The 122,831-nt window shown below is 41.0% G+C and overlaps 10 protein-coding genes across 16 annotated transcripts; 5 read left to right on the top strand and 5 right to left on the bottom strand.

The window, feature by feature from the left end:
* The first annotated feature begins 1,009 nt into the window (after nucleotides 1–1,009).
* nrl (neural retina leucine zipper) lies at nucleotides 1,010–7,530 on the top strand. Its single transcript, XM_085398646.1, has 5 exons — nucleotides 1,010–1,169; nucleotides 2,895–3,705; nucleotides 3,816–4,115; nucleotides 5,283–5,498; nucleotides 5,767–7,530. Exons 2-5 carry the CDS (start codon nucleotides 3,091–3,093, stop codon nucleotides 5,926–5,928), a joined length of 1,293 nt encoding a protein of 430 aa, XP_085254772.1. The 5' UTR covers nucleotides 1,010–1,169; nucleotides 2,895–3,090; the 3' UTR covers nucleotides 5,929–7,530.
* A 1,046-nt stretch (nucleotides 7,531–8,576) lies between these two features.
* LOC146641211 (GTP-binding protein REM 2-like) lies at nucleotides 8,577–16,732 on the top strand. The gene is made up of 6 exons (XM_085398871.1): nucleotides 8,577–8,689; nucleotides 8,835–8,886; nucleotides 12,062–12,371; nucleotides 12,490–12,563; nucleotides 14,361–14,538; nucleotides 16,116–16,732. The coding sequence occupies exons 2-6, from the start codon at nucleotides 8,842–8,844 to the stop codon at nucleotides 16,406–16,408; spliced, it is 900 nt and encodes a 299-aa protein (XP_085254997.1). The 5' UTR covers nucleotides 8,577–8,689; nucleotides 8,835–8,841; the 3' UTR covers nucleotides 16,409–16,732.
* A 2,376-nt stretch (nucleotides 16,733–19,108) lies between these two features.
* paics (phosphoribosylaminoimidazole carboxylase, phosphoribosylaminoimidazole succinocarboxamide synthetase) lies at nucleotides 19,109–30,520 on the bottom strand. The gene is made up of 15 exons (XM_085399002.1): nucleotides 29,740–30,520; nucleotides 29,008–29,505; nucleotides 28,869–28,928; nucleotides 28,164–28,775; nucleotides 27,428–27,505; nucleotides 27,021–27,178; nucleotides 22,313–22,352; nucleotides 22,037–22,234; nucleotides 20,903–21,081; nucleotides 20,637–20,816; nucleotides 20,412–20,525; nucleotides 20,242–20,325; nucleotides 19,865–20,045; nucleotides 19,620–19,778; nucleotides 19,109–19,397 (listed from the first exon to the last, which is right to left on the bottom strand). The coding sequence occupies exons 1-15, from the start codon at nucleotides 30,107–30,109 to the stop codon at nucleotides 19,231–19,233; spliced, it is 3,078 nt and encodes a 1,025-aa protein (XP_085255128.1). The 5' UTR covers nucleotides 30,110–30,520; the 3' UTR covers nucleotides 19,109–19,230.
* Nucleotides 22,550–37,093, top strand: ppat (phosphoribosyl pyrophosphate amidotransferase). Of its 2 annotated transcripts, none has more exons than XM_085399004.1 (11): nucleotides 22,550–23,134; nucleotides 30,601–30,667; nucleotides 30,985–31,191; nucleotides 33,287–33,399; nucleotides 33,503–33,648; nucleotides 33,892–33,967; nucleotides 34,636–34,787; nucleotides 34,871–34,998; nucleotides 35,095–35,316; nucleotides 36,239–36,359; nucleotides 36,442–37,093. In XM_085399004.1, the coding sequence occupies exons 1-11, from the start codon at nucleotides 23,007–23,009 to the stop codon at nucleotides 36,612–36,614; spliced, it is 1,533 nt and encodes a 510-aa protein (XP_085255130.1). In that variant the 5' UTR covers nucleotides 22,550–23,006; the 3' UTR covers nucleotides 36,615–37,093. The 2 variants fall into 2 exon arrangements, with proteins under 2 accessions (XP_085255130.1, XP_085255131.1); XM_085399005.1 differs by having other exon boundaries at nucleotides 33,895–33,967.
* hjurp (Holliday junction recognition protein) lies at nucleotides 37,072–42,443 on the bottom strand. The gene is made up of 9 exons (XM_085399003.1): nucleotides 42,274–42,443; nucleotides 42,109–42,172; nucleotides 40,598–40,653; nucleotides 40,468–40,501; nucleotides 40,344–40,369; nucleotides 40,219–40,267; nucleotides 38,126–39,643; nucleotides 37,438–37,480; nucleotides 37,072–37,355 (listed from the first exon to the last, which is right to left on the bottom strand). Exons 1-9 carry the CDS (start codon nucleotides 42,349–42,351, stop codon nucleotides 37,343–37,345), a joined length of 1,881 nt encoding a protein of 626 aa, XP_085255129.1. The 5' UTR covers nucleotides 42,352–42,443; the 3' UTR covers nucleotides 37,072–37,342.
* A 290-nt stretch (nucleotides 42,444–42,733) lies between these two features.
* On the top strand, nucleotides 42,734–51,700 carry aasdh (aminoadipate-semialdehyde dehydrogenase). 2 transcript variants are annotated; one of them, XR_014909674.1, is made up of 14 exons: nucleotides 42,734–43,122; nucleotides 43,998–44,118; nucleotides 44,892–45,175; nucleotides 45,258–45,450; nucleotides 45,527–45,768; nucleotides 45,860–45,966; nucleotides 46,052–46,224; nucleotides 48,611–48,947; nucleotides 49,044–49,156; nucleotides 49,250–49,949; nucleotides 50,041–50,204; nucleotides 50,325–50,450; nucleotides 50,865–50,991; nucleotides 51,238–51,378. XR_014909674.1 is itself a non-coding variant. In XM_085399001.1 (14 exons), exons 1-14 carry the CDS (start codon nucleotides 42,812–42,814, stop codon nucleotides 51,631–51,633), a joined length of 3,399 nt encoding a protein of 1,132 aa, XP_085255127.1. In that variant the 5' UTR covers nucleotides 42,734–42,811; the 3' UTR covers nucleotides 51,634–51,700. The 2 variants fall into 2 exon arrangements, 1 of the variants encoding a protein (XP_085255127.1); XM_085399001.1 differs by having other exon boundaries at nucleotides 50,860–50,991; nucleotides 51,238–51,700.
* A 130-nt stretch (nucleotides 51,701–51,830) lies between these two features.
* On the bottom strand, nucleotides 51,831–80,304 carry cracd (capping protein inhibiting regulator of actin dynamics). Of its 4 annotated transcripts, none has more exons than XM_085398999.1 (9): nucleotides 80,176–80,304; nucleotides 59,270–59,435; nucleotides 58,695–58,827; nucleotides 58,454–58,609; nucleotides 57,952–58,167; nucleotides 55,287–57,852; nucleotides 54,542–54,732; nucleotides 54,288–54,450; nucleotides 51,831–54,041 (listed from the first exon to the last, which is right to left on the bottom strand). In XM_085398999.1, exons 3-9 carry the CDS (start codon nucleotides 58,734–58,736, stop codon nucleotides 53,881–53,883), a joined length of 3,495 nt encoding a protein of 1,164 aa, XP_085255125.1. In that variant the 5' UTR covers nucleotides 58,737–58,827; nucleotides 59,270–59,435; nucleotides 80,176–80,304; the 3' UTR covers nucleotides 51,831–53,880. The 4 variants fall into 4 exon arrangements, with proteins under 4 accessions (XP_085255125.1, XP_085255126.1, XP_085255124.1 ...); XM_085399000.1 differs by lacking the exon at nucleotides 80,176–80,304 and adding an exon at nucleotides 62,883–62,923; XM_085398998.1 differs by lacking the exon at nucleotides 80,176–80,304 and adding an exon at nucleotides 61,519–61,689 and having other exon boundaries at nucleotides 57,952–58,164.
* Nucleotides 80,305–81,868: 1,564 nt separating this feature from the next.
* Nucleotides 81,869–85,669, top strand: chst14 (carbohydrate (N-acetylgalactosamine 4-0) sulfotransferase 14). Its single transcript, XM_085398200.1, has 2 exons — nucleotides 81,869–82,300; nucleotides 84,321–85,669. The coding sequence occupies exons 1-2, from the start codon at nucleotides 82,004–82,006 to the stop codon at nucleotides 85,146–85,148; spliced, it is 1,125 nt and encodes a 374-aa protein (XP_085254326.1). The 5' UTR covers nucleotides 81,869–82,003; the 3' UTR covers nucleotides 85,149–85,669.
* cep135 (centrosomal protein 135) lies at nucleotides 85,667–95,433 on the bottom strand. The gene is made up of 26 exons (XM_085398199.1): nucleotides 95,132–95,433; nucleotides 94,062–94,213; nucleotides 93,782–93,972; nucleotides 93,497–93,664; nucleotides 93,252–93,393; nucleotides 93,057–93,141; nucleotides 92,839–92,967; nucleotides 92,526–92,741; nucleotides 92,368–92,433; nucleotides 92,124–92,274; nucleotides 91,817–92,046; nucleotides 91,569–91,724; nucleotides 91,344–91,481; nucleotides 91,175–91,252; nucleotides 90,913–91,064; nucleotides 90,045–90,160; nucleotides 89,804–89,958; nucleotides 88,844–88,899; nucleotides 88,557–88,725; nucleotides 88,343–88,453; nucleotides 88,046–88,231; nucleotides 87,697–87,906; nucleotides 87,376–87,578; nucleotides 87,188–87,292; nucleotides 86,295–86,450; nucleotides 85,667–86,137 (listed from the first exon to the last, which is right to left on the bottom strand). The coding sequence occupies exons 2-26, from the start codon at nucleotides 94,172–94,174 to the stop codon at nucleotides 86,116–86,118; spliced, it is 3,504 nt and encodes a 1,167-aa protein (XP_085254325.1). The 5' UTR covers nucleotides 94,175–94,213; nucleotides 95,132–95,433; the 3' UTR covers nucleotides 85,667–86,115.
* A 732-nt stretch (nucleotides 95,434–96,165) lies between these two features.
* On the bottom strand, nucleotides 96,166–108,700 carry exoc1 (exocyst complex component 1). Of its 2 annotated transcripts, XM_085398718.1 has the most exons (19): nucleotides 108,593–108,700; nucleotides 106,717–106,848; nucleotides 106,493–106,623; nucleotides 106,238–106,397; nucleotides 103,973–104,160; nucleotides 103,621–103,848; nucleotides 103,070–103,202; nucleotides 102,849–102,958; nucleotides 101,574–101,723; nucleotides 101,164–101,272; nucleotides 100,307–100,351; nucleotides 99,817–99,980; nucleotides 99,600–99,713; nucleotides 99,261–99,340; nucleotides 98,943–99,171; nucleotides 97,960–98,143; nucleotides 97,275–97,474; nucleotides 96,969–97,163; nucleotides 96,166–96,882 (listed from the first exon to the last, which is right to left on the bottom strand). In XM_085398718.1, the coding sequence occupies exons 2-19, from the start codon at nucleotides 106,838–106,840 to the stop codon at nucleotides 96,730–96,732; spliced, it is 2,697 nt and encodes an 898-aa protein (XP_085254844.1). In that variant the 5' UTR covers nucleotides 106,841–106,848; nucleotides 108,593–108,700; the 3' UTR covers nucleotides 96,166–96,729. The 2 variants fall into 2 exon arrangements, with proteins under 2 accessions (XP_085254844.1, XP_085254845.1); XM_085398719.1 differs by lacking the exon at nucleotides 100,307–100,351.
* Nucleotides 108,701–122,831: the final 14,131 nt, after the last annotated feature.

Here is a 122,831-nt window from a genome sequence, read left to right on the forward strand (position 1 = left end):
CACCTCTGCTGACAAGTACGTTGGACACTGGTTTAAATTGACAGTGTCCAATTGCTGCAACACAATTTTTATCTAAATCCTGTAATTTAAAACAATTTTTTTCAATAAATTCCCCCATTTTTCTTTGTTCTTCTGTGGGTTGTTGTTGTTTTTGTGTTACCTGTATAATCTGTGAGTCTCGAGTAAACATCCAGTGACCTTAATAGTAATACTCTACAGCTTCTTCTTTTTAAAGCATCTTCCATTGCAGTGAAACATTTGAACAAAAAGGCACCAATCAGATGGAAAAACAACACAATAAGTGTATGGTTTTAGACTCATTTGACCTTATGTGGTTACAGTGACAGGGTCTGTGGGTTAGAGAGTTTTTAAAACTTTGTCTTTAACCTGGTTGACTGTAACAACTCACAGGTTCAATATTTAACAGCATTTTAGCGTTAAAGCAGAGCTGCTCTTGACTCATTTTCAGTTCAGGATATGTGACTATCCACTGTGAGGCAGCACAGAGCCTACAGTCCAACTTGCAGCAACACAATTGTTAAAGTTGTTATGTCCGAGAGATAAATATTCAGAGATAGTTGAGTAAACTTTCATGAAGTGTCAGCGATACTTGTTTTGCAGAACAACAGTTTTGAAATGTAGTTGATGAAGGAAGTGGTGCATGTATGAAGTGTTTTTGCTTCTTTTGCAAGAAATTTTATGTCGCATCAAAGGAGAGAGTTGGGAATTTGGAGGTATGTGTGTGGGGTGTATGCAAGGAAACAGAAACGTGTAAAACAAGAAGAGAAAAAGAAAAAGGAGTACAAAATATGGGATGGGGTGACAGAGTGAAGCGGGGGAAACACTGCCAGAGAGCGTGAACATGCCTGTGAACTATGAGAGAGGGATGTGGAGGGAAGAGACGGAGAGAGAGAGAGAGAGAGAGAGGAGGGGATTGCTGCAAACAGGGATTTGCAGCAGAGTGGACAGAAAGAAAGGGGGCAGTGGCACTCAGTAGCAGAGTGCTATACACACTCACATGCGCACGCACATGCACACACACGCTGTTTCCTCTGTGTCTCTTTCCAAACGTGTCAGTCAACCAGTCAGTCGATTATTTGTGTTTGTGTGTGTGTTCAGTGGGGACGTTGACAAGAGCTCGTAACCATCCTTCTTCTCTATGACCGACGGTAAGATCTTTTCAGTCACTTTGCCTGTTTGACCGTCTCTCACACCGGGCCTTTATCTCGGCCTGCTTTCACTCTACTTTTTTCTCTCATGTGTGTGTTTTTGCTGTAACTCTGGTCCGGAGCCAGACTGAGGCCTCCATGGAGCCCTGTCACTGTTTGCTTTCTTTTACAATCCATTTTGAGCCACAGGGGATGAAAGTAATGAGCAGTGAAGCAGAGGCACTAGTCAAAGGTGGACTTTTTTAATTAGGTGTTCATTTTATTAATAACAACTATTACATCTGAAGGAGTGTAATTAGTATTGGCGGAAACCACTTACAGCTTTCTTTGATGCACTTACCCCTGTAGCATAATGGAAGTGTTGAACTTTTCAGTTATATTGTGAGGACACTACTTTTAGCCTCTTCATTTGTTTTTGAATGTTTTGACTTATTATGTTAATATTTAACTCATTTATCGTCTCAGACTTTCTATAAGTTACTCTAAAATATTGTCATGTAACTCTTTTTTTGTGTAAAACGAGTTTTTGAACATGAATTTGACAGCAAATGCATAAAAAAGGTCACATTTTACTATCTTGATATGTTACTTTTAACTTGTTATCAATTTTTGCTAAAAGTAAATTTACAGCTGTATAGAATTTTAGAAAGTCGTGGCCTCTGGATTAAAGTCTGAAGTGCTCGATAATTGGATTTGCTCTCTGAGACCTGTGGATCTTTCTGTCAAAAATGATTAAGCCTGTGAATTCCTCTGCTTCAACTGCTTATGAGTTCAGCGAGCGGATGTTTCTAGATATATTGCATTTCCTGAGCAACCTGGAAAGTATTTCTACATGGAAGTATTCCAAATGCAAAACCTGACATGCAGAAGAAGATGTTGTCAAAAGGCATCTAGCAGCACATTTTATTCAGTTTCTTCATTTAGCAAGGAGATCTTAAAAAGAAGAAATGTGACGCTCAGTACTGATATAATTACAAGAGAGGAAATGCACTTTTTAAGTGCACGAAACTTTGTGTTTTTTATGTACACAGACTGCTTACATGTGTGGGATGCAAGAGGTGTGTGCTGCAGATTCGTGTGTTAATATACAAACACAGCCTACCTTGATGTTTACCCATTTCTAACTGATCCTTTTTTTTAAGGCATTTCATGATAGAATCAGTTTGACTGATATATATATATATATATATATATATATATATATATATATATATATATATATATATATATATATATATATATATATATATATATATATATTTCAGTCAAACTGAAATGGTTAAATTAAAGGGGGTCTTTAGATGTATTCATGAATGAGCTGACAGAGCTTGGGAGTAGTGCAATATCTAATTTAAATTCAAGGCTGGAAATTAAGTTCAAATGAAAATAATCTGGATGTAGATGTAGGAGGAGCTTACCACTCCTCTGCAGCCTAAGGCCTGCAACACAACACACCTCAAAGATCATTGTCAGCTTTTATTATGGGTAATGTAGGCTTCCAGTTTTAATAAGGAAAAAGAACGAGTGAAGTTAAATAAAAAACACATATTTCTGGTTCGATGCATCATTTCTTAGCTTTCTTTTAATTAATTATGAGTGCTAAATCTATGCTGCACAAAATTAGTAACATTAATTACAGCTTATCAGCTCTTTATAGACAACATCAACCACCCATTACTCTTATCCCTTCCATCCAAACCCTTTTTTCCCTTTTTGTTTCTTCAGGACAAAAGAAACAGAGACAAGGAAAAGGGGACATACAGTTTCTCACAAAAGAAACTCACCAACCAGTGGACTTTCTGACATCACCGCTGCCGCTGTCTATGAGCTGCACTGAGTCAGAGGACTGGACTTTTCAACAATCCTGACACACGTAAAAACCCTGTTGAAGCTCCCGCCAGCAGCAGCAGCGACAAACATCATGTCCTCTCCTTCCCTCCCCATGCCTTCTCTCCCCCCAAGCCCTTTGGCCATGGAATACCTAAACGACTTTGACCTTCTCAAGTTTGAGGTCAAATCTGACACTCCTCCGCTCCCTCCTCCATGTGCGTACCCTAAATCTGGTACCCATGACCCCTCCAGCTCTCCGTACACCAGCCACCCACCACAGGACTCCAGCTTGAGCTCCAGCCCTTACAACTCACTGCCACCTTCGCCCACATTCAGCGATGCCCACCCACCCCCTTCGGGCTCTTCTTCTCTCTCTTCATCGTCCTCCTCCATCTCCTTTCCCCTCTCCATACCCAACAGTCTCACTTCCAACATCAGCTCCGGCTCTCAGGGGAACGTGGAAGGCAGTCCAGCCCATGGCGGCCCTCAAGGTCCGACCCCAGCCTCTCTGGAGGACCTGATCTGGCTGGCCGCACTGCAGCAACAGTTTGGAGGTGAGGTGACGGGGCCCGCCACTTTGCTGGGAGCCTTGGGAGGGGTGCCAGAGAGAGGGGACCGAGAGAGAGGGCAGGTGAATGGCTTCCTGGGGTGTGAGGATGCTGTGGAGGCTCTACTGAACTCAGCTGCAGCAGCTGTTAGCTCACAGGTAAGAATTTCTTATGCTATGTCAGTGTTATTATTCATTATACATATACCCACTAAACAACTGACTTTATACTTCTCTCTCCCTTCATCATTTGCACCTCCTCTTTTCAGTTCCCAGGTCTTTCTCAGAGTTCAAGCAGCAACCTGGGAGACTCAAGCAGCGACAGCGGAGGTGACATCTCCTGCGCCAAAGCAGCAGACATCTGCCATCGCCCACTCGTCTTCCTCTCATCAGGCCCTCCCTCCCTCCCCAACACTAACCCTGCTTCTGCTCCATACCCCCAACCCCTCAGCCCCCAGGGCCGCCTTCATCACCACCAGCATCACCACCAGCATCACCATCATCAGCATCACCCGCACCACCCCATGCATGGCAACCATCACCATCATCACCACCCACAAACCAATCAGGTACAAATCTATCCAGAATTGAAGAGAGGGCCTAATTATGATTATAATATTCAGCAGGAAGCGTTAATCAGTAAACCATGAGAAATTCCTGGAGGGAAAAGACGTGAAGCGAGAAAACAGTCGCATTAAAAGGCTGGGCGGAAGGAGGGAGCGATGGTCCAGCAAAGGATTAGGATTAGGCCATTACAACATGGTTATTAATGTCTTTGTCTATCTGAAGTATCACTTTAAGGATTGTTTTCCACATGGCAACAATAAGGGAAGATAAATCTTTACCTAAGGGAAAATTTGGGAACATTTTTTCCCAAAACAGTTTAGCAGCTGCAGGTATTCTGTAATTTAATTTAGTTATAATCTGACATCTGTAAATCTCTAAATGTTAGTATTTTAAAAGGTATACTGTAAATTTGCATTATTACAATAAAGGATGCACCAAGATTTTGGCTCAATGTTGCAGATTGTTATGTGATGCCAGTTTGGTGGTGACTAAATCTTGAAAGACCTAAAAAAAAAAAAAAAAAAAGTTAAGCCACTTTTTCTAATTACTTTGTAATAATTTCTCAGTTTTCGTTACAAATAATGGGGAATAAATAGAAGCAAAGGCATAGAAGCTCATGGGTGGTGCATCCCTTCATTCATTAACTGTATATACAGCCGGCCTGTTATTGGTGTCCTCAGGAAGAAAAATGTTTGTCGATAAGTATTTCTGCTTAAAACTACATTAGTATCTTATTAATAACTCAGTTGTGAATATTCTGCTCTGCATGTAAAAGGTAAATAAACTTTGTAATCTGTGTTCTGGTTGATCAAGATGTCTGGGTGGATCTCTATATGGAACACAGTGTGAGCTTATGATAATATCTGCTATTATTGCTGTGGGTAATCCTGATAACTGTCTCCCACACTTAGTCAGATTACATGACAGATTATAGACATGTGGTGCCAGAATGTGCCCCCTGACAGCCAGGCACGCTCACACACCACACACACACACTCAGTTTGACACATCATGTGTACACCATTCATGCCATATATGAATCTAAAGCTTTGCCAGAACCAGCTTCACACCCTGCACACCCTCCCATAATTTCCTGCATGTGTCTTGTTGCCAATTAATGGTGAGAAACAGCATATTCTTTATGTGTGTCGTCTCCATCTGTTCCTCAGTGCGGGGCGAACGAGCGTTTCTCTGATGAGCAGCTGGTGAGCTTGTCAGTGCGCGAGTTGAACCGACACCTGCGTGGAGTGAGCAAGGACGAGGTGGTGCGCTTGAAGCAGAAACGCCGCACGCTAAAGAACCGAGGCTATGCCCAGTCCTGCCGCTACAAGCGTTTACAGCACAGGCACGCTCTGGAGTCTGAGAAACATTTGCTTACCCAGCAGGTACACAGTCTTCAATTTCTTTTCATAAGTGTCAAACCTGAGATTTTGCCTCTTTTTCTACACTGGCATTAATCATTAATATCAGCCAGCTTTTTAATGGGAAATTCTGGTTTTAAAGTAGGTGAGGACAGCAAAAACATGCAGCATCTGACATAACTGCTGACACACTCTGCAGATAGAATAAATAATGCACTCCAAGTGAGCATCTTTGCACTTTAGCTCAGCGAAGCGCAGATAAATTACAATCTTTCTACTCCTTTCTCATCAGTTGGAACAGCTACAGTGCGAGCTGACACGAGTGCTGAGGGAGAGAGACGCCTACAAGGCTCGCTATGAGAAGTTGCTCAGCACAAACCATGGTACCGGTGGTGACGCCCAGCCGACCCACACCAGCAACCCACCTTCCCCGCCCCCTGACTACTTCCTCTGAGTTTAATCCACAGGGGTGCACAAAGAAAATAGACAAGCCAGCGTGGAGCAATCAATAATGAGTAATCAGACTTGGAGCGAAGAAACAAGAACGCGTGTGTGTGTGTGTGTGTGTGTGTGTGTGTGTGTGTGTGTGTGTGTGTGTGTGTGTGTGTGTGTGTGTGTGTGTGTGTGTGTGTGTGTGTGTGTGCGTGTGTGTGTGTGTGAAAGAGAAAATGGAAGAGAGACTTTGGAAGGCTGTTTTGGGGATCATACAACTGTGAAAACCACCCTTGAATGACTAAAGGGGAACTGACTGTTAATTGATAGGGTTAGACTCAGCCCTGGGCTGCTTCACAGGCTCAGATTTACTTAAATGTGAATCATGGTTGCACAAAAAACTGACTGAGAGTTTCCTGAGAGCTTCTGCTGGTGATATCAGTGCAACAGGTGACAAACAGTACTCTGAAAATGGATTTTAAAAAACAGCTTTATCTTGCAATAAAACTATTATAGTGTCTGATATTGTTATCTATGCAATATTACATATTTGCAATGTACTTTGCAAGTGAGTGATTGAGGCTCAGTGTAGTTGTTTTTTCTTTTTTTCTTTTCTTTTTATATTAAGCTGCTAAAGCTGCAGAGGTCTGAGTAGTGCAGTGGTGTTGGATGTGGAGTGGTATGGGCTTGGATAAAGTATCCATGGCATGCAGTTAAGCTAATATTTCACAGTTGCCTACCAAAGTGTTTAAGCTCACCAAGACCTGGTATTCTTTGTAAGATTAATAATCATAGATTAAAGAATGTACAAGAATATCTTCCAGTGATTGTGTTAAATGAATAGCGGGGAAACTGACCTTTTGTTTTAGAAAAGAAATGTACTTTTGCCAGTTGGAATTGGCAAATTTCAGCCATTAACAGACTTGCTGTGTGCTCTCGAGAATGGGTTTTTACATACAGAGACACGGGGATGGTAGTGTGCTTAACTCAAGCAACTGCAAATGAAAAAAGAGGCAACCCATTTCAGCAAGCAAAAAGAAAAAAAAGTGTGGCATGATTTGTGTGGTTGTGTCCAGTTCTTCAGACTAGGAAGCTATTTTTGGGCAGAAGGAATACCTCTGTTAAAAAAAAAGAGAGAGAGAAAAAAGGAAAAAGCATTGCTCTGTGAAAACACAGATCATTTTCATATTACTACAACATGCAGCACCACAGAGCTGGTCACTGTGGACTCGGGTACTGTGGGCTACTGATGCAACAGAAAATTTATGGTGCAGGGATGAAAAAAATGCAAAAAAAAAGATTTAAAAGAAAATCTTCATGGAGACACATTCTTAATTGTCCCATGAATTTATTGCCAGGGTTAATGCATTAGAGTTATTTATTTTGTTTGGGTATAGGTTACATAAATTGTTGTTTTATTTATTCACTTATTTATTTGGTATTTATTGTTTATTTATGTACTGATTCTAATTATTTTTTTGGTTTTATTCCATTAGCGTGTATTTTTACTTTCCTACAGTTTATTCTTTTATTCATTTGTGATTAGAATTAACATTATTTTACAACAAAGGCCCTTATCATGGTTTCCTGCTCCTGTTGTAGTGTGGTTTCATATGCATATACAATAAACCAATTACTTTACCATCCCTGTGATGTGTCAGGGTTTTTTTTAACACCTTGCACACAGGTTTAAACCTCATCTCTCGATTCACCTATCCTAGCATCTGCCACTGTCAATCTCCTGGAAGCCTTTTCTCTGTAGCACCATGTCCGGCTCCATCTCTCTCTTTATCTCTGCCCCTCTATAGTGAGGCAGTGACCCTGGGTGTGTGCTGTTTGGGATGACCTCATCTTCAGCTCTACCTCCCTCTCTGTGTCTCTCGCTCTCTCTCTGGCCTGTATAATAGGAGCAGGATTAGGGCTATAATAGCGCCCTGGCTGCTCACTGCCGGAGTCTATTGTGGCTTTGTGTGGGAGGGACACACCACTGCTCATGGCCATGTTCGCACTCTGACAGAAAACATGTTCATATACACTCCTTCGATAACAGACTAGAAAATACTTTGGTGAACTGGAAATTAATCTGTCAAATAAAATATTGAGTGTCTTCAAAGAAAATAAAAAAATAGGGCTATTAAACTTTGTAAGCAAATGGGTAGGCAATCAAGTCTCTGTTTTACAGCAGGGATAACCTAATAACACATTTTAAACATTCTCACACACACACACACAAAAGTCAATTAGGAATGTGATTACTTATGTTATAATGCCCCCTAGCGGCCGCTTCCTGCATCGCCTCCATCTACCAGAGGTCAGTGAATGCTTCGTGACTCTGAGCATCTTCCTACAGCACTGCTCCCTACATGCACGCATGCATCACGCTTCACTGCTATCACCGGGCTGCATGCACCTGCAGTAAACATTTCCAGCACGTGGTAGTGGTGTCACCTCTCCTCTCTAGGCAGCAAATCAAGATCTGGAGAGCTTTTTAGGCGTCAAGTCAGTGAGTCACAGTAGTCAGTCTGTGGAGTGCTGATGATGAATGGCAGTACTGACTTACCGATCTGGACCTGGGCCCTAACCTGAGAACACAGAATGACAGCGAAGAGCGAAATGAAGAGAGAGAGAGAGAGTGAGAGAGAGATAGAGAGAGGGGGGGAGAGAGTGAGAGAGAGAGGGAGAGAGAGAGAGAGAGAGAGAGAGAGCGCTAGGGAGGGAAGATTGAGAAAGAGAGAAAGACGCGCTTAGTGCTTACTTTTTAGTAGCTGATAACCACCTGACAGGTGAGAGATCATACCGGGCTGTTTGATAAGGGGTTCATAAAGTGAGAGTGGTGGGTGGGGGTGGCATGGGTGAGGAGGAAGAATGGTGATGATGCTCTTCCCTGTATATCTTCTGGAGTCCTCATTTCCGATCGCTTGATTTCAGTTTGCAGATGCCGACAGATGTGCCCGAAGACAGCGAGGAGAATGCGGCCACGGTAAGGTGCAGGAAAAGAAAAAAAAAGAAGGGAACTGAGGTTATGTGCTGACGGTGTATGGTATTCTTGCTGAATCTCTGTGTGTGTGTGTGAGTGTTGTAGGTAGGTGGTGGTGGTGCAGGGAGGGGGTGTCCTGCATTACAAAATACAAGGAGTCAGTTTATAATGGAGTTACGGCTACAATGACTAATTTTAACCACAATGCAATAAACAACCGATTATAATGGTGCTCAATAATTAACTCACTCGGTGGCTTAGTGCAGCTCAAACTTTAAATGTCATTTCAGCCCTCCAAGAACTTTATGTCGCCTTTCGACTGATTTTGGTTTTCATTCAACCTTTAATCTCAGGTTAATTGTCACCACTTCTCAATTCTTAGTTACGTCTATTTGCAGGGAGGGCGGGATCTGCTATGTTATGGTTGTTGCTCAGTTCCAAGAACTGAAGGTTATCCTTTAAGCAACAGGTTTACCCCATTAATTAACATTAATCCTCAGAAATCCAACCAATAAATCGATTTATTAATTTCTGAAAATATATGCATTTTCAAAAATTACTTATTAAGTTGCCATTGTTGTCAAGGCAGCCACTAAAAATGAAAAAAAAAATTATACCACTCAGTAGATAAAATAATTTGGTGTGTTTTAAAACACCCTCTGGCTAAATAATCGACACAGTAGAATTTAGCAGCTAAAATGCCAAATTTTTCTCTTTAAGAATTTCAGAAACAGCTAAAACAAGAATAAATATTGTCAGATGGACATAAATCTACACTAAATATTAGAGGTGGGAGAACTGATCCGAATACCAATAGTTTATCGATATACATACGGTGCTATCGGTATCTGATCGATACTAGCGCAATAGAAAGGATACTTTATTTCTAACCACTAGGATTCAGTATGCAGCACACATTTACATTTCAGGTCTCCAAAAAAAGAAATCCAGTTTCAAAATACATGAAAAGCTGAAAGGCCTGTTTTGTTGTGTTAACTTATTATTATGGAAAATAAAAACCACAGGGATTTAGAGGTGATCTCATAAAACATGACATACTGATCTCACCTACATAAGCTGCCTTTATAGGTTAAAGTTATCAGTATCGCTATCGGTATCAGCAATACTGGCCCTCTATTTACTTGGCATTGGATCCATGCAATATCGCAAATATATCTAAAAGACTGAGGTAGGTTCTAAATGGACTGAGATTTAAGACAGTCACAGTGCCTTAGACCTGCATTATTTCCAAACACCAGCAGAGGCTGAGTCATCTGGTTGCCATTGAAAAGAAGTCTGTAGGAAATAGACCATAATGCTCTCTTGCTCTATGGTCCCATTTAAGATGTTTCTGGTGAGTCATGGTCCCAGTTGCTTGTCTCAAATCATGTTAAATACACCAGGGTCTTCATTTTTTTTTAAAAATAATGGCTCTAATTAGATACAGAGAGACAATTAAGCAGAGCTTTAGGGCCGGTCTACCTTATGACTGAGAGGTCATTTACAGTGTTTTTTGGTTTCTCCATTGAATCCCACCCTCACTCATCACATCTGGTTCAAAGTGCTAAATTGGGATGAATTCACAGGACTTCATAAACTAAAAGGCAATGGCAGGATAGCTTTTATAGACAATCTATAGCACAAACAGAATGCCAAATTTGATCCCAGCTGATTCAATGTGTAACAAGTTTATTGATGTCCGAATAACTTGGCATTGCATTTAAACCCATCCAACACTCATTTAATATCTTTAAGACTTACAGCCAAATCTGCCCTGTGGTGTCATGCCAGTGACAATGGTGGAAAAAATTGTAAGGCATAGTTGTAAACCTTTTGAAAAGGGTGTCTTATAACACAACTCTCAATTTTTGCTCAAAGGTAAATTAATAAATAGTAGCAGGAGAAGAAAAGCTAAGATTACAACACCTGCTACCTAACCCAGATACCCATGTGTTATCATCTGATGACTCAGCCTTTGGGACAACAAAGCCTATTTGGGCCAAGAATTCCTGTTCTGTGCACCTGTAATTGTTTGATAATGAAGATAAATAAGATAAATTTGTTTTTAAAAAACCTAATAAAGACATAACTCTTCATCACATGACAGCTGATGGTCTTGAAATTTAATCTAAGCAAATATAATCTCTCTTTTGCTCTTTGCAGGGTTTGTTTATTTCCATGCAACCCAAATCTACTCAAACATGATTGCTCAGCACTGCAAACAAAAACCAAAAAGCTTTCAGTACCAAAGCTCTTGCCCACAGAATCTGCATATTTATATCCAGAGTCTATTTATTGTGAGGCCACATTGCTTGCCTCCTTTCGCTGACCTTAGTCAGCTGTCAGGTTGACACTAAACGGTTTCTCTAGGTGTTAAAACGTGAACCCAAACTTCACAGTATGTGTGTGTTGCTAATGTGAGAAACATTTTCACAGAATATCATGAAGAATATGATGGACTGGATCAATTTGAAATAGTATCATCACATAGTTTGACTACTTTGGGGATTTTACTGCACAAATAGCAGACTATGTATTACAGTTAAGCAAACTTGTCTTTGTGTAGGCTATTTCACTACTTAATCAAATGCATTGCTAAAAAGTCTATAGACAATAGCCATGTCATAATTCATTATATATGTAATGTGTTCCGCTTGGGCTGCTTGCAAAGAGTAATATCAGGCCAGCGGTTAGTCAGGTTCTACTCCATCCTAGTATTGCTGTGTTGTCATTATGAGATTTATTGAAGCAAGGATTTCCAATGCTTCACTTGTGTTAGTGACTAATAAGTATATCTCCCTGTGCACTCTTTGAAATTTCAGGGTTTTAAAAAGAAGTTCTTTCTGTCTTTGAAGTCCATTTAAGGGGAACTGCTCATTTTTAAAACTACATTCTTTCCAGTTCAGAATAATCCTTATTTATTTTTATCCCAAACCTTAGGGCAAAGCCACAGCCAGTGCTGTGTGCCTGATGATCCTATCAGGGATATCTACAACCTAGAGCCCGAGCTTTATGATCACAAACATTTTTGCACATAGAATCCACAACAGTAAAGATATAGGGAAAAAATAAGGAGAGGTTCATGTAGATCAGGTTTTGGGATTTGCTCTGGTTGGCATGTGGGAATCACTATTTCACGAGTGTTACACTGTCTGTCTATGTTCTTCTTTCCCACCAGTGTGACAGTATGACTCTGCCCAGCACTCCAACCGTTCGCAGAGGAAGCACTCCTCTGCCAATTAAGCACCAGCTCAGGCGAGAAGAAGCCGTCCACGATGAATGCGACTGGGCGTCAGGTGCGGCCGGGCCTTCGGTGTCCCCAAACAGTTTCAGCCCTGCCTTGGATGATACTCCAACCGTGACTGTGGAGGGCAGACCTGACGGGCCACTAAGGATTGCTCTCCTGGGGCAGAATGGCGTCGGGAAGTCCTCTCTGGCCCTGGCCCTCGCGGGAGACATGGACAGGACTGCATCTGTGGATTCTGATGGTACAGTGCTGTTTGTATGCAGAGCAATGTATTGCAGTGGAGTAAGTGAGCAGCAAGTAAATAAATCACAGTGCCCATTTCCCTCCTGAGACCTAACTGCTGCTCCCTTTGTCCTTAGGGGAGGGTTATGTGCACACAGTTACCGTGGATGATGAGGAGAGCACCATCATTATCTATGACAACTGGAGACAGGTGAGCCAAACAACACTTCATAGCTCCCACTCTGCTTCCTGCTCCCTCATTAGGCCAGTGAGCCCTCTGTGCAGCTGTATACAGTGTGTTCAGCTGCTCCTCTGTGCTGAATACTTGGACTGCTTTAAGAAGAAGAAGCTTAAATTGCTCCTTTGCAGTTTAGATTTTTCAGCACTTGGTTTCATTTGCTTTTCAGTATTTGAAGAACTCTGTGTGCTGGGAGGAATAAAGCTTCGCTGTATTAAGAGATTAACTGGGGTAATAGAAAAAGAGTTTGAAAGAGCGTGTAGAGAAATTTGCAAGCAGAACTGACAGCATATTAATGCATGAACACGAGTATATCACAGCACTCGTGAGCACAATTTTATTGTTGGGGGCAGGGTAGACTGCCTCTGATAGATTACTAATACAGCTTACATTTGACATAAAAAATGGTTCAGTTACAATATATAAACAAATGCTTACTGCATATTTAGCATTTGATCTGCTCACAGTGTGCACAGTATTTGGAGCACCCTGTATTGTTTATTGCCATCACTGTAACAAAAACTGTCAAGCTCAGAGAACTGTTGGACAAAAAGGGGACAGTCAATCTGCAGCATCTGCATCTGGTCGACTGAAGGAAAGCTCATTATCAGGTTGTTTTCCACACTTTCTTATTTTCCCGTGAGTGCAGCTCTGAGGCATCAGCGTGAGGATGTGAATAGGAGAGAGAGAAACATACAGAAAGACAGAGAAGGAGTCGCCCACAGAGCTGGTGTGCCAAATGACTACATTAATGTTTCTGATTTACTGTAGGTGCATGTGCGAAAACGCTGAAGCTACACTCTTGTGGCACAATCTGTCTTTTCTGATGTGGGGGATTATAATGTGTTACTCCTTGTGCTACCAGATGTGAGAAATGCTAAAACACACTAAAACTGTGGCTTTATAAGGAATCTCCATCCGTCCATCCTTCTAACTACTTGTCCAATTTAGGGTTGTGGCAGGAGCTTACCCCAGCTGTTGTGGGGCAAGAGAGGTTGGGTACAGCTTGGACAGGTCACCAGTCTGTTGTAGATTTTACATAGCGAGACAAATTTACTATTTATGCTCGCATTAACACCTACAGCCAATTTAGAAACACCAATTATGGCTTTGAACCCTGGGAGGAAGTTGGAGTACCTTGTGAGAACCCACGCAGGCACGGGGACAACATGCAAATGCCACACAGAAAGGCCTCAGTTGGCACATGGATTCAAATCTGCCGTGAGGTTGCAGCGCTAACTACCACACCAAGGAATCTACTTATCTAATTTCCCAGTTACACCATTAGGGTTCATACGTTCCTTTTGGTCTGTGCTCAGTTGTAGACTTAATTAAAATTTAATGAAAACTCAGTGGACCATGGCAGCACTGACTAAAGACAAAGTGATGGTGAGTTCAGTTTGTGTGAAAAAATCACTCAGGAATTTGATATTTTTGGAGTCCCTTTGCTGCTGGAAGAGGAGTGTGCAGCTGTTGACTAACAAGGGTTTCAGGTAAAGTTAAAAAGACAGATCAGCCACCTGCTGGTTCTTCAAACACAATCTTTCTCTTTTCTGTATTTTTAGGGTTGGTGGAAATATTCATCAGAGCACTGGAAAGTAAAACATTATGAAGGAAAAAGATTTTGATTCATATGCAAAACACTACATCAGTTTGAATTAGAATCTTTGAGTTTGTTTTGGGTTTTTTAAATTTCATTTCTATTTTAGTGTCTTATATTTCACAAAGAACAAAAATGCATCATCCTCTGTCCCTGTGCTTGTCATTAAGGACCTGTCGGCTCTGCAGAGTGAGGTGTGCGTCTTGGTGTTTTCGGTGACTGACAGGCGTAGCTTCCACCGTACCGCGCAACTTCGGCTTCTCCTGAGAGAGACTCAGCCCCAGACTCCAATAATCCTCGTTGGTAATAAGAGTGACCTCGTTCGCACGCGTGAGGTCACCTCTCAAGGTGAGACGATTATCTTTTCCAAGTCACCTAAAAAAAAATATTTTTTTTGATACATTACACTTTACATTACTCTTTCATATGTATAAGCATTTCCTTTGGGAGCAGATTCTTTTCACAGTTTAGTTCTGTTTTGGCTTTCTTCATTACACTTGACATTGACATTTTACGCTCTTTCTTTCTCTCCATAAACAACGTAAATGTGAATGTCATGCTTTATTGCAGTGTGGGAGTTTAATTACAGTTAAAGCAAAAGCCTGTTCACCGTGACTACGCTGCTTGTCCACACGCCACAGTTTTATATCACACAGGCTATGAAACTACATACTTTTCAACCCAGTGTATGCCATTCTTCCTTATTTAAATGACCCTGCAGACCAATACTGCAGAGGGAGATCATGGTCTGCATTGAAGATGAAACTAAAGACAAATGTGCTACAGAACTATATAAAGAAACTAAAGCAAAAAATTCCAGCTTGATTTAGCTTACTTTATACAAGCTCTGTCCTGTTTACTTAATCAGTAAATATTAACTATCACTATCACAGGCGATCCAGTCGTTGTATAAACCTCTTGATGACATACTTCGTATTGCGTGTTTTGCACAGTTGGAAAACTATGAAAGATATCTCACTTAGCATGCAGACATCTTCCCTCCAGCACAGTTTTCATTACCAAGAGATAAAAGCTTGCTCTTGCTGTTTTAGTTATCTTTTTGAGACTTTAACCCTGAAATTTTCACTTTTAAAGGGTAATTGCTCCTTTGAGTAGAAGATCCTTCCATAACCCCAGCTACAAGCCTTAGATGATACACAACATATCATGGTTGCTAATGACTTACGGTGTAATCACAATATTTACAGCTACCTGTCCTTATTGATTCAGCTGTGTACACACAAATCTATTTCATTTATTCAGCCATACTTTACAGTGTGTTTTACGATGTGCTGACTGGAAACAGCGGTGGGCCTGGGATAAATGGGCACCCTTTTGTTGCTTAAGGCCAGGTTCGTGTGATGGTTTATGTTGTTATAATGGCCTTTTTCTGTATTCTGAACACAGATTAAGGCACGGATCATAAACCTGCAACGTAGTGCTCAACATTTCAAGAAGGTTTTGTGACCATAATATTTGTGACAGTATACATATTTTTTAAACTGAACATTTTCTTAATGCTTGCCTGACTCAGTACATGGAGTGCATGTACTGAGTGTTGTTAGTAAATCTCAGTGGAGTCACTCATTTGTTTTTGTGTTGGACATCTGGTTGTATTCCCTGGTGTGTTTTTGCCTCAAGTGGTGAAACATGTTTGTTGTTTCCACCTTAAGCGGGAACATTTTTATCACATATTTCCCAAGTATTGTGCTTTGTAAGAGTAGCCTTCTTAGTCGTCACTGAAGGCTGACATGCAGCTCTTCCTCTTAGACGTGCCCTGGCTTGGAACCTCTACTACCAACAATCTATTACAGGTGAAGGAGTATCAAAAGGTTTATATGGATGAAAAGACATGTGGCTCTGAATATAAGCTGTGACAGCTGCCTTTTTTCTGATCTCCTCCGTCTCCTGTTTTCCTCTCACAGAGGCCATGTCTAGCGCTGCCCTTTTCAACTGTCTGTATCTGGAGATCTCCGCCTCTCTGGATCACCGTACCGTGGAACTCCTGGAGTGTGCGGTGCGACTAGCCAGGGGCCAGTCTCCCTGGCCTCCGGGGACAAGCGCCGAGGACATGAGCGGAGGAGGGCAACGTGAAAGCATCACATCTCGTGCCAAACGTTTCCTGTCCAGTCTGGTGCCTCGGTACCCTCGAGAGCGAGAGGTGGGGAAGTTCCTGAGGCAGAAGTCCCGCTCCTGCCACGATCTGGGAGCGCTGTGATGGTGCCCCACGGGGAGCAAGTGGTTAGATTGTTAACAGGGATAGCTGGAAGGGATGTATTATACCAACAAAGAGAAAAAGATGTAGTGATGCAAATGAGTAGACAAGACAGGAGGAGTGACTAAGAAAATGTGAAGGAAACAGTGATAACAGGACAATGTTGTGAGGCTCACTCATCAGAGGATAATTGTTGATAGGATGATATAGAAACTCTGTAGACAGAAAAGGAGATGATAAAATACCGTTGTAGAAACATGTAAATAAACTGTAGTAGTGACATTTAACTGCAACCTTCACAGCTTTGAGAACTAAATAAATTGCTTTTTTGAGTCTTGAGAAAGTGAGTGCACAGTGGCCTTGAGGTCTGTTATTTTACTATCTGCCACGCGTTTTATACACTGAATAGGAAATCACATTAAAAACAGTCCAAGCCCCAGATAAAGTCATGACCACACATTTTCATAACTCATTTACAGGTTATGCTTTTCTGATGATTCATTCACTGTTCGTGAGCTATTATAGTGCGCAGTAAAACAGTGAAAGGCCAGTGATGACAGGCAGGAATTAAAGAGCTTTCTTTTTTTAAAAAATGGACTCAAAGAGCCCAGCATGAGAATAAGAAAAGGAGCAGAAAAAAGAAAGGGAGATTATTGTATATGGAGTGATTGTTGCCATGTTACTGTTGTCAAGGAAACCTGGAATCGTTGAGACTTACACATTATGTCCATTTCAGCTCTGTGACTGCACCTCTACCCTTTCTGGTGCATGTCGACTGCGAGAGAAGAAGGATGATTCGTGCAGCAAATCATATTTTTAAGTATGGAATTCGATCCAAATTAAAATGCAAAGACTTTTTATTATTATTATTATTATTATTATTATTATTATCAGATATCAGCCTCCATGCACTCATGTGAACCACGCTCGGAACCCTCAGCACTTCCATCCTCCCACTGACACCCACACGTGAACAAAGATTTAGCACATCACAGGTCATTATACCCATCATTTGTTATCAAAGGGAGAACTGGGCTATAATACAAGTAAAAAATAAAATGGTGGCATGATATTCTGACTCATTCCCTTGGCTGCAAACTACTGGAACGAAATGAAAGGTTACGATTTTGGATCGTGAACATGGGGTGCAAGCTCCCTCGTGTGGCTGATTTCAGGTCCTGCAGCATGTAGAACATGAAGTTAGGCATAAGAATGAGACGCAAACATAAGGTGAAGGTTTAGTAATAGAAAAGAAGTCTGCATCCCAGTTCATGACTTGCTTGCAAGCTACTTAGCTTAGGTGAAAAGCAGCTATCTTGCATGCCTCCATGCAACAAATCGCCATATTTACTACATGCAGATTCACACGGGAACCCTTTTGATTTTTAAAAATAAATACAAGTACAGATGCTTTAAGTGCTTAGACTGATATTGTAGGTATAAAAAGGATGCAGCGACTCTGTAAGGAGCAGATGAAGATGTTGCACCTGTGCCAACATTAGTCTTTTATACCATGCCCAACATTTTGCTTATTTTTAACTTGTCCTCTGTTGAAAATATCCATATTTAGCAAAGCTACTCCACAGTATCTCTTAAGATGAAATCCTGCTCATGGTGATAAAACCATTGGGAAAGTATCTGCAGAAAAACTGTCTTTCTTCTGGTTTTAAACTGAGGTAAAAATTGCTCCTCCTCATCTCCCTACATTAATGATTTAAATAGCCCTAAAGTTATCTGACTGTTCCCAAATGTATACCATGACATTAAATGTCTTGGTAATTTATTCATTTTACAAGGTTGAATGATTGTACAGCATAGATCTAAAACAAGAACTAGGTACACAATTTTCAATTTATGTAGATTTTCATGGCTACTACTGTTTGATTTAATGTCCCTTAGCAAGGTGCACTTTCACCAGGCTTTTGGTAGCCATCAACAAGCTTCTTACATAGTTCTGGTTGGGATATATGACCACTCTTACTGGCTGGATTGGTAGAGTTTATTTCCTGGCACTAACCCAGCCTTTAAGCGTAGTCCGCACATTTTTAGTAGAGGAGAGGTCAGGGATTTGGGAAGGCCATTACGCCAGTTTAATATTGGCTTGCTTCATGTATTATTTGAACAGCTTTAATGTGTATTTGTGGTCATTGCCCTGTCGGAACATCCAATTGGGTCCAAGTTTTAACCATAGATGTTAAATATAGCTAATGTTGAATTTTGAGGTAGTCCATTATACCATCGCTTTTGTGCAATGTGCCAGTATTGCTGGCAACAAAACAGCCCGAGAGCATGACAGTACCACCCCGACACACAACAGTTGGTACAGTGTTACGCTTGAAAGCCAAACAGTGACAATAATGTGAAGTGGTCTAATAAGGAGTTAACAGGCCTTGGCATTTTCAGCTTAAGACATCGTAGAACCTTCAACTCCATTTTTTTTTTTTTTAAATACATGCATACACTCACTCATATCTGTATGCATGTATGTAGGTGAGCCAGTATGTATAATTTAGAACCTGGGTAATTCTCTCAAAGCTCTGCACCTTTTTTAAATCATTAAGGACATATGAAGTGCACTCATTACAACCTTGGAAAAACAAAAGTTCAAAGAAATCATGAAATCCTCCAAACTATCATGGGATTCATGAATATGAGTATATAAACCCATAAAAATTAGTCTTAAAGAAAGAAAATGCGCAGAAATACATATAAGCTTTAATCATTTGTCTCTTCATGGAATGATGTGTGTGACAAGCAACTACATTTAATGGGTTTTTAATAGTAAACAAAGACAGTGTGTTAAAGTGTGAAGCACGCTGGGCTCTTCAGAGGCTGCAGGCCTGTAACTTCTTGTCAGCCAGCTTGAGAGACACCCAGGTGTTGAGCATGGATGCCCTCAGTTTGCACCACACCAGGTGGTCACTCAACCCGAAGATCTGCGCTGCAAACTGGGCAGAAGCTTCTGGAGACAATACTGTGGAGCAGCCAAGACCTGCAGGACAAATAAAGTAGAGAAAGACTTGGTTACCATAAGGGGGAAAAAATTAAAACCGTATGTATGATTCACACTGCACATGTATATATATTGCTGCAGAAACAATGCACCCCCCCCTTCTTCTCCAACATGTTTGCACCGAGTAGGAGATCATCTGTATCTCATTGTACATCTGTATAGTGACAATAAAGGCATTCTATTCTAAAGAGCTCTTCTCACCACTTGGCATGCGGAGGGATGACCATACATCTTGCGATCCCCAGTCTGGAGTGAGAGGAGGGCAGTTGATAACAGGGTAAGCCGTGTTACCAGACATCACTGGGCCGAGGCCGTTACTTCTCCCAGCCACAGCCACGAATACAGTGGGTATCCCATCACCTGCAAAAAAGCATAGAGAAATTATCACATTATCAAGAATCCCTAGATCAGTTTAAAGATGGAATTATGTCAATATTAAAGCACACCTTCATATTCAGCCTTGATTCGGAGCGTCTCATCTGGACCCTTGTGTGCCGAGGTGACTCTGAGGACGCAGGGGATCCCGTAGGAGGTGCACGCCTTTCTTATCTTCTCACAATGGGCCATGTCTGAGGTGGAACCCATTAAAACCACCACCCTGCTGCTTGCCTGGGGCTTCAGCAGCAACTGTAGATGCACAGAAACCATTGAATCATCTGTTTATTTCAGTTTTTGACTGCTCAAATTGTACTCGTTTTTTTCCCCGAATTGCATAAAAAGCAGCTGCAGGCTTTTGTGATGTTAAACAATGTCTGTTGGTTAAGATATTCAAAGCAAAATACTCCTACAAGATAAAGAAGAATTTAGAGTTTGTTTGCTGTACCTTGACCCTTTCAGAGACCCACTCAAAATTCCTCTTCACCATCTGCATTGCCTCTGGGGTAACCTCCTTCAGGTCTCTGTACACCTACAAAGGGGAAGAAAAAAAACAGTTTAAGGCTTGTATCTTCCCCCCCCCCTCATATCAGCATGAAATGAAAGTCAATGCATGACCTGTTTATCTTTCTGCTGGCTCCGATCTCCAGCTGGCCAAAGCCTCCATGAATCATTATCAATCACGTCAGCGAGCACAATCTCTTGAGTTTTAACATTGACACCAAATTCAATCTATAAGCAAAGAAAAAAGTCCTTAATTGTAGTTCTGCTGTAGGTACAGAAGAAAAGTGATTGCACCAAGATATGAAATTAACCAGCAGGGGGAGGTGCTGCACAGCCTACCTTCATGTCCACCAGGGTGCAGTTCTGAGTGGCCCAGGCCTTCTCCAGAATCTCAAAAATGGCCACAGTGCTGCGATTCATTATGTCCACCTCACACTGACCAATAGTGAGCCCAGCCAGACAGAATTTGGCCTCCAGCAGCTGCTCCTCTGACCACTGAGGATCATTGTTGGCATCATCCTAAAAACAATCATTGATGAGTTTGCATGCAACACTCACAGACTGAAAATGCATCGAGAGAATCACTGCACGCCTGGAAGACTCACTTTAAAGAACATCTCCATCTTTAGAGGAGAAAAGCGGTAGCCCTCTTTGACTCCTGGATTCCTCTTGAGGAAAGATCCAGTCGCCACTCTGCGACATACCCACTCAATGGGTATCATCTCACAGTGCGCTGCAATGAACGCCGTGTCCGAGTGCTGCTTAACAAAAGCTGTCTTAATGCCTGGGGGGGGAGGGTGGATGTTAGGGCAACCTCAAACTAATGGACAAATTTCAATATGTGCAACCATGTCAGATTAGAAAAATATAGATTTTATTTAATTTTTTATACACTGGCACACAGATGGCTCTTCAAGTTACCATGATTTAAACCTATCTTTGATTAGGGTCAAGTGGATGGGATGTGGCTGGTTGGATCGGGTTAATTCTAAGTGGAAACACATCAAGTCACAAGGCAGCCATTACTACAGCTTGACTGACCTACGCGTCACACACAAGATGGTTACAGTTAGCCAATTGCTTATAAATTAAAGTCATATGGAAAGTAATTTTGGGATCATGTAAATCTTGCATGCCCTTCACATTTAAGTATTTTTGCAAGATTGTCATTTCTGTTCAATTCACCCCCCATCCATCCATGAAACACAACATAAAATTCAGTTCTTAGTGGATTGTCATTCAGAGGGTTAAAAAAAAAGAAAAAAAGTCATTTTTAAAAAGTTGCAAAAATGAGAAGAGCCGAACTGCTTCCCATGTGTGGAAAACTGATTACCATGTACTTCTGAGATATTTAAATAAATCCAATGGCATTTCAGAAAAATCCTGCAAACTGAATAAGTGAGCCAGGGCTCTGACAAAGTGTGACAAACGTTTTATATTTTCTTAACATTCAAGCCCCCACATTAACTGAAACTGAAAAGATCAATGAGTCCAAAGTTTGTTTTTTTCCAGTAAACTCTACTGAATCAATTTACCTTTGATAGTTTGTTGCTCACAAAAACTTCTGCAGAAACAATGTGCCTAGATACTGGCCAAGTGTAAGGGACTTTTTTTTTTTTTTTTTAATGGGAAAAAAAAGAGAGCTGCAATAATTATACACATGCGTTTGACAGAACTGCCCCAACCCACTCAGACTGCAGAATACTGTCCCCCCCTACAAACATTCAATAAGTCCTCACCAGACTCCTGCAGCAGCTGGAACACGCAGCTCGTAGTTTTGTTGGCAATGGCAGCTTTGCCCTCCATCTGATCTTTCCTCACGGCATTCCCAGCCGTGATCTGGTCTTTAGACTGGACTAGAACCAGTCCCGGCTGGTCCAAGAGCTCGAAAATCTGTTTTGTCTTGCCCTCATTGAGCTTTTGGCCGACTTTCAACTCTGAAAAAAAAGAGGAAAAAGTTAAAACACGCACATCTAACTTAAGCGCTAACGTGTGTATTAAGGATCGTGCAGTACCTGGGGTGGATGCCATAGCGCTCGTCGATCCTGAACAGTCCTGAAAGACAAATCACAAAACACGCCAGTTAACTTATTGAGAAGCAGAAGGTGTGCAGGCAGCCGGGGAGGGGAAGTGGGCCGTGTCATACTTGCGCCGGGAGCCAATCACAGTTCTCAACTCATCTAAACAACCAATCACAGCGGCGCATCTGTTACCACGTGAAAGGGAAGCGCTCAAACGTCAAGAGAAGACGTAAAAAAAAAAGAAAAAGAAAAAAACTTTTGGAGGTTTTTCTACCAAAGTTCATCCTTTTACTCTTTGATGAGAAGGTTGTCTTATCAAAAGCTCCAACAGGACTAAATAGTGTGGTTTTTGACCTAATCGATTAATTTGATTAGAATTATTCGTAAATTCCACGTATTCCATTTAATTCGTTATGATTTTAGTTATGGCGGACCGGTTGTTAGGTTAAAACGTGTCTAGTCTGATTTAACTCTGTTACTCGTGATTTCATGCCCAATTCAGCAGTGTCAGCTGAGTTTGGTATGTTTTAACAAACCACGTTGTATCGCTGCAAGCACGTGTTTGGTCACGAACGTGTATCAGGCAAGCGCTCATACAAACACGCGCGCGCACGGTAATTGCTCACAGACAACTAGGCGCGAGACTAGACCGCAGTTTATACGAGAGGCATCGGCGACAGGCGAGCCCATGGAGTTCGAGGAGTCGGGTATTGGAGAGGAGTGCGGAGTCTTTGGGTGTGTCGCTGCGGGAGAGTGGCCCACACAGCTGGAGGTGGCTCAGGTCTTAACTTTGGGGTTGGTGGCGTTACAGCACAGGTAAGTAACGGAAAACCAGTTACTCCAAAATTGGTAACGACTGAAAAGTTACCACACTAGTTAATGACGTCCAAGCTTTGCATTTTAGATGAAATGTTTGGTTTAAATTTGAATCTGACCCAAACTTGAGCAAGAAAAACAAAAATGCAAGATGTGAATTTTTGCAGAAAGCAACCTCATGCATCTACAGTATTGTGCAAAAATATTGACCCCCGCTCCCCCTTTTCTTTATATTTTGCAGAGAAATTAGAAAAAAACGGTAGCGACTTTTTAAATATGCACAGAAATAGGCTGTATATGACAAAAACTGAGTTTTTACTACTCTAAAGAGCATCAAAGCAAATATTAGTATGACAACCTTTATTCTTCAACACAACCTGAATTCTCTTATGGAAACTTTCTTGTAACTTCTGTAAGTAGCCTTCGACACTAGTTCTCCTGGCTTGTTGAAGGACATTCAGAGTTTGTCTTTGGATGTTTGTTTCCTTGTTCTGTTTTCCCTCAGTCTGTCAATTCTGCCATCCCACATTGCTTTAAAAATGTTGAGGCTGGGCTCTGGAGAGGCCAATCCATGACTGACCATGTTTCATTGTGTGTGTGTTCTTTCTGTCCAGGTATGCATTTCCTGCATTGGCAGTGTGTTTGGAATCACTCCTGTGCTGAAAAATGAGGCATCAATCAGATGCTTCCTCGCCATGCTAGATCAAAATCTGTCAGTATTTTTCTTTATTATAATTGAATCAGAGGCAATACAACCATGATAGAACCTCCACTGTGTTTTAAAGATGGCTCTCTATTTTACCTCTTGGTTTTTTTTTAACACACTGATGGCAGTTTGAACCGACAATTGAATATTAATTAATCACATCACTGTCGTCACAGATTTTTCAGTCCAGTTCTTGTGTTATTTGGCATACCTCAGTTTTTCCTCCATGCTCCCCCTCCTTAAGAATGACATCTTTACAGACACCCTCCCACTGACCACTGAAGAACCAAATCCATCTCTTAGGTCCTTTGACAGCGCCCCCCCCCCCCCCCCCCCCCCCACACACACACACACACACACACACACATTTTTTGTTCATTTGAAAAATGAAAAACATGAAGAGTTAAAAATGCTCAGTGACAAGGTCTACACTGAAAAGGAGTGAAAGAGCAGCCAATGTCTAGTGAAAACTATAAAAAAACTTATGTATGTGTAAATACATTACTAAGGCAAGAATAAAAGTGAGCTTTGCATATTTCCTAAGGTTTAGCTATATAAATGTACATGTGCATAAGTTTAGGTTCAACACTGTGGACAACAAAAAAAAAATCACTTTGTATAAAACCAAAAAACATATGTATGAATTAGTTGTTCCAGTATTGGAGAGTACTCAGCCATTTGATTGCTATACCATAATTTGACTGTATTTAATCCCTAATGTTTTGTAATAATTCTTGCAGTGTTATTGGTTTTCAAAATGGAACATTCCCTTAGCTATCTATATTAGAAGGACATGTTATTCTTAGAGGATCCCAGGCAAGGATAAGTGTAAAGAGCTGCAGCCACACCATGGTTCTCTACAATGTTCTGGCAACCAAGCACTCAACTCTTTCTGAGTGGGCATTGGATTACTTCATATAAAAGCACCAAATATGCCACATGCTTCTTTGCACACTAACTTTCTTTTTGGGATAACCAGCTTTTTTGGTGGTTATGACAAAGTGCTATATATTTCTGAATGCAGCCAGGTCATCCACTTGCTCAGCGCAGTAAAGTACCTTCCCGATTCAGAGGAGGTGAATGTTATAATAAACAACAACCTTAAACTCTGCTGCAAAACCTGTATTTCTACAGGTTCTGTCCTGTGACTGATTGGGTAGTAAAGCCTGAACACGGGTAGGACAATTTCTGGATATTTATCTACCACAGAATCAATTTTTTCAATAAGCAGGGTTTTTTCCAGTTTCTACTGTGTCAGTAGACCATTTTGCTGAAATGCTTTGCAAGCTGTGCGAAAAACATCAATCACTTACTTGGGTGGTTGCCTGATTTGTGGCACTGTGATCTACCACAATGGTAGATGCCTTCTCAAAAAGGCTTTGGAAAGCATCATTAGTTTTGCCTTTTTTGCCTCAGTGTGGGACTCAACAGACAGCCTGCATACCAGAGTTGGTTTGTGACGTTCTTTGGAGAGAAATATTGAGATTTTGTAGCTCTCCAAACTGATCTCCTGCATCCTGACAGTTTGCTCTACATCATAGGACTGGCATAATTCAGGCTGTGTCTTTAGCCATTTTTGAAAGGCTGTCTTACCTTCTGCCTTGTGTTTAAGAAGTTGGCACAGGTTTCTGATATTACCAAGCATGACCTCTTGAAGCTCAATGTTCTTGGGCTAAATACTTGAAGCATACATTCTTAAGCAATGAAGGCCTTGCTTTCTTCTGTTCTTCTTGAGCACACACTGAGAAAAAGACTACTCAATAGCTTTTCTCTTTTTTGTACAATTTTTGAGTCTACACTCATAAAAGCCAGATTTGATTGCCTAGCAGTTAGCAATTTTTTGTTTTCTCATCGACTCTGGTACAGTGGAAACACAAAACACCTTTTAAAGTGTCACTGTAGTTAGCAACATTTTATCAAGCAGCTTTTCTGAAAACATATCATATGATTGCCACATTCTTGGTTCTGATGAAATATTCGATACAGTTGTTGAGACCATGCTAGTTTTAAGTTACTGAGTTGAAGGCAACTGGATTTCTTTTTTGGTTCATGAAGCTGTCCCACATAGAATTCACACTTAGGTCTTGTGACCGAAATAACCCATCCATTTAGTCACATGTCAGCTCAACTGATGTGACCCTTAACGACTTGCATAAAAACCGGGTGGGTCAACGATCCTCAGGACACCCTCCAAGAGCACAACCCCACTAAGGGTTAAAATACTTTGTTTTTGGAACTGAAAAAGCTTCACACATGAGAGGTGAAATGTCTTCAAGAACCAAAAGGCCTGGTTTCCTTCATCTAGCTTGCAATTTAATATATCATTCTTTTTCTCCCAATTTCATTGAATTTAGAAAGCCAACCCGACAACCTCCGGTTAGCAGATTGGACAGCGCAGAAGAGCTAGCTCATCAGGACAGGGCTGTTTACACCTACAGGCCAGTGGCCACTCTTTCAGTGACGATGTGCACATCCTGGTTTGAGTGGCGAGCCGTTATGTGAAAAGGGGATGACATCTTTGAACTATTGTTCATCATCTTAGAGTGATGTGATTGCAGCCAATTCCTAACACTGTCTAAATGGTACTCATGCTACCAATGGTCATGACAGTTTGCATACTAACAACCATGGAACTGAATTTGTGGCTCATTGTTAGTCAATGGTGCTGGTTTCAGTTGTTATGCAGCTATACCGCTCAAGTACTGTACTGTAAAGTTGTGGAAAACTGCAGTCAGTCGATACTGAAGAAGTCACCTGGATAAGCGATGAAACATTTCCATTGAAAATGCTGTGACCAGATGAAGAAAATCAACTTTCTGGGATTTTCTGACATGGATTAGTGAATAACCCTTAAGACATAACAGTTTTCATTCATAAAAGCAATAGAGCTGCAGCTTTTTTATTTTTATTTTTTATGATATATGCATTAATCAGTTCACCTTTGTTTTTGCAATCTGAAACAATCTAAAACCTAAACATGTTCAAGTTTGCAATCATAATTTTAATGTTCGGCATTTTTATTTAAAAAATGATTAACTGATTATCACAATGTTCGCCAAATAATCTGTCACTCGATTAATCAAGTAGTTGGGGTAGCTTTTAAAAAGTTGCCACAACAGCTTTTATTATTTAAAAAATACCTCAGTTTTATAATGGTCACATGAGATCAGTATATGTTACCTGTAATTCTGGCGACGGAGCAGGGGTGGCCATTGAACAGACTGAGTTGATCTTTATTATTGGAATATGGTCCGTCTCTTCTTTACACTGGCTGTGGAGTCTTTCAGCAACGAGAGGCCCAATGTTCAGCTTTTTTAGTGGTGTGTGCAGTCCAGGGTCTGGAAATAAGAAGGACAAAGGTTTACATTAACCTACTTTTTAAGTACTACTAGTGTAACATGTTAGCTCCTAGTAGGGTTATGCGAGTTGTGCATTTTATTAGAAGTCATGACCATATCCTTATCCATAATTTAATTATGAAGCGCCATGGCATATCATGGGACTTAGCCAGAAATTACAAAAGCTTCAGTCAATTGTGGATGTCACGTGACATTAAAAGGGATTACAGAAGGAGACATATTTCAGACCTTCATCTACAGCTTTCCTCTTGATTCTTCTGTGTGTTGAAGTAGTATCCTCTCTTTCCACCACACTCTCAGAAGCACCTGCAAAAATATAATATTAAAGGTAGTTACAAAAATACAAATATGCATTTTTTGCTACAAAAGAAAAGAATTGTCTTGGTACTAAACATAGTAAGACTGGCTTAAGACCACCTCGGGACTCCTTTTTAAATAAAATCTTTAAACTATAATAATAATATATTTTATATGTATATAATAATATATTTTAAAACCAAGTTGGACCAAGTTGTCTACTAATTGGAAAGTTGTTGGTTTGATGTCCGACTTCTCTGGACTGAAGTATCCTTGGGCAAGATAATGAACCTAAAGTTCAGCTGATGCATTGATTGATTTCTCATGAAGTGGTTAGAAATCTGTGCATTTTCTATCACATTTGGTAACAGATTCAGTGCCTTGACTTTGCTGGGGCTAATCTTGCATACATGTGTCATAAACCAAGAAAAGTCTGTTGTGAGCCAGGGAGAACCCTGAACTAAATGTCATCGGTTTGTTTTGTGTATGGGAAATATATTAAGACATAATGTAAAAAAAAAAAAAAAAAACCACATTTGTTTTTGGCTGTCCAAGATGGTCCTGCTTGATTATCTTACTCATGGTAACTGACCACTGAAAGCATTATGTAATCTTTTTCATCTAATTCATGCTGATAATAATGATGATGATTAAATGATCAGCTCACTCATCAACATGTGTTCTTGATCCAGATAATGCTCCTTAATTTTATGTCGCTTTGGCTCATAAGCATTTGATGTAGCCTCGATGGTTACTGATAAGTCCGAATCAGAGGTGCAGGTTTTGTCCTCCAAGGCTCCCTCCACAGCTCTCCTCGTGTTTGTCAACTTGCCGTCCACGTGATTTTTCTCATCACAGTTGTCAGATGTAGTAAGTCCGCCTGAATCTGCAGACTCGGCTGCTCCTGTGTCTCGCAGAGAGTCGTTAGCCGTGCGATTTATAATGGAGTCCACTTCCTCATAGAACCTCATGAGGCGTCTCGGGTCAGCTTCATCAGTCTTGCCCCTTTGAAGGGACCTGTAGAGGTACTTGAGGTTCTTGTACTTTGTGTGGCACTGTTTCCAGTCACGTTCAATGCCTTGTTGCATTAACCTGTTCGAGATCTGGACAAAGATGTCCCTCTTTCTGGTTGAGCTCTCCAGCTGCCTGCGTATGCGCTCATCCGACCAGACTTGGATCAGGGCTCGCACCTCTTGGTCGCTCCAGTTTCGACCCGTGTCCGACACTGTGACTACTTGGAACTGGTCAGAGCTGGAGTCTGTGTGTGCTAGATGGGCGTCTGGGATAAAAGAAGAACAGATATGGAAGGAAAAGTTTAATTATGCTGCTAAACTCCACAGTTGATTTGGCAGATTTTTCTTTTTCGGCATACCTGCACTTCTCCATTTTACTTCCATTTCTCCATCCATGTCGTAATCGTCACTGTTGTCATCTTAAATGATAAATACATAAGAAAATTATTTTCACGAAGTCTTGAATCTAAAACAACTGCTTGCAAACTTGATGCTTACCATCATCAATTTCAATGACCACCTCACTCTCAGAGCCCGTTATCTGCCCTGTGTGGCCTGCTGCTGTTTGTAGCCTCCCTGCTTCCATTTCACCATCATACAGTCTCTTCTGCATTTCCCTGGTCCCATTTTCCAGTCCTTTGTCCAGTAGAATGGCCTCCACTTCATCAAAAAACTTCATGTATTTCCCCGGGCTTCCTGCACTGCTGCCTCCCGCAGCGTGTGCACTTTTCGCAGTCTTATAGTCATATTTCAAATTCTTGTATTTTGTACGGCATTGTTTCCAGTTCCGTATCACCCCAAAGTTTCTCTGCATTTGACGAGCCATCTCTTGGAATATGGATTTGTTGCGCAGCGTGCATTTCAAACGTTCCCGAATGTTGCGGTCAGCCCAGACGCACAGCAGCGCTCTAACCTCGTCATCCGTCCAGTGGCGGCCTCCCTCTTCAGCCACATTAGTAGAGTAAGAAACAGCTGAATGAAATCGAGTCTTCATTCCTGTGCACACATGAAAACATTGTAAATTTTGGCTAAATGTTGATGTAGAAAAAACCCAAAGAAGAACAAGATGACTTTTATGTAAGTGTTTGAATTACTTTTTAGCACAAGCAAGCTAAGACTAGTTTTAACTGGCGTGTCTGTTTATCCTTGGATACCAGTTTTTGTTTTTTCCCAAGGTGGAAAAAGTCATGTTGTTATCATCAATAGTACAGTGGTGTTGTACATGTTTACCTTCCTGGACTGGGTAGATTCTTCTTTGATTATCCACATCTTCTTCCTCCCATGGCCTTTCAAGCGGCCTTTCTTCCACTCCTTGGCTGTAGTTTGCCGATGTGCCTGCGTCAGCCTTCCTGCTCTGAAGTCTCATGCTTCTGCATTTGGCCTGACACTCCCTCCAGTTGCGCACAACACTGAGCCTCCTCAGACGCTCTGAAATCACCTCAAATGTGCTTCTGCTCTCTACTACGTGCTGAGCTCCAACCTGGTCCCACACTGAGAGTAGAGCCAGCACTTCTGCTTCCCCCCACTGCCTCTCCACTGAGCCTTTTTCCTCCCCCACCTCACTATCACCTCCTCTTTGTCTCTCTGCTCCTCTCTCCATGTTTGAGCTGACCTGGAAACGCTTTCTTTTCCCCCAGCCTGTCTGTCTCTGCTGCCCGGTTCCCTAGGCAACCAGGCGGTTAAGCCTGAAAGCAACGCCTTCATGCTGAAAAGCAGCCTCACCACTGGCTTAAGCTGTGTGCTGAGGGGGCGGGACTAAGTGTAATCTGAGAAGCAGCTTGGTAATGGATTGAAACTGCAGCAAGGCGACTCTCCATATATGGCAGCCTCACCGCAGGGAAGCAAATCTGCTTTTTCCTTTTTTTGGGGGGGGATTTTGTTTCTGCTCCATTTGGCCCTCGTTAAACCAGTTTTGATTTGCCTCAAGGCAACCGTAACTGACTCAAGTTTATTCTTGCAGAGAAGAAACAGAAATCATTCATGCAAAAAACACACTTCCCACTAATACATGAAAATTTACACTGTAATTGTGTGTGTGTGTGTGTGTGTGTGTGTGTGTGTGTGTGTGTGTGTGTGTGTGTCTCTACTCAGGGGACAGGAAAGTGCTGGGATTGTCACAAGTAATGGAGCCAGTCCACCCACGTACACAGCACACAAGGTAACACTGAATCATGATCAGAAGCTTCTTATATGATAAAACAGAAGCACAGTTTAACCCAGCATCTCAAAAACAGACCCAGGACGTATTTGGGTTGCGTCCTGAATATATTTCCATTTGGCACAGTTACATCAAAACAACCCAGCTGGTCAGAATCACACTGAGCACTTTAATGTTTGGCCTTTACAGACATGTTTTAAAGCCTTCAGACATCCTCATTGTTTGCTGATTTTCTGCTTTTTAACATCACTTTTATTTATTTTAAAATATTTTTGTGCAAGTTAAAACCTTCACAGAGCAATGTTGTCATTTTATAGGGAATGGGATTAGTGAGCACCGCTTTTTCACCAGAGGCTCTCACTAAACTGCGCTATGGTAACCTCGGCATTTGCCACACACGCTATTCAACCACTGGGATCTCAGAGCTGCAGAACTGCCAGCCCTTTGTGGTGGATACACTGCATGGCAAGATTGCTGTAGCACACAATGGAGAGCTGGTTAATGCCCATGCCCTGCGGAAAAAGGTGAGGAGGGGGCTCTGCTTGTCCACACTGAATGTTGCGCATATCAATGTGACATAAAAATAATGAACTGAACACACACAGACACAGTTTTTCTTTCTGCTGAAATATTTATTTGCTATATCCAATCTTAACGAAGGTTATGGGCTGGATGTCAACACTTTCACATACCAGAGCTGCATCCATCATCCAGTCAAAGGATTTGTTTGACTATTAAGTGTTTTGCGCTCTCAAAAGAATTTGTATCTGCAGTTAATGCTCGCATTAATGAGAAACAAAATGAATAGCTTTTTAAAATGTATATCTCTTAAGAACATTTCAGGCTGAAAATCTAAAAAAAAAACCAAAAAAACCCCCAATCTATAAAATGTAAGCTATATTAAACTGATTTTGCCCCAGGGTGGTTGTGACTACAATGTAGCTTGCCATCACCAGTGTGTGAATGGGTGGATGACTGGATGTGTAAAGTGCTTTTGGGTCCTTAGGGACTAGTAAAGCGCTATACAAATACAGGCCATTTAGCATAATTTAACAAATGTGTTCCCATCCTGTCTTTTTCTCAGCAACCTCTCTTCCAATCTGAGGCTAAAATACACAGGAAGTTTTGACTATATTTATGAGAATGTGCACTGAGTGAGAATTCCACACATGATTTGCCATGAAAAATCAGTACCAAATCATTAACTGCTCTCTTAAACTTCACTCCAAATTTCAAAAGTCTGAACGCTCAAACAGGCTTTTTGAAGTTCTGCCATCACTCTGATGGTTCAGTAAATCGATTACATTTACCTTGTCAAAGGTGATTTGAGACACTTACTCATGCTGGTTGTATAAGTGGATCTTGAGAAAGCTGTATTACCATAATCTGCTCGTTCGACACTGCCATTTCTATGATTATGCTTTCATACAAACCTGCACATTCACTGAGTGCATATTTATAACTGTCCTCTTTTTTTTTTTTTTTTTTTTTTTGTTCTTTAAAGTAATCTTATGACAATCCATGCACTTTATATTATATATCTAGTCGACCAATTACGATGAATTAATAAGATTTTTTTTTTTTTTTAACGCAGACCTTGTCAGCTGGATTTGGTTTTTAACCAATTATACATAACTAACCTTTCAGAAGGAAATTTAAAGCTTTACATCAAATAAGTCCTATTCTTTAGGTAAATTTAGACTGCCTCCCCTTTTTCCTAACAAGAAGTCAGTATCTCTATTCATAAGTGGCACTGAAACATGCTCAGTCCAGCTGGATCACATCAACGTCCCTTCTCGAGTGCACTTTGTGATCACTAACAAAAATCTGTGTGTCATGTATATGTGTTGTGTTTTTGTTTGTTTTTTTAAGACAAGCCAGACCTTTATATGGAATATACAGTACGTACTACCTATTGAACTGGACGGTGAAATAGATCATCAATAGACCAATGGATTAACTTCATACTCTTAGTTGTCCTTTATGCTCAGCAGCCATCTTGGAAACTGCTTCAGGTGATTATGTGGACAATTATTTTAAAGTGATTTAGTTGATAACATTCAGTTGGCAAGTAAAGGTCACTGTTTCATTTCCAGCCAGAGACACAAATCCTCTTTGTGCATCAAGAAAGTCAGCCGGTATAAATCTCTGCCAACTTAAACATGTGGCCAACCTCTTGTGACAAGCCAGAATCTTAAAGTAGCTTTGTCTGATCTGAAAAACCCATAAATTTCATTTTGATGGCCGCTGAGACGTAAAAGCAGGACTGATTTAGAAATAAAATGTAAAAAACACAAAACACTTTTCTCCAGAGTCCTGACTCACATTATAGATGCAATAATTGAAGGAAAAATAATAAGTAGACTTATGTATATCTTTGTGTCATTATATAGCAGCTGTGCCTAAGCGCAGTTAAAACTATCATGAACATCAGGCGAGCCTAGACGTCAGTGCAACAACATGATTGGCCTGTGTCTCTTTCCCAGAGTGGCTGTTGAGTGGCTCTTTGAGGGCAGGGGTGTGACAACCATTTCCATTATAAAATTTTCCAAAGACTGCTATTCCACAGAAAATAACATTATTCCATAATTAATCAGTCACTATAAATGTGCCTTGTAGGTGATGCGCCATGGTGTCGGCCTCTCCACCAGCTCAGACAGTGAGCTCATCACCCAGCTGCTGGCACTGACTCCACCTATGGAGGAGCTAGACTCACCTGACTGGGTTGCCAGGTGACTGTTGTGACCTAATGATACATAAGCATATAAGCATAAATATTTTTGCTTTACATTACTTTAATGCTGTTTTTATTTGTTTTTTTGTTTTTTGTTGTAGAATTAAAAACCTCATGACTGAAACGCCAACATCATACTCACTGCTGGTCATGTTCAAAGATGTAATCTACGCAGTGCGTGACCCTTATGGAAATAGGCCACTGTGCATTGGGCAGCTCGTTCCCATCTCTAAACTGCACAATCCAGGTATCTACACAGTTGTTGCATGTGACCGTTGCATCAGAATTAGTGCAACTGCAGAACACAGGCATGTTTGCTCTCAAAAGACTAGCTTTACTGATAAAAAGGACGCCTCACGAGAGGTCAATGGTTGCAGCAGAGCTTTTGGCCCTTTTGATTTTGTCAGAGGTCAGATGTGTAAGCTGGTGAATGATTAACTTGATTCTTGTTTTTTTTTTTTTTTTTTTTTTTTTTTTTTTTTTTTTTAAGCAGGCGCTCAAGAGGAAGACACTGAGGGGTGGGTTGTGTCATCAGAGTCGTGCAGCTTCCAGTCGATTGGTGCCAAGTAAGCATTTGTTACCTTTGCAAAAGTATTCTTTAGTATAAAAGGAACCGTAATGCCAGGTGTAAATCATTTTTATAACCTTATTTTTTTATTTTTCTTTCTTTCCCAAAGGTTTCATATCATTTGCCTTAGGCCACGAGTACTTTTTTTTTTTTTTTTTTTTTCTATTTTGGCGCTTTACTCCCCCCCCCCCATAAAGATGGCTTTCGATAACAATCCTGTAACCTAAATGACAAGTTTTGACTTGGGCTGTCAGTGTTAATCGCGTTAAAATGACGTTGACGGCAAAACCGCGTTAACGCAGCATATCTCCGTTAACGACCGACATGATTAATGCCGACAGCCCTAGTTTTGACACCTTAGTATATTCTAGTAAAGACGTGATTCAATGACCATCGTAATAGTTCTGGTGTTTCCCAGTGGTAACGACATAGCTTTTGATGCACACCCATTGCTGTTCGGTTCCGGGTCGCTGCTCGTGCGGCCAGCTACCTAGCCTGACTTGTCTCCCCAATGTGATGTTTGTGTATTTTATATACGGTCGGCAAGGTCAGTCTCTTAATTGCCCCTTGGGGATAAATTCTTCTGAATCTGAATGCATGAACAGTGAAATGGTATTCCTTGAGTCCATCCGTTCATTGTACTTTTTTGTCGTTATTGATTAACAGGTACTACAGAGAGGTCTTGCCAGGAGAGATAGTCCAGATATCCAGACATGGTGTCAAATCTCTGAGTGTTGTGCCCCGACCTGAGGGAGACCTCCCAGCCTTCTGCATTTTTGAATATGTTTATTTTGCCAGACCAGACTCTATTTTCGAAGGTATGCATATTTATTATGGGTAACACACTTACTGATTACTCATTTCTTAAATGTATTAATACTGAAATATCAATGTACTACAGGGCAGATGGTCTATACTGCCAGACAGCGATGTGGGCGGCAGTTGGCCATCGAGTCTCCGACTGATGCAGACGTTGTTAGCACTGTGCCAGAGTCTGCAACCCCTGCTGCTCTGGGCTACGCTGAGCAGGTCTGTCTACAGTGTGTCTGCTCCACCTCAGTAATCTTATAATATACCGGGTGGACTTACAGTCTCACTAGTTTTTCTTCTGTCTTCTTCTCACAGTCTGGTCTTCCATACATTGAGGTTCTGTGTAAAAACCGCTATGTTGGAAGAACTTTTATCCAGCCAAACACCCGCTTGAGGCAGCTAGGAGTGGCCAAGAAGTTTGGAGCACTGACGGACAACTTTGCTGGGAAACGAGTGGTGCTCATTGACGACTCCATCGTCAGAGGCAACACAATTTCCCCTATTATTAAGCTGCTGAAGGAAGCGGGTGCCAAAGAGGTTCGTTTAATAGTGTTTGGCAATAGTTGTTGATATAGCACACACAACATTTTGGCAGAGTGGCTCAGAAACTGGTTGGTTTGGATTGTCTGATAATTCAGACTGTAAGTAGACTAGAAGCACAGGAAAGTAACATAAAACTGGAGTTTTGTTTTTTTTTTCTTTTAATGGCAGTAAGTGGAATAAGTGAGAAAAGCCCATGTGTTTGTCACATTGCGTACTATACTTACATCAGGGGTTCATAGAAAATATTAGGCTCATTAACTGTCAACTCAAAAAAGTGGGCGTACCACAAGAGCAGTCTGAGACTGTATTTCCAATAAGACAGAAAATTCCCTCCGCACTATGCATGAATTAAAACCCCAAATCCAGGATATCTGGATCCAAATTTTGGGGGTATTTTCTTGAACATCCCAGTTATTATTTCATTGATACATGTTTATTTGGGAATATCTAATCTTGTAATACTAAAGATAGGAAGTGATTAACTTTTGGATTTTTTTAAAAGTTGGGCCAAGCCCCACGTCTGGTAAACCATTTTTATGAAAATCGGTCCCTAATCAGATTTATGGCATGAGTAACATACTCTCATTCATCATTTTTGGGCCTACTAGTCAATCTGATCTGAACCGTAATTCACATTTTAACCAAACATTCATGCAGCACTTTATTGTCTCTTCTTCTATACACATCAAGTGCTTGATGTGTATAGAAGAATAGATAAATGCTACATTTTTGCCACACTTAGTAAAGGTAAATAATCATTGTTACATGAATTAACGGAAGATACGTTTTGTTTTGTTATTTCTGACCATTTGAAGAACAAATATTGGTCCTGAAAAGGGCACCTAACTGTGTGTGACCAGAATATAGTCACACACTAACTTTGTGTTTATAGTAACCTAATTATTCTTCTGGACAGGTCCACATCAGGGTGGCTTCTCCACCAATCAGGTTCCCTTGCTACATGGGCATCAACATCCCAACCAAGGAGGAGCTCATTGCCAACAAGCCGGAGTTTCAGGACATTGCTGGTTATATTGGTATTTAAAAATGCACATCTACCATTCATTTCTTTGCCTGGTCAGAACAAAAGCTTGTGTTTAATGCTAACGCTGTTTACAGGTGCTGACAGTGTTAAATATCTGACTGTGGAGGGCCTCGTATCTGCTGTCCAGGAGGGTATTGCTTTCCATATTGAAAAGGACAAAATTAATTCCAATAACAAGTCCAACAGGAAAGTGGGCCACTGCACTGCCTGTCTGACTGGGAAATATCCAGTGGAGCTGGAGTGGTAACTGCTGCACCAACAGTAGCACTGTGGATGGTGCTGCAAACTTTAAATAAAACCCCCCCCCCTGTTCTACATATGGTTTATCTCAACATTGCCAGCCGGAACACTAAGATGTTGCACAACTACAGAAGGTTACTTTATTCAGAACCTCAGGAAGCTAAAAGTGATGCTTTTTCTCACCTGTGGTGGCTAAGCTTTTTTCTTTTCCTGTTCCTGGATGTGACTAATTCCAGGTGTGTATTTCTTACCACACAAGTATGTTTTTGTTTTGCAGCTGCATTTATTTGAAAAGTAGATTTCCACATGTATTCAAAGCATTTACAATGCCAGAAAAAGCGCACACGATAAATGACCAAAACATTAAATCATCTTTATTTCTGTTATTTACTTAAGACTGTTTTGTTTGGGTTTTGGGCTGTTTGCTCAAATTTGAACAATACAGGAATATGATGTATGAATAATAAACAATAACTACAATGACAAGTACTTTTTTTTTTTTTTTTTTTTTTTTTTAATAACTACATTCTCCCATTGACAATTTTATTTCAATAATGAATAGACAGAAAAAATGGACATCAAACATATATTCAAGAAATGATAGAACATATAAGAACAATTATAATCAATTAAAAAATAGTTCAGAGAGATTAATTATCAGCGGGTTGCCATCGCAGAACTAGATGGTCATACATTTCATTAAATTTCATCGGCCCATCTCCTTGATGATCTCCTTCATCGCCATTTTCTGTATGTGACGGGAAAAGGTGAGTAAGAACACAACCCCCAGAGGCCAAAAATATCTTGTACATGGGAATTATTTTAGTCACCTGGGAGAGTAGCCACAGGTCATTTTGCTCTCTAGTGAACTTCCTGTTGAATAAAGCATAATGATTAGGTAATCAGAAACAAGTCAAGAAAACTATGAAGATCAGATGTGAAGGGACAGACAAACTTCACAGGTGCAGTGTTGGTCATTTAGTAGCTGTCATTTTTGTGCGAGTTGTATGCTACAGTGACCTCTGTCTGCTCCACTCAGTATGAGAATGAATTTTGGCTTGTACGGCCTCTCATACAAACACACAGGCGTGCTCTCTTTCTCTTTCCCCAAGTGGAAATTCACTGACAAAATACACGTCGATGGACTCTTTACATAGTTGTGATGATTAAACTTGCATAAAATAAGTCTGACTTGTAATTTCAAAACCCAAACTTTAAAGAAATATTGGGGGTTCTTACAAAGTAAGCTGACAATCAGTTTATATATTTGTATCTTCTTTAGTTTGTGTTGTCTGGGTGAGTGGTTCCTTAGAAAGCTGCACCCTAGAAAAAACATGCACAATCATGCATGCATGCATGCATCCAAATTCAGTGGGTGTGTCCTCATCAAAGTCCTCTTCCCAAAATACCTGCCTGCACCTGATATGTTTAGGAGGCATCTTAACTGCACTTTTGTAGCTATGCAAAAATACATAATTTGAGCACTATCACTTGACTTAAAAAAAGGATGAGGCTTACCCATGCCAGAAAAATCCGCTGCAGATTCAGCCTCCACATATTCCTCATGTGCTGGATACTGCTGGCTGCTGAACCTTTGAAACATGTTGTGCTTACTGGAGCTACCACCACGAGGCAGCTCCAGTTCAGACAAAGGCCTTAGCATCGCTCTGCTGTGGCGTTTGGACCCTGGGGAGTATGTGCAATACACTTCCCTGAAGCGTTTGGACTGTGGATGGCTGCTCCAGTCTAGGTCCCTGTGGCGTTTCCTCAGGACAGACCGGTGTGGTGACAGTGCAAGAGCAGCCAGAGCTGATGAAGAGTGACCTCTGCTGGCCTCAGAGCTTCTAGCACAGAGACGGCATGGAGGGCCATTGAAGAAAGTTGACTTGTTCTGACACACAAACTTGTGGTAAAGTTTCATGAAATCCTCATCAACTTGTTTTGGTGAGCACGAGCCAGGGGATGAAGGCAGGACGGAATCAATGGAGAGGTGTCGTACGAGCCTGCGATGACCCCCTGCTGCTGAGGCTGACTGCGGTGAGTGTGGCAGGAAGGACTGCTGGGAGTTTTGAGAGTAAAGCATCTTCGGTGGCAAAACAGGCCTTTTTGTCGGGGAAAACAGAGAGGCCGTGAGTGATCTGGGCCTCATAGGCTCTCTGGAAGTCACAGAATATTCACTGGGGCTTCTGGAAAACAAATGAGGTGATCTTCCCAGGCTGGTCACCACTCTTGCTTTTAGGGGACTCCTGTCCCTAAAGCTCGGCGCCTCCTGCCTGACTGGGGAGCCATAGATATCAGGTCTCTGTATTGCAGCAGTGAATTCTGGTGCAAGGATGGAGCTCCCAGCTGTCTCTAATAGAGAAAGACTTGATCTTTCCTCAGAGGCTTTAGCACAAGGTCGTGAAGGACTGACGCTATAGGCAGAGGCCTGGTCTTCCAGCTGGGTTTGTTTACGAGAGGACAGCTGAGACACAGTGAAAGTCTTGTTTAATGGTATCTCTTTTGGTTTAAAGGACACAGAGGAAGCAGAGAAGTCCATTACAAGGACAGGCTTATGCTGGTGCCTGCTCATAAGGTTTTCCTCCCTATCAGGAGATTGGTGCATTTCGTGCCAGTCTCTAGGACAGGTCACAGTCTGCATAGGCGTTGTTTTGGTCCTCGTGAATTGCTCTTTCATAGGCCTGCTGGAGCTTTTCTCTGGAAATGCTTTTGTGGTCATCTTTGGTTTGTTGTTTGTGTGTCTAAGTGGGACGACAAAGGTGTTGTTGAGGTTACTTCTGTTTGATTGCTGACGCCATCTGCGGTACCTCCTCAGCACAGAATCAGCGGCTGTAGAGACATGCTGCCGATCCCAGGCCCTCTTTATCCGACTAATCATACTTGGATAGAGCTCCACCCAGGAACTGCCATGACTTCTAAGAGACATTTCCAGCTCCTCATCTTGGTCTTCAGGTTGAAGGTCCACATTGGAAAAGTTTCTCTGACTCTCATCCAGTGAGCTCACAGTCAGCTGAGTCACATCACTTCTAGTCATCCCTGTGTGTGATGCACAAGGGGAAACAAAATTGGGAATTAGACAAATAATATACTCAGTGCTTCTCTTGGATAAACAATCTTTATATATACACTAGTGGACAACCCTCTGTTTTATTTGGAAAGTTCACACACTACCAGCTTCCAGCTGCCTCACGGGCCAGGTTACCTAACTGGGGTAACCGGATGTACTCCAAATCTTCTATCTTGGATTGCAGTTGGCGATAGTGGTGCTTCTTTTGCTCCGAGGGTTCACTGTGAGCTGGAGGCCCACTCTAATTAACCCTCGCCAAAGCTAAGAGCAGAACAAGGATTACCTTTGCCAGCTGCTGTTCAAGGTGTTGGAGTCTAACACTTAAAACTACCACAATGGTCAACTATTCATTTATCACAAAGTACAGGGAAATCAAAATGTTTGTGGAGGCAAAACTTATTAAATATATTATTTAATAATTAAAGAGAGCGTGCATGTGTAATTTAAGAAAGCAATCACGCATTTCTGTTGTGCATTTCTTTGTTGTCACAAATTTAATCCAAGACTGGAAAACACTGAAACAAAAGGATTTCCTTTTTCTTACCACCATCTTCCATAGACAGCTGGATGCTGGTATCAGATGACAAGTCCAGCTGTCAAAAACAAACCATCATTAACTCAAGTTATGCCAGATATTTTGATACAGAAGGTAATTGCAGGTATATTTACCTGAGAGTCTCCTGTGGGGTCCTGTGCTGTGTAAGAAATGTTCAAGTTGTATTAGATGAACTACACAGTGAAGCAAAGAAAAAGATGCATGTTGTCATTTAAACTCTTAATTCTGAGAAATTACCTCTTAGTGACTCCTCTCTGACATCTGTCGAGCTCTGAGGAGAAAATGTGGGTGATTAAATAGTAGTAAACGCAGCTTATGGTATTTTGTGTCGTGCATGGCTGCAAAGGTCGTTGTTAGTAACCCAAACCTTCAGTTGCAGTGAGATCACCTTCTTTTTAGATAACGTCATGTAGCTGTCAAGCTCTTGAGGACAGAAAATATACACAATGTGGTCAGACAACAAAAAAAAGTGAACATTACAGATCGTCAAATATTAAGCAGTGTTTCAGGTATCAGGCCTTCACCCATTGGACACACAAATACCTATAATTGAAATCTGGTGAAGAAGATAACAGCTGGAGGACGTAACATTTTCTTCCATTAAATACAATCAAAATCACAAATCATGCAAATTGCATCAACCACTAATATTCTAATTGGAGCTGACAGAAACAGTAAAATGTATCATGTGACATGGCCTTAATGTCTGAATGACATTAAAGGAAAGCTCTGCAGTTTTGCTTCTTTCAAATTATATCCAAACCTTTAATCCAAAATTAAAACAACACTCAAAATTAGATCTGGGAAAACAAATCATCCAGGTTTATGTTTTTTCTGGGATAGACCACCTCAAATCTCTTACTGCTGGTAAAAATCTCACCTTCAACTAATTAAAAATGCAGCAGCAAGACTTAGCACATAGCATTGCATTACCCCCGTTCCTGGCTCCTCTCTACTGGTTCCCAGTACATTTGATTTTAAGGTTTTACTGATCACTTTTAAGATATGTTTTGATCTCGTCTCCAAGATACTTTGCAGAAATATTATCTTGTTTGTTCTTCTTTTTTCAGCTGCTCTCTTTAGGGATTATCTTTAGCAGATTATCTACCTTCATCTCAGCCAATCTTTCTGCTCTATCACATCAACCCTCTGCATGTCCTCCTTCAACACATCCTCTGTCCAGTATATCCACTATACCTCCTCTGCTCAAACCATCTCAGCCTTGCCTCTTTAAATAATGTCCAAACCACTAAACCAGAGCTGTCCCTCTGATGTTCTCATTTCAAATCATGTTCATCCAGGTGACTCCCAATGACAATCTTAACATCTTCAAATCGGCCACCTCCAGCTGTGCTTCCCGTCTTTTTGTCAGTGTCACCACCTCTAAAGTACACATTGCAAAACTCACGCACCCCAAGATATTTAAACTCATCTACCTTCCTTAACTCTACTCGTTGCATCTTCATCCACACACATTCTATCTTGCTTCTGACTTTTAATCCTGTCCTCTCCAGAGCATACCTCCACATTTCCAAGCTACTATTATCTCACTTTATTGTCCTCTCATCTCAATGTTTGTTTTCCGTTTTTCACTGTTTCTGAATTTAGCATTTTGCTTTTGCTTGTCTGTCAAACTGCTTTGCAAACTCAAAACACTTTTCAAAGATTTATAATTAAAGTCTATTGTTTTTATTGTAATAAAAGGCCCTTCAGGCGACTATTGCTGTGAATTAATATATAAATAATACTGAACTTCATTATTCCAGAAAGAAAACAAGTCCTGTGATTGATCTAGCTTACAAACGCATCTAATTAGTTAGTTTTCGGTTACCTTTACTAACACAGACGATGTTATTAAAACCTTTCCGGCTCACTTACTTGTGGGGCTTATATCGTCGAGATCAACCTCTGTCCCCGCGTCCTGGTACTGAAGTTTTGAATACTATTAGAAGGAAACAGAGGTTGGTTAATTCTGTTGCTTTCATTTGCAAAACCCGCTGATAGTTACGTTCATGCTAACCGTCCATAGCCTTATTCACACACCTTGTCTATGATTCGATCCAGGGAAAGTTTGAACTTTGAATTGTTATTTTGCAATTGTGTCTTTACAAGCTCATCCATGTTTGCATATAAAATTATTTTTTTATCAAAAAGACGACAAAGAAAGAGAACAGCTAAACGAAGAAGAAAAATGGCGCTTTCGATTTTAAAGATTCTACGTCACAAAATAGTGGAATGTGATTGGACAGTGGACATATGGTGCCTTCCTTGATACTAGGAAATTGCGGTTGTTTCTTTATTGCGTTTAATTTGAAAGACAAAATTAAAATAGAAAACTCCGGGATGTTAGCAGTGATAACACGTAGCGGTTATTGTTCATATGAAAATGACTGCAAGTATTAATAATATTTTGTAAGCAAAATTTTAAAACGACATTTAAGGACAAATTGTTGTTATGGCCGAGCTTTGAGACGAGCATTTGAAATAACCGTTCATTGCTTACTGTAAAATCCGCGTCATCAATCCTCGACAAATGTGCTTGTAAACAAATCCAGCTTCTTCTGAAATTAGCAACACTTGAATGTTTAAAAATTTTCGGGTTTTGCCAGAATGTACACCGACAGAAGATGAGCATTTGGTCACTAAAGGGCTTCTCAACATGTCTGCTCGGACGCTGCAGGAGCTGGTCGCCGCCGCTGCCTCCCTGCACGCCGACAGGCTGGCTGTGACACACTCGGTGTCCGGAAAACCATCGGCGTCCCTCACCTACAGAGACCTGGTTCAACTCGCCGATGAATTCTCTCGTGCTTTGCAAAATAACTGTTCTCCTAGGAGCGGGGTGATCGGGCTTTACTGCAGAGATGATTTGTTTGTACCTGTCTGGATTTTGGGGTGAGTGCAAACCTTAGAGATCGACCTCTGTAATTTATTTATGGGCGATATTAGTGATCAGAATCAAGGAGACGGAAATTGAGGCAAAAAAAAAAACCCACAAAAAGGAAAGTTGTCATTCCAAGCTACGATAATTTATATCAAAATATATACAGTGAATTCTTATTTATGTGACAGGTACAATGCATGTTAATAAAAGAGAGTACACAGAAGATTCAAGGATGTAGTAGAGTAGAATTTGCAGGTGACAAGATAAGATAACCTTTAGTTGTCCCACATGTGGAAAGTTTGTTTTGTTACAGCAGAAAGTGGACAGTGCAAAGTTACATAGCAAAACTTAGAAAACACTGGAATAGAATAAGATAAGATACTGTACACAATAGAATAGAATAAAATTAAAAATAAAGAATAAAATAAAACAAATGCTATATGCAACTGAGTATAATACAACGATGTCAGAAAAGAGTATTGCACTTAGTTTTATTGCTATTGCACATGCGTGTGTTTGGTCAGTTGGAAGTCTTTGTTGTGGTGTCTGACAGCAGTGGGGAGGAAAGACCTGCAAATCTCTCCGTCCCACATCGTGGGTGCCGCATCCTGCCACTGAAGGAGTTGCTCAGTGCTGTCAGAGTCTGCATGGGGTGGGAGATGTTGTCCAGCAGGGATGACAGCTTAGCCACCATTCTCCTATCATTCACCACCTCCACTGGGTCCAGAGGGCATCCTAGAACAGAGCTGAAGAGCTGTCATATTCAGAACTTCTCATTATTTTAATATTTGTCAGTGCCTATGTGCTTCTTGTGTGTTATGGCTGCATGTGCCTCACTGCTCTATAACAAATCATAACTCACAAATGACTCTGCTTTGTTTGTCAGGATCTTGCAATCCTCTGCTGCTTACGTCCCACTGGACCCAGAATCTCCTGGACTCCTCTCTGCCAGAGTCATGAACCAATGTGGCCTCAAGTACTGTGCTGTACAGACCGACCTCCTGCAGGTTGAATTTTGTCATATTTTATCAGCATTAATACAACAGCTGTGAGTAATTTTGCAAATGTAATACTCAGGCCTCACTTAACCCTCGGAGTAAAAGAGTAAAAAAAACTCATAAAAAATATGTATGTGGGGTAATCAGGTTTTTAGTTTTTAACTGTTGCAAATCTGCAACGCCTGCCTTGAGAGGGTTAAAAGGTTAAACCATCCAGACGATGAAAACACACGAGAAAGGCCATGGTCTTATTTATTTATTAAGGCCAACAGCCACCTTTGTCTTTCCAGATTTAGTACATAAAAATACACACAGCCATGGAGACATCCTGAGAAAGAACCCCACCCCAAAAGACATGGAAATATAAAATAATGATAAAATTAGATATTCACAAAGCTGACACTGACCTATTACAACAAGGGCTCCACAGTGGGACTTTGATTCTGTCTGATTCTGTCCATCTAGTATAACAATCTGTGCAATAGCCAACCCAAGATTCTAATTAATTAATCCAGCTACGTAACCTGAGAACATCTTACTAGCCAGATGACTGTGGATTTTGGGGTGTTTGGGTTGAATTTTTCTTTACAAAACCCAATTCAAGATCCCCTCCTGTGCAGTAACAAAAAATATTCCAAGTGTATGTTTCCTACAGATGACTCGTCTGTAATATTAAGAGTTTTTTTTTTAATGCAATATCAGAACACCTTTGTAAATTCTTTGTTAATGAATTGTGTTTTTTTGTGAATATTTATATTGCTATTGTTTTTTTCAACTTAAAGCAATTTCAGGCAGCTCTCATCAAACACGTAACTGTGGAAGTTTGTGTGGAGCTGCTCAAGTTCAAACTGACTCTGATTCACATCGAGCCGCTGCGAGTCGCCCAGCGTGAACGAGGAGCAGGACAAACTTCATCAGTAAATGATCTCAGCGGTTCAGCTGTGGAGCAAGACGACGCTGGGCGCAGGGAGTTGGCGTATGTGCTGCACACATCGGGAACAACAGGCTTTCCAAAGACTGTGAGGGTACCACACAGGTGTATACTTCCCAACATACTGCATCTGAGGTCAGTAAGGAATCATTTATGCCTTTGCCTGTTGTAGAGTGGCATTTTCAGTCCAAGACAAATCCCTTCTCTTTCTGCTCAGATCTTTGTTTCAGATGAGGCCGGATGATGTGGTTTTCCTCGCCTCACCTTTAACCTTTGATCCCTCAGTAGTGGATATTTTTCTCGCCTTATCATCTGGGGCTCAACTCCTCATTGTCCCTAATGTGATTAAGAAAATGCCCAATCGACTAGCTGAACTGTTGTTCAACGATCACAAGACAACTGTCCTCCAGGCAAGTGTAGAGCCAGTTGTGTTTGTGAGGCAGTATTCCTTGTTTGTGCAATGCTTCATTTTCACTGTTGTCACAGGTCACGCCCACTCTGCTGTTGCGCTTCGGCCATCGTATTCTAAAACAGGACGTGCTGTCGTGCGGCTCTTCACTGCGGGTGTTGGCTCTGGGTGGAGAAGCCTGCCCGTCGCCCGCTCTGCTGGAGAGCTGGAGACATGAGGACAATAAAACCAAAATCTACAACATCTACGGGATCACTGAGGTTTCCTGCTGGGCCAGCTGTTACAGAATACCAGAGTCTCTGCTGCGGTCAAGTAACCTGTGAGTGGACCCCCCGTTTTAAAATGTTCATGACTTCTACAAGTTTGTCCTACAGATGTAGGAGTTATCTAACATTACAAACATCTCACAGCACGGTGTCTTCTGTGCCTCTCGGGACTCCTCTGATGGGCACAGTGGTGGAAGTCAGAGATGAACATGGCTGTGTTGTTTCAGAGGGTGAAGGACAGATCTTCATAGGTAGGAAAAACACTGTGAGTTCTCTGCAAATTAATCACACTGAGATGAAGAAAAACCTCATGAATTCATATGATCGTTTGTGCAGGTGGAGAGGACCGAGTGTGTCTCTTGGATGATGAAGACACTGTTGTCCCTGGGACGATGAGGGCTACAGGAGACTGGGTGAATGTTAAAGATGGACAGCTGCACTACCTGGGACGGAGAGACCGACTGATCAAACGCAATGGAAAACGAGTGAACTTAGACAGCCTGCAGCAAGTAAGATGTTTTCTGATGTACAGTGGGGCAAAAAAGTATTTAGTCAGTCACCGATTGTGCAAGTTCCCCCACCTAAAATGATGACAGAGGTCAGTAATTTGCACCAGAGGTACACTTCAACTGTGAGAGACAGAATGTGAAAAAAAAATCCATGAATCCACATGGTAGGATTTGTAAAGAATTTATTCGTAAATCAGGGTGGAAAATAAGTATTTGGTCAATAACAAAAATACAACTCAATACTTTGTAACATAACCTTTGTTGGCAATAACAGAGGTCAAACGTTTACTATAGGTCTTTACCAGGTTTGCACACACAGTAGCTGGTATTTTGGCCCATTCCTCCATGCAGATCTTCTCGAGAGCAGTGATGTTTTGGGGCTGTCGCCGAGCAACACGGACTTTCAACTCCCGCCACAGATTTTCTATGGGGTTGAGGTCTGGAGACTGGCTAGGCCACTCCAGGACTTTCAAATGCTTCTTACGGAGCCACTCCTTTGTTGCCCGGGCGGTGTGTTTTGGATCATTGTCATGTTGGAAGAGCCAGCCTCGTTTCATCTTCAAAGTTCTCACTGATGGAAGGAGGTTTTGGCTCAAAATCTCACGATACATGGCCCCATTCATTCTGTCCTTAACACGGATCAGTCGTCCTGTCCCCTTGGCAGAAAAACAGCCCCATAGCATGATGTTTCCACCCCCATGCTTCACAGTAGGTATGGTGTTCTTGGGACGCAACTCAGTATTCTTCTTCCTCCAAACACGACGAGTTGAGTTTATACCAAAAAGTTCTACTTTGGTTTCATCTGACCACATGACATTCTCCCAATCCTCTGCTGTATCATCCATGTGCTCTCTGGCAAACTTCAGACGGGCCTGGACATGCACTGGCTTCAGCAGCGGAACACGTCTGGCACTGCGGGATTTGATTCCCTGCCGTTGTAGTGTGTTACTGATGGTGACCTTTGTTACTTTGGTCCCAGCTCTCTGCAGGTCATTCACCAGGTCCCCCCGTGTGGTTCTGGGATCTTTGCTCACCGTTCTCATGATCATTTTGACCCCACGGGATGAGATCTTGCGTGGAGCCCCAGATCGAGGGAGATTATCAGTGGCCTTGTATGTCTTCCATTTTCTGATGATTGCTCCCACAGTTGATTTTTTCACACCAAGCTGCTTGCCTATTGTAGATTCACTCTTCCCAGTCTGGTGCAGGTCTACAATACTTTTCCTGGTGTCCTTCGAAAGCTCTTTGGTCTTGGCCATGGCGGAGTTTGGAGTCTGACTGTTTGAGGCTGTGGACAGGTGTCTTTTATACAGATGATGAGTTCAAACAGGTGCCATTCATACAGGTAACAAGTGGGGGACAGAAAAGCTTCTTACAGAAGACGTTACAGGTCTGTGAGAGCCAGAGATTCTCCTTGTTTGAGGTGACCAAATACTTATTTTCCACCCTGATTTACGAATAAATTCTTTACAAATCCTACCATGTGGATTCATGGATTTTTTTTTCACATTCTGTCTCTCACAGTTGAAGTGTACCTCTGGTGCAAATTACTGACCTCTGTCATCATTTTAAGTGGGGGAACTTGCACAATCGGTGGCTGACTAAATACTTTTTTGCCCCACTGTATGTAATTATAAGTCATGTGATTGATTCAAAAAAGAAATAATTCCACTGGCTTAGCCTCATGTTAGACCAAGACTGACACATGAAGGAACACACATCACTCGTGCTTTTAACATCCAACAACTTTTACGTCTTATCCAGGTCACAGTGTCAGCAGAGAAGCCCAGACCTTGGTTTCTGAGGGATGAGCTTGACCACCTCCCCAGAATACCCTCCCCAAGCTCAGTCAGAGTTGTAGCAACGTGTTTCCGAGCTAGCCAAGAAATATAATCTCTCTGCCTGGCCTGGGTCTGCTCCAGGGCCTGTTCTTGTTAGAACATGCCTGGAATACCTCAACTGGGAGGCGCCTTAGTCAGTTTCTCGAGCCACTTCAACTGGATCCTTTTTTTAACATACTGAAGGCAAAGCTGATGTACTGATTGTGGTAAATTAAAGGAAAGATTTGAATCCTTAACCCCCACCCTAAAGAAATCTGGTGTCTCTGTTATGAACCAGTTTCCTCACTCAGATTCACTGTTACTAAAAATAATGAAAGACTATTTTTTTCAATTTATTGTCACATACACACAGCAATAAGAAAAAAAGAGAAAACAAGAGAAAAGCAGTTTTAGCTGATTAATAATTGCGTTTTTAAACTGGTGGCACCTTTTCTTAATGCTGTACTTTAATGTGGATACTTTTCATTAATTCTTTGTAAACAAAATACCTTTTCAACATCTTTTTAACACCTTTATGATTTTGATTTACATCTCCCCTCCTGCAGGTCCTGCTGAGTCTCCCTCAGGTGGAAGCCTGCGCTGTGGGTCTGCACCAAGGATTTCGACTTCTCGCCTTTGTCGTGGCATCCACATCTGGACACCAGAAGGCAGCTTCCACCTCCGCATCTGTACAGCAACGTGCAGAACAAATTCCCTCTGCTTGTGCTTTTGGTGAGCATGCTGAGAACCTACCCTCTTCTGTCAACCCCCCCCTGGAGGAGTCAGGCGGTGCAGACGGAGATCTGAAGAAGCTCATTCTGAGCCAGTTGTCTCTGCTGCTGCCTGCTCACAGCGTTCCTGACACGCTGGTGCTCGTCCCGGCTTTATGCCTGACTGCTCACGGTGAGCTTTAGACACGCTGTCACTGCTGAGGAGAAACAGCAGCTAATTCATTCACCACTTTATCCATTCACCTTTCTAACTGTCGTTTTTTGATAGGCAAAGTCAACATGGAGGCATTAGTCCGAGTTTATGAAAAACAGAGACAGTGTTTAGAGTCTTCACAGAGAAATCGCAGTGAACTGAGGCAAATTCTTCAGACTCTGTGGCGGGTATTTTCATTTTTGATGACAACATTCATGCTCTAAATTTAAATAAACTGTTGTCTCCTTATGTTCATTCTCTTTTAAACTATCTATCAACAGGATACTTTAAATCTTGCTGTAGATGTTACCGTTGACGAGAAGTCCAAGTTCCTGTTCAGTGGAGGAGATTCTCTGAAGGCTCTGCGTCTCTGTGAAGACATCCTCACTGCTGTGGAAGTGACCTCACCAGAGCTCCTGGAGGTTATACTTGATGGGACCTTCTCTGACATCGTGAATCATGTTGCCAGAGCAAGAGGAATCTTGGAGCATGAGAACAGCCAGTCAACGCCGTCTCAGGCCAAGAGACGGCACGTCGAATCCACGTCTCAGGTACTAGAAAAGAGAGTGCGCAAAGACTGGACAGCAGCTGAGAGTCTGCAGGTGGAGAAACAGGCTGTGAAAGTCATAAGAAGAGGGGGCGAGGTGATAGAGATGAACATCAGATATACAGAAGATGATAAAACAGTGCAGAATCAACTCCTCGGAGAAAGGGAGTCTTGTGGAGAAGCTGATTTGGGCCTCAGTCTGAGCTGGTCCTCAGACACAGGCAGATGTGTGGACGCCTCCCCGGTGCTTCTAGTACAAAACAGAGCTGATCACAGGTCAGATTTGTTCAAAGCAACAGTGTTTATCGGCTCACACTCCCACAGGATCCAGGCTTTAGAGGGCGCCACCGGAAACCTAATGTGGGAGCGAGTTCTTGGAGACAGAATCGAGGCCTCTGCTGCCGTGTCTCACTGTGGCGCCCTTGTTGTAATAGGTAAGTGTCAGCTTTGTGAATACCTAATGTTCAGGAGGTTTTATTACTTTATATTTCTATATCTTTTTTTTGGGGGGGGGTTCTTTCACAGGATGTTATGACGGCTGTGTGTATTTTTTATGCACTGAAACTGGAAAGACACAGTGGGTGTTTGAGACGGGAGATGCTGTGAAGAGCTGTCCTGCTGTGGATCCTCTCACTGGTCTGGTGGTAGTGGGCTCACACGATGGGTATGTTTACGCCCTAAACTCAGAGGTGAGTGCTCGATGCAAAGAGACACAAGGACTCGAATGATTCAGAAAAGTCACAGATTGATGGTTGCACTCGATACCTGTCTCACGTGTTTGAAGCAGACACTCTATTTTCTGTTTTCAGGTTCAGAAGTGTGTTTGGAAGTGTCACTGTGGTGGAGGAGCTGTGTTTTCTTCTCCACGTCTTCACGCGTCACGCCGTCAGGTGTACGCGGCTTCACTGGGAGGACGCCTGCTCTGTCTCAGCATCGTAAGTGAAGGTCGTTTTGCCATTTGGTGCACAAGTGGAAATAAGAAAGGAAGAGGCACGAGTCTGTTTGAATCAGAAATTTTTGTAAAAATATTTCTATGATGACTTTGAGGGTGTTAGTTTAACGTTTAAAATGAGAAAGCTCTTCATCTTTCAGCTGTTCCCTTTAGGAGTCGCCATGCAGATCATCTGTCTCCATCTCACACTATCGCTAGCATCCTCCTCTGTCACGTCAACCCTCTGCATGTCCATTTTCACTACATTCATGAACTTTCTCTGTAGCCTTCCTCTTTCCCTTATGTGCACATTTGTCTCAAAAGAGAAATTTGCTACTGACTATAAAACATTAAAAAAGGAGAATAATAAGAGTGATGGCCCTACATGTCTCACGTGTGTTTCTCTTTCCCAGGACAGTGGAGATGTCTTGTGGTCTTACTGCAGAGACACTCCTTTCTTCTCCTCACCAAACTGCTTCTCTGAGCACATTGTGATCGGCTCGGTTGATGGACACATCTGCTGCTTCAGCAACACAGGGAAACTTGTAAGGAGCTCACTTTTTGTTATAATATTTTCCAGTTACTATATATACAAAACCTGATTTGCTGAAGATTTGAGCGATTTCGGGGGTTTTGGTTTTTTTTTTTGGTTTTTTTTACATTAAAGTCACAACCATTCATTACGACAACATTCAAATGTACTCGTATGGTGAAAAGGGGGGAAGGGGCCTGGCTATTTTCTGAATCCTCTGTGTAATTCATAACTGTATGACCCTTGTGTGTATTTGCAGCTGTGGCAGTTTCTAACAAAGGGTCCAGTTTTCTCCTCTCCATGCATCACGTCAGACCAGCAGAGACTTCTGTGTGGATCACATGACGGTTGCCTGTACTGTTTGAATTGTGCAGATGGCTCTTTGGTTTGGACTTTTCAGACGACAGGCAAGGTGTACTCCACCCCATTTGTGTTTGACGGCTCAGCTGTGGGAAAAAGGGGTTCACTGGTGGGCCTGGCCTCCACTGACGGCACAGTCTGGATCCTGGATGGAAAAGACGGATGGATGTTGGCCTCGCATACCTTTCCCGGGGAGCTGTTTTCATCCCCGGTGGTGTGGGAAAGGTCACTCCTAGTCGGATGTCGTAATGACTATGTGTATTGTCTGAGCCTGAGTGTAAAAGAGGAAACGTAGAAGGATATATTTTATTTTTGTACCTTTTTTAAAAAAAAACAATAAACACAACTTGTTTGTCAGTGAAGTGAGGTGTTTTGGGAAATAGGATTTTTAAGTCAATTCTACTTGTTTTCTGAGATCCATATGTCTTGTTACACATTACAAGCTTAGTTGAGGCATTTTTTTAGAACTCATCAATCTTTATAATTTCAAAGGGAGTCCACATCCCTGATGTGACCATCTCAGGCATGCACTCTGCCCCACCCACTTTCCGTTTAAACCAGGGTGGTGTTGGGGCCCGCCAAAACACACAGAGCTGTAAATGGAAACAGCTGTGCTGATTACTGCACGTCGCAGGTCACTGGGTTACACTTACACTGGGACAAATCTAGTGAACATACACTATATTGCCAAAAGTATTTGCTCATCTGCCTTCACATGCATATAAATGTTGGAGGAGAAGCCCTAGCTCACAGTGTCCACTCTGATTCATCCCAAAGATGTTCTGTTGGGTGGAGGTCAGGCCTCTGTGCACCATGCTTTATGCACCTGTAGCCATGGAAGTAATCGAAACACCCGAATTCAGTGGTTTGGATGGGTGAGTGAATACTTTTGATGATATAGTTTACCAAAAGTATATCAAAACCATTTTTAGATTATGTCCCAATTAGAATAATGTAAAACAGAGAAGGAAGCGAGCTAAAACAGCTTGTTTCATTCAAATATGAACTCAAGGGCTGCACTGAGACTTAGCAGTAAGGTAAACGGATTAATTTGAATTATGAATCATGTAAAGCCACTTCAAGAATAGAAATATGGAGTTTGTAATGAGCATAGTACTTTCCCCTTCGTGATTTTGAACAGTATGAGACGGCAGTTCTGTGGTTCAGACATCAGTATTTAATTTACATTATTCATAACATTTTGTATCTTTTTTTTCATATCTGTAAGTGGGACAAAAAAGTGCAAATAATACCAAACATTTTTTGTTACATACAACACTGCGTACACTACACTATTGTGCACGACCAAAGTTAGAAACAAAATGACAGTGAGTCCACCTCTTTTAGGGCCCTCTTTTTGACCGAACCTCCGGCAATGCCTTTCACTTACATACAGTACATACTTACATAGATACAGATCATTAAGTGAGTGGCAGGAAATAAGAATCAAGTTTTTTTTTTTCTTCATAGAGGAAATGTTTACATTATGTAGGATCATATCACATTTAAGAGAAAGTGATGGCGCAAGCCTACTAAGACGAGCGTGTTACAGGAGGACAGCTATAAGAGTCGTAGGTCTACAGCTAGGAGGTGTCACATCTGTCTCCAATAAGCAAAGCCTAAAAATAAAAAATCCAAATTACATCGGCACACAGCTGTGAGGATGAGGTGCAGGTTCACCATAAATGCCCAGTAACACTTGTGGTCTTCAGTGCTGTGTTTAGGTGCACCCACCATGTTTCTTTTCTTTTTAAATCATGGCAAAATTGTACAATAGCTCCTTGGACAGCTATCACAGTCGTCACGGGCACAGTGAGAATTGTTAAGCTAAGATTTTCCAGTATGTGTTGATAAAAAAAAGGCATCTCTTGTAGATGAAAAACAAGGCTCAGAGAAAAGACACAGGAGAGGGAGAGCTGCTGCTTTACATAAATAACGCCAAGAAGGACAGAGGGGATGCCTGTAACACTTCCAGAAGCAGGTTCGTGCTGAGTTTAAACTGGTAGCCCTTAAAACATGATTCAGACAGTTATCCTCTGTTGATTAAACACTGTCATAGATCAGAGCTTCACCTCTATAATAAAGAAGTGTTATATTGTGTTGAGCAAATGATTTATTTACAACCATGGTGACACAGTTGGCTACACAATTAAAAAAAAAAGAAAAAGGTTGGCTATTGCAGTGGCCAACCATGGTTGCGATTGGCTGCAGGAGTTTAAGAGACATATAATTTATGTTTTTATACAGTATGTGCATGCTCGCATCAATTGTTTATATCTGTGTGGCTGTATCGGATTAAGTGAATGTGAAGCGCACTTTAACATGATAATAGTACCAACCAGTGTATGTGGGGGGGTTAGGAGGAGATGGAGAGCTTTACTGGTTTCACAGTCGGGAAGAGTTTTCATTGTGAGAAGTGAGAGGTGGAGTTCTCAGAGGGGGGGGACAGTTAATGGTGACACTCCAAGTGTTTCAGAGTCTGTGGGCAGTGTACACTCTTGATGCAGGCCGGAGTGTCGTGTGTAGCTGGTGGTTTGAGGTGTTATTTGATGATCTGAGGACAGTCGCTCCAGGCTTTGGCCTTTCGTTTGGCCAGAGCAAGCCAGGCCGGCTCTGTGGAAACCTGCGGAGAGTCACTGGAGGGGAAGCGCTTTGACACCTCTTTGACAGCAGGTGGCGACGGTGTAGAGTCTGCAATCTCAACTGCAACAACAAACATGTAAAAATGTGTTACTAATCTGTTTGCTTTCTATATCCCATTATTAAACTCATTTTAAAAAACAGATTAATTTTGAAGAAGAGCTTCTGGAAATAAAGAAATTTGCCTGACTAATAACAGCAACTGTAATCAGAATAACCAGAAATCGCAGAAAAAGAGCTCATCCTGTTGTTTGTGACGCTAATAGCTACTTAGTATATTCACTTTACTACGATATATGACAATTTTACCAGTGACAGAGCTCGGTAGAGTGTTGGCCTTCTTTAGGTGCTCCCGGCGTTCAAATTTTCCCAGGAGGCTCTCTGGTCTCTTGGGCTCCTCTGGCGTCTGAGGTTTAGAAGAAGGACTGGTGCTTCCACTTCCTTTGCTGTCTGTGGGGCTCACCAGTGTAACCTGCAAAAGAGATTTGGGATCCATTCAGAAGATGGACAGTATGTTACGGAGATCACGAGAAAGTGTGTAAACGTTTATCTGTGGGGCATACACTGTCTCGCTCTTTAGCTTGTTTTTCTGCCAGCTTGGCCTCTCTTTGGCTACGACGCTCCTCCCGGTTCTGCTGCTGCTCCCTGAAGCCTTTCTGCTTCTGAAGAGCCAGTGTGATCCACAAAGGTCCAGCCTCCTTCTCCTGGACCCTCGCACTGTCCAGTGAGTGCCTGCTCTGTAGGGATGGTTTTTCTGCAGATGAACACACGATAGATGTTGTTGGAAAGCTTTGATACTACAAAACACTATTTTTAATTTAACAAAACATTCATCTCAAAATCATATTCCAAATTTTTCCACAGGACCTTTTTTTCTTTCTGTCCGACAATGCGTGTAGGTTAGTAGAAAGAAAATAGCCATTTACATAAAAACTATTCACATAATTGCTTGCGGATTTATCATTTAGTCCCAGTATATTCACGGGAAGGCAGACATCTCTACTGCCAATATCACCAACTCATGCCAAAACAATCTAGATGGATAAATGGTAATTTGATTTAGGTATGGAACATCCTTTTAAGCAGTAAATGTTGCCAAGGTATTGGCAAATCAAATGGATTTGCATTATGTAGATGAGAAGATTGTTGCTTATGTCTCTTTACTTAAATAGGAAGCTACGGTCTGGAGATGCTTGGGGATGAAGCAGCTTACACAGTTTTGTCTAAAAGTATCAAGATAAGCTTACAGGTTCATCTAAAGCTCGTTATTTCACGTGATAATTTCAGCTAACTAACAAAGATGCTGACCTTTCCTGATGAGTTCTGTCTTTCTGTCTGCCTTTTCCCTCCAGGGTATGTTAATGGAGGGGAAGAATGACCTCTTCTCCTTGGGCTCTTCTTCCCCTTGGACATGACTTTGGCTGCTCTTGTGCAGCAGGGCTGAAGGTTCCTCACTCCTTCCGGCTTGCTCCTGGATGGATGAATCCACACCCATTGTACTCTCCACTGAATCATCACTGGGAGACTCATGAGCTACCTTAGGTAGTGGTGATGGGGGAGGTGTTGGGGCTGCACCTGTAGGCTTAGGTGATGTCACTGGTCTGCGGTAGAGCGGTGGCTTGGGAAACACTTTCTCACCCTCACTGTGTGGAGTCGGGCTGGTAGACTTAGTCAGTTTAATCCGGGGGAATGCAGGAGAGGCAGATGCATGTAAATACTTGCTGACCGCGCCTTCTTTCTGAGGTGACGTGGGGCTTGATTTGTCAGAAAAGACAGAAGAGGCATCAGAGTCTGGCTCAATGGGGGTAAGAGGCGAGGGGACGCCATCAAAGCTGTCCCCAGCACTGTAGCGCTTCTTCTTTTTCTCTGTGGACTGCTCGCTGTGAAAACGCAGAGAGTAGTTGGTCCTCCTCAGCTTTATGCCAAAAGGAGAAGGCTTCTCCTCACTGTCCTGGCCCTGCTCCTCTCCCTCCACTCTGCTTTCAGATGTCTCTGTTTCACTCTGAACCCTGCTCTTCGACTCTGCCTCTTCAGATTGAATTTCAGAACTGGGAACGAGGAAAGAAGGAAGGTCTTTGGCAAACATACACTCATCTGACCCTCTTTCTATGATGCGGACACTTTTACTTGTCCTGTTCTGAGGTTTACTTGATGGAGAAGGAGAGGCTACAGTGGGGCTTCCAGGTGGAGCAACCTCCTCTCCTGCTTCCTTATCTTCTGCACCAAACACCTCAGAGTTCCTATTTGAATCTCCAAACTTCTTCCTTGCAGGGGTGATGGAGAACTTGGCGCTAGCAGACATGGTCTTCCTGAGGTTCGTGTGGGCAAACAGAGGCTGTTCTTCAGCGCTGGACTGAGACTGGCTCCTGCTCGGCTCTGGGTACTCGTCGTACTTCCCCTCTTCTACCCCCTTGAATATCTTTGATCTGATGCTTGCCCATTCTGCCAGGACAGCTGCACTGGACTGATCGGTAGAGAGCACAGACTCATTGAGTGATTTGGTTTTTCCAGACTTGCGTTCTGGGGAAGTCTTGCTCTTTGTTGGCGGTGTTCCTTGGGCCTTTCTATCCTCTCCCAAACCCAGCAGGGACTTGCAGGCGGTGTCTTTGATCTGGTCTAAATTGACAGCTGTCCCACATAGCTGGGCGCCTGTCACTAGGATAGCTGTATGGGGGACATATGGAGATGCTGGCAGGTTGGGGGAGTCTGGTCCTTCAGAGGAGGAAGCCTTTGCTCCATCTCTTTGATAAGCGACAGCAGCGCTCTGGTGGCTGGAGGCCGGCGTAACAGGCGTCAGATTGACCTTCTGGAAGAGAATCTGTTTCTCACCAGAGGACACTTTAAAAGTAAATGGCCTCTGTCTCTCCTCCATCTCCCTCCAGCGTAGCTCTTCAGCTCTTCTCTTCATCTCTTGTGGATCAAACTTCCCATCAGCCTCCTCCAATGACATCCTTCTTTGCTCCTCTTCCTCCTTTTTCCTCTTCTCCTCTGCTACCTTTTTCTTCTTTTCTTCCATTTCCCACAACCTCAGTTTCTCTGCTTCCTCCTCTTTCTTTCTTTCCTCTTCTTCTATCAGCTTCCTCCTCCTCTCAGCCTCAAGCTCCTGCTGCCTCCTTGCCTCTTCCTCATGTTTCCTCCTTTCCTCCTTCTCTTGCCTCTTCCTGTCCTCTTCCTCTTTTCTCCATTGTTCTTCTAGTCGTCTCCTTTCTTCCTCTTCTTCCCTCTGCCGACGCTCCTCCTCTTCTCGCATCCTCCTTTCCTCCTCCAGCCTTCTCATGCGCTCTTCCTCTTGCCTTCTTTCCTCCTCCTCTCTGATCCTCTTTTCCTCCTCCTCCTCCCTGATCCTCCTTTCCTCTTCTTCTCTGAACCTCCGTTCCTCCTCCTCTCTGATCCTCCTTTCCTCCTCCATTCTCCTTCTTTCTGCCTCCTTTAGCAGCCTCCTTGCCTCCTCTTCTTCTCTGATCCTCCTTTCCTCCTCCTCCTCTATTCTCTTTTTCTCTGCCTCCTCTAGCAGTCTCCTTGCTTCCTCTTCCTCTCTGATCCTCCTTTCCTCCTCCTCCATTCTCTTTTTGTCTGCCTCCTCGCGCAGCCTCCTTGCCTCCTCTTCCTGCTGTTGCATACGATATCTCTCCTCCTCCAGTTCACGCAGCCTCAGCTCCTCTGCTCTCCTCTTCCTCTCTTCTTCCTCCTGTCTGAACCTCAGCTCCTCAAGCTCTCTCATCCTCCTCGCCTCCTGTCTTTCCTCCTCATGGAGTCTTTGTTTCTTGAAGCTTTCAGGGGACTCAACAGACGCTCTACGCTGGTCGTCTGTGGAGATGCCAGCTGCTTCGAGGTCATCTTGGACCAAACCAGGAATGGATACCTCTTGGAGGTCCTGGAATGCAAAAGTCCAAGTAGTGTCAGCTTTTTTTAACAATAACAAAGGGTGTCACAGAATAAACAAACATGCAAACCCACATTAAAAGAAACTCACCTGTGTGAATCGTCTGTGCTTGCGGGAAATCCTCTGGTTTTTCGGCTTGACGGAGAGTTTATGTTTGGCGGCAGCGTTGTCTAAGCGAGGAACTGATTGAGGGACGGCATCAAGGTTGATGGACTCAATCGTGCCAGTGAGTGGAAGAACTCGTTTGGACCTTGGAGACTTCACAGGGGGGCTGTGTGGTCCAAATGGCTGACCTCCCTGCACCTGCTTATGTCACAGTAAGAGCAATTAAACTACGACTTAAAGAGATCTCTGTAGACACAGTACACAGAAAGCAGAGGTGTCCGTGGTGTGATAAGGTTGTTTATTTATTTATGTGTTTATTTAATATTAATACAATCCCCTGATGTGGAGTGATATACCAGAATCACAAAAGGTTCTAAGCAACTTCTTCACATGTTTAGTGCTACCCAAGACTTAAACAGAACAAATGTTGTGTTAAATTAATCAAACTTAAAACAAACAAAAAACCTACCAGTCAGTCAACTCATACCTTTGGCTCTGTTCCTGGTGGCTCCGCTTCTACCTGGGCCAAAACTTTCAGAGGGCTACGCGGAACCTCTTCCTCATCTGAGCTGCCCTCATCTCCCTCACTTCTTCTCAGAGAAGGAGGCCTTTGGCCAAACTTTATACCTTGTGCTATCTGCCTCTGTGAGGATAAAAAGCAAGTAATGATTACAACATATCTAGTTGGAGCAAAAAGAGAAGTGAGTGTACACCTCTGCACGGCCCACCTGCAGATTCCTAACTTTATCCGACACGTTTTCCTGGGACATGCTGTGATCCAGACCAGCCTCCTTCACCGGTTCCTCTGGAATGAAGATGCTGTCGTGTGAGAGAGCTCGAGATCCGATGGGATTCAACTCCCTGCAGGAGAAGGAGATTGTCTTCAGTGCTGCAGCGTGTCATCTGTCAGTCATTCATGCATTTATCACAAACTTGCAGCAGCAAAAAACTTTACACAGTGAAATGATTGACCCCGCAGTCCTGTTACAAGTCGTTACAGGTAAGCTCGTATTGTCAGTGAAGCCTTTTGCCTTTAAAGTCATTTCAAAGCACAGCCTCACCTTTGTCTTTACAGATTATGTCACCTTGCAGCATTTTGCAACCGCGTGATTTAACACTTTCATTTGTCTAGAAGTGAATAAGAAGCTGAGTTGCTTTTAGCAGAGAAAAAAAACAATGTACTGTTTTAAAAAAGCAACAAATTCCAACCTTTGGTAGTGTAGTGAATGGACAATAAGCTCAGTTTCTGTGTGTATAGTATAGATGAATACATGTTTTAAAAAAAACTGATCCATGTACTAACCTCAGATTTTGATCGGACTCCTCATCAGATGTAACACCATTGCACACTTCCCCTGTGGAAAAACTGGTTTTTAGCTCTGCTCCATCAAAGCCCTCTCTCGCCTGTCTTTTCTTCTTCTTCCCAAACAGTCGTCTGAACGGCTGGAACTTGCCCTGTCGCCTTCTCTCTGGCGGTAGAAAGGAGAATGGATGACAACCACAGCCACATGCAATCACATCATTAATCTTTATATCTCACCCTCGGGCGAGATAACGAGCAGGACTGTGCCTATGAGCATATTCATTGTTACACGCGTGTACTTAATGAAATGTGTTTGACGGAGTTAAAAGAAAACGAAGAAAACAGCAGATGGAATGAGAAGAAAACCTTGGCTCTTTGGTTCATACTTGTATTTACAGGAAGTGTGAAAGATCGACACCACACATAAAAAATAGAGCACCAACAGCCAAAGCAATTAAAAAAAAAGGAGGAGGTCACTAGCTCCCCTACTTACAGACTGAAAATAAATGCACAACTGAAAGTAGGGAAAGCTCAGTTATCGTCACAACTCCAAAAGCTATTACAAACTAGCCACATGTGTGCAGCACTACAGTAAATATAAAAGTTCAAGGCTACACATATCACAGGTACCACTGGAAGATTCGCTAATCTATCAGTCTGTGAGGTAATCACTTCAAGTGTGTCGATTTAGACACAATAAAACAGGGCAGCTGTCATAAACCCTGCTATTGCTACCAAGATCAGTGCTGATTCATGAGGAAGTGTTTAACAAAAGCGAAGAATTTAACTTTGGACTTTCAGTAGGTATCTTTACCACCTCATCATTGTTCATGCCAGTAAGTTATAAACTCTTACACTAAACTTTCCCATGTGTAAACGCGAAAACGTGTCTGTGCGCTCTCTTCTCAGGATCCAAACAATAACATAACAATAAAAGTTTGCTTGAAAACATTTAACAGAACCTCATTGAAACAGTAGCTCGTGCAATTCGCGATCCATCATAATTCAAAGCTTATTGCGCATAAAAAAAACAAAACAATTATGATTCTGACCTTAAGCACAATTTGATTGAAGATGCATTAGATGATAATTGTGTTTAAGTGTGATTAAATCCTGACCACTACTGTAGCAGGAGAAGCAATTCTTGCTATTTGAACATGGACGGATGACACATTATGGCAGGAGCTCATTGGTTCTTCGGCTAAAACTGTAGACAAACAATTTAATGATCTCCTCCAAGAAAATAATGTGATTGCTTCCTGTTTTTTTTTCCTCTTGGTTACCAGGATCAAATAGTTAAAAACAAATTACGAGAGTTTTGGCTTGCTTCAACTTCTGGAGTCAATCCAGTCACTAAAGACTTCCTGGATTCTTGCTAGATCCAGGAAGTTTTTTAGCAGATTCTTTATCATTGAGATATAGAGCAAAACTTTGACATTTTATGTGATATCATCACAAATACATACCTAACTGAAATTGGGAGACATCCCCTGATGTTCTTAAGCTAATATCACAAACTAATCTGGATCTGGATTCTCTCTCCTGATCCAGGGATTCAGTTTGTCCACAGAGTGGAGGGACTTTTCAGCCTTGGTTGAGGTGTTTCAACAAGTACTGCAGAACATTTCTCCTTCAAAACTACAGCAGCTACCCAGCTGTGTGTCTTACTTCTGTGTGTTTGTGTAGTTGTGAAGGTCCACTCCCTGAACTAAGTGAGTGAGGTTACAAAGCTACAAAGCTACTCTACACCACTGTGCAGACAGGCATTCTCTGGGCTCTGCGGGTATCCCTTTCAGTGCTATAAGTAGAAACCGGTGTGGGATTTCACTTTGCATGCTGCTCACTAAACGAAAGGCATGATGGGAAATGATACAGTAAACTAATTTCCCCACTCCTTGACCCTGAAGAACTCGAGGGTTTTTTTGTGTATGAAAGAGGACATGTTTACACAAAAAAATATTTTAGAAACTCAGTGTCAAGGGACAGATGTTTCCATCTTGTTCATCTTATATTTGACTCTGCTGAAGTCCCCCATCATTCCAAAAAAGATCTATATAAAGATCTATATATACACCTTATCTTTTTTACCCTGTCCCCTAGCTTAAATCTTACCTAAAAAACATAACCCTCATTTTCTTTTTGAAAAATGTTCACAAGTATCAGCCAAGATAAAAACTATTCCCATTTTTTTCTATAAAAACTTAAAACTACTGTTGTTTTTCTTCAAAACATGGATGTGACAGGGTTACCTTCCATTGTGATGCCCCAGATCCCAAAGAAGAACATGTTCATTCCTTTTCTTGCAGAGACTTCGAGACTTAGCTACTTTCATGACTTAATGTGAAGCTTAGCTTAAATCTATGGGAGAAACTGCCACCATGGCTCTTTCCAAATTGAATAATAATAATAATAATAATAATAATAATAATAATAATAATAACTAGCAAATCCATGGCACACAAATCAGCATTTTATATTTATTTGCTTCTGTCATAGTAATACTTAAGTGTAAAACCTGTAGGTAGATGTTTGCTTGTAAAGCAGTGAATCACCAGCAGTCATTGTCTTTGGTCAGCGATGATATTATGAAAATGATGAATGAGCTTACATGACTTTGTATCATATTTGTATTTTTTTTTTCCCAGTTTCTTATGGATATAGCACATGTAGGTGCAATCTGTCATATGTTACTCCAAAGGCAAACAGGAAGGAACAGAAAACACCTTCAGACATTGTGCTACGAAACCGCCCTTCAATATAAAATAAATTTTCAACCTAAACAAATTTTTAAGTCAAGATTTGTAAAGGATTCAAGACAAAACAAGGTCTACTGCACAAAACATTTGTACTCTAAATAAATAATTTAATTATTGTTTTTAATATTGTGGCTGATCTGTGTTTCTGCTGCCTAACGTGGCTTCTTGTTATGTAATGCACCCTAAAATGACCAAATTGGAAGAAAATTGATAAAAATCAATCAATCGAGACATTATGTCCACACGAGTCAAATGGATTTGGGTTTAAACTGTGCGTTTGATAAAATGGTTACAAAACACACATTAGAGTTAGATTAGTATCTAAATCTAACTCTGAGCAATACGCAAATCTATTAAAATCGTAAAATAAACAAGTATTAGGTATTTCTTATATTTGAGGAAGTGGAATAGGATTGATAACTAAAATCATGAGTCCCTGTATCTGCATCCAGACTGACAGCGCTGTCTTTGCTCCTGTCAACAGCTGCTGAGGTAGTTTAGATTCACAACACTGAAAAAAAAAAACATACGAGAACTTTCGAGAGGTCACTAATGCTTTTAAGTGTGAAACAGTTCATGAATTATAAATATTAATCTTAGCCGTTTAACTACTAGCAATTACCCGATAGCCACATTAGCGTGTATTACGGTAGCAGCTAGCGGCTATGGCTAAACCTTAATGTGAACGTTAGGTAGCAAGCGTTATCAGTCCTGCAGATCTGTAACGGTAATAAACAGCGTGAATTTGACAAAATAACCCATTTTGTTAAGCTAAAAAGTGTTGTGTTTCTCTTGAAGTCAAAGATTGAAGCTGATAAAAGCCTACCAGCAAGTAGACAGAAACGTTGGCAGCCTACCTTAACAGCTCTAATTGATGAGCAACGACATATGGAGGTAAGGGTCTAGAAGTACAGCACTGCCTCAAGCAAAAGTAAAATAATAAGAATATATAGTAATGACAACAAATTTGTTAGACCACCAAATGAAAGGTTTATTCCCAGCTGCCAGAAATCAAGCAATAATTTTTAATATTTCTATTAAGGTTCAACCACCAGTATATGCACAAGGTCCTCAATCAAAATTATGCATTTTAATGCTAAATTTTAATGCTGTGTTTTCCAAAAAGCTCATGACATAAAGCACATCATCATTATTATTAGTATTTTTTATTTATTAGGCTACCAAATTCTCACCTCTTCAACAAAACCTTCGTTTTTTTTCTACTCTTGTGTAAAGCGCCCTTTGAAAGGCACTATACAAATCTATTATCATTATTATTATTATTGTTAATAATAATAATAGTTACAGCTGTTAAGCTAGCGATTAAAACTAAATGCATTCCTGAACAGAAAAATTAGTTTTAACGGTTGAATGTTTAATTACTTTTTGATTTCTCAAAGAAGTCCAGTGCTGGCTCAAATTTGGGTATTAAAACAAGATTTCAGTTTGCTATATGCCTAATAAAAACATGAGGTTTTTAACAGTTTTCTACAATCTTTGTGTTTTCTTGTTTTTTATGACAAGTGGTCCAATAATTTTGTCATACCTTACAGTTAAAGTAAGCAGTAGGAGTGTGGTGGGATCTTAGAAGTAGAGATAGTGTCTGTCTCCTGAATCCAAACTGGAAGCTGGTTCCACAGAAGAGGGGCCTGAAAACTGAAGGCTCTGCCTCCCATTCTACTTTTAAATACTCTAGGAACATCAAGTAAGCCTGCAGTGCAAGGGTGAAGTGCTCTAATAGGGTGATATGGTACTACAAGGTCATTAAGATAAGATGGGCCCTGATTATTTAAGACCTTGTATGTGAGGAGCAGGATTTTGAATTCAATTCTGGATTTAACAGGAAGCCAATGAAGGGAAGCCAAAACAGGAGAAATATGCTCTCTCTTTCTAGTCCCTGTCGGTACTCTTGCTGCAGCATTTTGGATTAACTGAAGGCATTTCAGGGAGTTTTTAGGACTTCCTGATAATAATGAATTGCAGTAGTCCAGCCTGGAAGTAATAAATGCATGAACTAGTTTTTAAGCTTCACTCTGAGACAGGATATTTCAAATTTTAGAGATGTTGCACAAATGGAAGAAAGCAGTCTTACATATTTGTTTAATATGTGCGTTGAAGGACATGTCCTGGTCAAAAATGACTCCAAGGTTCCTCACAGCGTTACTGGAGGCCAAGGTAATGCCAGAGTAAGAATCTGGTTAGATACCATATTTCTAAGATTTTCAATAACCTCAGTTTTATCTGAATTAAGAAGCAGAAAGTTAGTGGCCATCCAGGTCTTTATGTCTTTAAGACATTCCTGCAGTTTAACTAATTGGTGTGTGTTATCTGGCTTCATGGATTGACATAGTTGGGTGTCATCTGCATAGCAGTGAAAATGTACACTATGTCTTCTAATGATACTGCCTAAGGGAAGCATATGTAATGTAAACAGAAACCTCCAAAGGACCATTGGACTCTCCATTTACGTGCAGAAAATTGGAGTCGATTTGATAGATATGATTCAAACCACTGCAGTACCTGTAATATCTGTAATACCTACAGCGTGCTCTAGCAGGACAAGCACAGAGATGAGTCTACTGTCAGAGGCCATAAGAAGATAATTTGTAACCTTCACTAAAGCTGTTTCTGTGCTGTGATGAGCTCTGAAACCTGACTGAAACTCTTCAAATAAGCCATTCCTCTGCAGATGATCTGTTAGCTGTTTGAGCTGCCAGTAGTAGAGGAAGAAAAGGTTGATGAGCTTCAATACCCGGGGTCAAACATCAAAAGCAAGAGACATGAAGAAGAGAGTGCTAGCAGGGTGGAGTGGGTGGAGTTGAGTGTCAGGGGTGATTTGTGACAGAAGGATAGAAGCAAGAATGAAAAGGAAGGGTTGCAAGGTGATAGAGACACCTGCTGTGATGTATAGTTTGGAGATGGAGGCCAAGCTGAAGATGCTAGGAGTTTCGCTGAGAGTGACCAGGATGAACAAGATTAGAAGTGAATATATCAGAGGGACAGCTCAGCTCAAGTGGGAGTTAAAGAGGAACGAGTGAGATGATTTGGACGTGTACAGAGGAGGGATGGTGCAAAGATGGTGGAAAAAGGATGTTGAATATCAAGGTGCCAGGCAGGAGAAAAATGAGAAAACCTGAGCGGAGGTTCATGCAGAGGGTTAGTGTGACTGTGAGATGGAGGCAGATGATCAACTGTGATGACGCATAAAGAGAGCAGCCGAAAGAATAAGATACCTTACAGTTACAGCATTTTTTTTGCACTGCGCCAGACAGCTTAAAAAGTGTTGTCACTGATGTTATCTTTTCTTTTTTTTTGCAATACCTTATGTTTTTGTCATTTGTCCCCTGTGGTTTTTCAAAATAGAATCAAATACATTCCTTTCTATCAGTATTGAGTGTAAATTTCCACTATTGTAACACCCTAGTTTGGAATCAGGTTAAATTTGGTAAAAAAACAGCTCACTGAATGACAGAATAGTGGACTGCCTAATCTGTGGATAATCTCAAAGCAGTACTTTTGGGATATATTACAGAGTGATTATGAGGAGGCCTCTGATATTTTTTATCTTGGCTTTGTTTCTTTTCATGCCATTCTTGTGTCTCTTTTTGATCAAATTGGTGGCATCGACCTGTTCACTCTCAGTGCAAGTGCAGCGACTCATATTATGGGTACGACGGTGATGCTCTGTTTCCCTGCAGCACGCTCTTCCAGCATGAGGGCCAATCCAGTGGTACAAAGCTCATAATACACCGCCATGGGCATGCTCACACACTCATGCATGAAACAAGGCAGGACACATTTTTTCTGCAGAGAACAAGACTGTGCAGCAGCACAACCTATTTTTGAGGGTTACGTCTTGCTTCCCATGTGCTCGCAATGCAGGATGCTTTGACCCTGGTAATCCAGGATTCAAAATCTTGCTGCTTTTTCATTCTAGCCATTCGATCTGGGATTGTTTCACATCTGGTGAAGGTAAAAGACGGAAGCAGAACAAAGCAGGAGGAAGCAAGCTAAAAATAACTATTTATGCAGTATGCAGTCTGTGATCCTTGATCCATAAATGTAAGGGGGAAACCAAAACACAGCAGCTGTGTAATATTCAGGTGATAATACCTTTTTTTTTTTTTTTTTTTAAATTTAAGTGTTTATTGAAGTTAAACCTGAAATAAAATGTACATCACTTGACACATACCTTAATTTTAAGACTCACTTGGTGAATCCTGTGTTAGCCACCCTTTGGTCAGTGCCTTTTTACATGCAGCCAGCAGCACACCAAGTATTTATCTATATCCAACTTATTTTCTTTCATTACCATTTTCCAAACCTCTAGTGTGGCTTTTACCCATGGATTTCCTGTTTTAACAATCAAGTCCTGTAGAGTTTTATCTGCCAGAACTGCCTGTATATGCATATCGGTTATTGTTTTGCATTCAGTTTCCTTCCATGCTGCTACATATGATGGATCACACCAGTGCAGCATTGCTGAAATATAGTACTTTTTGTAAACATGGTAGGCCCCTGTAGGGCTGTTCGATATAACGATATATATCAGATGACGATATAAAAACATCTATTGTTTCATTTTACGCTATCGTTTGTTTCGTGGTTTCGCAAAATAAACTGTTTACGGCAATATTTTTTCATCGTTTTGATGGTCACTGTAGTGGCTATATTAATTTCTTAAAGTTCTCTCTTTCTCGTATATTTAATATAACCACAATACGGATGGACAAGCGCCTGTTTTTATGCGTTGCGGTTAGCAACAACGACGGTAACAGCATCGCGTGTCCGCTTGTTTATGTTCCACATAAACCTTTCACAATAAAGCTCAAGATCCTGTTGAAACCTTTCAAAATAAACTGAATCACATGAAAGAGCAGATTATTTACGGATGAGAAGTAAAAAAAGAGCCGTCGGGTGCTAAAAAAATAAACCTTAGACTCAAACGTTAGAACAGGCTTTTCCCCGCAGCACGCCGTGTAATAAATACTCACAAAGAAAACGGCGGCCGTTACAACTTATGTCTAAAAATGTATCGTTTCATGCATCGGTTAAAACACTCGACTCCAGCTACATGACGCGCAGCTGGAAACACTTCCCGCAAGTCGAGCTGCCCGAGATTCACAGAATTTACAGAAAATGTTACATTTTTGTGATTTATATCATTATCGGGACGATAGAATTCTTATATCGGGATATGAGATTTTGTTCATATTGCACAGCCCTAGGCCCCTGCCACCATGCTAGGAAATAGAAGTATAAGATGTCCACTCTTTCCTTTTCCTAAAATAGGAATCTGTGGCACATAGTGGACTTGGTTTTTAATAAAGTGATTGATGCTCAGAATAATACAAACACTGCAATTCTACATGTATTTGGAAACCATATTAAAGACAATAAATATAAAATAAACTACTTTTAGACTCAAACTTTTCATTTCTATCTCATCATAACAAAACAAGCAGTGCCAGACTAAAACTAAAACTTGCTATATTTCAGACAGAAAGGGTGTAAGCCATAGAAATGTCTTATGTAACCCTAGCCCTCATATGTAATACAAAGTGACAACTTTTAATGGTAAACGTAATGCTCTGCAGCATTCACAGTTCACAATAATCCCTATTTATCTTATACTGGGCCTCATTCCCCTCGTTTAAGCTAACTTTCTCCTGATTGGTTGCTTCTTAAAAACAACACTTTGAAGAGCAGGCGGGAGGGGCTTATGTATGGAAGCCCGTTTCCGCCACTAAAAAAAAAAAAAAAAGCTAGTATCCATAACTCGAAATTTCGAGATAATAACTCGAAATTTCGAGAAAATAACTCGAAATTTCGAGTTACTTTTCTCAAAATTTCGAGTTAGCTCTGTCAATCAAAAATATACGTGAATGAGGTCGCTTTCTTGTTACCCGGAAGCATATGGCGCAGGACCGCGCACTCAAAAACGGATCCCAACAAATTAAAGTATGTTTGCTGATAGTAACACCATGTGATTCAGCTAATAACACATCATTTGTGAAGCCAGGCTGAAAACACTCAGCAATCTGTGCATTCACGACTGGATGTAATACCGGTAGCTTAGCTGTAGCATTTGTAGCTGAGGGCTTCAGCTTCCGGGTAACATGGAAATGACGTCATTCACGTAGATTACTGATTGGCAGCGCTAACTCGAAATTTCGAGTTGCTTTTCTCAAAATTTTGAGTTAATATGTCGAAATTTCGAGAAAATAACTCGAAATTTCAAGAAAATAACTCAAAATTTTGAGTTATGGATCCTTTTTTTTTTTTTTTAGTGGCGGAAACGGGCTTCCATACTTATGAGCTCAAAACCAATTATGTTGATTTGAGATGACTATATGAGGAATATCTGCTGTCACTTACATCATAGTGAGCCAAAAGTGGGGAAAAGAATCTGCGGCAGTTTGAAACGTTTAGCTGACAAGAATTACATGTAAATTAATTGAAATTATTTATTCAAAACATAGTCATATTTAATATATATAAGTTTAACCACTAATGCAGAAAATATGAAGCATCACAGGTCCACTCTAATAGTAATATTAATACTGACATGAGAATAAGAAAACCTACAGTGTTTCTTTTATATCGACAAACTCCTCAAGCTCCAGGTTGACAGGGCCCTGGTGACAACACTTTATCTCTCTTTTATTGAATTTGAACTCACTTTCCAAGCTGTCATTTGCAATCAGTCTCTCGAGATCAAACAGAAAACATACTGAATAAGGTGATTAATATCTGCAGCAAAATAACTGGAACAGCACTGAAAACCCTGCAGTTACATAAGAAAGCAAAACCCATCATGTCTGATTGTTCCCACCCTTTACATCATCTCACACTAGTACATTCCCTAATGTCCGCAGCCATCTCTTCACTAGACCCTTAAGATGAAAAGTTTACTCCCATATATAATCTAATGAGTTATTTTCCTATTTTTTCATCTTTTAAATAGTTGGTTTCTTCAGCTCTTCTTCAGTTTTTTCCTGTGCATTTCTTTTTTGTTGTTGTTTTTGTTTTATCTGTAAGCTTCAAACTGCTGTAAATGAATTACCTGATCGAAGGCTGGGAGATTCAAAAAACTACAAAAAACCCAACTAGTGTCTAATCTTTTCAAATGTTTTTATGCTTTTATAACAACAGCAAAAATATGCACTGTCTATAGCTGGGCAGGTAGTATAAAGTAGAGTTTTGTAGCTTTTTTACTTAAAGCATCAGCAGAGCAGTGAACCATTAAAGCCATGGTTTTCATCTTACAGTCACTAATAAGCGGTATGAAACTGATGAGGGACATTTTTAAAAAATATTTCTCAGAATAAGCAACATTCAAAACTCCCAAATTGCCTATAGAGGATGGGGTTTACAGCCACTATAAACTCCTGGACATGTTATTTACAACCAGTTTCAAATTGTGATCGCTGCCAGGAAATAGTGCATGCAAAAAGGGCATGATAATTCTTTCATTTTGTGTCCATAATATTTTATTATATACACTTATTATGCCTTTTCAGCTCCCTTTCCCCCTCATTCTTGGTTCTATCTTTGTCTGAAATGTGACATTTTATCTGCTCTCACTTAAAGTCACCTGTCAGCTGACTGGCTGCCCCTCACAACTAAAAGGTTTGCACTGCATGTTTGTAAGATGACCTTATTAGGGATATCCAGTCTCACTGACATCACAAAGATCCAAGAGTAAAAGTATCCACCACTGAAACAGCATATATGTCAAATAGTCGAATCTGTTAACATTATCATTAAGACAGCTATCGATTATGTCCACCAATAAATGTACAGAATCTGTACACTTGCAATTCCTGAACACAAATGTGTTTTCATGATGTTTTAACATTGATGTGTTACTTTGTTCAGTTTGCACTATGCTGTACTCACTCTCCATGAGGGTCATCGTGACCCTTGCAGGGATCACAGACAAGCAAGAACAAGGCGATTAAAGAAGTCAGAATGTGGACACACCACACCACAAATGAAGTAAATCTCTTCTATGAAGTCAAACCCATCACCACACCATGCAGTTCTTAAAGAGACAGTAAAAAAAAAAAAGGTCATGATGCGATGAACCTAACATGTTTTTTTAAAAGGCCGTCTCTTTAAGATGTCTATAAAACTACTTTACCTGGGCCTTTGGATTCGGTTACCTCTAGGACCATGTCATGCTTAGTTTCCATGGTGTCCGTTGCTATGATCACTGCCCACCTTGGCTGTGATGAGAGAAAAAAGGAAGTGAACATGGGGATGCTGCTATTAAGATTTTAATTCAGGGAAAAGGAGGAAGAGGAAAGGGCCTGTGCGCTTTCCATTTTACTCTCATCAGAAAGGTCGGCTTTGTTAGCTCTTGCAGAATGGCTCTTGTGATTGGCTTTCCTGGGGTATGATAAAAACAAGATGAGCTCTCTGAAGTCTCTCTGCTGTGGCTGCAAAAATAGTGATTAAAACCCCCAACAACTCAGGTTTATCCAAAGTAACAGTTCTCAGCTAAGATGCAGGTATTATAAGTTGCCTCATAATTAGAGATCCACACAAACCACCTCTTATTTGCAACTCCTAAACTGGCAGGAACCAACACACCACAGATGGCTTCCTGAACCCTGAAACCCCAGCGTCCTCTGGTCAACACCTGTCTGCAGCACGCCGGCCGAGCCAGAGGTTTTCTGATGTACAGCAGAATGTGTGTTGTGTTGTAAAAAACCACAAGTGGTCAGGATAAAACCAGAGAATATCAGAGACAGTACTGAGAGAGCTGGAGAGAAGCCCGCTGCCTCCAGTGGGATCAGCATGTCGTGGGCTTCCTTCCTGAGTGTGACAGAGCTGCACAGACTCTCTCAGAAATGTCTCGCTCCAGAAAAAGGCTCTTTGTCCTGTCTGACTCCAGCCAGCACAGGACAAGGAGCAAACAAGCATGTTTGGAAGTAGGAGTGTGAACACAGACAGAGAGAGCGTGTTTTGAGGAAAGAGACTGCATGTGTTTGTGTCTATAAACGGAGATATTGTGGAATCTTGTTTTATTGTTTGTCTGTTTGGCTGCTTGTGCCAATGTTGAGAAAGTGTCTGTGTGCCGAGAAGCTTTTATTTCGTGTTTATGTGTAGTCCGATTGCTGCAGAGGACAGAGATGGGATGAGAGAAGCACGAGGAGCAGCCATGTGCTCTACAGAAGCAGAGAAATGCCTTTGACAAGGATACAGCTGCATCATAGTATGGCGGTGGCATAACACGATGCTGCGTCTCAGCGCTTTTGAACGACTCAGCAGCTCAACATCCTTCAGGCCAGACAGCTACCAGAGTCCTGATGGCATAGCTCAGAGTTGTAGCAGCTATGTGCCATAATCGCACAGCACAGGTAGCTTGCTGACAAAGCAGACAGACGAACGTGTTGGAGCTGTGTTAACAGTTTACCTATTTCAGCTGCGCAGCTCGAGATGGCTGCGCACCACTGCAGTAAAACCTTAGGGAACATCGATCTGCCCTTTTGCACAAAGCTCGTTTTACCCAGATGAATGTTCCTGCTGCCTCCGCTGTGTCTTTGGGAGAAAAACGGTGAAATAAATACAGTGCAGTGACAAAACAACAGGTCTGGGTTTGTTAGGTGTATAAGCATCAGGTGTAGACTGAAGAATGGGAGCATGGATTGGAAAGTGAGATGGTAAGCGATGGATGAGGAAGGAGATGCAATCCCAAGATCTGTTAGGTGCCCTTAGGGTTTGGACTTCGATCGTGTCTCAGCCTATACTAATCATAGAAACAGGCAGGGCCAAAGGAGACCGAGAACGTACACAGAACAAGTGCTTATCACTACAAATAGACTGAAATGGTTCTCTAGGTGCACACCTGCATATGTGCAAACACTGCTCCTGGTTCTCCTGATGTAGTTGTTTTAAGAACAGTTGCACAGAGCAGCACAAAGTGGCAAGCAATGATAGTAAAAGGAGCATGCATGTGCACTTGCTATCTAGTGCACCCTATATTGGTTAAAATAAATATCAGTGGCAAAGCAAGTGTAATGGTGTAATCAGTTCCTCATGTTAAATGTTTCTATGAAGTGAGCCGAAAGCCACAGAAATGACAAAAACTGCAGTTTGCGGTGTGGCAATTTGCAGCCATGATAAAATCACCAGTTTAACAGAATTAACATCACATTTACAGCCTGCTACAAAAAATAGCTTTGATCTCTATGTGTAGTTTCCCCTTTCTTAACAATTGCACTTTTCATAAAGCTTTGACAGGTGTGCCAAACAGACAGACAGCAGCTGCCTGCTAGGCCTCAACTCCACTGATCTGAATAACTGAATACGACCTCGCTATTGCGTTTGTAGCGTTGGCGCCTTTTGAAGAATTTTTAATGGAACTATGGAGCAAATGTCATGGTCCACTAAGAAGTACAGCTCATCTATGAAGTTTGTGCTTTAATTTTGGTGAAGGAAATTCTTGTAATTTTATTAGTTGCTGTTACATAGTATTAATTAGCAGGTGGCTTTCCATGTACGTATTTGCTGCACCCATATACAGTATGGGTGCAGCAAATATGCAAATATGGTTCCAAAAAATCCAAACAGCACCAGCTAGTCAGACGTAGGCTGTATAGGTGCATACCAAAAACAAAGACACCTCTTACAGTGGGGCAAAAAAGTATTTAGTCAGCCACCGATTGTGCAAGTTCCCCCACTTAAAATGATGACAGAGGTCAGTAATTTGCACCAGAGGTACACTTCAACTGTGAGAGACAGAATGTGAAAAAAAAATCCATGAATCCACATGGTAGGATTTGTAAAGAATTTATTCGTAAATCAGGGTGGAAAATAAGTATTTGGTCAATAACAAAAATACAACTCAATACTTTGTAACATAACCTTTGTTGGCAATAACAGAGGTCAAACGTTTACTATAGGTCTTTACCAGGTTTGCACACACAGTAGCTGGTATTTTGGCCCATTCCTCCATGCAGATCTTCTCGAGAGCAGTGATGTTTTGGGGCTGTCGCTGAGCAACACGGACTTTCAACTCCCGCCACAGATTTTCTATGGGGTTGAGGTCTGGAGACTGGCTAGGCCACTCCAGGACTTTCAAATGCTTCTTACGGAGCCACTCCTTTGTTGCCCGGGCGGTGTGTTTTGGATCATTGTCATGTTGGAAGAGCCAGCCTCGTTTCATCTTCAAAGTTCTCACTGATGGAAGGAGGTTTTGGCTCAAAATCTCACCATACATGGCCCCATTCATTCTGTCCTTAACACGGATCAGTCGTCCTGTCCCCTTGGCAGAAAAACAGCCCCATAGCATGATGTTTCCACCCCCATGCTTCACAGTAGGTATGGTGTTCTTGGGATGCAACTCAGTATTCTTCTTCCTCCAAACACGACGAGTTGAGTTTATACCAAAAAGTTCTACTTTGGTTTCATCTGACCACATGACATTCTCCCAATCCTCTGCTGTATCATCCATGTGCTCTCTGGCAAACTTCAGACGGGCCTGGACATGCACTGGCTTCAGCAGCGGAACACGTCTGGCACTGCGGGATTTGATTCCCTGCCGTTGTAGTGTGTTACTGATGGTGACCTTTGTTACTTTGGTCCCAGCTCTCTGCAGGTCATTCACCAGGTCCCCCCGTGTGGTTCTGGGATCTTTGCTCACCGTTCTCATGATCATTTTGACCCCACGGGATGAGATCTTGCGTGGAGCCCCAGATCGAGGGAGATTATCAGTGGTCTTGTATGTCTTCCATTTTCTGATGATTGCTCCCACAGTTGATTTTTTCACACCAAGCTGCTTGCCTATTGTAGATTCACTCTTCCCAGTCTGGTGCAGGTCTACAATACTTTTCCTGGTGTCCTTCGAAAGCTCTTTGGTCTTGGCCATGGCGGAGTTTGGAGTCTGACTGTTTGGGGCTGTGGACAGGTGTCTTTTATACAGATGATGAGTTCAAACAGGTGCCATTCATACAGGTAACGAGTGGGGAACAGAAAAGCGTCTTACAGAAGACGTTACAGGTCTGTGAGAGCCAGAGATTTTCCATGTTTGAGGTGACCAAATACTTATTTTCCACCCTGATTTAGGAATAAATTCTTTACAAATCCTACCATGTGAATTCATGGATTATTTTTTCACATTCTGTCTCTCACAGTTGAAGTGTACCTCTGGTGCAAATTACTGACCTCTGTCATCATTTTAAGTGGGGGAACTTGCACAATCGGTGGCTGACTAAATACTTTTTTGCCCCACTGTATATATGTATGCAAAGATATAATTTGCTAGGCAGTTGCATTGAAAATGCTGCAAAAGGCGCCAGGGTCATAAACTGTTGACACTTCTAGTGACTATGGCTTATCAATACCTGCTGGTGACTTGTACTACAATCTTATTTTGATTTGTTATTTTTTATTTCAGTCTTCTATATCTGTGGACAGACGCACTTACACCTGCTAATGCAGTGGTTTTACAGCAGCAGGCTGGTTTTCATACAGACCATCCAGTCGTCCACTGATGGATTCAGAGTTAATTACAGATCATTTGACTTCTACTGTCACAGTCAACTTTAAATTTAACCTGAATATCTAAAGATGATGCAAAGTATTTCATCAAATTATTTGTTAGCAGTTTCATTATTGTCAGGGCTGCACATTTTCACTTGCATTTAAAGGTGGATTAACCATTAGCTCCATGCTCTAAGCTGATTTCAGTCCACATGTGTCTTTTTAAGCTTTTTTTGCAGCTAATTTTAATGCAAATCTCCCCTCTTACAACCTTTGTACCACACTTGCTGTACAGGGCTTAAGGAAGACAAACATAAACATCAAAACACCAACATGTGCTGATGCTGTTTCTGCTGCCATGAAACCAGAGCCCCATGTGAGTTAGTGAACATACTCAGTTGTGCGAGTTAGATCTAAACCTACTTCTGCCTGAGTTAGAGCTAAGGCATAATCTACTGACAAAAGATAAAAAACTGCCATAAGGAAACGTTCTTATGGATGATGCAGTAGCACCGATATTTACAACCTCACTTCCAAAAAATGTTGGGTACAAAATAAATACAGCGATTTACAATTCTCATAGACTCATATTTTATCTTTGATAGACCATAGAAAACGTACAAAATTTTCAAACTTAAGACATTTTACTATTTAATGAAAAAATATTTAACCCATTTTGAATTTGATGGCAGCAACATGTCTCAAAAATTTTGCAACAGAGGTAACAAAAGACTGAAAAAACAGGTATAAAAAGAGCATTTTAGAGGGGCAGAATTTCTCAGAAGTAAAGATGGGCAGAGGTTCAATCTTCAAAAACACTGATCTACAAATTGTGGAACTTTTTAAAAGTAACATTGCTCAAAGTAAAATTGCCACAACTTTGAACATGTCATCGTTTACAGTACACAATATTATTAAAGAGTCTGAGAAACTGAAAAAATCTCTGTGCGTAAAGGACAAGGCTGAAAGTCAATATTGGACACTGCATTAAAAATGGACATGAACTCAGGAACACCTCCATAAATCACCTGTGAACACAGCCGTGCATTCCACTAATGCAGGTTTAAACTTGTATCATGCAAATAAGAAGCCATATCTGAACATGATCTAGAAAAACCACTGTCGGCTCTGGGGAAAAACCTCTGTTAAAACTCAGTTTAATACTGCTGTGTGTTCAGATGAGGCAAAGATTACATTTATTTTCAGACTAAAGAGGAGGAGGACAGTCCAGTTTGCTATCAGCACTCAGTTTAAAAGCCTCTGATTGTAAAGGGGTGCAGTAGTCCTTGTGGAATTGCAAAGGCATCATCATTGCTAAATGCTTTTTTCTTATTCTTAAAATGGTAAATTTTCTCAATTTAAACATTTAATATATTTTCTATGTTCTATTGTGAAAAAATATGAGATATGCAAATCTTTGCATTCTTCTTTTATTGACATGTTATGCGCATTCTAACTTTTGTGGAACTGGAGTTGCACATGGCATTTAGAAGACTACATACAGCTTCATGAGGATGCACCTGTGCACAGTAGTGCTTGGAGCTAACATTACTGTACTGAAATTCTCATAATGCCAGTGCTGACAAACTAACATGATGCAGGTAGTCAATATCATTGACCATCTGGGGAGTATAACTGCCAGTATAGCTGTTAACTGACTGTAACTGACATTTCTCCATGGACCTCATTAATGGTCTTATTATTAACTTATTGCCTGAACTCCGCAGCCATAAAGCGTAGTGTTGAAAAACCTTAACAGAAGCACTAAATGTACAGTTTGGTCGGACAGGTCTGGAGTAAACACCAGCTGCAGTGTTCTTGGTATTTGTCCCCTCCTTTGAAAGCCAAAGGCTGCGTGTGGTGTAACAATGGATTTAGGAGTCACGTGCAACATGTATCACATGACCGTGGTTATATTTTCCACATTAGGCAAGTGTTAAGTGACTATGCTTAAGTTTTGCAAATAAGCAAAAAGCCCCTTTTCTCCTGCCTGACCATCTCACACACTAACATCATGACTCAGCATATTTTATTAGACAAATAACATACAGTAACATTACTGCACATAATAACCTTGTACAGCATGAGCAACATGATAGGTGTCTTTCAAGCAGAGAGAGACTGTCTACACCAATCTACAGCTTAAGTCAACCATCAAACAGCATAGAAGAGGCAAACCTAACTGTGTGCTCAAGATTGCTTTCTTACCCTTGTGAAGTCGCTTTGTGCGCGAGGGGATCTGCGAGTGTGTGCCTGTTCCACCTGCCTGCTGTCACTGTGGATCTAGGGCATTACCTGGAGTCAGGTGTCAAATGCGGTGAGCACTCGGTTGTGTGCGCATGTACGTCCATGTATGTGGGCGCACGGGAGAATGACTCGGTAAGCATCCCTTGATATTCTCACGCTGATGAGAATATTATTGTCCCTGTGAGGTGACGTCATATGATGAAAACTCATGTCAGTTTTGGCTCATGTGTGTCAGAGAGTGGAGCACACGCACAGTCTGAAGGGAGGAGGTGTGTCGGTGGGTACAGGGGCAGTGAGAGTGCCTAGCGAAGAGAGATGGGCGTTCTCCTGTGTCTGTTAGTGCTGCTGTGCTGAGGAGGCACAAAGTGACACTTTGTTTTCCCCGCCAGATATCCAGTGCAGGAGAACAGAGTGGCATTCAGCATTTCAACTGGCTGATGCTCATAAAGACTTTCTTTGTGGGTTAACTGCAATCATGGATGCACATGTGTGATTATAAAGGTCTGTAATGCGCCCCATCACAGCTCCCTAATAGTGTTATGGTCACAAATGTCTGTAATAGACTAGTCTGTGAAGCTCACAGCCTTTAGAGCTATCCAACACTATCCAACACACACAAGTCAGCTTGTGGAACTATTTAGTGGCTTTTTTTTAAAGTAAATATCCTTTTTTAGGAGAACAAAAGGAGCTAATTGCCCTCAATCCTTTTTTTTACATTTATAATAATGTGACGTGGTACCATAATGGCTGTGAGAATCACCACAGTGTTACTGTGTAATAAGGGCTATTCCCCCCACTCTCCAGTTTTGGCAGGATCACACTGCAGTCTCACAGGGATATGGTAATGATGGGGCTTTACCAACCTGGATGCCGCCTATGTTACAGCAGCACAGCACTTCAAAGACAGACTGTTCTCTGACTGCCTATGTGCATAAATAGAAACCTCCCAGTAAAGCAGCGCAAACATGCTCTAGTACAGATATTCACATCCTCGTGTATTCGCGCACACACGGCGAGCAGAGTGTCTTAACGATTCCACTTTGTGCGAAAAAGGCCAGGATCAAACAGCCTTCTCTATGCTAAGTGATACTGTAGCAGCCACTACACTTGGCATGTGGTAAAGCAGCCATTCAAATTTTTTATGGAAATTGGAAAGCATGGCTGAATATGTTTCTCCGTAGCACGGAAATTTGTATAGATGCAATGTGATGTCATCTTGTGATTTATAAGAAATACACAGAGGGGGAAATGTCCACAAATAAGAACATTTTGAATGGATCTCATTAAATATACAAACCTACACAGATATGTGATCTACAGCCTGCTGCAATCCCTTGTCATTTTGATATATGCTAACATTTCTGTGGTGACCTAAATATATGACGCATGTCAGGAAAATAAGAATAACAACATAAACACAATAAACACTGTGCGGTCATATTATTTAGGTCAGAGATGTGTTACATAAACATTTCTAAGATCATCCAGGAAGGAAATTTCTAAAGAGTTGATATTAACTTGCATCACAGAGGACTGAATAATTAGGACAGGCCTCCTAAGGAACTGACTGCCAGACTGTAATTACATTTTTTTTTTAGCTTTGGAGAAGAACAGCAATAATCGTAATGCAAACCTCTGTATAGAATAAGAGAACTTATGCTTTAGATGGGCAGTGCGGAGCTTTGCACAACATGATTAAAACTGTGATTATTTAATCAGGTTAGGTATCTAGCAAATTCTTTATCATTTTTACATTTTTTACAGGGGCTGGTGTATTGGTTAGCCTGGTGGTACGGGCTGGTGTCAGAATCCAGTACTTTTATCAAATCATTTAGGCAGTCTAAAAGGACCCTGGGGCATTTTGACTCACTAGAAGCAGTAGGGTCTGTATAGTGCCATATAAATAAATTAAAATGGAATACAATTGAGTTTTGTGTTAATAACATACTGTGAGTTATTCTGCTACTATTTTGAACTAAAGGAGGACAAATCGTAGTACTTGTTTCATTTCAGTATACAGAGTCAGGTGGGTCATGCAGTAAGATGCAAACTACAATCAAATGCTGGATCCGGTCAGTGCATCACACGCTGTGCACATACTCTTGGACAGTCACTCGTTTAATGAACAACCAACCTTTCTAGGTTATCATGGGGTTTTTCAGCTCTGTTTTTCCTGATATTTAAAACACACAGAGACCAGAGTATCAGACAGACATTTTTACATCTTACAGAATTTCAAATTAAATCATTTTATTTTGAGGTCCCAGGGCCATACATGACTCAAATAAAATAAATTCATGTCTGGCACTACAAAGACACTCAGCAGATGTCTCTGCAAAGAAAAAAAAGCCAGTTAGTCACCATTGGGTGGTGATGATACGATAACGGTTTGTTGTTTACTGTGCATCAGTGGATCTGATACTCTAAAGGCTGGATATGAAGCGGCTTGTTGTTATAGCTGCTAAGTAACTCCACTTGTCTGCTATCATCGTCTTTACTATCATATCTTTCTCCTGCAAAGCACGTGCTTCAGTCTTTCTATTGATGACCTAAAACATAAATACTACAGCAGTCTACATCTTCATGTCAGTCAAGCACTGAATCAGCCAACCAGAAAACAGACCAGTTTACTCCACACCAGCACCATAAACCCAGCACCAGTAACCTGTGAATTAATATCTGGCAAGCTGACATTAATATTCGCTGCCTGTGTGTCTCAGCCTCAAAGTCCATTGGTACGACAGTGTTGCAGCATTGATTTAAAGGCTTTAAATGACGCGTGGGAAAATAAATCCATAATTTCCTTCATTTCCCCCCCGCACATGTAGGCCCGCACCATATGGCCTGCGCATGGTTTTCAAGCTGGCATAAACATCCTTATAATTCATACCGACTGCCCATCGTTTAGGGGAAGACAAAGTAAAGGAGAACATCAACATACACCCTAAAGGCACCGATCGATACCTAACCGCTGATTGCAGATTAGCGGATGCCGCCGCACGGGGACTACAGTCTATTAATTGCAGACTAAAAAGCGCGTGGAGAACAAAGAATGTGGCCTCTGCTTTTCTCACATTTTTCACTGATAGCATCCAAACGGCGTTTAATTGATGAGGATTGTTTTGGGGTTTAAAAAGTAACGATTGAGCACAACCTGGCCTGTTGACATCGGCGTTTGCGCATTTCAAACCGGATCAAATTGCAAGTACCAGCCCATTTACAGCAAACACACACACATACACAGACGAACACACACGGATCTGCGATGGATGGAGTAGAAGATCTGAGCAGGTCAATGGGTAAAATGAGGGGTGGTCTACAATGACAAGGTCAATAGCGTCGTGAAAATGGAAGTCAGTAACCATAAACACAAACCGACATGGAAGAGAAGAAGATAAAAAATCCCACCACCTTTGCTCGGAAACGCGATCCCCTCCTTCCGATCCGCGCTGAGGTAAACCCAGCTCCAGCTCCGACCCTTTTGTGTTGCTGATGCTGCGGGTGCCCGACACGGAGACGCACGCACCGCCCGACGGTCACAGCTGCACGCGTGAGAGATGGAGATGAAGATGGGAGGGTGTGGCTGCCAGAGAAAGGCGAGTGTCGGCGAAGTAACAGCGCATATATGAGCTCCGGTCACGATGCGAGCACGTTACTGTAACGTAAGCTCGTGCCTGTGGGTGGTAATGAAAGGAATGACGAACTGAATGGAAGTGAAAGCACCGAGGAGGGAAGGGAGGGCAGGGTGGTCTTCCTGCAGGTGTAAATCCTGCAAGGGTGTCTTGAGTCTGTGGTTTTCTTGTATGATGCCCAGTGATAATACAACCCTGAAGCATCACAGTTACACAGCAGACCGCTTACACCGTACTGTGGGCTGCGTGTAGGATAACCGGAGAAGGGCACATATATTCACCCCCCGTTCACCCATCCAGCATATTAAGAGAAAGACTCATGTTTTGTCTCCAATCTTCAAAAGGCAAGAAGGCATGCGAGTCTCTCAAAAACTAATTAAGTAAAAAAGATTTGAAAAGACATCTGTAATCAGCAAAGCAGCAAAGGTGTCAGTAGTTTGAAAGTTACTGCCATAGAAAAGGGAAATACACAAAGATCACAAAAATAAACTACTTTGGCAAATTTTAACTAAGAAATTCACCACCAGGGGGCAGTGTTTTACCAGCCGGTGTGTTGAACTCTTTCCGAGGTGCTCAGCTGTTCTTTTAACTTTTGGCTGCATCTCCTGCCAGTCACTGGTGAATTTCTAGCTGTAGTCTCTCTTATATACAGTGGTATCAATGATTCCAGCTTTGGGCCAGACAGTTTTGTGGAGCAGTAAGGTGCAGCTGGATTGAAAAGGTGGATAAAAACAAGGAATGCTGTACATTTTAGGCTTTGTATTGAGTGCCTAGCAGGATGTATAGTTTTGAAATATAAACAGTTTGTGTTCACAGCTGATTCATACTATATAAATGTTTTCAGTCTAAGGACCATAGATTAGTTGAGGATCTACCAAGCTATGTTTGAATGCGGAGATAAAAATCAGAAAATGCTAACTGGACTACATACACCAGCATGCATAGGGATACTTTGGTCCCCCCCCCCCTCTCTAAAACAAAGCAGTAAGGATTTTATTTTGAAACTGTATATTCTAGTTAGCTTGATCAGTTTGCGCAGTTGAAAAACAGCGAGCAAAAGCACTTTACAGAAATTATTACATTTATTTTTCAACGTCAAACAATCTAGTTTGCATCATAAATTTAAAAAATATACATTTTTTGTTTTACTACAAAAATTCTACATGGGGAAAAAAAACTACACAAAGTTTTGTGCCTTTCTCCTATGATCTGTAACTTAATGCACATGTATTCAGAGATGATGCAGACGAAGACTGGAAAACTTAAATCATCACACTAAAAATTGCACTTATTTCTCTTATGAAATCTCAAGTAGTTTACCGTCTATGTTGTAAGTGTATTCTCAATAAATTAGAAATGAAACCTTCTGTGGTTTGTTAGGCAATTTTGAGTGTTTTTTTTTTCTTAGCAAAAACTGAGACTCCGATTTACCCCTGATTAAGGGGTTTTTATTTTGACAGTCAAAACAGGAAGTGCTTATATTAAAACACAAAAACACTTTTCGTGCACTTTTGAACTTAAGTATGGGTACGTGGTAGGTATTACTGTAGTTAGAGAGCAACTTAGAAAACCTGGTAGACATCAAACAGACAAGCCGGACACAAACTATGCTCCCTCGGAGGCAGGAGTACGGCATGAAGAGGAGCGGAGGAGCGCGGAGCGGTTCAGTTATAAACTTCAGGTCAGCGATGAAGTTGAGCTCTGGCCGCCGCAGCTCCGCCGTGCTGCCGTCGCTGTTAACCTTCTTGGTCATCGTAGCATCCGGAGGCCTGCTGCTCATGATAGAGAAGGGAATGCTAAACGGCATGGAGACGCCTTCACCCCGCAGTAACGGCAGGCGACTAGACTTCCACCGGGGGCAGGCGGGGGGACGCAGCCCAGACGCGGCGGACCTGGAGTCCCAGGTAGAGGAATGTAACCCCACATGAAGATTTAGCTTAGATTTAGTCTGAATATTTCAGCATTTCGTAATAGTTGCTGATCGGTGATAAGCCGGAGGCTTAAGAGCCTTAGAGCAGTTTCCTCAGTGAAATGGTTGAAAGGTAGATTTTTGGTTGGTTTCCGTGAACGCTCGATTTAAACACCATCTTTGAATCCCTGCAGCCAACTTTGACATCATGGTACCCCTGATCAAATGTAGTTTCACTCCACATTCATGGGCGTAACTTTGTGCTGAACATTGGTGGTGGGGGGTGTAATCATCTGGGTAAATTCCCAAATGATTAAACATGCAACTATTTTGCTGGTAATAACTGAAATGAGTAAACAAAATCAACAGCCTATTTATTAATAACTGTATTGGGGGGGGGGGGGGGGGGAATCATAACCCTCCTGGAACTTATGCCCCTGTCCACATTACTGCAGTAAATAATATTTAAAGATCTTTAGTGAACTAAAACTAAACTAAAATTAGAAATAAAAGGAGTTGGTGAGTGGCTGTGAATAATACACGACCACCCCTCGGTAACACTTACTGGACATGCTCTGAACACGTTTCAGCTCCCCTCTAACAGGGACAGATGCACAAAGTGTTTACCACCTTAATACCAGCATTCACGTTAACTTTAAAGCTCCTTACTGTCATATTACATTGTGAATTACTGAGATTTTCCCGTTAAGTGTAATATTCTACATTTCTGAGACATTTCCTTCTGAGATGTTTTTCCATACTTTATCTGCTTTAACACATTTCCAACTTTTGGGATAAATAATTTAACTCAAACCAGAAATCATTTTAAGCACTCAAAAGTGAACTGAAATGGAAAAATACACAGGAAACGACCATGTCATTATCTGCCTCATGAGATTTTGGTGCAGATATTTACTGACACTCAGGAAGTCCACACAACTGAGTCAAATGCCTTGAAAAAGCACTGTTTATATTCTTAAATTCAATGTCCATATTATTTTAAAGAAACTAAAACTGGAAACTAATGGGACTTCAAATTAAAAATTGTAATTAAATAAAGTAAAAATCAACTATAATAACAACTTAGTAAATTCACCAGTCACATCCACCTATAAAAAGTTTAAAGTGGCCAGAGTCTGTAACGAAAGATTAAATCGTGACATTTTTCTGCAAAACATCTACCCAGTAAAAAGTGTTGCACTTTCACACCACTGGAGGCCTCTTAAAGGGGATTCACACCATATACGAGGCTTTATTTGCAATTATACAGTTGCTGAAATGCTTTGGAAACCCACAAATACTGACATGTAACCACAAATGGGAGGAGGAGACATACAAGAAACAGCCAGAGTCAAATATCTATATAAAAAGATTTAAATGGTCCAGCTGTCCTCAAACAGCACCATTAAGGTTTCCCTGTTTATATTGATTGGTAGAATCACAAGTGAAATCCAGTCTATCAGCTAATAGACACGGTCAAAATTTCTTCAGGCTGGCTCGGCAAAGTATTTTCTACTTGTGCAAACATGTATTTGCCATACCCAACTTCAGGTTTATTGCGAACACAATACGAGGAAAACAGAAGGACTGAGATATCCTGAACCTCAGTGACAAATGTTTCAGTATTTTTTTTTTATTTGATGCTTGTTCAATTAAATTCAGTTTTATTTATAGAGAGCCAAATCACAACAATTGCCTCAAGGCTCTTTGTAATGTTAGGCAAAGACCAGACAATAATACAGAGAAAACGAGATCAGATGATACTCTATGAGCAAGCGCTTGGCAACAGTGGGAAGGAAACTGCCTTTTAACAGGAGGAAGCTTGCCAAGACCGGCTGTGGCCATGGCAGATGTGAGGGAAGGGAGATAGGACTAAAGACTCACAGTGGAAGAGAGCCAGAGACAAATAATAAGTAATGATTAAATGCAAAGTGGTATATGAACACAGGGAGTGTTCTTACTGTGTAAAATTAATGGAACACAGCTTGAAGTCACTGATTTCTGTTCACTTTTAGATCCTCCAGGAGATCCGTAACCGGACCATCAAAACCATGTGCAGTCACAAGAACATGCCCCACAGTGTGTGGTCACTGAGCCTCCTACAGAGGAAGACGTTGCTGCAGCATGTCCTCGTGAACGACGAGCACCGCTTCCTCTACTGCTACGTCCCCAAAGTGGCCTGCTCCAACTGGAAGAGGGTTCTGAAGGTCCTGAGCGGAGCCCTGGAAAACGTGGACGTCAACATCAAGATGGACCACCGCAGCGACCTGGTCTTCTTGTCCTCTCTGAAGCCCGAAGAGATCCGCTACCGCCTCAAGCATTACTTCAAGTTCATGTTTGTGCGAGAGCCCATGGAGCGCCTGCTTTCCGCATACAGGAACAAGTTTGGCGAGATAGAGTCCTACCAGAAAAAGTACGGCGTGGAGATCATAAAGCGTTACAGAAAAGGCCGCACTAAGGATGCAGCTATAACAGGAGACGACGTGACTTTTGCAGAGTTTGTTCGTTACTTGTTAGACGAGGACGTGGAGCGCATGAATGAGCACTGGATGCCCATATATAACTTATGCCAACCTTGTGCTGTTTCTTATGATTTCATCGGGTCCTACGAGCACCTGGAAAGCGACGCGGAGTTTGTGCTCCAGCATGTTGGAGCGCCTCCTCATGTTCACTTTCCAGAAAGGCAAACGTGGTACAAGCCGGTCACCACGGAAACAATACACTATTATTTATGCAGCTTACCACAGAAGCTACTGAGAGAACTCCTGCCCAAGTACATTTTAGACTTTTCTCTATTCACATACCCTCTCCCCAACACAACCGCTGCACACTGTCGGCATTAAATGAGCAATGCTTTAAAGTTGTATTTTTTTTTTTTATAGAAAACCGTTTGTACTATTTTTAAGGAACAAATTGTATTTTCAGAGCTGTTACACAGGTTTACTTGATGTCCGCGTGCCTTTTAAAAGTGCTGATTATTGGACGAGAAAGACCTGACTTCAGAACCACTAAAGCTTGAAATCAAATTCAAAAGAAAAGGTCAACCAAACCATACGTTATGTCAGCTGTTACAGTAATTATATCTGCTCAGTATACAACAATGGAAATATTAATATGGTTGCAAGACCAAACTCTGTTGTTATTTGTTGCTTTATACACTGTAGACCTTAGAAAAAAATTGTTCAGTGGTTTTAGTGGGCATTCAGTGGTTTAGCAGGCTAAAACACGCACCATGTGCTGGGATGGTCAAGGGTTTCATATCAAGCTTATTTAATGCTCAATCGCAGCCTCTCGTTGCCAGCTCCTCTCCCTCTTTGATGTAACTGAGATTATTTACCATGTAATAAAACTGAAGTTTACCTTTTCTGATGTTCGTTTGCAGTTTTTAATTACTTTATTTATGAATAATTTAAGCATAATATACATAATACAAAAAAAACCTCACACAAAATGAACACTTGCTACATGTGGTTAAAGATGGTGGGAATCACATTCATTTTTTTGGGACTTCTTTATGAAGCTTTTGTTTTTAAATCAATAGAAAATACTTAATCTACAGTGCAAGTAACACATTCAAAAAACATTGTTAGAAATGTTAGAAAAATCTTCACCTTTAGTACAAACGTTATTTAAACAGCCCTGGTTGCCCTTTTGTTGAACGGAACAATAAAGTTTCTATGAGGTACTCCACAGGTTAAACTGTGGTTTACAGAGGCCTTCATTTTTTATGTCCAAAGTCAAGACATCACTCACAAGCTTCTAGTGGGTTCTGACTCACTTGTCAGTGCCTTCATTTAATCTTTGTTCCAATCAATCCTTGAAGCTCACACTCCTAAAAACAGAAGGGAGGAAGAGAGGTTTTAAACACATGATAATAGTCATAATAATGGCAATAAATCAAGCCTCAACATTTTCAGCCTCAACTTAAGATCATATTGGTTTTAAATGTCTTTCACCTTATTTCCCAAACTGTTATGTTTATGGCTTACTTGTCTGCTGATTTATCAGTGGAGTGATCAAGAGATCGGAGGATGGAGCGTTCTGGTGAGATGTGGTGAGAGCTGCTGGAGACGCTGAGGGATGATGAGGTTTGCAGGGTTGAGAACGACAGACCCTGTCTGCGCATTTCCTGAACTGCCCTTTCACTGAGGTGAGAGAGAGAAAGGAGGCAACAAAACAGCATCAGAATATTTGTATCTGCGGTCACGTCCTTGTAGCTACAAAGTTGATCTGACCTGATGGGGTGATGACAAAACCCCATCAGTCTTCTACGGCTGAGGGGTAAAAATGAAGAGTGAGGTTGTTTTGGAGAATTAAATGTCAGAAATCGTTTCATCCAACTTCAAATGTATTTGGCCAGTTTTTTACAGCTAAAATTAAAAACCCAATGTAATTACTCTTTTTTTTTTTTTTTTAGTGGAATGATATTTAAGACTGCTGTTACATCAGCTGTATTTACTCGTGTTATGAAGCTGCAGTAGCTGAGTGATATGATGGAATATTGCATCAATCCTGACAGATGTGGTGCACTCAGGGTGAAATTTTGATAACCAAACATTTCTGGTTCAGAGTTAACATTACGTGATTACCCAAAAAATTAATAATGACATTTTTCCAATGCAACACACTGATATCACCTGCTCTGTATTAGTAAGTGGTTTCATGGGATGGATAGAGTTGCAAAAATACTTTTTTTTGGCACTTTTGAGATTTTCGGTCTCATGTAATGAAAATATTGATTTCTTTTTGATTAATCTAGAAACAATTGCTATCAGATTCATCAATAACGCCCACAGATAGACTGATAGGTTACTTTATTAATCCCCAAAGAGAAACTGCTGTTATAAGCATCACTGTAAAGACAAACAGTCGTGTAGCTCACCGCTCAAAGCGCTCAGTGGTCAGCTGCCTTTTCAGAACGTCAATCTCTGTCTGCAATTGAGAGACTTTGCCGCGAAGCTGGGACACCTCCCTGGCATGCTCTGCACTTTACACAGACACACAAGTTACCAACTTTTTCTTTAGGAAGGAGATTTCTTTTAACAAGTAGAGTGAACGGGATTTATTTACGTTTTGCTGTCAGCCAAGGTGAGCCTGTCTCGTAGCACTTTCAGCTCTGACTCTCGTTCGCTGGCTGTCAGATGTGTTTGAAACTCCTTTTGCCGATTTGTGGAGAGCAGTGTCTCGAGGTTACGCACAGTCAGCCGCTCGCTGGCTAACTGCTTCTTGAGAATCTCCGCCTCTGACCGGACATCCTCCAGTTCTCCTGTAACCTAAAAACAAAAAGCAAATATCATAATTAAGTTTGAAGGAAAACAGGATGTGAACAGTTTCCTGCCAAGACCAGAAAAAACACTGTAATAAATAAGCCGGCACCACAGCAAGCCTCACCCGCTCGAGGTCCATGCTCCTGGAGGTGAGCTGACGTGCAGTGAGCTCCTTGCTCGAGTCTAGTTTGACACATAGCTCCCTAACTGAAGCCAGATCTGCGAGGAGAGCAGCCTTCTCTTCCTGTGCTTTGTGTAGCTCTTCCTCTAATCGGGACATCCCACGAACCAACGAGGAAACTTGCGCCTCGTAAGCCTGGATCGCCTGCATGTGCTTGGATAAACAGAAAAGTGAAAAAGGGTGCATTTCAGACACATTTGTTTAAAGACTGAAATTAACATTCATTTAACTTGTTTACCTAGAATAGCAGCTAGAAATGTCTCTGTAATCTTTTTCCAGTGCCACATCTCACCTGTTGGATTTCCTTTTCCTGTTGGCCGACTGCATCTCGGAGGTGTCTGCGTTCTGTGTCTGAAGAGAGCAGCTCCAGGCGGATGGAGTTGCTGAGGCCTTCAGCCTGCTGTAACTTTTGGTTCCGCTCCTCCATCTCCATGTGGGACAACCTGAACCGCTCCAACAAATCCCTGTTCTCTTGTTCCTGTGGGTCAACAGAGCTGTCAGAAGAAGGCTTCTACAAGGGCTTCCAGGTAATTATAATATGTGTAAAGTCGCAAATATAAAATACAGGAGCAAAGGGATATGTTCTTGCCTTTGTGGCAATCAGCTTCTCTACTCTGGCCACTTCAGAAATGTAAGAATGGAGCCTCAACTTGAGCTCATCCTTCTCATGTAAAGACTCTTCCATTTCTGCATGTACAGCCTGGACAAAAAAGATGCAAGTAGCTAGTGTCACTTCTATTATTTTGGTACATGACACAGAAGACTCAACATTGATTACAGTAATTGTGATTTTTTTTATTTACTTGGTTCTCCCTGGTCATTGTGGCTAGGTCATCTTGCAGTCTCCTGTTCTCTCGGACTGTAATTTCCTTCTCTCTCCTGAGTCCAGCCAGCTCCTCCTGAGACGCATCCAGCTGTCTCCTGAGGCTGTTCAACTCCCTCTCACGACTGTTTAACGCTCCTTGAAGCTGACTGAAAGAATTTAAAATATTGGTTCATAAAAATAAAAACTTTATTTCTTACGTTGGGTTTTTATCCTAATATTTACTTAAATAAAACCGACATTGAACCCCAAGAACACAGTACTCACGCTAACGAGCTGTCCATGTTTGTGACTGTGAGTCTCACGTCTTCAAGGGTCTTTTCCTGTGTAAATATCAAGAGTTTACCTCATTAATTTTTTAAATAACATGTTTTAGATGCAAATGCAAAGTGCATTTTAATAGAAAACCCATGTGTATTTAGTTACTGTATTTATTCCTTCCTCATGTGATTCCAGTGTATGAGTACAACTCATCATCCAAAGCCTTCTTTTTGTACAAATCCATGGTTTGTTTCTTGAGCCACAGATTAGTTCATATAATATGTTCTTTGCAAACAATAGCTAGAGTGGACACATCTCTCCATTAGTTATGTAAAAGCTTTCAGTTATAAACCGGTTCTTGTGTGACACACTCAATGTTTCGATCATGGATTCAGTCTCAGCTTCAGACCCACTACTCCCATAATAAATCCATTAAGTTTATCCGGAGGGACAAAGAAGACAGAGCTATTTAGTTAGATCCACTCTTCTTTTGACCCAAAAGACTGGGCCACAAAACACTGAACTGGTGTACGCGTACTAGGCACAGTTGACTTACACAGCGTCCAAGCACAATTCCCCATCCAGGTCCAAGTACGCTTGTGTTTCTCTCAGCATCTCAACTCCTCTCTCGTAGTTGCTCTCAATTGCACACATGGTTTTGAAAAGTGCTCTTGTAGAGCACAAAGAGGCTCATGATTTTATTTGAAATATTTTTCTTTTGGAAGTGGTTATGGAAGTGGTTGTCTTACATGCCTCAAAGAGTTAATTATTTGACAGCAATTTTCACAGAGACAGCTGGCACAGTATCCAGCGATCACACCCGTCACATGAACTGGACATTAGGGGTCAGATGTGAGATTTGACCTTTAAGATTTCACATATGGACATGAAATTCGATCCTTTCATAAAAGTTTGTAATCTTGAACCTTAAAAAAATAAATAAATAAATAAAATAAAAAATACTACCTTGTTGGATAGTTCCTCTTGAAGAGCAACCAGTTTCTCAGTCTTTTGATCCACCTCATCCTGCAGAGCATCTTTTTCTTTATCCAGGGCAGAGATTGACTTGTGAAGAACAGCTACTTCCCCTTTGTGCTTGGAACTCTGCTGACTCAGCTCCCCTGGAAGGCAAACTAAAATTCAGCAAACAGGAAACAGAGCCTTACGGAAAAAGAAAAAAGCGTAATGACTGTTTCAACATATTCACCTATTCTCTCCTCAAGTTTTTCTATCTGCACATGGGAAGCATGCAGCTCATTCATCTTCACAGATAGCCTGTGCTGAGTATCAGACAGTGACTTCTCCATCTGCTCCTGTAGCAGCCTACAGACAGGCAGGGAAAATCCCATCAGCTCTCCAACAACTGGTGACAAGTATAACAATCCCTTAGTGCAGCATCAAGAATGATGACGTTTCAGATGAGGAAGTCTAAAGAAACCAATATGTTCTATTTTTGAGCTTAGTACATTTTGGGTACTTTTTGTATTTGGTGTGATTAAAAATAAACAAAAAACAAAAACGTTGCTACTCCGTCCTATAAAAATCATAAATCAAGGTCATATCTTTGTGCACGAGGACAGCTTCCAACACAGCTCCCAGAAGTTCTGTTCGGACCACTCACAGAAAACCATCTGCAGAGACTTGCACACAGAGCAAACATAAACTTGAACTAGAAGTTTAATGCTAAGAATCATCACTGATGATGAAAGCTGTGTATCTGGCTATGATCCAGTCAGTGACTAATGAGCAGTTTTCTTTAGAAAACCCAGCAATATCCAACCCCAGTGGTCAGGAGTGCCACCAAGAGAATACTGTTTAAAGACATTAGATATTCACAGGGTTAGACACAGATTTACACACAATTGTATCCTCCAGGGTCAAATTTAAATAGGGTAACTTTTTGTTTTGTGAAGTGTCGAGAAACTGTTCCACTGCACCACATATATAATGTGATAAATTTGTGATACAATATTATAAAGCATTTTACAGAACTGAACTATGGCACCATTAGTTGGTTACATTATAAAGATCCTCAAGTGGAAGTGAACACCGCTGATATAACCAGCAATTCAAACCTCAGAGCATTAGACTCAACCCTCTGCTGGGCGACCTCCTCTCCATTGTGGACCATAGCAGCAGACTGAACCTTCAGCTCCTCCTCTGCAGCCTCCTTGCTCTCCTTTAGCAGGGATACTTGTGATTGGAGATCCAGTCTCTCCCGTTCCAGCTGCACTCCAAAAATATACATGAACATTACATAATATCACAGTATAGTGAGAATTCAAGTGCTGGAAGGTTCAAATAACTAAACCTATTAAATGAAATATCCCAACTCACACTCTTTACAGCATTCTCCAGGTTAAGAATCTTCCTCTCTTCCCCTTGTCTGTCTGTTAGAGCTGAAGTCTGTGCAACCTGCAGATACATGTGCACAGCATGTGTCTGCAGAGCTGTAACGGCGCATCAGAATCACGTGCAGATTTAAAGGCTGTATTCTTGCACTGACCTTTAACCTCTCCATCAGTGTGTCTCTTTCAGTCGTCATCTGCTCGAGCTTTGCTTCTGCTCGTTTGATCTCCTCCTGTAGTTTCACAACATTACTCGACGTATCTACTCTGCGGGTAAGCTTCAGCTCATCCTGAGTCTGAATGAAACAGAATCATATCATGTAAAAACAAAAAGATTTATTCAAATGTGTTATTGGTGCAAATGTAAAGCATCTAAAACTTACTTGTTTAAAGAGGGTTTTGAAATGATCCCTCTCATTGCTCAGGGCCTTTATATTATTTTGAATGTCCTCCATGTGCTTCTCAAAATCCAAGAGAGCAACCTTCAGCTCATCTCTTTCCTGAATTACACGAAGCAGCTCCGCTTCTGCAGCACCTCCCTGAAAATTTGAAGTCATTGTTCTTTAGTATCAGTTTAACATGAAACTACCTCAATTAGAAATTTGCTAGTTTCTTTTTTATTGACTCTTACCCTGACTACTTTGGACCCAGGACTCCTGCCCCTGCTTGGGCTACGGCTAGGGCTTATGTCAACACCGCCAGCTCCTCTGGCTCTTTTGTAACGCTCAGATTCTTTGCGATAGTAATCCCTCTCCTCCTCTAGACTCTTGACAAATGCATCGAGACGAGACGGAGAGCGTTCCCTTCCACAAACGCCATATTTAGTACGCATGGCCTCCAACTCCAGCACCAGCTCTTTGTCTAGGATATAACATCAAGTGCGTATATAAACACTGCAATGCATATATAGCTGCTGAGGTATTTCCACTGCTGCTCACCAGCTGCCATCATTTTCTCTACTTTGTCCTGAAGCCTGTTTTTCTCATCCTCCAAGAAATTCACGAGTCCCTCCATCTTCTCATTCTGCTCTTTGAGCTCCACCAGCTGATCTCTCAGACGATCTTTTTCAAAGTCACTTTCAGATTGCTCCTGAAGTAAATAAGTAATAGAAGTTTAAGCAAAAGGTATATTATACTGTAAAGTAGGAAATCTAGAGTTAGAACAGTGTATACTACTACTTACCCTTCTTGTCTTTGTGATAATAGCCTCCAGATCTTCGATCATTTTCTGCTGCCTTTGAATTTCTTTCTGTTGAGAAAACAGTTTGAAGTCCATTCTTAATGGATGAATTACACTGAATGCTTTTAAGCCAAGAACTCCAGGATCATCACATTGCTTACTTTAGTTTCTTGTAGCTCCATGTCAGCAGTTTCCAGCACGCGCTCTTTGTCCATCTCCATTCGCTTTGCGAGGTCGTCGATGTGCGTCAGCTCTTCACACAGTTCCAGGTTCTTTAAAGACAGATTGGCTACTTCGGTGGAGGCGTCCTTTTTTTTCTGCTGCAGTCCGTCTATTTTCTGCTCCAGCGTCCTGTTGGTCTCCTGTAAGTAATCAATCTGCACACAAACATATCAAGAGATTGTACTAAACTACCAGCAACCATTCAAACCAAATTTCTTTACTCCACTTTTATGCTGTGACTGTAGAGCTTGCCTGCAGGTTAAGATGGGCGATTAGTTTTTCGTTGCTGATGTTCTGAGCCTCAAGAGAAATTATGTCATGAGGTCGGCCGCCATGAAGTGCGCCATTCAGGCGGTCAATCTCTTTGTCCCTCTCCTCCACCTAACAGAAGTGCGTTTTAAAAAATAGAGCTGATTACCTCTATGACAACTTAAAATATTCACAACGTAACAAGCACCCACTTAACGTACCTGAGTATTTAAATGTTTTGCAACTTCTTGAGCATTTCCAAGGTCTAGTTTCAATTTGACAACACCTTCCTGCAACTCCTGAATTCTACACAAAAATTGGAGCGAGTCAGACAGAATAAATGCAGATACAAACATTAATAATCAACAATTTAATTAAGCAACTACAACAACTTTCAGTCACAAAAGAAAACAAACCTTCCATCTGCCAGCTGCAGTAGATCAGCTATGTACGGATCATCAGGTTGCTGCACAGGATAAGCTGATGTTGAAGACGGAGGTACTAGCTCGTCAATCTGCATTCTCTGCCGTCTGAAAGGAATACTGCGTTTTTTTCCACCTGTTAAAAGCACGAGAGGGGTCAAGATTAAATATACCTAGATGGAATATCATTTTAAGTCCACTATCTAAGAGTTTAGGCCTTACCCCTCCCCTGTCAGTACCTGGTGTCTGAACAACAGCTTGCAGGTTCTTCTCCTGAAGCTGCTGAATGCGTTCAGATTTAGCCTTGCTATCCTTCTCCAGGCAGCGAACCTTGTGCACATACTGATTATTTAAAAACTTCAGATCAGTCGTCTCATGGTCCAGTTTTCTGATGTTGGTTTTGAGCTCTGGAGCCAGACAGGAAAAAAAATGTTGTCTGTTGTGTATGCAGGTGATGAATATGAGGAAAATGATTCAAACTGTGCTGAAGAGCCAGTGCTTGCTTATTATAACGCAGTTATTACCACTAATGACACGCTCTTTCTCGTCCTTCAATTTTAGAAGCTTAAGGTGTAGCTCATTGTTTTCCCTGACCAACCGGGCATTCTCTGTCCTGTATGGCTCCAGAAGAGAGTCTACGTTTCGGTTTTCTTTGTCAGACTTCCCTGCTGACAGTTTGGCATTGCGCAGGCTTTCAGTTGTGTGGACCAAGTCACTGTAACACAAAGAAAGACATGGCTGAACTACACTGGACCACATGGTGATATTAAGAGAATGAGGGTACATGGTTCAGAGGTTTCACACCTGAAGAGTTTCTCCACAAGTGGCAGTGACTCGATTCCCAGCGGTTGCCGGTAGCCCAGCTGGTCCAGACGTTTTCGCAAATTAACAAACTTCCTTTCTGCATTGCTGGTCATGGTTGGGAGCCGATATTGACCTTGGTGACTGCTATCAGCCTAATCGCAAATAAGATGACGTTAAAAGGATGTCAGTATTGTCTCACATCTGTTTGTTGCTGTTCTAAAAATGAATGTAAATTTCAGGGGATACGCAGGGGACACAGGCCCCAAAAGATTTAAAACACGTTTGCCCCTCCAATAGGTTTAATGTTACTCATCAAAGAAACATTCTCATAGAATGGGTCATGTTTATTCCCAAAATGTGTTTAGGAACTTCAAGTTCCAGACACTTTTGTGCTTCAAAACGGGCCCTTCAGGATGATTACATATGCAAGCACAATTGATCTGCATGGAACTTACATTACCTACCTATGAAAAAAAAATACATAAGTTAATATTTTAGAATTTTTCTGCTAAACATAAAAATACAATCACTGTCTTCTAGTTTGCCAGCTACTTTGGAGGTAACATTATTGCGTTAAACAATAAGTAACTTAACCTAATGCATTTTTTTGAATGTGCCAGATGATTTTAACATGACCAGACATTTTGCTGTAACACATCTGAGTTAAGACAGGTTTATTTATCACTGATCACATTTAACCAGGTTTCCTCTCCAAATAAAGTATCAAATCAAGTTAGACCACTCCAACTTTGACATTTAGCCTGTGGCAAGAACAGCCAAGAAAACAAATTCATAAGATATTTACTAAAATGTTTATTATTCATAATTGACTGTGTTGAGTTTATAGAATGGCTAAAAGAAGTTAGCAAGTCTTTTTAATGTTTGCTAACGTTAAGCAGCAAGTTTAACATTAAGCATGTTAGCTCATCAGAGACATTAGCCTTATGCGTTTATTAACACTGAGGTAACTTTTTGTTGTCGTTTTGTCGCCTGCAGTAGCCTGTTAGTTAGCAAAGCTTGACGACTAACGAGCTAGCGTTAAATCCCAGAACGATCACAGCTTGTCTTACCCTGGAAGTGCTTTCCTAGCGGCTAACGTTAGCCCGTCCAGCGTAATTCTACATCACCGACAGTAAGTTTCCATTTCCTTTGACCAATGACTTGCACGAGCCACATTATAACGTATCATATATGTTTTCTGGTAGTGTTAGACAATCTTCAATTCTGAGTTGACACGTTTCCGCGGTAAAGTGGTTTGAAAAGAGCGCCGATGGTCTCCGGTTTGGATTCGTCACCATGGAAGTATGAGTCTAGGGGAAGTATTTGGAGCTGCGTGTTTTGAGCACCGGTGCTGCCCGTTCTGAAAGCGGACGGGTGGTGTCGACAAAGTTATTTAGCCCAAACAGTAAATATTAACGCAAGGGCGTTTCCAGATATTTTCGAACGGGGAAGGGGGGACTAATATCAAGCAGGGGAGGACCCAACAGGAAATCAGAACATCTGAAGAGAAGAACTGGAAAACCATTGAAAAAAACAGTCACAGACCGTCGGGCACAAACGTTTAATAGGCCCAGCCGACCTTTTTGTTTTTTCTGTAATTTCCTTCTTTTAGTTATATTTATCCTGGACTTTCACAGAGGTTTACAAAACACACAGCTTGCATCTTTTTCTGCTAAAACTGAGAAACAACATTTCTGTGGTCCTGAGTATTATTTGCCACATTTATGTCAGGATCTTCAATTAAAAGTAAAATATCAGTTTAGCCCTGTTAACTTGTTCAACTTGGTTAATCTAATTTTAACCATGTTACTATACTATATTTCTAATGGGGGTTTTTTTGGCTCACAAAGGTTTATTTAATAGCTTTGTAATATGAATAGTTTATTTGACCAAAAAATTGGAAATAAATACTGAAATTACCAATAAAAAATTTGCTTAAATTAATACTGTGTTAACTAGAGTATTCAGTAGGAGGGTGACTATTACCATTGATGGGTTGTTTTTCCTAAACACACTGTAGTTATCATAACCAAGTAGCCTAACAGTATAAAAGTTTTAGCATAAAAAAAATAAATTACCTAAAGCAAAAGTAGTCACTACCAAGTGTATGTATACATCACTTTATTGATGCAGCTGGAGATGTATAACCTTTAAAGTAAATGTGCGCAGTACAAAATGCAATGTTTGCATTCAACTGTAAAGAAAAAGCAAAATAACACAGATATACTTTAACAAAGTATATTAAAATTGTACTTCAGTAAAGTTACGCTCCACCACTGGTCCTATCCCTGCTCTCATCCAGTATCGAGAGCAAGGACACTCCCCTGACTTAACGGTAAAACAAACAGAAATGTGCGACAAATACTAGGAGGGGTTGTGCAGATGCTAATTTATTATGTACATATGGCATCAAAAAATAATAAAAATATGACAAACAAGAAGTATTTAGAGAGCTGTTGTTAAATCTCAACGAAACACACACACACAAAAATGCAGCAATATCCCTAGCACTGTCTTATGTACAAATTCCCTTTCATTCAAATAAAAACACAAAGAGGAAATGTTCTTAATTCAAAAAGCATTAGATGGTAGTTTGTAAATTGCTAGTGTATCTTCAGCCAGTGTGAGCCAGTAATGAATCATTAAGGAAAGGTGCATAGCAGCAAGATTAATGAGACTGAGCAATGCTGGAGAAGTACTCCAGCATGTCCTGGATTGTAAACTCCATAGTGATCCCAGAGCCAGGGTAGCACCTGCCTATGAGATCTTCAAAGTGCTTGTACTGACGGATGAACTCGTCTTGCATGGAGTGCCACACCACCTAGAGGAATAGACAGGAAGTGCAACAGTTCAGAGGCAGGAAGAGGCATGCAATGATTTTAATCCCCTAAACTGTTTTTTTCTCACCTGCAGCAGACTTTCTTCTTCACACAGGTGTTTGTCCACCTTCTTATAAAGATTGTCGAGTCCCTTTTTCACCTCTTTACCAGGATACTCTTTGATTACTTTTCGCAGCTCTTGCTTGTTGAAGGCCAGCTGATAGCTCACCTCCTCCTCACGAACACCCTGGGCTACACGTGCTTCAACTCCTTCAAAGAAATGCTGCAAGCGAGATGACAGTTTGCCTGTTATAAAACTCTGCTTATATTCGTAATACTCCAACTCAGGCTAATAAAGATGACTGAATTTTGTGGTCACTTTAACTCTTCTCACATTCAGTTTTTCTAGAGGCTGGCCCAGAGAATTGATTACGTAAGACTGTAGATGGTCTGTGTATTTGTGCTTGGCCTCTCGTCTCTCTGCATCCAGGCAGGAAATCTTTAGACGTGACAGCGTAGAAAAGATGTGGTGGAAATTCTCCATCATCACGACATCTCGTGGTGTTTTCTGGCTTTCATTGGCAACCTTCTCCACTGAGAAGACAATAAACAAGTCAGAAATTCCAGGACACCACATCAACTTCACATGATCCTTTTCCATCCATCCATTCGCTTCCGCTTATCCTTTTCAGGGTCGCGGGGGGCGCTGGAGCCTATCCCAGCTGTCATAGGGCGAAAGGCGGGGTACACCCTGGACAGGTCGCCAGTCTGTCGCAGGGCTAACACATAGGGACAGACAACCATTCACACTCACATTCACACCTAGTGACAATTTGGATTAATCAATTAACCTATCCCCACAAGCTGCATGTCTTTGGACGGTGGGAGGAAGCCGGAGTACCCGGAGAGAACCCACGCAAACACGGGGAGAACATGCAAACTCCACACAGAAAGACCCCGGCCTGATGGTGGAATTGAACTCAGGACCTTCTTGCTGTGCGGCAACAGTGCTAACCACCGTGCCGCCCCATGATCCTTTTCCAATAAATAAAAACTTGCTTAATGATCAGTGGTCTCACCGTTCATGAAGACGGCCCTGATAAGCTTAACGTAAGCTTTGTCCAGGTCTCCTCGACGCTCTGCATTGCGAAATATGGTTTCAGCCAGTTCAGCGAATTCCTCAAACCCAGTGACAAAAGGCAGGATACCAACTTTGCTCTTCTTGGATATCTTAAATTCCTCCATTTGTCGGATCTGATTAGACTGTAAAAAAAGAAAAGAAAGAAAGTTAAAATTTATTCCCAAATTCAGCCCAGCAATGACTCCTTTGACTGAAAACAAACAAATAAACAACAACACTAGTAATTTCCCACAGGCCCTGGATTATCACAGAAAATGAATTCTGAGTAAAATTTTGCTTGGCCTTTTCACAAAATGATACTACTGTTATGATTTTTGAGGAGTAGATCGCTATAAATAAATTCCTCAGCATCAGAAAACTACACTTTGCCTTTATGACTTCATTGTAAACTCACGTGTTTGGTGTCACAACACTGAATGCAATATCCAGGCATGAGTAGCCGTGCTGCACAACCATTCCTGACCCACAGTCACCCAGCTGCAAGGCTTTCTACCACTTTAGTGACTCCAGGTTTAAGGCACGTCTGTGTTGCCCTTACCTTTCAGACCCAGAAACTTTGTCCCTCTTTTATACTATTTTGTGGAGTTTGCATGTTATCCCTCAGCCTTTTTGATTTTCCTTCACCTACTTTCACTTCTTCCTACAAGCCAAAGATGTGTTTGTTAAGTGGTGATTCTAAATTGGCTGGAAGTGTGGATGTCAGAGCGTGTTTCTGTCTCTTCGATGGACTGGCGAGTGTCCAGAGTGTACCCCCCCCCCCTCCACATGACCCCGAGTTGCTTGTGGGTCTGGAGTTGGATAGGCAGTTAAGAAATTAGACAGACACATAGTGTGGCAGCCTTCAATAAACCTACATAATATTCCTTAACCAGACTTGAATTTAGTGATGTCAACAACAACAACAAAAAAGGCACTACTCACAATGCATTTGTCAAAGTTTCTCTTGACAGTCACCAGCACATTTCCCAAAGTTGTGCTGAGATAAGAGGCCGGGTCAACGTTCTCAGCTGTCCACACATGGTGACTCATCTTCACCAGCATGTACAGAGAGTGGAAGCTGTCAATCTTGTCGCCCAAAGCGATGAGGCTGTTGAGCTCTGTCTCGATGCTCTGGAAGATTTTATTCATCATCAGCCGCACTATATCTTTCCTGGAAATAGAAAAAAGAAGCGAACAATTGCATTTAAAAAAAATAAAAAATTACATCAGAAATATTAGCAATGATCTGCAAGAACTCACTCTGATGACAAGGAGTGTTTGTGTTCTGCCTGGGGAGGCTTTTTAGATGGCAAGCTTCCATCGAAATCCTCCGCCTCTGGCTGACAGGACAAAAGAGATCAAACATGACAAACCTAAACAAACATCTGTGGATGCATATATGAATGACACTGGATCTGATAACACGCTAACATCTGTCATCACTGTTTTATTCTACGCTTTCAGGAGAAACAAATGCTCCAGTTTCAGATGCTACCACACAAGTACAAGCACTGCTATTGTTGTGAAGTATTATAATTCATTTAGATGACATTTGATCTTTCTGTTACAGCCATTTCCAGTATGTGATCAAAAAAATACCTGTGCGAGAGGGGGTGCAACTGTCAAATGCTGCTGCAGCTTGAAAAACTTGCTGATGAAGTCTTGTTCTGCAAGACACAAAGGCTCCAGCTCACTGAGGACCTGCTCAAATATCTGCAGAGACAAAAATAAATAAATAAATAAATAAATGTAATTTCTCAGGATGTACACACATGTTGCTTTATTTCCACTCCACTTAAATTTCTGGTAGTGTTACCTTGTCGAACTTGGTCCTGTCGGCCACATCGAGGTCAGAAGCGGACATGTTGCCCATGTCCAGTAGTGATGAAGACTGGGAACGCCGGCTGTTGGAGCCCTGCACTGTGAGCTTATTCAGGCTTGAAGTAGAGCCTGTCAGCTTCCCAGAGCTGCCATGTAGGCCTAATGTAGCACAACAAATATGGTATGAGTTAATGGCTATGTTTTGTGGGAAGGCTAATACAAGTCAGTTTTCCAAAAATTCTACAGTGAAGGAATCCAACTTAACATCAAATTAAATGGTTAGATTTTTGGCATTTGTTACAGAATGTGTGGTAATGTACTGTGATGATTTAGCCCAACCAACCAGGTACAGGGTGAGGTAATGGCTTGTATTGGAACAGCAAAGGGGTTTGATCAGAGGATTCATTTTAGTACAGCCATGTAGTGATCAGAAGCACAGTTGAAAATTGACAGTGGAACAGCTCCATTTCAAATGTCGTACTTACTTTCTGTTTCCTGTTTGAGTGCACTCTCTTTCCGCGGAAGCGTAGCTGCAGCCAGTTAGAAAGGCGGGCATCAAAGACAGACACAGGTTAGGCTTAATACATGCAGCATGGGAGGGGTAAGGCTAGATGTTAGATGTACACATATGCTGACGTGCACCACAGTGACTTAGGTAGTAGCTCGAAAAAACCTTTGGAAAACAAAGTCTTTGTTTTTGTTTTCAGAAGGAAAAGCTAATACAGAGTGCAGAAAGCAGAGTCCTATAAATCTGCCAAAACCTAAGCTCATCCAGGGGTTCTGTGCAGATTATACATATTGAGAAACAAAGCATGTAAAGTCCCTGTGCAAAGGGAAAAGGAGACATTACTGAAAGACAAACTTTGGATGCAGGCATAAGATTATAAGATGGAGAAGCCTGCAACAGCAAAGATGGTGGTATAAGAATAATTTCAGGGGGAAAAAAGCTATTTATAATCTTATTTTAAAAGCTAAAGCACATAAATCTTCAAGTGTTTTGTTTTTTAAAATCATATTCAACTGGTGATTCTACAGATGCAGTTTTTAATGCTGCCGTGATCATTAGATAAAGCTTCAAAATAACTGTCCAAATAAGTGTCTAGAGGGATTATCAAGAAGGCTGCCAAGGATGCAGAGCTGTGAGACCTGTTCTAAAAAGATTTTGGTAATGCTTTTGGTACCAGACATGGTGCAGAAATGTTTGTAAAGGTGTGAGAACATAATATAAGAAGAGGATAAAACAGTCAAGAAATGCAACAAAATTCATTCCTTTTGAGTGAACTACATGATGGAAGACAAGCATAGTTCATGTTAAGTTTAACGTGGGAATCATAGCGCTTACCGAACTTGCCCTTCGGGTCTTTGGATGTACCCGCCATTTTTATTTTGGCAACTTCAAAGAACTCTTTGATTTCTCGCTCATACAGTTTGCTCATATATTCAACATATGTCTGTAAAAAAATGAGAGAATATTTGTTAAGATTTACGACTTGTTACAGCTAAAATGTGTATTAACATTTTGGAAAACATACATTCTAGGAAAGCATTATATTATACTAAGAATCAGGTGCTCTCTCCTCTTTTCTTTGCTTCTAGTTTATTTCTTAGTCTTTTTTAACCACTCTCTGCTTCTTTAACTGTATTAATAATGCTCACAAATGTCCGCTGTACTATCCAAACCCCACAAAAAGCACACTTCCCAAAATGTCAAACTGTTTCTCAAGTATTTTTGCAAAGTAACACTGCACTGACCCTCGACAGGCCTTCGTACTTCTCCCTGTGTGTGTTCTTCAGCCACTCCATGAGCTTGGCGTAGCGCAGTAAGTCCCTGTGGAGAGGGCTGTGTTTGGGCAGGGTCAGCTCAGCTGTGTGCTGTGACAGGGTTGAGCTCTGGTCATGGCCCTGAAGATCACAGTGAGAACAGATAATCATTAGCAGTATATTCACCAGAAGTATACATTACAGGAGAAAAGTTATAATATGCATTTTTCCATATATGCACGCAAACACATGTTATGCAAAAGGAAGACTTGGCCTGCTTCCTCTTACAATCATCTGAAGCATTACCTTAGTGTACTGGATATCCAAATGATGTTAAAGTAAATAATCTAAGACGTTCTTACACTCCAGAGCCACCACATTCTCAGCCAACTTCCTGAACTGCATCTCTTTTGATACCGAACTGATGTTCTTCCCACTTTCCCCTAAGCTTGTTCAGTCTCTTCAAGACATGCACGCAGACAGGCACAGCATCTTATGATATGAGACTATTAGCAAAGAAGCCACGTTAGCACACAAACATAATGAGCCCTGAGCCGAGGCATTTGCCAGAGGAGGAGGAGGATGGACAGAGCCTCTTCAGCTTTGAGATCAAATGTGAGATGTTCAGTAGTTAGAAATATATCCCATGCAATACATAATGTGCTATGGTGAAAAGCTTGAGCTCTCATGGCATGTATGTTTGAGTTATATGTGAGAATTCAAACATTAGCAAAATGGGGCACGTGGGGGTTGCTGTGAGGGTACTCACTGGAAGTGACAGACAGGAGGACCTATAGAACTGAGGGATGGTCATTTTGAAGTGACTGAAGTGGTTGAACTGACACAGAGACAAAGAGCAGAGTGGGATGATTCAAAGTGGGATACACAGAGAATCAAGGATAGGTGAAGGGAGACGATACAAGGAAGCCCAGGAAGTAAGTCTTAACTAAACAGAAAGCTCAGTAGAGGAGAAAGAGAGAGACAAAGAGCTTGGAAAAGCAAAGGATAGACTGATGTCCTCCATTTCACAGCAGACCAGGGACGAGGATACCAAAACATTTCATTATTAAATCTGCTTACACTACTTTGTTCAGCCAAACATTTACGAAACCAACAAATTTCAACGTTATCAGTACACCTTGTTCAATTTCACAGTTCAGTAGTGCTGGGAGATTCAAGAGACATTTATTCTGATGAGATTTTCCTTCTTTAAATGTTTAGAATAAGACAATGAAAATATATTCCTGACCAAGCTATGCCTGTTACCTGATGAACAAACACATTGTTGAGATGATTCGTGAGGCGGCGAGCAAAGGTGTCTCTCAGTTCAGCAAACAGGAGCTGTTGCTGGTTCACAGCCATGAGTTTTTCATGGCCTGCAGAAAGAAAACAACAAGACTTTAATCTCATTACTTGTTTTTTTTAAAGAGCACCGGCTCATCAACCCAGTCAGCAAGTAATCAAGAAAACGTCATTTTTAAACTTACCTGGTCTGAGAGCCACATTCATACACTGCAGGAGAGCCTCAGAGGCATTGATACAGGCCTCTATACCTTTAGGGGATGTCAGATCTCCCTCCTGTAAGGCCCTGATGTGTCCCTTTGATAAGTCCATGTAGTTCTACACAAGGAAAACAAAATGAAAGTCACAAATCAAAGTGTCGTTGTCTAGCAAAATCTAAATTTGGTTGAAAGTAGAATTGCTCAACTGATCCTCAAGTGGCCTTTTTAGACTGGTTCTAAAAGTGAATTTCATAAACGCAACCTTTTGAACTTTATCAAGTCCTAAAAATCAGGAGTGTGTCTGCTTTGACTATGAAGTGGACATGGGTGGCTTCACCTTAATTTTACTTGTCGTGTGATTAACTGAACTAAAAAGGCGCCCCAAAAGACTTTTTGTACGTTACTTCACTACTTCTTCTTCCTCTGAAAAACAACATGGCCATTCCCCAAAAAGTTTTAAATTTCCAATACCCTCAGATCCACTGAGGCTTAAAGTTTGCTGCTTATTTTGGAAAACATTTTAATGTGCTTCTTACCACTAAGAACTGGATCTCGTCCAGTAGTTTGCCATTGTTGGTGTTGCTGATCTGGATGAGACGATTGCTCTGTGAGATCTGGTCCATTTGCTCCTTCACACTCTGGAGCATCTCTTCATAGCTGCTCAGCTTGCCCTCGATGGTGTCCACCTCTCCCAGTGCCTCATCCAGCAGCTGCATTAGGATATTGACCTGCTTCTCTGATGCCATGATGGACTGAATGTTGGCCTTATTGTAAGAACAGATAAAGAGATATAATTACTATCATTTTCTTTCATTACTAATGAGAGTGGTTTTAGGTCATTAAACAGATGTCACTCTTAAAAATGGACAATGAACTGGCTTTACTCACCCCATCTAAAACCTGAAGCTCCTTGAAGAGCTTCTCAGCAAAAGCCTCTGCATTGGAGATGGCGTACTCGCATGTCACCATCATGCTCTCAATGTCTTGCTCTTCACGGGTGCTGAGTTCCTGGTATTCATCCAGAGCATCCTCATCTCCCCCTGCAACACTCTGGCTCTCACCACTTGGCACAGACTCTAAGCCCAGGAGAAGAGAACAAAAACATGTGCGAGACATAAGTAGAGTGGCAAAGTTCAAAACACATGATATGGCATCTTCAGACTCAATCCAGTTTTCTTCCATTATTGAAAGAACATCTACAGGCACAATTACACTGAGTAAGGGATACCCAGATCTTTCATGGTTTTAAGAGTAAAGCTGTACTTATTTTGTATGAGTGATGAAAGCGTAGCATGACTATGAGCAACAAATGAAAAACAATATTAGATAGTGGCAGGAGGTTGAAAATATGAAGCATGTCTATCAGCTTCCAAGTAAAGAAATTACTGTAATAATTAATCTGTATGCTGAAACAACTGAACTAACAATGTACTTTACTTCTTTTAGCTCCAATTAAACTACAGGTGTGCATTAAATAGTGTGGGATATATTACTAAGGTTATATACTGACATATCCATATGTATGAAAAGGGACAATTCACAGCAAAATCAAATATAAATATTTTCACTCTGGCCTCTAGAGTGCGACTTGCCCAGTTTTGGAGATAAACAGCTGTAGAGATGCCTTGAGGAGCTCAGGTAACAACATAAGTACATTTTAAAACTCTGCATCAATATCTTTCCATAGTATTATGATCCAATTACTTAAAAAATGTACCCACCAGGTTAAGAGCAGTTTCATGTAGGAACTATTTTCAACCTGATAAACTACACCCAACAAAAGGAAGTACACACATAGTCATGAGAAGAAGTTCATGCTCAAGGCTCAAGAAAATGACACAGGATCTACACATGAAAGGAGACCTATTATACTTTCCTACGATTTTCAGATGTGGCTACTCATTAAGAAAGGTTTCAAATAAGTCAGTCAGTATATATATGCTAGAAAACCCGATAAACCAAAGGCTCATGCTTCAACCTGCTTGCTTTTAAGTACATTTATGCTCAATTAAGAGGGTTTTTTTTACTCTTGTATCTCTATGATGTCAAATAGAAGTAAGAGTGCTTGGTCAGTATAGACAGCAAAAGGCAAATAGTCCCAACATCAAACTGTTTATAACGCTTGTTTTTTTTTTTGAGTAATTGGCTCATGATTTCTAGAAAGAGGTATACTGCTGATTGTTTCAAAAATATTCTGTGCACATCAAAGTTCACATGATATCTAGTTCAATTATAATCAAGAGAAGACTGGTTATTTCCTCCAAAACTGAGTCCTTCCATCCAATTTTTTTAGTTCAGGGTTGTTGTGGAGCTGGAGCCTATTCCAGCTGTCATAGTGCGAGAGGTGGAATAACACATAGAGACATACAACTATTCACACTCAATTCCACACCTATGGCCAATTTAGAATCACCAATCAACTAAACATGCATGCTTTTGGACTGTGTGAAGAAATCAGAGGTACAGAGAACCCACACAGGTGCAAGGGAAGCATGCAGATTTAATTCAAACACGCTCTTGCTCTAAGGCGATGGCACTCAAAACAATATAAACAGATACACAGCTACAGGCCAGAGGACAAGTATGTAAATTTGATTTTGATACAAACAGTCATTTTAATGTGGAACGAACATGGGAAACAAGGAGATTAAAAACATGATCTAAATGTCTGTAGACAAACAAAATGAATCATTTCTATTTACTTTCTAAGGACAACGAGCCAAATAGCAGCAGTTTTAAGGAGGTGAAAGTCTCTGGTGAGAATGGTGGTTTGATGTAATGAAAACACATGAGGAACGAGGAGGGGGAAGTTAAGTCCTACCAACCTTCCGCTTTAGGAAGTTCTGGCCAGAGAAAGTTAAAGAGAAAAAAGTGAGAATAAAGAAAGACTTTAACACAGAAAACCATACCACAAACCAGGAAACAGAGAAGAGGCAGAATCTTTTTGAAAACATGCCATTAAAAATTTTACTTAAAAAGAAAAATCCAGGTGGAATTCTCACTTCCATATTAGATTACCTCAAATATGTGCACTCTAGTGTCAACGGCAGTGGTTTGAGATAAACAGACACACCTTTAAGCAAATGCAATCAAATTGTAGCAAGAGGCATGCCGTCACAGGGATGGCTAATGGTGGAGTATTTATTTACGCACCTTCAAGCAGCTGAGAACTGACATTCACAAACTCCACCTTCTTCCTCAGATAACGCTGGTTCAGCTTCCAGATGCAGGAAATGAAGGAGTTTTTTTCAGCTGTACTGCTGGCCACCCACCGGTAAACTTTCTCAAAATGAAGATCAAACTCAGGATTTTCCTAAACCATAAAAGTAAAAAACAATATCAGCTTTGAAAACATGTTTTCTAAGTGAAAACACAAAAAAAAGGTCAGAGAAATGTATTATTTCTCACCTTGCTTGCATCTTTGGCATCTACTTCTGTCAAGTCTCTGAGCTCCCAGGTCTGCTGTCGCTTGTAGAAGTCCCCCTTGTCCGATTTTTTCACTTTTACTACTTTAACCTGGACAGGCCTCTCTGTGGTAACTGGAAGAGCAAAAAAAACCAATTACTTAAAAAATTACTTCAAAAGGCTTCTTATCCTTACACATTATTTACAGCCATTTATATGGTGACTACCTGTAGCACACAAGAAGCAGTTCTTCTTCTTTTTTCCTGCTTTGCAGACATTAACAATGCCAAGGAGACGCTCATCATTGGGTGTGAAGATGTCCCTCTGGAGAGCATGCTTTATGGCTGTCATGATGGATGCTGTCATACAGAGACCATGACATAAATAAATGCTTCTTTCAACTTCAGGTACTTGGAAAGTTAAAGCTGGTTGTCTGTTTTAGGGACTTTGAATGGTTATCCACACCTTAATTTCATCCTGAGTGGACTACTTGAATAGATTTTATTCAAGTATCAGTCTGTCACTGCCTGGGTGACTACAGCAGGTCCAAAACACAGCAGCTTGGCCCAAGCAAGTTTTTTTTAATCGGATGTTTCCTAGAAGCACATTGTTACTTTTTAAGAAAAATGCTATATAAATAAAGTTTATCATTTCCTTCATACAGAAAATTTTGGTGATTGCCCCAAAGAAGTTTAGCCTCTCCCAAAGAGGTTTTTATACTCTTTTGGGAAATTTTTGTGTATCAAATGGTAAGAAATAACAGGATGCACACTGCAGTTTAATAAGGTAACATCATTTCACTGCCTTAACTATAACTGATGTGCCAAAAAAAATGATAAGTAGTATCATATAAAAATTATTTGATTTTGATATTATTATATTATTTTATATTTATTTCACATTTATATATCCTGTATTTATCGAGGTAAAAAGTATAACTGACACTAAAAATGCCTTTTCCAAGACAGTTCCATAAAGATCTTTTAATGTAGAAGACGGAGTAGGTACAATAGTGCAAAGTCATCAGGATACTAGAAAAACTGATTTCTTTATTTTATATATAGTGGTGTGAAAAAGTGTTTGCCCCGTTCCCGATTTACCATTTTCTTGTAAGCTTGTCACGCTTAAATGCTTCAGATCATCAAATAAAATTAAATATTGGAGAAAGATAATATAAGTAAACAAAATTCAGTTTCTAAATGAAGGTGTTTATTATTAACTGGTTGGGCCACCCTTAGCAACAACTGCAATCAAGTGTTTGCAATAACTGGCAGCAAGTTTTACAGCACTGTGGATTAATTTTGCCCCACTCATTGTTGCAGAATTGTTGTAATTCAGCCACAATCGGATTCAGGTCAGGAGTTTGACTAGACCAAAGTCTCAAGTTTGTTCTTATTAAGCCATTCAAGGGTGGACTTGCTGGTGTATTCTGGATTGTTATCCTGCTGCAGAACCCAAGTGGACTTTAGCTTGAGATCACGAACAGATGGTCGGACGTTCTCCTTCAGGATGTTTTGATAGAACCATGAATTCTACTGTCCATTTACCACAGTAAGTCTTCCAGATTGTGAGGCCGCAAAACAGCCCCAGACCGTCACACCACCATCACCACATTTTACTGTTGGTATGATGTTCTTTTTCTGAAACGCTGTGTTACTTTAAGCCCAATTAAGATCAAAATGAAGGGTGGTCAAGATGTACATTTAGTTTCATATCCCTGATTGAAGAGGTTACATCAATGCACATAAATAGTCGCTTTGTGTCTTTGTGCATTTCTAACGCTGACATATTTAAAGGACGTCGATTAAAACTACAACACAGTGCCCCAAAAACTAAAATAAACGTGCTTTCGAGGCAGCTGGTGAATACTGCAGCCCTGAACCCAGAGACATCGGTGACCCTTCCTGCTGTCCTCTCTGTCGGTTAGCGTCTGTTAGCTGGACAAAGCTAGCTGCTGCTGTTAGCATAAATGACGCCGGTTGCATAAACCAGGCGAAAAGAGTGCGTACACCCGCGAAATACTCGTATAAACCACTGTCAGGGTTTTTATTCAAAATGCACTCTGTGTCCATTTTAACAGAGATATAATACAATAGCGGTTACCTTGTTTTTTCAGCCCTCCAGCCCTACGAAGCACCGCCCTCTTACTTCCTGGTCCTCAGATGGAGCGGTCATGTGACAGCAACATCCTCCTCCACCAGCAAACGCTAAAAATAACACTACAAGTCACATAGATTCTGTGCAGTTGTTTAACAGTTGCTCCTCGTAATATAACAGATCTCCTCGCTACAGAAGTGTAGATTTGTTCTTTATGTTCATTATGTTGAACAACAAAGCATTTATTAGTTGAGTCCTGTACCACATGTTGACGCAATGTCCCACGCACTGAAGTCAAAGTAAACTTTATTGTCATCTCCGCTACATACAGTCCAGTATATAGAGAGACGAGACGACGAGGCTCCAGTTACAGCAGTGCAAATAAACAAACAACAAATATAAGAAGAGTAAGAAAATAAATATACACTTTAGGACCAGGGGTAAAGGGATCAATAACGATTTAAAATTTATAATTTACAGTTTGATGATTTAAAGTCTCACACACAACCTGTCGACAGGGCAGTGGGGCCGGCTGCTTCCAAATAGAGCACATTTCATTCATAATGTTGTAAATCCAAGCCCATTATGTATTCATGATTTGTTCCTGGGTTGTGCGAAATTCCAGAAATACACCTTAGACAAAGTGAATCTGTGAACTAGGGTGTAGGTCAATTAGGTTCATACTGGAGTGCAAAATTAAAACCAATGGAAGATGGACAAGAAAAGTTGAAAGCCATCAGGTGCTCAGTTTAGAAAAAATAGGGGGAAAAAAGAGGAAGAGAAATGAGCAAAAGATAGAGGTAAGCAGATGTGTCATTGGATAATGGCAGGTCATGTATCCTGAAACAATCAGAATCACAATCAGAATACTTTATTAATCCCTAAGGAAATAATGTGGGTTACAGTTGCTCCAAAAAGAAATGGTAAAAATAGTAACAGTACAATACATAATGTTACAGCTTTTAATATTAATTAGTCATTGTCAATTGTTGATTTGTCCTGTTCTCATTGTATGACGAATTATGATGGCTGTTTGGTAGCTGTTTGCATACCATGCATACTTTCTCTCTCTTCATGTTCGTGTGTGTGCGCATTTTTCTCTGGTGAAATTCAGTATGGTTCTGACAACAGTTTTATGTGGTTGGGGGGAGGAGGGGGGGAGGGACGCCAGAGGGAGTGTTCACTCAGGGCGCCAAACAGGCTAGGACCGCCACTGGGTAGACCCTACAATAATACATGCAGAGAAAAACCCAAAAATCATCTGACCCCGCTATAGGCCAGCACTTTGGAGACAGTGGGAAAGAAAAACTCCCTTTTACCGGGAAGAAACCTTCGACAGAACCAGGCTCACGGGCAGCCATCTGCCATGACCAGCCGGGGAGAGAGAAAAAAGATGCGATAAAAGACATGCTGTGGAAGAAAGCCAGAGATTAATAACAAGATTCATTGAAGTATGATTCAAGTATGATAAATGAAACCAAAATATGAAACTCTGAGATATCTGTAAAACTACTCCTCTAAAACACTGCCAGACAACAAAATGTTTTATTTTCTGTTAAATTATTTTTCTCTGATAGTGAGTATTCCCTTTGTCTTAAAAATAAATGTAAAATCAAAATCATTGAGTCTGCTGTGATCAAGTGTCAAGCTGTGGAACACATAAGTGCAGTTTTGATAACCAAATATGTCTTTTATGACTTAAAGAAGTCAAATTTACCAAAGCAATAACTTTGACACCCTTGCTCAAATAAATGATCTGAATATATGTAGCTTTCATAATCTCATAACTATGTACTTTTTAATTATGGCAGGAGAAAAAAAGGTTTATGCCCTAAACAGAGGAAAGAGGAAAGTTTTGTAGTGAGACATCCATTTCTGTCACTTCAATTAATTCAAGAAGGGTCAGCCATCTGCCATGACCAGCTGAATAGAACATGGCTTTACCCAGTATAGGTCAGCTGGACAGCAGGAGGGGTGCATAAAATGGTTAGAACTGCCAAAGTGCAATAACCATTTTGATATTGACTAAAATATCGTGTAAATTAAAGTAACATCGTGAAGTTATATACATTGTCTTTGAACTGAGATTCAAAAATAGGAGCCTTCCTAGCTACCAAAATATTTCATTCCTTGCTGGTGGCTCAACTTTCTCAGGCGATGACAAAATTTCATGTCATTCAAACATGATCAAACATGATAAGGACAGCAGGTGGCATTATTAAGCCACGAAATAGATATTATTTCTATACTTTCAATGGCTTATGTGTATTTTTTTTTTTCATAAATACACTGGCCAAACACCATGTGTTTAAGAACACGAGGGTGTTGTCAGTATTGTACAGATGAATTTGCCTTTTTTTGCATCAATAAAATTATATTTGTGGTCCAGTTTTATAGCAAAAGTCCACTGAGGCCATACAGAGACCCGAAGCAAACCAATAAACAAGTCAAATGAATGTCAACACAATGAGTCAGAGATGTGACACAGATTAAGATCAAGGATTAACATTGATCTGCAGACAATGCCTTGAGGTAAATGGCTGTGTTGAAGTTATTGTGCAGAGACAATGCTGAATCTCCCAGCTGGCGTATGTAGCGTGCACTGTCACCATCAGTTAGCTTCAGAGCTACTTGCTCAGTGTGATGAAATGGGGAGATTTCAAAACACATCCAAAGTGTACAATGGGTGCTTTCATATTTTCATTTCCACCACTTGTCATGTGTCATAAACTGTGCCTCATATGTCCAAGTTAAAGAAACTATAAAAGTCATGCATTATTTAGGGAAATGAATACAGCATCAGTGTAGGATGTGATGAAAACCTCTGTTGTAGCTCATTGATGTACATTGTACAGACATGAAAACATTTTATGGAGTTATGGCTGTAATAATGGAAATATCCACGGAGTATAATACACTATAGAGGAATATGTAGAGGAATTTAAGTCTTGGCCAATTCTGCTTCATACATTTAAATAACGTTTAATCTGTAAATATTTTGTGACAATTACACACATTTAGTCACAGAAAAAGAACTAGTGTATTTTGGGGGGGTTATTTTTTGTGTAAAAATAACACTGTTTACAGCCCATGTGTGCAATATACACCTTTTTATTTATTTATTGTTTTCTTGTCTATGGACAAGTCTGTAACATGACCCACAGCACAGCATTAAAAGGCTAACTATTTTTCCAGCTAAAAACAACTCGCAGCCACACATACATTACAAAATATACACACACTGTAATTGTCTTCATTTTTTTCCACCACCACCTCATTTTAAGGGTTCACTCAGAGCTTCCACGTATGTCTTCCTTTTATGTGAATGCGAAAGTTTATAATGGTCGGTACTGACGTTGATGTTCCTAAAACAGAGCGATGCTTTTGCAGTCGCAGGAACTTCAAACTTACTGAATTGTGATAACTGCCGTTTAGTGGGCATAGCATCAATTAAAAGTACTCAATTTAGAGGAACAAAACAAAGTGGAACCTGCAGGTAAGAATTTTCCCCAACTCGTGTCAGGAGGCCATTTCTATGATGTGGGCGCCCCGGTGACATGCACGGGGTGACATGCAGATGTGACAAAACAAAAGGGCTTTTCACGCTGGTGCTGCAGTGTCAGAGGACGGTGATTGCATCTGTGTAATCTACATTTGACATTCACACTGGTGATTAAAGGCTGATAGCATTTTCTGCTTCTGTGTCTGTTTCATTTGGTATCAGGATGACATTTTCGGCAGCCTTTAATATGCTTGAAGAAGGCATCATTGGTATTGTTTTCAAGTCAATTCAATTCAGTTTTATTTATATATTGTCAAATCACAACAACTGTTGCCGCAAGGCACTACATATTATAAGGTAAAGGCTGTGGCGACAGTGGGAAAGAGAAACTCCTTTTTAATAGGAAGAAACCTCTGGCAGAACTGGGTTTAGGGAGGAGCAGACATCTGCCATGACTTATTGGGGGTGAGGAGAGGGAGACAGGGCAAAAGACACACTGTGAAAGAGAGCCAGAGATTAATAATAATTAATAATAATTGATTTTAATGCGGGCAGCACGGTGGCACGGTGGTTAGCACTGTTGCCTCACAGCAAGAAGGTCCTGAGTTCAATTCCACCATCAGGCTGGGGTCTTTCTGTGTGGAGTTTGCAAGTTCTCCCCGTGTTTGCGTGGGTTCTCTCCGGGTACTCCGGCTTCCTCCCACCGTCCAAAGACATGCAGCTTGTGGGGATAGGTTAATTGGATAATCCAAATTGCCACTAGGTGTGAATGTGCAAATGAATGTGAGTGTGAATGGTTGTCTGTCCCTATGTATTAGCCCTGCGACAGACAGGCGACCTGTCCAGGGTGTACCCCGCCTTTCGCCCTATGACAGCTGGGATAGGCTCCAGCACCCCCCGCCACCCTGAAAAGGATAAGCGGAAGCGAATGGATGGATGATTTTAATGCATAGTGGTGTATAAAAGAGGTGAGTGAAGAAGAAACTGGGAAGCCCCCATCAGCCCAGGACTATTGCAACATAACTAAGGGCTCAGGGCCACCTGATCCAGCTCTAACTGCATACTAGAGTTTTAAGCCTAACCTTTAAAAAGTGTCTGTCAGCTGAATCCAAACTGGGAGCTGATTCCACAGAAGAGGGGCCTTGAAAGCTGAAGGCTCTGCATCCCATTCTACTTTGAAATACTTAGACTGCAGGCTAACTTGTGGTTAGTCTGAGAGCAAAGTACTAATTTGGGGTCATATGGTACTATGAGGTCTTTGAGATTAGACTGGGCCTGAATGTTCAAAATTTTGTATGGGAGGAGAAGGATTTTAAATTCAGCATTTTGGATCAACTGAAGTTTTTTCGGGGAGTTTTTAGAACAATCTCATGGTAATCAAGAACAATACTCCAGCCTAGAAGTAATAAATACTAGACGCGAACCAGTTTTTCACTTCAGACAGGATGTTTCTATTTTTTCCAGATATTATGTAAATGCAAGAAAGAAGTCATATACATTTGTTTAATATGCACATTGAAGGACATATTCTGGTCAAAAATGAGTTGAAGATTCCTCACAGTGTTACTTGAAGCCAAGGTACTGCCGAGTAAGTATCTAAGACTCATATTTATTGTAATGTCAGGACTCACACAAAATATTAAATTAGTATTCATACAGGGTAACTTTTATTGGTCTTTTATTGGCAGCAGTCTTTTATTAGTTGTTTTAATTTTTTTTTGAAAATCAGACAGCAAGCTGTAATAAACTCCTATTCAAATGTATGTTGATGGAAGTTTTCTTTTGCCACTCTTTTCCCTCTCAACTCCCATCATGTTTCTTTAGCTGTTAAATTATGGATCAAGTATGTAAATGATAGTGACACTTGACTCTTGGAGCAACACAGCAAAGCACTCACATGAAAACTTGTATGAATGGCATCCCACTTGAGTAACCTCATCCCAACATGAGGGCTTTGCTCATCACTGGCAAATTACACATAAAGAAGAACATGCTAGTCATCCAAAGCGAAGTAAGCATGAGAGCTGCTATTACATGAGCAATGCTCCATGTAGAGCTCTTTGCTCATTATGAGGGTCAATAATGTGTGCGATTTTGTTTTGAAGTAATCATGTAATTTAAAATGTGCGCGCCTCTGTGTTACCCGGTGTGCTCTGCTGATTGTTTATGTAGCTTCCTGAAACATGGAAAAATATAAATTGGGAAATTGCTGTCATTATGACCGAAAAGTGAGTAGTTTTGCAGGACTTATGACCCAGACACTGAGAGGGAGAGCAAGGGCACGAAAAGCAATTCTTTTGTTTTGGGCTGTTATTGTTGGATAAATTCTTTTCTTTCTTGCTTTTTTTTTTAGTCTAGTCACAGATTTTTATTTTTATTTTTACTGGCATGAAAATGCTTCCATAGACTTTGTGTGAAACAAAAACAAAAAACTTTCAAAACCATAACATTTTTTTTTAGGTAAATGCAAAGTGGTGTATAAACACAAAGAGTATAAAATCCAAGTCTCAGACTACCCCCTAAGACCAAGCACCTGGCGACAGTGACAGAAAATCTCATTTTTAACAAGGAGGAACATCCAGCATGGAGGGACAGCCACCAGTTGGGAAAGAGTGAAAAACAAGAGAGCAGATGCACACAGGACAAAAGACACACAGGAACAAGAGCCAGAGTTACTAATGAAAAATAAAATATGTTGTATAAACAAATGGAGAGTGAAATGAAGTGAGTGAAGAAGAAACAGTGCATGATGGGAAGCCTTCAGCATCATAAGATTAACTAAGGGAGGATTCAGGACCACCTGATCAGCCTCAACTGTATGCTTCATCAAAAAGGAAAGTTTCAAGCCTAATCTTAAAAGTAACAAGGATGTCTGTCTCCCGAATCCAAACTGGGAGCTAGTTCCACAGAAGACAGGTTGGAAAGCTGAATGCCTCCCATTCTACTTATAGAAACACTGGTAACAACAAGTAAGCTAACATCCTGCAAGCAAAGTGCTTTATTTTGCCAATATGGTAATGATTTGGTGTGAAGGCCCTGATTATGTAAGACCCTGTATGTGAAGAGAAGGATTTTAAATTCAATTGTGGATTTAACAGGTAGCTAAATCCACAATGAAGAGAGGCTTATATGGAAGAAATGCAGTTACTCTTTCTAGTCCCTGTCACTACTCTTGCTGCATCATGTGATTTTTATTGCAGGACAATAAAAATCACATGATATGATAGTCCAGCGAAGAGGTACAGGAAAGAGGATAGTTCTAGTTTTAGAGATATTGCAAACTACAAGAAAGTAGAAAACACCTCAATTCTCCAATTACGAAGTATCCATATAAGGTATATTTGTAATCTGTGATCATATTAAGATAATAGATTCTGGAGCCTATCTCTGCTGACAGTGCCCAGTAGACCTTGGATAAGCTGCAAGTCCACTGCAGTGCTAATACAGAGAATCCACTAACTACACACTCTTGCATCCACGGCCATGCGCAGTGCATATAGTCACCACCTAACCTAACATGCATGTATTTGAAATGTAACAGGACACAGGAGTATGCAGAGACAACCCATGCATGCACATGCAGAGCATGCAAACAAAACAAAAACCAGTAGGTTCAAACCATCGTCTTGTTCTAAGGCGAAAGTGATAATAAATGAATCACCAATGTGTCTTGTGTGCGATGCAAAGTGTTTCACGAGTCCAAATTATACTGTGTATAAACCACAGTATTGGCTAACTGACAGTTATAATGGCATCATCATGTGTTGGACTTTAGGCCCTGTGATATACTAAGTCAGTCAACAGCTTGCTATTGCTTCATGTGTTAAATATGTGATATTAGCAACATCAACTCTTGGATTAAGTTCAGGAAAATATATTTCCTTTGATTTAGTATGTGGCATTTCAGAGTTCCCCTATTATATTATTTCCAGCTAATCTGGTGGCATATAGATAAATAATAAAGTAGCTAGCTGATGATCCAATAAAATGATTGTGAAATAAGCTCAAAGTGACTATGGCAACGGGAAATCATCTGCACTCTGCAGTGTGAACAGTTTTTAAAGTTTTTTATTTTATTAGACTAGAAATATTTTTATTGTACAAAACACAGCATTGGTTGGGCTATCAACAGAGGCTGAATTTGATTGTATTACAAACATAAACATATTGAAGGGAACAAAGGATCTTTGTCAAAAAACTGTAATAAGTGTGGGACATTTCCCATCGATTATGGTGAGGGGAAGAAGATTGCCTTCTGTTGACATTAATTTAGCAGATTCTGCCTACACAGGAAGTTGTAAATGTGCCTGGTCTGAATGCAGTAGTCAGTGTAATGATAAAACATAATAATATTTATAGCCACGTGTTGAAGTATGACTGCAGATAATCTCCTGTAATATATGAAAAAATTGATTTCTGTTACTTGATACGACCAACATATGTAGCAGCATTCAAAAGTAAAAATAATTAGAATCACAGTAAAGACCTCCTTTAGTTTGTTGTTTGATTAAGTTAGTTTTCTCTTTTTTGACATGTGATGTCAAACCTGGTGATTTAATTTTCAGTTCAATTTAAGCTTTAGAATATTAACATGGATTGTTACATGAATAAAACTAATAATATACAAAAATCTTTATAGTTATTCTATATATTTATTCAGAGATTTTTCTTCATAAAGCCACTGCTGAACTGGAATTACATTAACATTTTACATAACACAATGAAAATTTCTTTGTTAGTTATGTACATATTTTAAAAGCCCATTATTTCACTTTCACACTAGTTTGCAGGATGATTCTCACAATTTTTTTATTGCTTTGATTTTCTTCATGAGAAAACACAATAAACTTAGAGGTTTGTCATATTTTATAAAGTTAACAAATCATCTTTGATGACTTGCTAATACGTTACGCTCCCTGCTAATTTTCCTCATTTCCAACCATGAACATCATTTAAAACATCCTGCTACTGTGTAAGAAATTGATGCGTTTTGGTGGGTCTAATTTTTTTTAATACTTTAATTGATGACACTGGGCCCAGTAGTTACAGTAAAGGTTTCTGGTTGAGCTGATGAGAATTATTATTCTTGTCATCTTAGCACAAACCGTGGACACAAGAAGAAAAGGCTGGCCCTGTCCACTTTTTTGCTGTGCAATAAGCTTTAGAACCAAAAAACCTGAAAAACCATAGAAGACACCTAAAGTACATAGCGACAGAATTATTGCCTTAGTGAAGAAAAACCCCTTCCAAAATCTAGCCGGCTGAACAACGCTCTATGTAGGTGAACATTAAGAGATTCTTCAAATATAACTATACTCTCGGCTCAGATTCAGCTAAGTTGATCAGACGGTACTTCATCTCAACAGAAAATAATACTGCAAAAGCAAGTCAACGGTTTCTCAACGCAAATAAAAGACATACTGTATTATTCAATGGCCAATTACTCAAGTCAAAACTGCAAGCACAACAAGCAGTAACTGAAGACAGTTACAACTACAGTAAAGTCCTAGCAGAGTAGGGGAGACCGGGGATAGTTGTAACGTGGGTCAGTTGTAACACTTCCAATTTCTCCAGTCAGGGCTAAGTTTCAAATGATGTGACTCATCCTGTGCATGCCCAATTCAGTTCTGCTATCACATGTGAAAAATCAGCACATTTTGTCAAACACAGACAATTTAACACGAAAAAAAGTAATTTGTATGGCAAAAAGTAAGTTTTTCTACTTTATTTCAATTTCTAATAGCATTATTTGCTTTTCAGTTAAACTCATCAAACTTAAATTGTGTTATTTGTATGTCTATGGGGATATATTCTGTGTAGGTCTTTAGTGCTAATGTTTTAGCCGTTGGCTGTAATGTTAGCTAGTTCATGGCTATAGGAGTCTGGGTCAGTTGTAACAGCAACAGTCTGGGTTAGTTGTAACAATAATGCAGATGTTACAACTTACCACACTATTACTTTAACTTATATTAAACAAGTTGGGGCAACGACATCAGCAGAGAGAGGTTCACTGGTTTCATTTGTATATGCGGTTAATGCCATTGGCAACACAATTACTTCACTGTTTGTGTTCCCACACATACATTATGCAGACCACTGTGTCAGAGATGGACCAGTAGGAAGTACTGGTAGTGGAAATAAATCAGGATGGGTGCAAGAAACAGATTTCCTCATCTTTCTGAAGCACTTTGCAAACCACACCAAGGTAAGCCATGATAAAAAGTAATGGAATTGCGATGCTGGTGAACAACTACATTTTTCCAGCTTCATTGTTATGTTCAAAATTGGTGCAAGAGTTGTAGGTTATAATGCCCACTGAGCCAATGAGGCCAAACTCAAGGAAGACCAACCAAAATTAATGAAATATTCAGTTGCAGAAAATTCCATAACTTGTCTTTTTTGGGGGGTTGGAATATGTTCAAAAGCTAGATTTCTGCATTCTGTCACACACACACACAGCTACATAAATGGCTCTAAGTGCATTCATGTGTTGAATAAACAAAGATTACATGTTAATGTTTTGTTAGTACCCTTATTTCATTGTGTTACATTTCACCCCAGGATATGTTACAACTAACCCAGACTATGGGGTTAATTGTAACATTTCACTCTTTGTGTTTGAGACCATACCATGCAATGGGTAACTGTGCTGTTTTTCAACGTTGGATACCCTTCCCATCGCACCACGGATGACGTCAGTGCGCACACTGTGTCTGAGGAGGATGTGCGGAGGTGCTTCAGGAAGGTGAACGCACGCAAAGCTACTGGTCCGGACGGGATTCCCGGCCGCGTCCTCAAGTCATGCGCGGCTCAGCTGGCTGGAGTGTTCACGCACATCTTCAACCTTTCCCTCTCTCTGTCTGTAGTCCCAGCCTGCTTCAAAATGGCCACCATCGTCCCTGTACCCAAATCCTCCACCATCTCCTCATTGAACGACTGGCGACCTGTAGCCCTGACTCCCATCGTAAGCAAATGCTTCGAGAAGCTGGTCAGGGACTTCATCTGCTCTGCACTACCCGACTCACTGGACCCTCTACAGTTTGCATACCGCCACAACAGGTCCACTGATGATGCCATAGCCCTGACACTACACACTGCCCTGTCACACCTGGAGAAGAGAGACACGTATGTGAGAATGCTGTTTGTAGATTACAGCTCAGCATTCAATACCATCGTTCCCTCGAAGCTGGACAGGAAACTGCAGGATCTAGGACTGAGCAGCTCCCTCTGCAGCTGGATCCTTAGCTTCCTGTCTGACAGACGCCAAGTGGTCAGACTGGGCAGCATCACCTCATCCCCCGTCACACTGAACACTGGTGCTCCACAGGGGTGTGTACTTAGCCCTCTCCTGTACTCACTCTACACCTACGACTGCACAGCCACTAACAACTCCAACATCATTGTGAAGTTTGCGGACGACACTACAGTGGTGGGTCTTATCACCAACAGTGATGAGACAGCTTACAGGGAGGAGGTCAGCGCCCTGACCCACTGGTGTCAAGACAACCATCTCACCCTCAACGTCGCAAAGACAAAGGAGTTGATAGTGGACTTCCGGAGGTGCAGAGAAGTACACACCCCCATCACCATCAACGGCGCTGCTGTGGAGAGAGTGAGCAGCTTCCGGTTCCTTGGCGTACACCTGGCTGAGGATCTTACGTGGTCAGTACACACAAACAAAACAGTGAAGAAGGCGCAGCAGCGCCTCTTCTTTCTCAGGAGACTGAAAAGATTCGGCATGAGCCCCCGCATCCTCAGGACCTTCTATCACTGTGCCATTGAGAGCATCCTCACTGGATGCATCACCACCTGGTATGGCAACAGCACCGCCTACAACTGCAAAGCTCTCCAGCGAGTAGTGCGGTGCTCTGAACGGATAATTGGAGGTGAGCTTCCCTCCCTCCAAGACATCTACAGGAAGCGGTGCCTGAGGAAAGCGGGGAGGATCATCAAGGACTCCAGTCACCCCAGCCATAAACTGTTCAGACTACTTCCATCAGGAAGGAGGCTCTGCAGCATCCGGTCCCGTACCAGCAGACTGAGAGACAGCTTTTTCCATCAGGCCATCAGACTGCTGAACACGTCATAGACACCTCAGCTTCACTACTGGAACGTTAACATTATGCACTCCATACTGTACAGTAATGCCACTGTTTTGCACATGTCTCACTCTGTATATTTTATTTTATTTATTTTATATATTCTATTCATTGTTTACTCTATTTAATTTGTAAAATATGTGTACACACACACACACACACACACACACACACACACACACACACACACACACACACACACACACACGTAGAAAAATATTTAGTATACACATCCAGAAATGCATATACTATTATATATTGTACATATATTTATTAGTTTCAGATGTAGCCATTCTTGTATTTTGCTTGTTTACATTATTGTATTTTGCACAACTCTGTTGCTTGTGAAGCTCGCACACAAGAATTTCACTCACATGTGCTGTACCAATGTACCTGCACATGTGATGTGACAATAAAAGTGATTTGATTTGATTTGATTTAATAGAATCCCCAGGAGTCTTCTAAGGTGAATGTGTAAACCACTACACTATGAAGCCATGGATAATTTAGAAATACTGATGAAATGTTAAGATTTCAGTAAGTAAGGTAGCTACTGAGTCAAACGTCCTGATTTCATTTCTTTGAAATAATTATTGCACAATAAAGACTGTAATCTGTGTTTTGGCTTCAAGTAATGTGTGAATCATAGACAATAACCTTCTCTAAATACCTTTGGGTTTTAACTCCCAAAAAATATTTTACCCCAACATACGCAAATGCCAGTCAGCTTCATGACAACACAGAACTCGTTAAAGGTCGTGACATTTCAAGACTTCTCCAGAATGCTGGACCAAGGGGAGCTTTCATAAGCTCAGCAGGTGTTTCTGAAGTAACTTTAGCATCCATTTCACTTCAAAAGACCGTGAAAACTTGTGTTTATCTAACAAATATCAAAAAGCAAAGAACAATATAGCTTGTCATCCTGCTGTTATGCTTGCACCGTGACCTCCCCTGTTTGGTCTCCATTCACAATAAGGAAAAGTGGGAGATAAAGCATGGTTAGCGAGGTTAGTGTAGGAGGATGACAAGGGTGGAGATGAGTGTGATGACTCCTTGAATTGCTCCATTATCAGCACACTCCATTTGTTTCTACTTGTGCCAGTAAGCAAACTCGCATCAGATTTCGAAGACAAAGCTGTGAGCAGATTACAGCCCTCTGTCGAGTGCATCTCTTGTTTCCGCAGCAAAAGTGACTTAAAAATGACCTTTAATCTTTTTACAGTGAATCAATATATATACATTTTATCTGGTGGCAGGTAATGAAAGTGGTAAATGAAAGCAGTATTTTAATTTCTCAAGTAGCTTTATATGTACATGTAAGTGGCAAAGGTGCTTTTCAAATCTTGAGACAATGAATCACATATTGCTGTGTGCACAAAGTCCTTATGGAGTATCTACATGACTCCAATAAATCTTCAGAATCTTTGTTGCAGCATCTGTTTCTCATTTGTGGTTCGTGTCATGCCTTCTTAGTCAATCAATCCAAGCCCCTGCTTGTAACAGTGAAGCCAATTACAGCCAAAATATACCCACCTTGCTTTGTAGTATCTCATTAATTCATCTTATATTCATATTGGGTTGAGATTAAGAAAACAGAACAGTGGCGATCATTATTTCCTTTTGTTACACTGTCTGGATCAAAATGAAATGTAGCGTTGCCAAGTGTGTCTGCTTTTACACACGCTGCTTCACACAAGGGCCAACAATTACCTGGTATTAGAAGAGATAATTCAGTAATGATCTGTAATGACTCATCCTAATAATGATGTACATTTAACTATACACGACTGCGTGAATGCATGAAAAGTTTAACAAAAGTTTGAAAAAAAAGAAGACATAATTCACTATACTATACATTATGCTCCATGCTTACAGTGAGGGAAATAATTATTTGATCCCTTGCTGAATTTGTAAGTTTGCTCACTTACAAAGAAACGAACAGTCTCCAAATTTTATAGTTGTTTCATTTTAATGGAGAGAGACCGAATATTAACCAAAAACCCAGAAAAAAACACATTAGATGAAATGTATAAATTTATTTGTATGTCATTGAAGGAAATACAGTGGGGCAAAAAAGTATTTAGTCAGCCACCGATTGTGCAAGTTCCCCCACCTAAAATGATGACAGAGGTCAGTAATTTGCACCAGAGGTACACTTCAACTGTGAGAGACAGAATGTGAAAAAAAAATCCATGAATTCACATGGTAGGATTTGTAAAGAATTTATTCGTAAATTAGGGTGGAAAATAAGTATTTGGTCACCTCAAACAAGGAAAATCTCTGGCTCTCACAGACCTGTAACGTCTTCTGTAAGAAGCTTTTCTGTCCCCCACTCGTTACCTGTATGAATGGCACCTGTTTGAACTCATCATCTGTATAAAAGACACCTGTCCACAGCCTCAAACAGTCAGACTCCAAACTCCGCCATGGCCAAGACCAAAGAGCTTTCGAAGGACACCAGGAAAAGTATTGTAGACCTGCACCAGACTGGGAAGAGTGAATCTACAATAGGCAAGCAGCTTGGTGTGAAAAAAATCAACTGTGGGAGCAATCATCAGAAAATGGAAGACATACAAGACCACTGATAATCTCCCTCGATCTGGGGCTCCACGCAAGATCTCATCCCGTGGGGTCAAAATGATCA

This window comes from Rhamphochromis longiceps, linkage group LG23 (assembly GCF_057381845.1).
Source record: "Rhamphochromis longiceps isolate RC_006_pf linkage group LG23, R_longiceps_female_GT1.1, whole genome shotgun sequence".
Taxonomy (NCBI): domain Eukaryota; kingdom Metazoa; phylum Chordata; class Actinopteri; order Cichliformes; family Cichlidae; genus Rhamphochromis; species Rhamphochromis longiceps.

Excerpts from the sequence above, each read along its gene's own strand:
- chst14 (XM_085398200.1), top strand. The coding sequence starts at position 82,004 with ATGCTCCCTCGGAGGCAGGAGTACGGCATGAAGAGGAGCGGAGGAGCG. Across the intron at positions 82,301-84,320 it reads CGGCGGACCTGGAGTCCCAG|ATCCTCCAGGAGATCCGTAA; the intron begins GTAGAGGAATGT and ends GTTCACTTTTAG.
- cep135 (XM_085398199.1), bottom strand. The coding sequence starts at position 94,174 with ATGACCAGCAATGCAGAAAGGAAGTTTGTTAATTTGCGAAAACGTCTG. Across the intron at positions 92,742-92,838 it reads TCGCCCATCTTAACCTGCAG|ATTGATTACTTACAGGAGAC; the intron begins GCAAGCTCTACA and ends GTTTGTGTGCAG. Across the intron at positions 88,232-88,342 it reads AGAAGCTGATTGCCACAAAG|GAACAAGAGAACAGGGATTT; the intron begins GCAAGAACATAT and ends GTTGACCCACAG.
- paics (XM_085399002.1), bottom strand. The coding sequence starts at position 30,109 with ATGGAGAGAGGAGCAGAGAGACAAAGAGGAGGTGATAGTGAGGTGGGG. Across the intron at positions 29,506-29,739 it reads AATCTACCCAGTCCAGGAAG|GAATGAAGACTCGATTTCAT; the intron begins GTAAACATGTAC and ends ATGTGTGCACAG. Across the intron at positions 22,235-22,312 it reads CGCTATGGCATCCACCCCAG|AGTTGAAAGTCGGCCAAAAG; the intron begins GTACTGCACGAT and ends CTTTTTTTTCAG.
- ppat (XM_085399004.1), top strand. The coding sequence starts at position 23,007 with ATGGAGTTCGAGGAGTCGGGTATTGGAGAGGAGTGCGGAGTCTTTGGG. Across the intron at positions 33,968-34,635 it reads TTCCAGTCGATTGGTGCCAA|GTACTACAGAGAGGTCTTGC; the intron begins GTAAGCATTTGT and ends ATTGATTAACAG. Across the intron at positions 34,999-35,094 it reads CTCTGGGCTACGCTGAGCAG|TCTGGTCTTCCATACATTGA; the intron begins GTCTGTCTACAG and ends TTCTTCTCACAG.
- cracd (XM_085398997.1), bottom strand. The coding sequence starts at position 61,561 with ATGAACATGTTCTTCTTTGGGATCTGGGGCATCACAATGGAAG. Across the intron at positions 59,436-61,518 it reads CTGGGGCATCACAATGGAAG|AGAGAAGGCGACAGGGCAAG; the intron begins GTAACCCTGTCA and ends TTCTACCGCCAG. Across the intron at positions 54,733-55,286 it reads GACAGAACTCATCAGGAAAG|AAAAACCATCCCTACAGAGC; the intron begins GTCAGCATCTTT and ends GTTCATCTGCAG.
- nrl (XM_085398646.1), top strand. The coding sequence starts at position 3,091 with ATGTCCTCTCCTTCCCTCCCCATGCCTTCTCTCCCCCCAAGCCCTTTG. Across the intron at positions 3,706-3,815 it reads CAGCAGCTGTTAGCTCACAG|TTCCCAGGTCTTTCTCAGAG; the intron begins GTAAGAATTTCT and ends TCCTCTTTTCAG. Across the intron at positions 5,499-5,766 it reads AACATTTGCTTACCCAGCAG|TTGGAACAGCTACAGTGCGA; the intron begins GTACACAGTCTT and ends CTTTCTCATCAG.
- LOC146641211 (XM_085398871.1), top strand. The coding sequence starts at position 8,842 with ATGCCGACAGATGTGCCCGAAGACAGCGAGGAGAATGCGGCCACG. Across the intron at positions 12,372-12,489 it reads TGCATCTGTGGATTCTGATG|GGGAGGGTTATGTGCACACA; the intron begins GTACAGTGCTGT and ends CTTTGTCCTTAG. Across the intron at positions 12,564-14,360 it reads TCTATGACAACTGGAGACAG|GACCTGTCGGCTCTGCAGAG; the intron begins GTGAGCCAAACA and ends CTTGTCATTAAG.
- aasdh (XM_085399001.1), top strand. The coding sequence starts at position 42,812 with ATGTTTAAAAATTTTCGGGTTTTGCCAGAATGTACACCGACAGAAGAT. Across the intron at positions 44,119-44,891 it reads TACAGACCGACCTCCTGCAG|CAATTTCAGGCAGCTCTCAT; the intron begins GTTGAATTTTGT and ends TTCAACTTAAAG. Across the intron at positions 50,205-50,324 it reads TTTACGCCCTAAACTCAGAG|GTTCAGAAGTGTGTTTGGAA; the intron begins GTGAGTGCTCGA and ends TTCTGTTTTCAG.
- exoc1 (XM_085398718.1), bottom strand. The coding sequence starts at position 106,840 with ATGACAGCCATAAAGCATGCTCTCCAGAGGGACATCTTCACACCCAAT. Across the intron at positions 99,172-99,260 it reads AAACACTCCTTGTCATCAGA|GAAAGATATAGTGCGGCTGA; the intron begins GTGAGTTCTTGC and ends TTCTATTTCCAG. Across the intron at positions 97,164-97,274 it reads AGCCTCTAGAAAAACTGAAT|CATTTCTTTGAAGGAGTTGA; the intron begins GTGAGAAGAGTT and ends TCTCGCTTGCAG.
- hjurp (XM_085399003.1), bottom strand. The coding sequence starts at position 42,351 with ATGGATGAGCTTGTAAAGACACAATTGCAAAATAACAATTCAAAGTTC. Across the intron at positions 40,268-40,343 it reads ACCCCACAGGAGACTCTCAG|CTGGACTTGTCATCTGATAC; the intron begins GTAAATATACCT and ends TGTTTTTGACAG. Across the intron at positions 39,644-40,218 it reads GCTGTCTATGGAAGATGGTG|GGATGACTAGAAGTGATGTG; the intron begins GTAAGAAAAAGG and ends CATCACACACAG.